The sequence below is a fragment of the Sceloporus occidentalis genome, unplaced genomic scaffold (assembly GCF_023333645.1).
Source record: "Sceloporus occidentalis isolate IW3139 unplaced genomic scaffold, rSceOcc1.0.p SCAF_382, whole genome shotgun sequence".
Classification (NCBI taxonomy): Eukaryota; Metazoa; Chordata; class Lepidosauria; order Squamata; family Phrynosomatidae; genus Sceloporus; species Sceloporus occidentalis.
The window spans coordinates 68700-197120 of NW_028317362.1; the positions used below are offsets into that span (position 1 = coordinate 68700).

Consider the following 128421-nt stretch of genomic DNA (forward strand, 5'->3'; position numbering starts at 1 on the left):
GAGCTGCGAGGGCCGGGGGAAAGGAATCGTACCTTGGAGCGGCTCCTGCAGAGAAAAGCGGCCATGTCTTGGCCCCGAAAGGAGACCTTCACTGACCGGAGCGCTGAGCTCCTTCCCACAAAATACTTTTTTGTCCCCAAGCAAAATGTGCAACTTTTTTCTGTTGTTTTTGTGCGTCTGCTGACGTCAGTGAACATGCCAGATGGCGTTTCAATGCCTCACAAGAGACAGGAGCCTTTGATTACGGTGGCCACGTGGCCCCTTCATTTACATTCCCAGAAGTGGTCTCAGCTTCCCTGTTCAGACAGGGCTTTCTGCGCTTTTAACTCTTTAAACAGGGTGGAGGGGTTTCTGTACCCCAGAGAAACCCACCCGCTTGCCTCTGTGAATCGAGAGGCGAGTAACTGTCTCCAGACGCGGCGCGTGCGAAGAGTCACCGCTCGGGGGCCGATTACTCGTCGGGTTCTGTCTGTGTGACAGCCGACCGGCTTTGAATGTATTTTGTCCTTACTGATAACTGGAAGCCTTTGTCTGGCGCTGAGGTTGTTATCCCAGGACAGTGTGTTCCAGCGTGCCGCAGTGTGTTCCAGCATTCCGCAAAATGCCGCAGTGTGTTCCAGCATGCCGCAGTGTGTTCCAGCATTCCGCAATATGCCGCAGTGTGTTCCAGCATGCCGCAATGTGCCGCAGTGTGTTCCAGCATTCCGCAATATGCCGCAGTGTGTTCCAGCATTCCGCAATATGCCGCAGTGTGTTCCAGCATGCCGCAATGTGCCGCAGTGTGTTCCAGCATGCCGTAATGTGCCGCAGTGTGTTCCAGCATGCCGCAGTGTGTTCCAGCATGCCGCAGTGTGTTCCAGCATGCCGTAATGTGCCGCAGTGTGTTCCAGCATGCCGTAATGTACCGCAGTGTGTTCCAGCATGCCGTAACTTGCCGCAGTGTGTTCCAGCATGCCGTAATGTGCCGCAGTGTGTTCCAGCATGCCGTAATGTGCTGCTGTGTCCCTGCATGCCGTAATGTGCCGCTATGTGTTCCAGCATGCCGTAATGTGCCGCTATGTGTTCCAGCATGCCGTAATGTGCCGCAGTGTGTTCCAGCATGCCGTAATGTGCCGCAGTGTGTTCCAGCATGCCGTAATGTGGTGCAGTGTGTTCCAGCATGCCGCAATGTGCCGCAGTGTGTTCCAGCATGCCGTAATGTGCCGCAGTGTGTTCCAGCATGCCGCAATGTGCCGCAGTGTGTTCCAGCATGCCGCAGTGTGTTCCAGCATGCCGTAATGTGCCGCAGTGTGTTCCAGCATGCCGTAATGTGCCGCAGTGTGTTCCAGCATGCCGTAATGTGCCGCAGTGTGTTCCAGCATGCCGTAACTTGCCGCAGTGTGTTCCAGCATGCTGTAATGTGCCGCAGTGTGTTCCAGCATGCCGTAATGTGCCGCAGTGTGTTCCAGCATGCCGCTATGTGTTCCAGCATGCCGTAATGTGCCGCAGTGTGTTCCAGCATGCCGTAATGTGCCGCAGTGTGTTCCAGCATGCCGCTATGTGTTCCAGCATGCCGCAGTGTGTTCCAGCATGCCGTAATGTGCCGCAGTGTGTTCCAACATGCCGCTATGTGTTCCAGCATGCCGTAATGTGCCACAGTGTGTTCCAGCATGTTGCCATGCACTGCAGTGTGCTCCAGGGTGCAGCACTATGCATGCATTCCGTGCCTTCATTCGAATGTGTTTAATACATAATATCTTTGTATGAGCAGCAAGTCCTCAGAGCTCAGGGGCAAATAAGTCCCAACGCATTCCAGTGACTCTCCCCCCATTGGCTGCCCCTGTGATTCAGGTGGAAGCTGCAGCGCTGATATTAACTAAAATATTACAGATTAAAGCAGAAGAGGCACTTAACCTCAAAGAGACCGAAATAACCGCGTCCGCACCCTGCAGACAGACCCCCAGGAGCCCACAGGCTGCACACGTTGGGGCAAACCGTGTCTATCGCCTGTGAGAGGGGCTGGTGCCTCAGTAAGGGGTAGATCTCCATGGCGTATGTTGGTGCTATATTTATACCCCACGCTCCCGCGTTCTGAAATGTCTCTTTTGTTTTAAAACATTTCCAGTTAAGGCCGGCGCGGAGCGTGATTTATCTTCCTCCTCTTTCCTGACTTCTACACAGAGATTAATACTAAATAATAATAATATTTCAGCCGCCCCGGGGGGCGAAGGTCTGGGGGTCTGAGAGACGGGGATATGGATTCCTTTTAAGTGTTTTGGGGGATTTTTTATTAATATGAACATTTCACCGAAAGAACAAAGAAAAAAAACATTATTAAGGGAACGCGGTGTGAGAATTGTGATCGGAGGTTTTCACGCTGAGCTTAAAAAAGGAAACAAAGTTTTGGGGTCAGTTCTCTCAAATTTTAAAACTTTGAAAGATGTGCTGGGTTTTTTTTCGTCGCCTTGATATTGGTTTTGTAAACATAAATCTGCTGCTTCCAATACATTTTTTATGATTTCAAAATGATTGTTCCGTTTATTCAGCTGAAAAAGAAGCCAAATCTATATTTAAATTCCTTTAAAAGCGGAACGACATCAGATCTGCCAACAGCGTAAATCACTGATACCGGCGCGTTGGGAGAATGTCATGGAGAGACGGCATGCGGCTGCGAGGCGCGTCGGGTAATCACTCCCCACTTACTGAATCGTATGTAAAAAAATGTATGCCGCGCAGGTTGGCAGCGCTCGGCCGGGTAGGGCGCCAGCTGACGGCGTTACCCGACCTTGTGGCGATAGATGGGTTTTTGTTAGACCCGGTAAAGTCTCCGGGGCCCGGGTTTTTCTTGGAGCCGTGAATAAATCCTGCAGATGAACGCATTATTATCGCTCGCCAACCGCCCGTCGCACAATCAAGGGCTCGAGCCGCAGAAGTTCCACAGAATTCCGAATGATTGGAGTCTGACTTGGATCATCTCTTTAGGTTTTTTCCATCATTTTATGATCCCGTGAACTAGTGGAGGAGGGTTATCTGTAGAGGGAGTTCAGACGATTTGGAAACATCTATGGAGACAGATCTGAGTGGATTCGTTAATCGCGGGGTGAAAAACGACAGGCTGGAGATCCGACCTCAATGAGTTCTGAGGATACTTTGGTAAAATGAAATATATTTTCCAGCTCGTCCTGATCACTTATTTCGTGTTTACCAAGTTTTTGAAGATTTGAGCTGACTTTATGCTCCCAGCGATGCACTCGAAGCCCATCCAATGTCTGCTAAGATGGCGGCAATGAGCTGACCCCGTGGGGCAAAATCTTAACCCAGAGCCTGGAGCGATGACGGAAAAACCGCAAACCTCCTTAATGAATAAACCCTGCAGAAGAGAGAAGCCGGATACTCGCTGGGGTAGTAATGTGCCCCTTCCCACCCCTGTGCTGGTATTATAACTGCCCCATCCTCCTGGCCCGAAGAAACAAGGGAACGTCACATTGTATCTGATGTTTTGGTTGCAGCAGTGATACCGAACTTCTTTACGTGTTACATTATGACATCATCTGACACCATGTTCTTGTTTGTCTCACCTTCTCCCTGGGAATGGGGCAAAACCTGACACATGGCGCTTGTTGGGTGGATTTATGGCTTGCTAATCTTTGTACTTTTTTACTCCGCGACCTCGGCAAACACATAAATTGATCTATAAGACACCGAGTGAAATAAAAATGTCCTCGCCGGAATGAGGAAACGAGTGTTGGGAGCGTCATATAACGAGAGCCCCGCGCTACATGGGAGATTGTGTGTCGCGAGCTCCACGTATCCTTGTTTGCCAATTTCCCATGCTGGAGTCTGATCGTTTGGTCAACTTGTGGCTCAGTAACGCATATTTCTTCCAAAAGAAGCCATGAGGAGTCTGTAAAGTTATGCGGGAGGCCAAAAGGTTCAATTACATTTTAATCGTGCTCTGGGGCCCGAGAGGAGAGCAGAACGCGGCTTCACCACGAGCGGACGAGCCCCGGCACACACGCGGTTAATGGAGTCACCGCCAATGATACAATGTTATTGGCGTCACATATTTCCCATCATTGGCGTGTTACACGGGACGGGAGCGTTACCCTTGCCTGCGGCCGCCAAATTGTAAATAGTTTCAGTGAGGGTCCCGTCAGCCGTGCCGTCGCCTCTCCCCGCCCCTCGCTTTATTCTTCGCATATCGCTGGAATTATGTCTTTTTACAACTAGATTTAATCACATTTTGGAAAAATACAAAACATTCTTGCCAAATAGTTTATTTTTCTAAATTAGTTTTTCCTGGTTGGGATTTTCAGTATTTCGTGGTAAATTCTAATATTTTTTATTTATTTTTAGTTTTTAACCCTTGTTTCCTTGATGCCAACCGGCCTTCCCACCATTTCTTTTTCATAAAAAAATCCATTTCGTTAACGAACTTCACTCCTTTCCTCCGCATCCAACCCAATCATTGACGTCAGGAAAGCCCCGAGAGGAGCGTCGGTTCTCTGCGATGAGAGTCCTCCGGAGTGGGATTATTTCTTACGTTTCCGTGTGTCTCGAGCCGTCCGTCTGAACGTTCTGAGCGTCGGTTCTCTGCGATGAGAGTCCTCCGGAGGAGAGCCAAACGTTCCGCACACAATAACTTCAGATAATATCTTTAAGCAGAAATCTCAATTTTTTCAGCTTTAAGTTTTGTAACATTGAGTTATATCTGCGTTTCTTCTATTAAATCGTTTAATTTAAACAGGAATTTTTTTTGTCCATTTCTTTATGTTTTCTTGATTTTATTCATGATGAAACAAATGGCGTTTCCCAAATCATTTCTACGTGAATTACGTTTGTTGCATCCAGTTCCCACTTTATGAAATATTCTCTGTCCGATTTACCCCTGACGGGGCGGACTCCTCGCTGTGGGATTACGGCGCCACCTTGTGACGGCGAGCGGAATTTACCAGACCCGACAAAATAACGAATACATTCTCTGTTATGACATCATGAGAAGAAACGGCTGATATTGGAGGTAACGGTAAAGCCGCCGTACTGAGTATTCCTGACCCCCCGATTACGCATCGTTTGTTCTGTCAGTTCCTCGATAAATGTGATATTTCTGTAACGATGAAAGAATCCGTCTGAGCTGCGCCTTCTCTGCCCTGAAAGGGGATCTAAGGATGAATAATCTGCATTACGAGGCTCGTTGATGAAACGCTGCAGCTTCTGTTTTATAAAATGACAGTTTTTGGCTAAAATCGATTCCTTGGAGTCCGTCGGTCGAAGTGCCCCGAGTGCCCAAACCCATCACCAGTTGTTACATTTGGTACAAGTGTCCGGGGTGGGACCCTAAAGCCAGGAGGGACCCCGGGGCCGCTGCTAGGAGCCCCCCGAACATGTTACACTTTAGCTTTTGGTTCCCAATCATACATGTTGGGGCCCCTACTGGGCATAAAGGCCCTCGGGAAACGTCCCTGATAGCCAGAAGCTCAGCTTTAGCCGATTCTCTGACAGATCAGGATCTACTTTTGGGTTTGTAATGGATCCTCTTTTGGGTTTGTAACGGATCCCCGTTTGGGTCTCTAACGATCCCCTTTTGGGTTTGTAATGGATCCCCGTTTGGGTCTGTAACGGATCCCCTTTTGGGTTTGTAATGGATTCCCGTTTGGGTCTGTAAAGGATCCCCTTCTCAATTGTATTTAATTATAACGGTTGTTTTTGGGTGAAATTGCACAATAATTGCTGGAAGATGTTTTTTTTATATTCGCGGGGGGGGGGATACGCTTCTTGGATGAACGCCATTCTGATAAAATATTTCTTTGTTTTTTGCTCGGATCTGTGATTTTTGGAACGTAGAACTAATTGTGGCGGATTGTGCTCAATGTCAACCTCTGGGGAGCTGCGTGTCTCAGATGAATGCGGGTGTCAAGGGGCCCGGAGCCTCTCAACATGACAAGGGAGCGCTGGGGGCCGCCTGGCCCTCGTCTCCAAAGGACGGTGTCTGCTGGAGGTCATTGGCTGGTCTCTGGCTTACAGGACCCAGCTGGGAGAGCCGAATTTATTACATCTGAGGAGTTACGGGTCGCGTTATATTCTTATTAACTGTCTGGAGAAAGTGCCAAATAAATACAGAAATAACTGGGATAAAGTGCAAATTGCTCAAACTAACCTAAAAGAGAGTCCATTGGAATTCGCACTTTGACGCGTTTATTGCGTGTCCGTCCGCCTGTCCCACGGGCACGTCTTGTGTGCTCTGGTTCCGGACATTACGTTTTCATGAAATAATGTGTAAATTTCTGCATTCCCAGAGCCTCCTGCTAAAATGTGACCTTTTTATTAGTAAATGGCAACTGGTATCTCTGAAACTCGTAGTTCTTCCCCATAGTTCTTTCCTGTAGTTATTTCCCGGAGTTCTTTCTTGTAGTTCTTTCCATAGTTCTTTCCCGTAGTTCTTTCCCGTAGTTCTTTCCTGTAGTTCTTTCCCGTAGTTCTCTCCCGTAGTTCTTTCCTGTAGCTCTTTCCGGTAGTTCTTTCCCGTAGTTCTTTCCCCGTAGTTCTTTCCCCGTAGTTCTTTCCTGTAGTTCTTTCCAGTAGTTCTTTCCCGTAGTTCTTTCCTGTAGTTCTTTCCCCGTAGTTCTTTCCCGTAGTTCTTTCCCGTAGTTCTTTCCCGTAGTTCTTTCCTGTAGTTCTTTCACCCTAGTTCTTTCCCGTAGTTCTTTTCTGTAGTTCTTTGCCGTAGTTCTTTCCCCGTAGTTCTGTCCCGTAGTTCTTACTCCTAGTTCTTTCCCGTAGTTCTTTCCGGTAGTTCCCGGTAACGCTGTGTAACTGGCGCTCTTTGTGCTTCAGTCATCAGGAACCAGTATCACTGTAGACATTGCTGTAATGGGGGAAGCCCACGGCCTTATAACGGACCTGCTGGCGGACCCCTCGCTGCCTCCGCATGTGTGCACGTCCTTACGGGCCGTCAGTAATCTACTCAGCACTCAACTCAACTTCCAGCCCATTCACAAACCCCGCGTCAACCCACTGGTCTCCTTCAACGAGAACTACACGTGTTCGGACTCCGAGGAAGGGTCAGAGAAGGGAGAGAAGATGGCGATACCAAAGGTAAATCTACCGGTACCCAGAGAAGGAGTCTATAGAGGCCGATGTCCTGGCCAAACAGCTGGGAAAATAATAATTATCATAATAATAAAATAATTATAATTAAATAATAATGGTTATAATGGCCAAGGTTTGTATCTGATAACTGATTTGCTGTCAGATTTTGCTGGTGAGCCTACCCACAGTGCCCTGCGCATGTTCACATGACACAGATCATGCACTGCCTGCCTGGAATAAAAATAACCAAGAATCATAATTTGAGATATATTTAATAATGACCAGTTAGTAAATGAATATTCCATCTCCCTGTTTGTTTTTGGCTCAGTTTTAGAATAATTAAAAATTAGTAAAAATAAAGAAAACAAATTGCTTTTATATTTGCAGTTTTTTCTTCTGTGATCAGAATTTCACCAAACTTAATGGTAATTTATCATTCCATTGCAAACCTTCTTAGCAATAAATAATAATTAGCTAATAAGCAGATCCTGATTCCCCTGTCTGCGCGTTTTAAAGCCCATATGTTGTTTTTTTAGTCATTTTTAGGCATTAATGGCGATTTTAATGTTTCTGTGTTATTTAGCGATTAAGAAGGAGTCTTCCTCCGGGATTACTGCGAAGAGTTTCATCCACGTGGACGACGACAACGTCAGCCACAGGTTTACCAACTCTAGAACCGGCCCCGGTGAGGCGAGACCGCAGCGGGAGCATCAAACCCCTGGACACATCGTCATGCAGGTCCGAGACGTCGGCGATATTTGGAAGAGCTGTTATGTTTGTAGCCGGGGAGGATGAATAATGACAACACGAGGGTGCGAAGGCATTAAACCCACGTACCTTCTGTCCAGAGGGCTGAATAAAGAGCATCCAGTGTATCCATCCCCGGTACATTGATAAACACCCAAACTTCAGATTATTTAACGTTGGTTTCTTTATTAATTTCTCAGCAGCGGAAGCTCGGACACGTGGAACAGTTCTGTTTCGGGGAATTTAACCAAAAGCCGCACTTTCTCGTCTTCGTACGCTCCGAATACAAATCATTTGAATTCTAAAAGAAGGCAAGGTAAGAAAAGTAACAGAGCTGCGGGGTCTGAGAGGACGGGGTCCATCACCGGAGCGTTATTCTAAATCTGGGCATACAGAAAACACCTTTTAGAGCAATATCATAAATCGTTTGGTTAAGTCATATTTTATTAATATTCTATGAATTCATGGCTTCTGCATAGAATTGTTTGAGCGGAAGCCTCAGTTAACTGGCATATGAATTGCTAGGAATTGGGCGCTGAGCGGGTGTGATGGGGAACCCGGAAACTCTCTGAAGCTGGGATATCGGAGGGTGCAGGACCACAGGGGGTCTGTGTTCAGAATTAGGGGTTTTTGCTCGTAAAGCATGTGGAATTTGTGTTGTTTGGACCCTTCCTTGGTTTGTAATGAATTTCACATGTGCTCCCTGAGTCTGTTTTAAGCAGCATTTTTGAGGCTGAACAATAAATCTTTGGGTCTTAACGTTAATAATAAATTTACTACCAAAAACGTGCGGGTTTGTATTTGGATTATTGATTCGATTGCATTGTATTTTATGTTTGAAAGGCATCCCGCCGAATATTTCGCCCCTTACATCCCCCTGCCACTCGCCCGTGCACGGTACACCAGCCGCCAGCCCCACCATAAAGACCCTCCCGGTTCCGTTCTCAGACCCCAGCGACATCAGCCGGTTGGGCCTGAACCCCCACAAGACGTTAAGCAGCACCAAGAGCGCCCCTGAAATTCCCGAGCAGTTCCCTGGGCCGCCCGTCGTCTGCAGCAGGTAATTCTATCTCTTTGGGATATTCCTTATTCACTATTCTCCAGTATTTCTGGAAATAGCTTTTATTTTCCCCAATTTACCCAGATATTGTGCTTTGCAGTTGCGGACGATCGTACAGCCAGAGTAATACAGATGACAGGGTAACGGAGCCCAGCCCGGAGGTAACGCACCCCGAAAACAGGACAGGTAACCCCTTCACCTATTTCCCTCCAGAGACATTAACCCTTCAGATAAATCACCCTAAATGAACAAATCATTCTGTCTTTATAACTGTTAAGCTATTGGGATTCTCGGAAATCATGAGCCAGCGATAACTTCTATCCCAGGCAATCTAACCGATGGGAACAATGAGATAAAACCCAGCGATACATTTTATGTTAATTAACCCGGCCGGATATGTCCCTGTTTATTATTATTATTTTTATTATTATACTTTATTTATAAAGCGCCGACAGATTCCGCAGCGCTGTACAAGATGAAAACTTTACAGAAAACGACAAGTACAATACAGCAATTTATCTTCATTTTCCCCACAGAAGAATTAAACGATATCAAGTAAACTGGCTAGAAGTGTCCGTCACCATCTGAGAGATTAGCTGGATGTTATTATTACTTATAAAGCGGTTTTGTTTTCCAGATGAGCCGTCACATCCCACGTCAGACTACGACAGCACCCACGAAACCAACCACAGCGACAGCAGCGACATCGCGCCCAACGACGACGAGGCAGGGTGCGCCGAAGATCTGAAGACGCCGCGGAAAGACTCCACCTGCCGAACGTACAGAGCGGACTCCATCGCCCTGCCGCCGCTAGCGCCAGCCGAGGTGGGTGAACTCGTAAACCCGGAATAGAATTAACATAGAGACGCAGGAGGTTACTGCACTTACCGACGGGTTTAAGCGTGAACACTGCCATGCCTGATGCATGGTTAATAGCCCCTGAGACTGCCGGACAACACCCATTAGCGGGCAACAATCGATACACATTTTGTATGGGCTCTAAGGACACAAGAAAAGGGAGCGTACCCCGAGAAGTGCAGGAAGGGTGTGAAGTCCGAGCGACTCGAGGAAAGTTTACATGGCGTGTGCATCGTATTTAATACGATCCCTCACTTACAGGACAAACCAATTCTTGCTCCAGAGCCGCTAGTCATGGAGAATGTGGAGGGCCTCATGGCGGACATTAACAACTGGAACTTTCCTATATTTGACTTGGTGGAAAAAACAGGACAAAGATGCGGCCGAATCCTTAGCCAGGTGAGACGCCGCAAAGGAAACTCATCTCAGAACAAAAAGAGTTAAACTGGCCAGAAAATGTGCTTTAACCCGGGATTTAACCCGCTTCTGTTCTGTCTGTTTTACGGAATATATAGACATTTCCGGAATATGGGGGCAGCCATCTTTATTTTCCAATGGACCTCCTGAGCACAGTTTTTATAATATCATCCCAAAATGATAATAATCCTCCTAATCGCATGCCCTTTTCCGCAGATGTCTTACCGGCTTTTTGAAGACATGGGTCTTTTGGAAACATTTAAAATCCCTTTACGGGAATTCATGAATTATTTCCATGCTCTGGAAAACGGCTACAGAGATATCCCCTGTGAGTAGAGGATTTTTACATGGATTTCACAAGCTTGGTGTCTAACCTGAGCAATAATTTGTGTAATTAAATATCTGCTAAATTCAGCGGAAACATTAGAAATAAATGTACTGTATACCATGAATATTGTTTTATGTCTCATTCCGAACAGATCACAACCGAATTCACGCCACCGACGTCCTCCACGCTGTCTGGTATCTCAGCACGCAGTCCATCCCCGGACTCCAGACTATTGTCAGCGACCAGGGCTCTGCCAGCGACTCAGGTAATATGTAAGCAGTTTTACACTTTTGGTTTTAATTCCCCATGAAATGCGTTTGGTTACAGAAGCTCAATCTGTTGAATTGGGTTTAAGGGGATTGTTCCCAGTGCTGCACCGAGCGCCGTGGGGGTGCGGGAACAGGTACACGACCGTTCAAAGTTTGGAGTCGCTCAGCTGTTTTCATGGAAAACAAGCAAATTTCTGGCTGTAGCATAATTGCAAAAGGGTTTCCTAACGATCAATTAGCCTTTTAAACATGGATCAGCGAACACAAAGTGCCATTCGAACACAGGAGTGATGAGAGTGTTAAAGGGCCATTGGGACGTAGGAGTGATGGGAGTGATAAATCATCAATTTCCAGCTAGAATAGTCATTTACAACATTAACCCCGTCTGTGCTGGATTTCTGACCCATTTCATGTTATTGTACTAGACAAAATCTTCATTTCTTTGCAAAACAAGGAAATTTCTAAGCGACCCCAAACTTTTGATCCGCAGTGTATGTAGCACTGGACGCTTCTCCTTATCCCAGAGATGACGATGGCTGACTATTTCGTTCGCTTAGCTCAGGCTCCCTGCTCACTCACTTATATCCATGCGCAGTAGCGTCTGATACCGAGCGGCTCACGGGTCTCGCCAAGCTGGACAATCAGTCAGGAAAATGAAGTCTTATTTATGTAAACAAAAACTCTTTTTCTTTGAGCTGTTCTTTTGTTACGTTTTTTCAGATTCTGACAGCGGAATCACTCACGGACACATGGGATACGTGTTCTCCAAGACATGCAATCCTTCCGATGATAGATACGGATGTTTGTCGGGGAACATCCCGTCCCTGGAGCTCATGGCACTGTACGTGGCGGCGGCGATGCACGACTACGACCATCCGGGAAGAACAAACGCGTTTCTTGTCGCGACAAGTGCGCCCCAGGTAACGCGTTTTATTCATGTCTGTAAAATTCTCTGGACCTTTTTCAGTCGGTTCTGTATGAATTCTGTGAAGGGGTGTACGGTTCTGTGATGTGTTCTGTATGAATTCTGTGAAGGGGTGTACGGTTCTGTGATGTGTTCTGTATGAATTCTGTGAAGGGGTGTACGGTTCTGTGATGTGTTCTGTATGAATTCTGTGAAGGGGTGTACGGTTCTGTGATGTGTTCTGTATGAATTCTGTGAAGGGGTGTACGGTTCTGTGATGTGTTCTGTATGAATTCTGTGAAGGGGTGTACGGTTCTGTGATGTGTTCTGTATGAATTCTGTGAAGGGGTTATGGTTCTGTGATGTGTTCTGTATGAATTCTGTGAAGGGGTTATGGTTCTGTGATGTGTTTGGACTGTTCTGTATGAATTCTGTGAAGGGGTGTACGGTTCTGTGATGTGTTCTGTATGAATTCTGTGAAGGGGTTATGGTTCTGTGATGTGTTCTGTATGAATTCTGTGAAGGGGTTATGGTTCTGTGATGTGTTTGGACTGTTCTGTATGAATTCTGTGAAGGGGTGTACGGTTCTGTGATGTGTTTGGACTGTTCTGTATAAATTCTGTGGCCCATTTTCAGGCAGTTCTGTACAACGACCGGTCTGTGTTGGAGAATCATCACGCTGCTGCTGCCTGGAACCTTTTCCTTTCGAGGCCAGAATATAATTTTTTGGTGAATTTGGACCACATGGAATTTAAGAGGTTCCGCTTTCTGGTGATTGAGGCAATTCTGGCCACTGACCTAAAGAAGCACTTTGATTTCTTGGCTGAATTCAATGCAAAGGTTAGAGTTTATTTCTCTTCCTTCTGATCTTTGGAGCGTTCAGCGAAACGATTACAGGCTGATCACGGAAACGTCTGTTAATGTTGGGTATATTTAGGGGCCCAAGTGATCACTCCAGCCAAGTAATAAGAGAGACGCTGCATCACTCACACATTCTGCCCCTTATTGCCCTGGAGTATCGGGGAATGTGGGGTGAGGTGCACATGTACAGCATGGTCAGGGGCAATTACTGGGGCTAGGGAGACTTGAAAATGAGTGAAAGATTCAGGGTTTGAGTCATTTTCTTGGAATTTCCACAATGATCTATGGGCTTTATCTACTTCATGTGATGTCTCCAGCATTTTAATAACAGTTGAAATAGGAATAATGCTAGGACTGTCTCTTATGAGATGCGACATCCACGCGGTCTCTTGGTATTCGGTGATGTCACAGAGGTTTAGTTTAATGTTTTATCAAATTGTAAAGATCTTCCTGCGAGTTGGAATCATTCCCGGCAGCTCTACAGTAATTACCATATCTTATGACAGGTGAACGAGGAGGTGGGGCCTGGAATTGATTGGACCAATGAGAACGACCGATTGTTGGTTTGCCAAATGTGCATTAAGCTGGCGGACATCAACGGGCCGGCCAAATGCAAAGAGCTGCATTTAAAGTGGACAGAAGGCATCGTGAACGAGTTCTACGAACAGGTAACAGGGGGGGGTGTAATGAAAATTAGTGAAAGTCCCCCCTTTAAGACCAATTTGTCTGCGAATGAATACGCGTTTCTGGAAACAGCTGTAAGCGTCCGGTAGGATTTATTCCAACGCCCTAATATTTTATGAATGAAACGTCTTCTCGCGTTCTCATTGCCCTTGCGGAGCCCTTATTGTGCGACGGCCCCGGCACAGAGTCGTAGATTCACGTCACGTTAGGCTGGGGTTGGCGAACGCCTTTCAGAACGTCTCTTGCTTTCCGGTTCAGGGAGATGAAGAAGCCAGCCTCGGCCTCCCCATCAGCCCATTCATGGACCGCTCGGCACCCCAGCTCGCCAAACTCCAGGAGTCCTTCATCACGCACATTGTGGGACCCCTGTGCAACTCCTACGACTCAGCGGGACTGATGCCGGGGAAGTGGTTAGAAGACAGCGACGAGTCGGGGGACACGGACGAACAAGATGACGGAGACACTACTGAGGAGGAGACGTCCGAGCCGTCAGAGTCTTTAACAAGTATGTCATCTCAGATCTTCTGTTGTTTCACAGATGCCTTTTGGGGGATAAATTCAGGGAAGGGTAAGGAAAACCACGTTACTATCCCATTACTGTGTGTCTTGTCTATTTATTATCCCGTTAAGTGGATCTGTCACCCAAAAACTTTCACAGTCTCCAGAAAGTTCATAGACCAAGATGGCTGCTGGGATTCCTAAAATAGCGGTTACTTTCAATAAAACACGCAATGACATCACTACTAGTCTCTTGGGCTACGGACACAATATTTCCCAGCATGCACCTGACCTCGGCGTCCTGTAATTAATTTTATATTTCTTTTTATCCCTGTGGGATTATTTTTAAAATGGGACGTTTGTAGAGATTTTACGCTCTGCTGAAGTTATTTTGTGACAGATCCACTTAATAATGATTGATTTTCTAGAAGCTCCTGATTACACGTGATGATTACACATGATGGTTACACGTGATGATTATACGTGATGCTAACATTTATTTCCCCGTGTGCAGCGTTATCTGAAAACACTGAAACGGACCAATTTATCTTTGTACAGGCTGTGATTATCCGCAGTTTCCAGAAATGCCCAGTTTTATCTTCTGATTCACTAAAATACTTGCATTTTGGTTTATGTGTCTTAAATGTTGGAAATCTTTTGATAATAAAACATAGAATTAGCTTTATATTCAAAGTTCCAGTTTTGCAGCAACCAGTGTTTGGTCCGTTACTGTCTGTGTCCCGGGGCTGGTCTTTCACTGTCTGTATCGGTCACTAGCCCTCCGGCTGGTCCGTTACTGTCTGTATCAGTCACTAGCCCTCCGGCTGGTCCGTTACTGTCTGTATTGGTCACTAGCCCTGCGGCTGGTCCGTTACTGTCTGTATCGGTCACTAGCCCTGCGGCTGGTCCGTTACTGTCTGTATCGGTCACTAGTCCTGCGGCTGGTCCCTTACTGTCTGTATCGGTCACTAGCCCTGGGGCTGGTCTCTTACTGTCTGTATCGGTCACTAGTCCTGCGGCTGGTCCGTTACTGTCTGTATCGGTCACTAGCCCTGGGGCTGGTCTTTCACTGTCTGTATCGGTCACGAGCCCTGCGGCTGGTCCGTTACTGTCTGTATCGGTCAAGAGCCCTGCGGCTGGTCCGTTACTGTCTGTATCGGTCACTAGCCCTGGGGCTGGTCCGTTACTCTCTGTATCGGTCACTAGCCCTGAGGCTGATCCATTACTGTCTGTATCGGTCACTAGCCCTGAGGCTGGTCCGTTACTGTCTGTATTGGTCACTAGCCCTGCGGCTGGTCCGTTACTGTCTGTATCGGTCACTAGCCCTGGGGCTGGTCCGTTACTGTCTGTATCGGTCACTAGCCCTGCGGCTGATCCGTTACTGTCTGTATCGGTCACTAGCCCTGCGTCTGGTCCGTTACTGTCTGTATCGGTCACTAGCCCTGCGGCTGGTCCGTTACTGTCTGTTTCGGTCACTAGCCCTGGGGCTGGTCCGTTACTCTCTGTATCGGTCACTAGCCCTGCGGCTGGTCCGTTACTGTCTGTATCGGTCACTAGCCCTGCGGCTGGTCCGTTACTGTCTGTATCGGTCACTAGCCCTGCGGCTGGCCACTTTGGACTGGGGTAAATAGCTTATTCTCCCTGCGGCTCCTTTCCGCAAATGCTTACCGTTCCCTGCAGCCAATGAGCTTCCCCCTTAGACTAAAAGCAAGTGATTGTTCTCTAAATTTGCTAATAATGGGTCTATTAACCCCAAACGCTATTGAGACTCAGTGAAAAGAGGTTGTTTTTTCCCATAAAGGTCAGGAATTCTCCCAGGGGGGCAAAGTATTTACTAACGAAGCCGATCCGCAAGGAAAACTTCTCTTTGTTCAGATTAATATCCCGAGGAAAAGTATTCTGCCCCTGCGTGTTGTTCTGCCCCTGCGTGTTATTCTGCCCCTGCGTGTTATTCTGCCCCTGCGTGTTGTTCTGCCCCTGCATATTATTCTACCCCTGCGTGTTGTTCTGCCCCTGCGTGTTGTTCTGCCCCTGCGTGTTATTCTGCCCCTGCGTGTTGTTCTGCCCCTGCGTGTTGTTCTCGTCCTGCGTGTTGTTCTGCCCCTGCGTGTTGTTTTGCCCCTGCGTGTTGTTCTGTCCCTGCGTGTTGTTCTGCCCCTGCGTGTTGTTCTGTCCCTGCGTGTTATTCTGCCCCTGCGTGTTGTTCTGCCCCTGCGTGTTAGGGATGGGGGGGGTCAGTCCCTCTTACATAACCTGAAAGACTCAGTAACTCCTTGTTTGCCGCAGCGAAGTATTCCAGCGTTCATCATTCCTGCTTCATCCACCTGCTAGAAGGAGATAAAATCATCATCATTTACCGTTACATGAAATTGTTTGCATTTTCTACTTTATGTTATCTGATAGAAGCCCGGAACCCGCCGGCAGATCGGCCCCTGACGGCCCCCGTCTAGTCGCCTGTTTCTCCTGCTGTAAAGACTCAAACCTTAATCAGTCGCCTTAGATTCAGGAGCCGTATGTCTATCCCGTGCATGTTTAATATCCTCACTGTGTTACCCTCTACCGCTTCTGCTGGGAGGCTGTTCCACTTATCTACAAAATGTGTTTCTTGCTGCTGTACCATTTCAATGAACGCTCCGTTATCAGAGATAATCCATGCTGTAAGGTAACGGGTGGCTCCTGGGGTATATACAGCATATATACCGTATTTGCTCGATTATAAGACAAGGTTTTTTTCAGAGCAAATGCTCTGAAAAATACCCCTCGTCTTATAATCGAGGTCGTCTTCTAATCAGACCTCCGCTGGGGCCAGGCTGCTTACTGGTGCTTTGGTCACGAGCAGCTTCTCTTCTACCAGTGGCAGGAGAACAGGAAGCTAGAAGTGTCACATAACTCCGCCTCCCCCTCCTTCCTCTGGGGGCGGGGCCAGAGAAGTTGCTCGCACAGCCGGGCCCCTGCAGAAGTCTGCGAGTGGGAGATCTGCAGTTCAGGTAAGGGGGTGGGGGAGGGTTTTGAATGGAATGAATGAGTATTTAAATGTTTGTGAATGAGTGTGTGATAGCATGGATGTGTAAGGGGGGTGGTGGTGGTAGCATGGCATAGGGAGGCTGTACTCACACTCCTATCATCCCCAGGTTCCAGCATGTACTGGCTGCCTTGGCTTGATAGGAGTGTGATCATGGGGCAGACTGGCAAATAGGGGGTATAAGGCATTTCTGGGGGCAGAGTGGCAACCCTGGGGGCAGATGTGCATAACTGGGGGGGCAGGTTGGCAAATAAAAGGAAATAAAAAAATATATATTTTTCTCAATCATAGCTTTTATTAAATATGAAAAAATTGTTTACATGAATTAATATTTACTAGTAAAACTTTTTTTCCTATAGGGTAGTCTTATATTCAGGCTTTTTGTTTTTCTCCTAAATTAATATTTAGATTTTGGGGGGTCGTCTTATAATCAGGATCTACTTATAATCGAGCAAATACGGTATATAAATGTGTATATATTTCTTTATTTCTATATAGAAGACGAGGCAGAGGAGCGAGTAACGTTTGAGTCCTTAGAGCAGGAATGACGGCGACTATTATATCTGCCGTCAGATTCTGTGACGTAGAGGGGCGCGTGATTTATAATTATGTCTGGGGGGTAACGCTGCGCTGCTTTGTGTGACGCGAGGGCCGCAGTTTGTTGAACCTGAACCTGTCGCTATTCCTTCACAGAGAAGAAGAAATGCAAGAGAAAAATCTACTGCCAGATAATGCAGCATTTAATGGAAAACCACAAAATGTGGAAGAAAGTCATCGAGGACGAGCAGCGGTCAGAAGGGGCGGAAAACGAAGGCTCCGTCCCGCACCAAAGCTTAGAACAAATCCAAGCCATCAGGGAAGAGGATGAGGAGAAGGCGAACTCCAAGAGAGACTCGGCCGACGACTGAAGAGCCTTCGGACCCTCGGCCTCTGCTTCACGGACCTTCTCTCCAGCCAGCACAATTACTTAGACACAACACTGTAGAGATACGACAATGGCGGGGGCCGGCCACTGACTTTCCAGCCTCTCGGCACCGACCTGCCAGCCTTTCTAAAGACTCGCCAACAAATGCCTAGGGGCCACGTGACCACGGCCGCCTCCGTGTATCGGGCACCGTTTTGGAGCACGTGTGATTGGGCTCGTGTGATGGGGCTCGTGCGATGGAGCGCGTGCGATGGAGCGTGTGCGATGGCGCGCGTGCGGAGGCCAAGCGCATCGGCCTTGTTAGCTGCGAGGCTCCCAGTAAAGGGTATTTGCTCTTAATTCCGAGGGATAAAACTTCCAAAGCTTTATCAGAATTCTGGTATTTCTTGTGTGATATATTATTGGGTCCGAGCGCTTAATAAAAGCTGTAACACGTGACACGTTACATGTGAACAAAACACAATAGGGCAGACTTTCTTTCCCCGTCCGCATCGTTCATGCTGTGAGCCAAACTCGTATTTAAAGGTTGCTATTCACGTTCCGATATTTTATTTCACCTTATTATATTTGCTCTTTATCTTGTTGTAAATAATGGAGAAATTTTTATGGGTTCCTGTAGATAGAACGTTCATTATTATTTTGTTTGTTTGTAAAATTATTTTTTTAAATCACCGGTTTTTATAAACTTTTAGCCGTTTCCATGCCCAGCACGTAAAGCCTTGGCAGAGCGGGATATGCGTCTGAGTGAACAGCGTCCTCTTTGGATATTCTTCGGGATGCGATTCGCTGGGAGCTACTTGGGGTCGTCCGGCCGGGGGTGATATTTAGATGCTGATGCCCCTTTGTACATTTTAGGGTTTTTAAAGTGAAAATGGGGAGCCTTGTGACATCACATATTTGTCAAAGAATAAAATAATGAGAACTATTTGGGTAAAATGCGCAGGTTCCAGACCTCGCGGAACATTTTCCAGATTGTTAGGGTTGTCTGGGGGCAATAAATGATGTCATAAATATATTCATCCACAAAATGTATCATTTCCTGCATTTCCTGGATTTACTCTTTTATTCATCAATTTACTTTTTCTTGCTTGATTTTTAGGAGAAAGAAAAGTTGACAAAGAGCAATTAAAATATAATATTGGGGTTCATCATTTATCCTCCATCCCTAGCACTGAACCCCATGTCAGACCCCCAGGACTCTAGAACGCATGTTGCTGCACGCACACAGGTACATACATGTGACATGACAATCGATGACTATATACATACACCGAGTCACCAGAACATGCGTCTTCCTGTGCTTTCTGATAAGCCATTAACCCTCTCCTTCCCCGTGAGGGACGTAACACACAGTATTATTATTTCACGCTGGGTGGTGGGTCACCTAGACAAAGCCCCGGCTAGTTAATGGATGGGGTGGGCTAGTGACTAGTGGCTTTCATAGTCAAGTGCCAAACATATTACTGCAGTGCCTGAAATGTCTCGAGTATCCGTCCCATTGTCCCCCAGAAATCCCAGCTTGGGTTAGTTGCCGGCCCTGGGTCGGACTGAGACTTTTGATTGGGAAAAGCTTCCCCCGGGGGTAATACTTTCATTATATTGATAGTTACGGGTCCACAGGGGTAACGGGGCTATTAAATATTCTTATTTAGTAGCCCTTTTTTCATGTAACTTATTTCTGGGGTCTTCTCTCTGATCCCCCTCTTTACTTTGTATATCCCAGCAGCTCTCACTTGCACTAATCAGGTTCCCGTTGTGGCCAAGCGTGCTGGTATTTTGCACAGAATTGTAGCAGGTTTAGTAAAAACCATTGCAGTATCGGCAATTTTCAGTATAAGAGAGAGTAAGCTTTGCATTTAACCTGCCGGTGCCGACGGGCTGCTGTGAAACGCGTTGCCCATCCCGCCGGCAGCCATAGGGGTAATAAAATGTTTCTGTGTGTTTCTGTACGATCCCACGGTAACCTGTATTTAAAAAGACACATTCAAACTATTTCAAATCAGGGTTAGAGCACCAAACTTCTATATATGATATGATATGTGTACAAAAAAATGTAAAAAAAAATACAAAACGGTAAAATAAAAGAAAAAGACTAAGCCACTACCACGTGTTTTATGAAAGAAAATGTTTATTGGTAAAAGACCAACGAAGTGTGAAAATAAAAGCTTGTCTTCGATACAAAGTGTGCCTAAAGGAAACGTAACGACTTCCTATATCGTAATAGAAAAGCAATAACGCAGGACGCGTCCGTGTCGCCGCTCCCCCCGCGCCTGGTTCTGGGTACCGCTGGGCAAACTCAGGTTTTTTGGGGGCGTTTTTTAATAAAAAAAAAAGGAAAGTTCTACTTCTTGTGAAAAACGTGGCATTAGATGTTCCTCTCTTTTAAGGTTCTGTACAAAAAAAAACAATGCAAGCAATAGCAGAATGGAGGGGTGTCACTACGGACAGAGGCGGGGGGGTCTGCATCATCGCTCATTGGTCACGAATGTTTTTATATGAGAAGCAGGGAAATAAATACCCCCTTCGTTTGCTTTTGTTTATGCAAATTATTTACCAGCCAACAGGGGGCGTCAGCGAGCGTCTGCCCCCCCATGTGCAAATAATTATTAAACGAATACTTTTGCCTGATAACAGAGTTAACTCTGCGAAACGCGTGGGATTCTGAATGGTCGTTGGCATTGCGGAATGTGACTTGTTTATGAATATTTATAAAGCAGATTTGGGGTTTTGCCTTCTTTAGTAAATATCGACCCTCTCCCGATCCCCGTTTTTATTCCCGGCCTTTCCATGTGTGGCCCCTGACTCTCTGTACTGTTGATGCAGCCACATTACACCCCACAGGACTATTTTGGGGTAAAATCTCCTTTTTGTTTTCTTACAAATAATTCCGTGTCTGAAGCCCATGTAACGAAAAATAAAGAAATGTGCAATAATTTTGAAAAGTGAAATCCTGATCATTTCTTTGTTGTTTCTGCTTCTTTCTGTATCGCGATTCCGGCTTAATTGTTGCGAAAGCCGAAGGGAGGCGTTTAAAACGCATCGGTAAATCTGTGAAAAGCAACCGAATCTCAATCCTTCCAGCCAAAAAACACCAGGAAAAAAATCTGCTTTTATCTCTGATTGGATTGCCGTTCAATCACTCACTATTAGCTATTGATTGACATAGCACCATCATATGCCGTAGCGCTGTACAATAGACTTATCTCCGGTTTATTATTTGCACCCTTATTTATGACATCACCCTGAGGAACCAAATGCAAATAACTTTCCAGAATGGAAAAAAGCTTATAGGTCATTTCATGGTGATGTTATTAATAAGTGGCCCGTGCACCTATAGGCCACTTGGTGGTGTTATTAATAAGTGGCCTGTGGCCCCAGAGGCAGGGCTCCTGCACCTATGGGCCATTTGGTGTTGTTGTTAATAATAGGTGGCCCGTGGCCAGCTGGATGAGATTCCGTGTTCCACACTGGGCCTCACATGTAGTAAATACTCTTGTAGTTAAGGATTGGGATTATTCTGTGACAAAAAAGCCATTGAGGGGATTAAATTGGGTTTAGAAAAAGTTATTCATTTCTCTGCTTCCCGTTTCATGAAAAGTGTTTTGGATTCTAATTTCCTGATTCAAAATTTATTCAAAAACAAAGGTTTTTCTCCCCTCCTGCCCTTTAACCCTTTATGCTTTAAATGTTTCTGTCTGTTAACACTTATCTGTAAAGCATAGCGTTTGAAAATTAATGATTTAACACAGTTTTAAATATATGTATTCCGAAACAATAATAATAATAATAAAAACATGAAAGAAATGCTGCCCAATAACGTCTTTTTCCTACTAAATTTAGCGAACGGAAACGTTTTTGAAATGCTTGGAATTGCCTTCAGTTTATTGGAAGAAAATTCCTTAAATCCGCTCAGAAATCAAACTTTTTACAAAAAGCAGCCACCGGAGGGAGGATATCAGCAAACAGACCCCCAAACACGCTATGGGGGGGACACGGCCCGCGCCAAAATCCACACGCGGGGAAACCATTCGCAGCAGTGTGTATACTGTCTACGGTCATATCACGCATGCATCACATTATGGTATTACACGCACACATCATGTTATTGTGTCACACACCTGTGTCATGTTGTTGTATCACACACCTGTGTCATGTTATTGTATCACATGCGCACATCATGTTATTGCATCACACGCGCATCAGGTTATTGTATTACACGGGTGCGCCGTGTAATTGTATCACACGCCTGCGTCATGTTATTGTATCACACGCGTGCTTCATGTTATTGTATCACAGTCGTGCGTCAGGTTATTGTATCACACACGTGCGTCAGGTTATTGTATCACACGCGTGCCTCATGTTATTGTATCACACGCCTGCATCATGTTATTGTATCACACGCCTGCATCATGTTATTGTATCACACGCCTGCATCATGTTATTGTATCACACGCGTGCGTCAGGTTATTGTATCACACGCCTGCATCATGTTATTGTATCACACGCGTGCGTCAGGTTATTGTATCACACGCGTGCATCATGTTATTGTATCACATGCGTACGTCAGGTTATTGTATCACACACGTGCGTCAGGTTATTGTATCACACGCGTGCCTCATGTTATTGTATCACACGCCTGCATCATGTTATTGTATCACACGCCTGCATCATGTTATTGTATCACACGCGTGCGTCAGGTTATTGTATCACGCGCCTGCATCATGTTATTGTATCACATGCGTGCGTCAGGTTATTGTATCACGCGCGTGCATCATGTTATTGTATCACACGCGTACGTCATGTTATTGTATCACACGCGTGCGTCAGGTTATTGTATCACACGCGTGCCTCATGTTATTGTATCACACGCCTGCATCATGTTATTGTATCACACGCCTGCATCATGTTATTGTATCACACGCTTGCATCATGTTATTGTATCACACGCGTGCGTCAGGTTATTGTATCACACGCCTGCATCATGTTATTGTATCACATGCGTGCGTCAGGTTATTGTATCACGCGCGTGCATCATGTTATTGTATCACACGCGTGCGTCAGGTTATTGTATCACACGTGTGCGTTATGTTATTGTATCACACGCGTGCGTCAGGCTATTGTATCACACGCGTGCGTCAGGTTATTGTATCCGACACGTGCGTCATGTTATTGTATCACACGCGTGCGTCAGGTTATTGTATCACGCGCGTGCATCATGTTATTGTATTAAACTCTTGTGTCAGGTTATTGTATCACACGTGTGCGTTATGTTATTGTATCACACGCGTGCGTCAGGCTATTGTATCACACGCGTGCGTCAGGTTATTGTATCCGACACGTGCGTCATGTTATTGTATCACACGCGTGCGTCAGGTTATTGTATCACGCGCGTGCATCATGTTATAGTATTAAACTCTTGTGTCAGGTTATTGTATCACACGTGTGCGTCAGGTTATTGTATCACACGCGTACTTCATGTTATTGTATCACACGCGTGCGTCAGGTTATTGTATCACACGCGTGCATCATGTTATTGTATCACACGCGTACGTCATGTTATTGTATTGCACGCGTGCGTCAGGTTATTGTATCACACGTGTGCGTTATGTTATTGTATCACACGCGTGCGTCAGGCTATTGTATCACACGCGTGCGTCAGGTTATTGTATCCGACACGTGCGTCATGTTATTGTATCACACGCGTACGTCATGTTATTGTATCACACGCGTGCGTCAGGTTATTGTATCACACACGTGCGTCAGGTTATTGTATTAAACTCTTGTGTCAGGTTATTGTATCACACGCGTGCGTCAGGTTATTGTATCACACGCGTGCGTCAGGTTATTGTATCACACGCGTGCGTCATGTTATTGTATCACACGCGTACGTCATGTTATTGTATCGCACGCGTGCGTCAGGTTATTGTATCACACGCGTGCGTCATGTTATTGTATCACACGCGTGCGTCACGCAGTCAGTGTGTGGCACTGAGTTTTTGTCCCGCCTGCTCTCAGCGCTGGGAATTCCACAAACGCTCCGTCCTAATTGGAAAGAAAAAAAGCCGAGTTTATTATAAAAGGATCAGTGGCCGCCGGACCCGAATAAAAGGCCGTAAATCCTCCTCCTCCCCCCAGCCCCAGCATGCGGCTCCGACCCACACGTGTCCATTAAACCCCCGCCAGCCGAGCGCCTCGTCCTCAGTGACCCAGCAGCCCCCCGGACCCCTGCCAGACGACACAAGCCCCGGACACACAAAGGTAAAACGAGCAACGGAGGGGAGACGGGAAGTTTTACAACAAGAGGCCGGAATCTAACACTACAGAGTCAGAGACCGAGATGGAACGGAAGGTTTACTTTACTGAGAGGGTGGTGGATGAGTGGAACAGCCTCCCAGCAGAAGTGGTAGAGGGTAATACAGCGAGGGTATTAAACATGCATGGGATAGGCATATGAAAAAAGCATCTATTAGTCACGTAAAGAGATCAGGAGCTCCTGAAAATGGGGACCCCAAAAAAACAGATGACAGCAAATAAGAAGCCGTTAATCCGCCTCACATCTCAGTCTGTAATTCTGTGTAGTTTGAGAGCTTTAGAAGGTTATTATTATGTATTGATTTCTATAGCGCCATCATACTCTGTAGCGATGTACAATAAGTCAGGGTATGTTGTGAAATCTGATGTCTTTCTTCACCATGATATGAAGGCCAAAGGAACGTATAAAATAATATCACCGCCTGATACCGGCGCTAAGACCCCCGAATCACAAAACCATGGCGATGAAGTCTTCACAGAAGGAAGGGATCGGGTTCTACTCCCAGAAACCTCCAGGAAGAGCAGCCCCTGAGTGTCAGAGGCCGAGGAGGACCGGCTGCTCCGGGGGGCCGAAGGTAAAGCATTCGGGGGTCATTTGTCTTCTCGTCCCTCAGACAGCGAAACCCGCTGATCCGCGAAGACTCAGCGCCTCTTTACAGTCCAAGGAATGGGGGCTTCATGGCTCAGTGAGGGGTTCATGCTTTAATTTGGGGTTCATTGCACAGTGTTTGGGGCTCATACTTCTTCGTGGGGGTTTCTTACCTCAGGGTGGGGGTTTGTATTCATGTTCTTTGGGGTCTTTGGCTCTGTGTTGCTCTGGGTTACATTGTGTCTCATAAGATGCTTTATCCCCCACATAACATCCAGACCCCGATTGGGTGTTTTGGGGGGTTTTTTGCCCATTTTCAGGGCAGAATCACAAGCGGATCTCGTTCTGCAGATGTTCCTGGGGGCTCTGAGTTTTCTGTATTTTGCGAAAGCTCTGTCGGGAAGTTATCTGAAAAGCTCCATCACGCAGATCGAGAGACGATTCGAGATCCCCTCTTCTCTGGTCGGCGTCATTGACGGCAGCTTCGAGATCGGTAACTGTGACTCTACGTGTTATTCTGTGTCCTGCGGGGGGTTGTTCAAACGCTTTGCCCCAACTGTGAGCTGTATCCTATTGACTTGAATGGTGACTCAGAGCTGTTCTCAACGGTTCTTTGAGTCAGTGAACTGGTGACTCACAGCTGCTCTGAACGGTTCTTTGAGTCAGTGAACTGGTGACTCACAGCTGCTCTGAACGGTTCTTTGAGTCAGTGAACTGGTAACTCACAGCAGCTCTGAACGGTTCTTTGAGTCAGTGAACTGGTGACTCACAGCTGCTCTGAACGGTTCTTTGAGTCAGTGAACTGGTGACTCACAGCTGCTCTGAACAGTTCTTTGAGTCAGTGAACTGGTGACTCACAGCTGCTCTGAACGGTTCTTTGAGTCAGTGAACTGGTGACTCACAGCTGCTCTGAACGGTTCTTTGAGTCAGTGAACTGGTGACTCACAGCTGCTCTGAACGGTTCTTTGAGTCAGTGAACTGGTGACTCACAGCTGCTCTGAACGGTTCTTTGAGTCAGTGAACTGGTGACTCACAGCTGCTCTGAACAGTTCTTTGAGTCAGTGAAATGGTGACTCGGGGCTGCTCTGAAGTCTGAATTAGTGAACTGGTGACTCAGAGCTGCTCTGAAAGGTCCTTTGGGTCAGTTCACTGACTCAAAGAACTATTCAGAGCAGCTCTGAGTCACTGAGTAATTCATTAAATAGCCATAAAGACCCCAGTAACCCTAACCTCCCCTAACTTTCAGCATCCCAAATATCAATCGTATGCTTACTGTGAGTTGATTTGCTGAGCAGCGTGGACACATATTACATGACTGTACAATACATTGGGATGTAACACATATTACATGACTGTACAATACATTGGTGTGTAACACATATTACATAACTACAATACATTGGGGTGTAACATATTACATGACTGTACAATACATCGGTGTGTAACACATATCACACGACTGTACAATACATTGGTGTGTAATGCAAATAAACAAATCATCCTGATTGGGCAGGCAGGAGGATTAATAGACTATAAGGAAAGGGGCAGGGCCAATCGTGAGTGTGAGTGCGAGTGCAGGGAGGGACTGGGAAGCAGTAACTGCTGTGAGTCACATTGAGTGAACCGATGAATCACTTCATGAGTCGGTTTAGTTTACTGATCCGAAATTCCCGTCACTATCAATAATTACAAATCCCATCATCCTCAGGCAGCTACAGAATCATAGAGTTGGAATACCCAATCAGAAGCTGCCATTCTGCGCAGAACTGAAATGTATTTCTGCCGTTCTTTCTTTAGGAAACCTCCTGGTTATAATCGTTGTGAGTTACTTTGGAGCCAAACTGCACCGGCCCAAAATAATTGCCGCGGGGTGTCTGATCATGTCGGCCGGAACCTTTTTCATTGCGATGCCCCATTTTTTTATGGCTCGGTGAGTATGATGACGGGGAGGTCACTCGATGCGTTGGGGCTGATTCACTAACAGCTGATACTGGAGTCTCCAAAATTAAATTCAACTTGACTCATCTGCACCAACCGGGGGCGGGGGGGGGAATCTGGAAGCTGCAGCTGATTGGCTGAGTTTAAAACGCTCTAAATGTTTGAGTCCAAAGGAATCTACGTTTTATTCCTTAATCCCTCGAGGTAACCTGGGACAGTGAATGCCCCCTCTCACCCCCCTCTCCACATCTTCCACGCATAGTGTGGTGGGGCAAATAGAAGCCCCAGGGGCATGCCCAGGACCCTCATTTCTCCCCATCAGGAACTTTCTTTAGGGTTGTTTCAGATTTCTGGTGTGCAGCTCCTGTACGACCCACAGAACTCTGATGGAAAAATGAAGTTCATTAATGAATCAATTTGAATTAATTTATCAGACGCTCGGCTCAATTTAATACAGATTCCCCCTCCCCCATCAATGAGCGGTAACCGGCGTCTACCTAATATTCCCAATGTGATATATTAACCCCTTTTTATACATTCTCACTCAGCTATTCTTATGGGAAGGCTCTGTTACATTCTTCAAATTCTACAAGCAATCTCTCTCCGTGTCTACAAATGATCTCTGACGTGGAAATGAGTGCCGGTAGGTTCTCCTCTAAATGCGATACATTGTTTCCCTTCTGCAATAATGAAGCGAATCAGCCAATCAGAGCCAAGGATTCATTAGATAGAAGAAAATCCTCTACCTGTTTCATGGGCCCCGGCCACCACGGAAGTGACCGTTTACTTAAAAGGGCAAAAAGGACAACTGGGGTAAAAAACAAAGCAGAGCGATATTGTGATTATGAAATGGTGTGGGGGGGTTAAAATGACGGACGGCCCTGAAAGGTTAGTCTTAAAGTTAATGATTTGATGATGTCATAGTAACATAAGATATCTGTCCGTTGGAAGCGTCGTCCTCTTGGGTCTCCGGCTGCGATGCGGACGTGGAAAGCTCTCTGTGGGTTTACGTCTTATTGGGGAACCTCCTGCGGGGAATTGGAGAAGCGCCGATACAACCTCTGGGAATATCTTATCTGGACGATTATTCCAGAGAGGAGGACTCCGCTTTCTATATCGGTAAGACGTTCATCTTCAGGTCTCCAGAGGAAAGCCGGTCGTTCTTATTCCTTAGTCACAGAGTTAGCCCAGGAATCCATCATGGCTGCCCTAGCGCTTCAGGTCCCTACAGCTCGAAAACAAATACCGATAATAATCAATACGATGTTTATGCTCCCCGTGAACCGGATTTCTTATTTATCTCCGATGATCTTCCTCTCAGGATGCGTCCAAACGGCTGCCGTAGTCGGACCGATATTCGGCTTCCTGTTGGGATCGTTGTGCGCCCGCCTGTTTGTCGATGTTGGCGCCGTGGACTTAGGTATTTATTTTACTTATTAGTATTTTATATCCCTTCATTTCTTCTGTTCTGGAATGGCCATTGTACCAACGGGACACGTGTGTGGTGGGCTAACAGCTAATGGCTGGGGGGCTACCACCTCATAACACATGTAATTAATCCCATGATGGCGGCTTTATAATGGCCAAGTTTGGTCAAAGTTCTAAAGGTCACCTCTTCTAGAGTTTAACTGGGAGACTCTCAGCAAATTATGGACCCCCTGAGTAATGTGTTTTGGGGTCTCCTAATCTTCCGGGAGTCGGAAACGTGATTATGTTCTGGACTTGCAGACCAAGTGGCCATCACGCCGGAGGACGCCCAGTGGATTGGAGCGTGGTGGCTCGGTTACCTGGTCGCCGGGGCGGTCAGTTCTCTCGCCACAATACCTTTCTGGTTCTTACCGAACGAGCAAAACCAGACAGAAGTCCGGAAGAACTCCAGCACCGCGTCGGAGCGATCCGTGTTCATCTTAGAAGAAGTCAGCGAGCGGAAGACGCAGATGCTGAAGATGGCAAAAGGTAAAATATTGTTATCCGACTTCACCTAAAAAACGTACATTTGGAGTTTTCTGAACGTTTGCCCTTTTTTGCAGAGTTTTTGCCGTCGCTGAGAGACGTTTTGGGGAATCCGGTGTATTTTCTGTATGTGTGCGGGAGCGTTTTGCAGTATAACTCGTTAATCGGGATGGTCACATACAAACCCAAATACATCGAGCAGCAGTACGGACAGACCTCGTCCACAACCAATTTCATCATCGGTATTGCTACTCGCATCACAACTATCATTATGTATTGTTTTATATAGCGCCATCATATTCCGTAGCGCTGTACAAATACAGACCCAGAACCCCCCCCGCCTGCTGTAAAGACTCAAACCTTAATCAGGCGTTGGTCTCGTCTTAGATTCAGGAGCCGTATGTCTATCCCATGCATGTTTACTACCCTCACTGTATTACTCGCTACCACTTCTGCTGGGAGGTTGCTCCACTTATCTACCAACCTCTCAGTAAAGTAAGACTTCCTCCTGTTCCATCTCAGTCTCTGACCCTCTAGTGTTAGATTCCGGTCTCTTGTTGTAACTTTTCTCCTTCATTGAAATAAATTTCTCTCCTGTCCTTTATTTAACTTCTCCATAAACCGGCTCCATCTTCTCTTTACTCGTTGTCTCGTTTTGTTCGTCTCGGCAGGTTTCTTGTTTTGTGTTTTTGGGGCCAATAATTAGCGTTTTGCGTTATTATTGGCAGCTCCGATTCTGTGAGGGTCGCATATTCCAGATCTGCCTCTAGGGGGCAGCATTCCCTCAAAAATCACTAAACATCTCAGCACATATTGTGAAAATTCTACTGTGGGGGGTCCCGTCAGCAGAGGGGGGTTACACAGTGTCTGGACCCGTTGCTATGTAAGTGAGGCCACCATCTAAAGGGTTAAAACTCAACAGAAAATCCACGACTTTAATAAAATATCGTTAAAACCAAAACATGGAGGTTTTTTTAAAGCTGCCGTCCGAATCCAGAGTTCATTTTGTTTCCTTTCTCTTCTCCAGGCCTGATAAACGTCCCCGCAGTGGCCCTCGGGATTTTTTCTGGAGGGGTCATAATGAAAAAGTTCCAGGTGGATATTTTGGGGGCCGCGCAGCTCCTGCTCGGCTCCTCGCTTGTCGGATATCTGATGCTCTTGTCTTTGTTTGCTTTGGGATGTGAAAATTCCTCGGTGGCCGGACTCACGGTCTCCTACCAGGGGTACGTTCATACAATTAACCCGTAGGGGCAGAGGGGGTGAAAAGGAGCTTCTCCTAAAATGTAATTATCAATGCCCCTACTTATTCCTCCCCTCACCTGTTTATATAAATGCAGGGTGAGCGGGCTTGGGGCTAATCTCTAGTGGAGACAGTGAAATCGCTGGTTTATGATGTCATATCCTGTGTGGCAGAGGCGCGGGTCTCTCCACATGCTGGGGCCACGTCGAGGCGGGTCATACGCTGGTCAGACAGTGGTCAGACGGGGTCTCAGCCTGGAACGTTATATTTAGTATCGGTTAAAAATGTTGAGGGTTTCTTCTAGATTTCCGCCCATCTTGGATCCGGAAGCCGCGGATTCCGGGTGTAACTTGAGCTGCTTCTGCCCCGGGAATCAGTGGGATCCGGTCTGCGGGGAGAATGGGGTCACCTACTTCTCAGCGTGTTTTGCGGGTTGCAGATCCTCTAACGGGACTGGGAGAATGACGGTGAGCGGGGGGGGGCATTTACATTCTACCCCAAAACACTCAATCCGGGGTATAAATGGATCCTTTCTGCTTCTTGCAAAATAATTGCACCTGGGGTAGAACTTGCAGAAACTGCCCCTTCTGCTCCCCTTTTATTCTAACGACAGCTTCTTCTCCGTGTCTCGCAGACGTTTTCTAACTGCAGTTGCGTGGCCCCCAGAGCGTGGCCCCCTGTCGGTGGCTCCGCCGTGCCGGGTCCCTGCGCTAAAGGGCTCTATTGCTCTAAAAAGCTCCTGTATTTTGTCATCGTTTCAGTCGTTACCTCCTTCGCCCTGTCATTCGGCGGCACCCCGGGGTACATCTTACTTTTGAGGTAATTTTCTTAGACTTTGTACATCGCTACAGAGCATGATGGTGATTTATACATAATAATAATAACACACATTGTACAGCGCTGCGGAGTATGAGGGCGATATATAAATAATAATAACACACATTGTACAGCGCTATGGAATATGCTGCCACTATAAAACATGTTATAGTTTTTTAACCCCCACTCGGCCCTGTCCCGCGGCTCAATCTCTGTATTTTTTTCCTGCAGGTGCACGAAGCGCGAGCTGAAGCCCCTGGCGCTGGGTATTTATACAATGGCGGTGCGGGTCCTCGGTGAGTCGCTCTTCATTAACGATGCTGAGATGTGGAACGGTCCGTTTCCTCTGTGAATCTTTATCCTTTTCTAGAGAAATGACGAGGAGCCCGTTATGGAAATGCCGTAAAAATATACCGTTTAACCCCGTTTTATTCACGCAGCCGGAGTTCCTGCCCCGGTGTATTTTGGGGCATTGATTGACAGCGTTTGCCTAAAATGGAGTAACAGGAAGTGCCGAGGGAAAGGCGCATGCAGACTGTACAACACCGACGGCTTCCGGTGAGTAATCCTGCTGATCTGCGATTGGACGGCACTGACAGGCGCATACCTCCCATCTGTCCCGAGTAGCTGCCCCTGGGGATCATGATCCGGTTGAGGGATCCAGTGATCTCCTCTGACTGGCCCAGGAAGCTGTAAAACCATTTGAGGTCTGTCTCCAACATGGCCGCCTAGAGACACTCTGCAGCTGAGCTCCGCGAGGCGGCTCTGTAGTTAAGGTAGGTGGGAAGCCACACCTCTTGTCCTGCCCACTCCCACCTCCATCCATGCCCAAATCCGCCTCCAGACATGCCCCCAACACACCTAAATGGCGAGTCCCGTGTCTACGCCTAACACCAGGAACCGAATAGGGTTAATTCGAAGTGTTTCCGCTGCAGGTACGTTTATCTCGGCGTCACGGCAACGCTGGGCTCGGCCTTCATCTTCCTCAACGCTGTTGTCGTCTTCATGTTAAGGAAACGCAGAATCGCGACCAATAAGAGGGTGACCCGCGGCGCATGTCAGAGATTGGCCAACCAGAGCGTTGGCGGGAAGTCGCATCTCACGCAACCCGCGTACTCCTCGCAAGAAGAGACGCAGCTTTGAGAGGGCGGCCGGGACTGGAACCTGTGAATATGTAAAGTTATGGAACACGCTCTCTATTAACCCTTTGCAACCTAAATTATGTTGAACGCGTTGGGAGGGAAAGCCGACTCACGTGGCTAACAAACCGGAAATTACCTTCGTGGTTCAGTAAACGTATAAAATATTTGTAGCCCCGAATATGCGAATAAATAAAGGGTTAAAATGGATTTGCCAGACCTTACGCCTGAAGCTTCTATCGACATGAAGTTTGGCCGACAAAAAAGTCTCAAAAGTATTTGAAAGTTTAAGTGACCTCCGGAGAAGGTGCCGAACCTTGACATTAATCCAGGGTGGGTGTAGGGTTAGTGGCCCCTGGGTGCAGTACTTCTTTGGCACCCCCACCCCTGTAACTAAAACCCATACTAACAATCAAACTCTCTCTAACACCCACTAACCCTAACACCATACACTAATCATATACATATTCCATACACCATACACTGACCATACATACACTAACACCATACACTGACCATACATACACTAACACTATACACCGACCATACACACTCTCAGACGATACACTAACCATAAATACACTAACACTATACACTGACCATACACACACTAACACTATACACCGACCATACACACTCTCAGACGATACACTAACCATACATACACTAACACTATACACCGACCATACACACTCTCAGGCGATACACTAACCATACATACACTAACACTATACACTGACCATACATACACTAATCATACACACACTAACACGATACACCGACCATACACACTATCAGACGATACACTAACCATACATACACTAACACTATACACTGACCATACACACACTAATCATACACGCAAACACACCATACACTAACACCATACACTGACCATACACACTCTCAGACCATACACTAACCATACATACACTAACACTATACACTAATCATACATACACTAACCATACACTAATCATATATTATAAACTAATCATACACACACTAACACCATACACTGACCATACACACTCTCAGACCATACACTAACCATACATACACTAACACCATACACTGACCATACACACACTAACACCATACACTGACCATACACACACTAACACCATACACTGACCATACACACTCTTAGACCATACACTAATCATACACACACTAACACCATACACTAACCTTACATACACTAACCATACACGCACTAACACCATACACTAATCATACACACACTATAACACCATACACTAATCATACACACACTATAACACCATACACTAATCACTTTACTGTAATATATACACACTCTACTGTCTCTACACTCCACAGTAACACACACATACACTGTACTACCATACAGTAACACACTCTCACTCTAACACCATACACTCACACACTCTCTCCCTCTCTCATCATTCATGCGGTTCAGACTCTTTCTCTTGCATCACACAGAGCCCCGTCCACACTGCAGCTCTCACTCTCCGTGCTGTGCACGCGCAGCACTTAGCGGGATATTGGGAAAGTCTGACCAGGAACAGTTGTAAAAATAAAGCGCAGGATGTTACCGTCTCCTCCGGTCCTGGGTCCTTCCTGGCTTCAAAAGTGGATTCAGTTTGTAAAATCTCAGATTTGTATAAAACAGATTCGGTTCCCTCCCCTTCCGCGTTTAAACATAAAGCCAGGGCTGTAACTTCTTTTTTTTTTATTAATTATCGTGTTATTTGAGTAAAATAGTTCATATTTGCACTTCCTTAAGTTGTTTAATCCGATAAAAGAATTCATTTTTCTTTTTTTTTTGCATAAAATGTCCGTTTTGCTGAAGATTTTGCGTTTTGTAAATAGAGATTCTTTATATTTTTGTAGGTGTTTTGTCTCGGAGATATAATATAAAAATATTTTGTGTATTTTTCTAAATTCTTTTTAGGTACGCTTTCAACATATTTGAAATAAATTTGAATTGTCCCTCTCCCCTGAACTTTTTATTTTTTAATGAAATCATTAGCATTTTTCTACGAGGAATTGTTTTCAGTGACTCTGGATAATTTCAGAAAATTCTTGGTAATTCATGTATTTTTTTATCTTTTATTCTGTATTAAATTTGACCAAATAAAGGTTGTTGAAACAATGTTATCAGAATCTCTACCCATCTTAAAAAGAATTACAGAGGTCTACAGTCATTTTAATTGGGGTCCAATAGATTTGAGGAAGAGGTCCCTGTCCTACAGAGCTTACAGTCTAATTCTAGTTCAGTAATATCTGTTCTCAGAAACAGAGTATGGAATGAATAATTTACGGAAAGGGTTAAATATATACCTTTTTAAATATGTTAGCATTTATTTTCCAGCAGAATCAGAGTCTGTGAGGTCCATAGAGGGCCGCTCATACAGCGATGCCAAACAACAGTGTTATTTTTTTTAAATGATAAATAAACGGTTACTTTTGGTGATTGTAACACCGACAAGAAATAACAGAATTTGTCTCATTTATTTTCCTCATAAATCGCTTGTTTGCGCAGAATTTAGTGGAAATCCATTTCTCCTGAGGACACACAAATAAAGACGATTGAGGCGAGTGGAGTGGGATCTGAGTATCACTCACTTGATTTGCCCCAGAGATAGTATTAGTCAGCTGGTTGTTTTTTGCCCCCATTGACCTGGATTCAGGGAACAGATTACAGAAAACGTCCCTTTAACGTGGAGCCCCCCCCCCGATATCTGGGAATTTGTGACTTTTGTGTTTGTTTGTGAACTTTGATGACATTCGGAACGTTTGAACTTTCCTCCAGCCGACTATTTACTCTGCGCTTACAAGGTTGAAATACTTGACTTCAAGATAGAGGAGGTCACGTGTATCTTGTGTGATTGTGAGTATCCTATGTGTATCCTGTGTGTATCCCGTGCTTATCCTGTGTGTATCCTGTGTGTATCGCATGTGTATCTTGTGTGTATACTGTGTGTATGCCGTGCGTATCTTGTGTGTATCCTGTGTGTATGATGTGTGCATACTGTGTGTACCCCGTGTGTACTCCATGTGTACTCCATGTGTACTCCATGTGTATCCCTTGTGTATAAAGCGATTACGTAACACGGAAACTCGGATACATTGTATTTAATTTCTTGTGTTTCTTGGATCTCTTTTACTCTCTAAATAAAATCCGACGAGATACATTTAATAAAGCGGGGGGGGCTGTGTCCCCTGCGCGGGGGCTTCTGTTTCTCGGCTGTTGTTATTCTGTCGGCGGCGGGGATTATCTGGCTGGGGGTCTCTCGCTCTCTTTTCGCCGTTACGGGATTAGTTTGGAGATTTTCGAGCTGCGGGAAGACTTTCGTTGGGAGGAAGAATTTGTGAGGCCGGCTGAGGGTGATTCGCTTTTCTCTTTGGTGTAAATGATTTGTTGTGTGATGGGGGTAACACTCCAGCTGGGGGTAGAAAGGGGTTATTTTAGGGCGATACAAAGGAATTCTGAGATTAAGGCTAATGCCGGCAAATAAAGGGATCACTCCGGATCCGGCTAATGAAAGGCAGTCACTGAAATAACTTTCTTAACATTTACGATCAGAACAGGGCAAATTGTGAGGGGTAATTAATGGAGCTAATTAACTCAAGATGCGTCTTGGTGACCAGGACTGGATCCATTGTCAAACTGGGGGAGTGCGGGAACCTCAGTCGAAATGTCGGTGTGTCTTAATGTTAGCTCTGCCCACTTTTTATCCAGACCCCAACCACTCCTCTTTTTTTGCCCCCACCACCACTGTTATTTCATGTGGGGGTGGGGTAAAAGGGGGCAGATATATGCAGCTGATATATACTATATATATATATATATATATATATATATATATATATATATATATATGCAGAAAGGCTGAACGGGTCAGGGGCCACAAGCAGAATCGGCCTCATCGGATTCTCTCGCAGGAATTACGGCATATCAGTAATTGCGCCATTTGGCAAGCTTTGCCATGGGCACCCGTCTGGGTCTTCACTTACCCCGGTATCTGATATCCTGCCCTAATGCAATTATTAACCCATTGGGTATTTTTTGGGGAGAGGGGGGTGCAGAGGCAGAAGACCCATTTATCAGATACCCCACCCCAGCAATCTCACTCGTGGGGTTAACCTCGGTTGTTTTTGAATTTGGGGAACAGATCGTCTCACTCCAACTTTGAACTTTAGAGATGAGTGACGGGGGGCCACTTGTGTCCCCTGCACAGTGTATGAACACCGTTGTCACGCCCCGCCATGCGCACACGTGTCCTCTGATGGCAGCCCCGTCATGTTGTAAATGGCACGAGGACATGTCTGTAGTGCGGCTATCTGTCCAGCTGAATCTCCCCCAATAATCTTTATTTATGTCGCAATCTATTTAAAAATGACCCAAAATATCTACGGTCAACATATTAAAATAGACATAGTCGGGGGCAAAGGGGGTATTACACTCCAAAAAGGGGCAACAATGGAAACAGGGGAGATCATCATTTTAGAAACACAAAAACTAAGGAGAGCAGCCCCCAAAACATAGGCAGATGCCCCAAATTTGTGGGAGAAAGGGCAGATTGGATGCCCCGGGGTTATCACGCACCCGGCAGGTAATCTCTCTTGTCAGGACATAATGGTTTAGGACTGAAAGCAAACACGCCGGTGCCTGTTTGCCCTGGACACGCGCAGGTTAATGATTAGAGCGCCAGCCACAGACCTGGAGCTGGCAGACCGCTCTGGGACAAGCTGATGGAGAGACCCCCTGAGGCAGGTGACCCCCAACGTGTCCCAAAGTAACACCCAGGAGTCCCTCGTTAATGAGCGGCCCCGAACGTCTTCTTATTCTTACAGCATTAAACATGACCGTAGAGAAGGAGTCCAACGAACTGAACAACCTGAACCCGACCCAACCCAACCCGAAAAATGAAGAAGAGAAAGTCCCCCCGAAGACGGCGGCCAGGTGCGATCCACTTAAGGTAAAGAACCCCGGACCCGTCATTTAAAAGGGCAAGTTATTGGCTTGGGCTTCCAGCAGAGGAACAGACTCCCAGCAGTAGTTGTAGCGGGTAATACACTGAGGGTATTAAACATGCATGGGATAGACGTACGGCTCCTGAATCTAAGACGAGACCAACGACTGATCACGGTTTGAGTCTTTACAGCAGGAGAAACGGGCAACTAGACGGGGGCCGGATGGGGCCGATCTGCCTGGAGATTCCAGGGTTTTATGAGATTCCGAGAGATCCGATATGTAATTCGCCCCACGGCGTCCGAAGCACAAATCATGGAGCGATGAAACAGGACTGGTCCTAAATATTATATTTTTATAACCATTTAAGTAAACCCAATTGTTTTTTTATGACGTTTTTCGCTCGATAAATGTTCTTACAGGAAAGCCGTGTTTCCTCCCCGTAAGGAGACCCCGCCCTTATTAATCGGATCGGCCGTAAAAAATGGGTTTCTTTAAAAAACCCAATAATGTGAATTATTAAACAGGAACAGACAGGGCCGGCCAAAGACTTAACGCCGCCTGGGGCGAAGTTTAAAACGCCGCCCCCCCCCACCGACGCCGGGGGGCGGCATTTTAAACTTCGCCGACGCCATAATCTACGGTACCCCCCCCCCGGTACTTACCTTTAAACAGTCCTGCGGCGAGTCTCCCTGTGCTGCCACGGTGCCGGCTTGTAATGCTGAGCGCCGGAAATTGACGTCACTTCCGGCGCTCTGCATTACAAGCCGGCACCGGGACCGAACAGGGAGACTCGCCGCAGAGGAGAGAGAGAGAGGGGCGCCGAGCGGGTAAGCGAAAACCACTCGGTGCCCCTCTCTCTCTCCTCCGCTTCAAAAAAAAAAAAGCGCTTGGGGCGGCAAAGTGCCGCCCCTTCTAAAGTGCCGCCTGGGGCAATTGCCCCAGTCTGCCCCATTATAGGGCCGGCCCTGGGAACAGAGAAACCCAAAAGACAGATCGTTCCGGGGGGGGGGGCAGTAATAACGTAAACGATAAACCTACCCCCTGCAGTGGCATTTCTGGGCTTATATCCCAAAGCCATATTGATGATGTCATCAGCCAAGTGCCAGTGATGTCATATGGACTGACTGGAAATATAAACCCTGGGATTTGGTGCAGGAGAGAAATTGTTCCACCAATTTGTGTGAAATGCCTCCTTTTACTCAGCAGAGGGCACTGCTGCTCGTGTAAAACGTGATCGTAGAGCAGGGGCGTCCCATCCTCCTCAGCCAGCCCCTTAGCTGAAAGAGCATTATGGGAGATGTAGTCCTGCAGCAACTGGAGGGCCGCAAATTGGACACCCCTGTCGTAGAGGGAGCCTATAATTAACCCTTTATTAGGGTTTGCGCAAACTCCATGCTGGGAAACAGAGGGTTAAATCACTACGTAAAAAGTAGCCCCGGTATATTTGCCCCTCTCTCCCCGCTAACAGAAAAACAATCGCTTCTCTTCGTATTGCGGGATTAATCCGCGTCGTCTGTACAAAGAGAGGTTTATCCTCAGAGGGGGGGGCGAAACTGTGAATGGGGTAACCCCCCCAACTTCCCCTCAGAGCTGGCCGATGCACTTTACATGCGCTGCCACCTTTGCATTATATACTTCTAATCTTTAAGTGACAGGGCGCAGACAACGAGGGGTTAAGCGTTTTCTTTATTCAAGGAGCAGCCAATCGGATCGCTGTGCGAAACGCGTCGGCGCCGCGCATTCTAATCCCCGCTCTGTTGCAGCTGTTTTTGGCGGCGCTCTGCTTCACTTATTTCGCCAAAGCCTTCTCCGGGAGTTACGTGAAAAGCTCCCTCACTCAGATCGAGAGGAGGTTCGACTTGCCCTCGTCCACGGTGGGAATGATCGACGGGAGCTTCGAGTTCGGTGAGTAGCGGGAATCGCCCCCCCCCAGGAATTAACGCTCAGTCGCTGATTGGCTGTTGTGTTCTGTTTGCAGGTAATTTGCTAATGATCGCCGTCGTCAGCTACTTCGGAGCCAAACTCCACCGGCCGCGGATTATCGCCGGCGGCTGCCTCATCATGTCGGTGGGAAGCTTCCTGACGGCCACGCCGCATTTCTTCATGGGGCAGTAAGTAGCGGCCGCTCCGCGTCCCGCTGGGATTATCGGCTCCGTTTAGTCTGTTCTAGGAAATATTTGGGGGATTCGCAATTTTGGGGTTCTACCCTTCGGGGGGTAAATGGGGGGGTTTAATGCCGGACCAAGAAAAAGGGGTCCCCGGGAGCGGCTGGTGTTTCGCTAATTATATGACAATTAACCAAAAATCTTCTTTTCAGATATAAATATGAATCGTTACGGACGCAGCCGGCCGCACAGAGTAATTTGAGCGCCGGCGTCTCGCCGTGCCTGGCCAATCGGACGCTCGAGGACCTGCAGTCAGGTGCCGCCGGCTCTCCAAGCAAAATATGACGTTATTTATATCAATGCCGAGAAATAATGATTCTTTTCACGGGAAAGACATTAAAGATCATCTGCGGCATTCAGGGGTTTGGGGGCCGTCGACATTTTTTTAATTAGACGTTTTAATGATTATTTCTGGGGGGGGCAATAAGAAGTCTGCCCGGAGCCCCCGCTAATCGCCCATGCAGGGGATGGCGTATTTATTTCCAGGAACACGTAGACTTAAGTGGGGTTTTGTTGTAAAAAGCGGCCCATTAACCCTTTAAATTAAAAAAAAATAAGTTGTTCTTTTAAGCAATGAAGGAATGCGTGAGATTTAACCCTTCGTTGCCTTGTATGTTTCAGACTGCGGGAAAGAAACGCGCTCATACTTGTGGGTTTGTATGTTAATTGGAAACTTGTTACGGGGTATCGGAGAGACGCCAATCATCCCGCTGGGAATCTCCTACCTCGACGACTTCTCCAGGCCGGAGAACACTCCTCTGTACATAGGTAACGACATACGCCGGCGATCAGCGCGCTAATACATCGCAATTATATGACATCATCGATAATCCACACCCGGGAACCCTCACGGCTTTTGCCCCAGTCTCGGGGTGAAGGGGCAGATTCTCCGGGTCACACATTCTCCCTGCGGGGATCATTTATCTCCAGTATGTTGGGGTTGACATCCCTGCTTGAATGCAGGTGACTCTATTAAGCGTATGTGTCTCCACATAGAATCTTCACGTCGGGCTATTAAAGGGTTAATATTTTGAGACTCTCGGGGGCCGCTCACATAGAAAGTTCCGGGGTAATTCATAGCGTTATGATCAATTCCTAATAAAACCATAAATGCTGATAATCAATAATTATCGACAAACCGCTAATGTTTTTAACCCATTCCGTTCCCTCGCGGCCGCACAGCGATTCTGCACACGGTGGCGCTATTCGGCCCCATGACCGGCTTCATGCTGGGATCCTTCTGCGCCAAGCTTTATGTGGACGTCGGATTTGTGGATCTGGGTGAGTTTCCATCTCTATCCAGCCGCCGATAAGGAGAGATTGTATTTATAACCCATCAGCGTCACTCCCTCTCATCTACAGACAGTATTACCATCTCGCCCCAGGACACCCGCTGGGTCGGCGCCTGGTGGCTCGGGTTCCTTATTGCCGGGGCGATAAATCTATTATCTGGAATCCCGTTCTGTTTCCTGCCCAAAAGCCTGAAAAGCCAAAGTGAAGAAGCGGAAGCTGTTCCCGAGAAAATGAACACCGACGAGAAGGAGCGGGATCGCGACAAAGCGACGGTAAAAGGTGCGTCGGGGAGAGCGTCAACACGTTTCACTGGAGCTGATTTATAGGCAGTCGCTTAATGTACGTTCTGCTCACTCTGCCTTCTAAACTAACGCAGGACGTCCAGCAAACTTTCCAGAACATTCTGGGGAAGAGAAGAGAGACGGGGGATGGGGGAGAGACATTTAAATACATAAAGAGATAAAGGACGGGAGGGAATTTATTTCAAAGGAGGAGAAAAGTTACAACAAGAGACCGGAATCTAACACTAGAGGGTCAGAGACTGAGATGGAAGGGAAGGAAGTTTTACTTTACTGAGAGGGTGGTAGATAAGTGGAACAGCCTCCCAGCAGAGGTGGTAGAGGGTAATACAGTGAGGGTATTAAACATGGAAGGGATAGACATACGGCTCCTGAATCTAAGACGAGACCAACGACTGATTAAGGTTTGAGTCGTTACAGCAGGAGAAACGGGCGAGTAGACTGGGGCCGATCTGCCGGTTCTTATGTGTTTCTGTGATTAGTTGGATCCGGTAACGGCCGTCCCGTTATTCTGTAGGGTTTTTCCTCTCGCTGAAGACGCTACTCTGCACCCCTCTGTACACCCTCCTGCTGTGCGTCACCCTCCTGCAGATGAACAGCTTCTTGGGGTTCATCACCTACAAGCCGAAGTACATGGAGCAGCAGTACGGCCAGTCCGCCTCCAGGGCCAACTTCATCACGGGTGAGCCGCGGCCGGTCCGCTCCCTCTCCGCTGTATATATATATATATTATATAAATATATTATATGAGAACCCCCCCTGCATGAGCGTTTACAGTGGTTTTATAGATCATAAACAAAATTTTGGTGTCGGGGAGATTCACCAAAAATCCCGGGTTTTAGGGAATAAATCAGTGATCAATGACCCGGCGGACGACGTCCGGGTTAAACCGTCGGGAATGGCTGGGGTCCCGGCTGCCGGTCTCACGCATGAATGTATTGTTTTCTAGGGGTGTCCACGCTGCCCGCGGCTGCTCTGGGGGTCTTCTTAGGGGGTCTGATTATGAAGAGGTACAAGTTTGGGCTCCTGTCTGCGTCCAAGATGTCGTTCGCGACGTCCCTCGTTGCGTTTCTCCTCTCGCTCTCCGTGTTTGTAATCGGTTGCGAGAATAACGACGTGGCCGGCCTTACGGTGGCGTACGACGGGTGAGTGACCTCTTGGGGCCAATTAACCCATCACATACCAGTGACTTCCAATAATATGCCTCCCCCTCTGTAATATAGGGTTAAACCGCCGGGGCCCCGGGACGGCCTGGCGTTTGCTCCGTGTAACTCTGACTGCGAATGTTCCCCGAGGCAGTGGGACCCGGTGTGCGGAGAGAATCGGGTCACATACATGTCGGCGTGTCTGGCCGGCTGCAAATCCTCCACCGGATCCGGACGGGACAGAGTAAGCAGAACGGCGCAAGACGCGCCGGGGGTTCTACCGGATGGGTAGATTTAGGAGCCTCTCGGGGGCCTCGTTGGTCTTCCGGAAAATGGAGGAGAGCGAATCTCCCCGCCGGCCCCTGAGTGTACACTCTCCCCGACGGCCGTTGAGTGTACGCCTTGTGTTCCCTGCAGGTTTATTACAATTGCTCGTGTATCGGGGCCACGGGCTTCCAGGCCACCAAATTGTCGGCCACGTTGGGGACGTGTCCCCGGAGCGAGAACTGCTCCAAGATGTTCCTGTACTATACGATAAGCCAGTCCTTCGTCACCTTCATCTTCGCGCTGGGAGGATCCGCTACTTATATCATCGTCATGTGGTAAGTCCCACCCTCTCGCCCAATAACTGCCCCGTAACTGCCCCCTGCTGCCGGGGGGGGGAACCCCACAGCGCCCCCGCTGGCTTCATATTATTTGTCCATCACATCATTTAATGTAAGCTTGCGAGCAGGGCTCTCTCCACCAAATGTATCGGTTTGTCTTAGTCTGTCAATTCTTGTCTTGTCATATCCCTTGAATTTATGTATTGTATTAAGCGCTGCGTAAACTGTTGGCGCTATATAAATAAAAGATAATAATAATAATAATAATATATTGTGACGCATTTCGAGAAATTCTGGGTCAAAGTACGTAATTGTGGAGAGAGGAGGAATAGTCTGTCGGTTTCCATGGCAACTGGCAATTTTGTAAATACGGCCCGTTGGGATTATTGGTGAAGTTTTTTTTCCCTGCATTTCCGTGGAAATAAACAGGGAAGTCTCTTTATCCCGGATGGACTCTCGGAAGGATTGTCATTATCGCTCGTTACAGCTCTGTGTCCACGTGCCAGAGCGTCTCCCCGTGCTTGGCACACGTTACATGAAGCGCGTGCCGTTTCCTCCACTCCCTGACATGCCTTTTGTGTCGTGCAGGTCCGTTAGTCCGGAGTTAAAGGCCCTGGCCATCGGAGTCTATATGTTACTGATCAGAACCCTCGGTAGGTGTTTATGTACCGATCGCTCACACTGTCGCCTACGTAGGACACGTGTGCAGAAAACATACATGTCCGCCATCCCGTGTCACAATAATGCCCTCTTCTGGGGGGGTTTCCCTGCCGTGTACATCTGCATCCCGCCACGAGCAGCAATCCACCCCGGCTTCAGCCTCAGATATTTCTCCATAGACTCCCTTTCCGTGTGCGCACGGAACCTGCATGATCACGTGACCACGTGGCGGTAAAAGGATGCCTGACATCAGCAGGATGACATCACAGACATAGAACTCGTCTCTCCGGCGGTCCGCGGGGTGGGGGTGGGGCGGGATTTACATCCGCAGACACTTTCTCTCACCTGCTTTCCTTTTGCCGCCTGCAGCCGGGATCCCGGCCCCTATATACTTCGGGGCCCTCATAGATAAGACGTGTTTGAAATGGGGAACCAACGCCTGCGGGGGGAAAGGGGCCTGCAGGATGTACGACGCGGCCTCGTTCAGGTAAAAGAAACGTTCACCCGATTATCAAAGAATTACAGAGTGTAAGCTCTGCGGGTCAGGGAGGTCGTTTACTCATCGCCAGAATAAATTCCTTCTCTGTGCCCCCCGCAGGAATATATTTTTGGGTCTGACGGCTGGAATCCGCGCTCCCATTTACATCATATATCTGGGCTTCATCTACATGGTAAAGCAGCAGCTCCGGGGGGCAGCCGGAAAAGCCCCACAAACCGCGGGGAGCGGGGAAGAAGCCGCCGGGGTAACCCGCTACGAGAACGAGGCCAGTAAGGAGGAGCGCGAGGCGCTCGGCGCGGAGTCCGGCCTTTAATGTCTCTAAATCTGTGTATTTCTAATAAAAAGAATCCATGTTCTTGTGTAGACTGCGTGCTGCGCATGTTCCGAACGTAACGCACATCCCCCGACGCCCTGCGTTTAAACCCTTCATAGAGGCTAGTAATGCCCCGGCCACCCGGGGGCGACAGCAAGCGGCGGGACTGTCTCACACCACTGATTCCTGGACGGTTTGGTTCTGTAATCTGCACCCGAGGGGTCGCCCTAACAGCTCCATATTAAAGCCACCTGTGCGCATGCAGGACAGCTGAGAGCAGCCATGGATTTGGACGTAGAGCAAACCATCCCCGCGGACAGCCCTCAAACCTCACACATTGGGCAAATCTCCCATAAGACAAGAATCAAAAGGGAGATCCCTGAGAGAAATACATGGGGGGGGTCCACCCGGGGGGGCTTATCACCAAATACCACAACCGGACCAAAATCACAGCCCCCATCAGGCCCGTCCCTGATGTAATAGAGAAGGCTGGGGGGCGCTCAGGGAAGGCGACATCACTGAGTTAATCTACTTTAGAGATTTTGAGCCCTGGCAGTTTCTTCACTGCTGGATCCTTCCTGTGATCCGTCCGTAGGATTAAATGTCCGTGTGGTGGGGGAGCGTCCATCGCCACATCCATGACGGGTCCGTTCCATAAAACATCTCAGGTATTCTCGCTTACCACTAGCACCCCCCCCATTGTACAGCGCTACGGACTCTGCCGGTGCTATACAAATAAACTGAACATAGTTACCGGGATCTCTTCAGCTGCCCTGAGACCTACATGACCTGGATCACTGAGGGAACGTGTCCCGCGTGGCTGCGGTAATTACCCCCGCCGAGAGCACTTTGGGGTTAATTATCAGGAAAGGTTGAAGTCTAAGCGGTGTTTTCAGCGCTCCTCCTCCTCGCCCAGATCTTCCTCGCCGCACTTTGTGGAAGAAGCTCCGTAAGTAACATTTTCTGCAGCCCGTTCTCTGAAAACCATTCAATGTCATAATTCTGAGTCTGTATGATGTCATAGCCACAAATACGAGCTTACGCTGGATCCGATCAGATAACAGCTGATATTAGAGCGGGCCGCCATTAATAAAACGTTATCTCAGAACCCGTTAAATGAATAAATTATCAAATTCTGGAAATACTTTTCCAAACTCCAGGAAACTTGGCGTCACGGATCGCTGTCCTGATGCATGTACATGTATGTTACACGTCTTCGCCGGCGATGAATGGATGATCACGTGTTATTTGTGAAGGACAGACGTGGCGATCCGTGCCGGTTTCTGTAAATAGATTTTTCTCACAATTTTTCTGAAAATTTTGTTTTTTCATTTTGTCCGAACTCAGGAGTTTTTTTGAGCAGGAACTTCGTGATTTGAGTATTTGTGATTAAGCTGCAGAGAAGCGATGGCTCCGGCTGGGAATTCATCGCCGACGAAGCGACTGAAAGTTTCCAAACTAAAGGTAAAAATTCTTTAAAGTTTATTAATACAGAGAAAAAAATGAGATCAGGCGCGTCAGACTCCGGAGAAAAGGGTCGATTTCGAAGGTTTTTTATTTCAATCTTTCGCTGGCCGCCGAATCTGATTTTCTCTGTGATCTGATTTTGTCAGCGATCTGATTTTCTCTGCGATCTGATTTTCCCGACGATCCGATTTTCTCGGCGATCTGATTTTCCCGGCGATCTGATTTTCTCTGCGATCTGATTTTCCCGACGATCTGATTTTCCCAACGATCTGATTTTCTCGGCAATCTGATTTTCCCAGCGATTTGATTTTCTCGGCGATCTGATTTTCCCAGCGATCTGATTTTCCCAACGATCTGATTTTCCCGATGATCTGATTTTCCCGGCGATCTGATTTTCCCGACGATCTGATTTTCCCAGCGATCTGATTTTCCCAACGATCTGATTTTCCCGACGATCTGATTTTCCCAACGATCTGATTTTCTCGAAGATCCGATTTTCCTGGCGATCTGATTTTCTCAAAGATCCGATTTTCTCGATGATCTGATTTTCTCTGCGATCTGATTTTCTCTGCGATCTGATTTTCCCAACGATCTGATTTTCCCGACGATCTGATTTTCCCGGCGATCTGATTTTCCCAACGATCTGATTTTCTCGACAATCTGATTTTCTCTGCGATCTGATTTTCTCTGCGATCTTCTCAGCAATCGAATTCTGAAGTCATTTAGTCACAGATCTCAGGTCGGCGTCCGCCTCTCTCACAGTATAATTATTATTTATTCATTTATATGGCTCCATCATATTCCGCGGCACAGTACAATTATATTTCACATTGTTTCTGTTAATTGCAGGTCTTCCTTCTCGCGTTATCCTACTCCTACGTCACCAAGTCGCTGGCGCTCAGCTACTCCAGGAGTATGATCACTCAGATCGAGAGGAGATTCAATATCCCGTCTTCGTTAGTCGGTGTTATCGACGGGAGCTTTGACATCGGTAATCCGTCTACAGTATGGGGGGCTCCGGACCTTAATGCCGTGCCCCACCCTATTGGGGTGAAATAACCTTCTTTATCCTTCCTTTGCAGGAAATTTGCTGGCGATCGCCTTTGTGAGTTACTTTGGCGCGAAATCTCACCGCCCGAGAGTGATGGCGGCCGGCTGTCTCGTTATGTTTTTGGGCGGCTGTCTGACAGCTTTACCTCATTTCATTATGAGACAGTAAGTGGATAAAACGGAGGCGGAGTCTGGACCGATGAACCAATCAGATTCCTCGTAAATCGCGTCCGGTAGGGTTACCCTATAGGTATCAGCTGTAGCCGTGTATGTGTGCTGCGTGTACATGTGCACGTATGTAGTGTGCGTGTTGGTCTAGTACGGATGTTCATGCTGCTCGTACAGCCGTGTAATGTCATTACCGTGTTACAGATACCAGTACGACCGCGCACATGGCGTGTCCACGAATTCTACGTCCCACGTGCAGCTGTGTCTGGCAAATCAGAGCCACGCGAGTGAAGCCGGGGCGTCCGAAGGTGCCGTATAAATAGTAGAATTATTACTGACCAGTGACTGTTCTGGCGTGTTACGTGTGGCTTAATTAAAAAAAATTAAATCAAGTAATGTACACGCTACATACATGTGAAGGATTTCTGTTCTGGGGTAATTAATTATAATATATAATATAATATATGATGATAACCCTACCCCATGGCACTCATGGCTGCCCCTAGTCCTGCTCATGTCAGGGGCCCAATGGCACAACTACCTGTCAACACGTGGAGCCCATGGACTCAAGCGAGAATGAACGCTCTGTAAGGGGGCGTGCCATCCTCCTGGAAATGGATTGTAAATTCTCTTTATTGCCCCCGCAGAGTGTAAGTCGGGATCCGAGTCGCACATGTGGATCTTCGTGCTGGTGGGAAACATCTTGCAGGGAATTGGGGAGACCCCTATCGAACCTCTAGGACTGTCTTATGTGGACGACTTCGCCAAAGCTGACAATTCCCCCTTTTACATTGGTGAATATAAAACGGGCTGAGTGTTGGGGGCAGGGAGGTAACTAGAAGCCACAGGGCCCCGGTTTGAAAAATACCCCGGGGCCACCCAACTTCACCAAGCAATATGTCCTACAATGCCATCTTTGTCTCCAAGCAGCTTGTCAATGATCCTGCCTGTGCCATCTTTGCCCCCAAACAGTCTGCCTTTGCCCCTGCTTACACCACTTACCTGCAGGAGTGGGGTCTCTCTTTCTCTGTGCTGTGTTCAGAGAGCTCTAGCATGCAGGAAGTGGATATGGCATCACTTCCTGGATCAGTCAGACATCTGATCGGACCAAGTGGGCCGACAGGTGGTCACAGGGGTCGCCCGGGCCCCCTGACCGCGGGGTTGTGCGAGAACCGCTGTTATTCTTTGAACAGACTGAGGCCCGAAACAAAATGAGAAAATTTAAATTTACACCAAAGGCCGCGGATCCCAACACGATTTAATAAACGATCTTCTGCTGCCAAAAGTACAAAGTCATGGAAAGTGAGAGCTGACGCCGCGCCAAGTCACGCCTGGGTCACGGGATCGGTGTCACAATGTAACAATCCGCTAGTTTAACCTTTCACCTGCCTCACACCGGTGCCTGTCTGGGAGCCCCCAATTATAGACCCCATTAGACCCCCTTTGATGGCCCAGACCGCCCCGGGTCTGTATGAAAGGGCTGCGGGGATTGGCTCCTGTGTATAGGGGGTATATGTATCAATACTGCCCCCCATTAACGGGAATAACTGTTTGATAAAGATTGGGGGCTTTGCAGTAATGGCGGTGATTTGAGGCTTTTCATTCTCTCGCGCAGGAATAATACAGACCATATCGATCGGCGGGCCCTTCCTGGGATCGTTAATGGCCGCGTTCTTCGCACAGATCTACGTGGACGTCTGGTTTGTAAATCTGGGTAATACATTGTATCTGTTCTAAAATTCATTAATCATTAATCTATAGAGCGACATTAACCTTCTCAGTGCCAGAAAAAATACCAATTATTTAGAAAAAAAATCAAAAAGTTCAGTTTTGATAATAAAAAAAAAAAAAAAAAAAAAAAAAGGACCGCGTTAATCATACATGATCTGGGGTAGGATGATTGACCAAATCCGACGTTTCTCTGCCCGGTTACCTTAAGGAACCTCTAGAACGGTTACACATTAAAACCTTGATGGAAGCCGCCATCTTAGCTTAGTCTTTGGCTCTCGTTGTCTGCAGACCCCGAGCCGCCATCGCTGTCAGTCATGTGATCTTTTGGGCGACTTCCTCTTCTCAAACACTGCACTGAGCTGACGCTTTATGGCGATGCTAATGTGGATTGAAACCCTTTTAACTTGGTTGCTGCAGATGATGTCACTTTGGGACTCACCGATACACGTTGGGTTGGCGCTTGGTGGCTGGGATTTTTGATTAGCGCCGCTCTGAATCTCCTCGCGGCGGTTCCATTCTGGTTCTTCCCGAAATCCCTTCCCAAGGAGGGTGAAGAGGATCCGCCGGAGGCAAAAGAAACTCTTCAGCCCCTCGCGGAGGAGAGGAGAATAGAAACCCCCGACCAGAAAGTTGTCGGTGAGTGGGATGCAGGGAGTTTGCCCTCGCGAGACGGGACGGGCGAGCTTTGCGGACGCCCCTAGGCCAAAAACATTTACAAAAAATGGAAGGAAATGAGATTCGGGTATAGAATTAAAAGAACAAGTGGAACGGGCAGCTTGAACAGGCAGGGCAAATAATAAACCCTCGATACGGTGGCAGCCCATTCCCTGATAATAAAACCTTTGACATCATACAGTCCCGGCCCTGTTTTACCCCTGTCCTCGGCACATGCTTAGTCTGCCCTATGGAGAATCTGGGGGTTTTAGGGGGTCTCCCATGGGGTAATAAAGCAATCCACGTGATCTAATTGGATGGAATAATCCACATTCCGCTCCGTCACAGAATTCCTGCCGTTCCTGAAGAGACTCTTGGGGAATCGGGTGTTCATGTTATTTCTGGTCGTCACCGTCGTCCAGTTCAACGCCTTCGTGGGATTCTTCTCTTTTATGCCAAAATACGTGGAGCAGCAATACGGGAAATCGGCATCAGAAGCCATCTTTTTAATTGGTTGGTATCCTGGGAAATATATATATACGGGCCAAGAATACGGGCCGCATTTTCTCTGTTTTCCCTGTTCTCTCTCTCTACTCCCCTTCTCTCTCCCCCCTCCTTTCCTTATTTCTCCCCATCCCTTCTTACTCTCCCTCCCCTTCTCTCTCTCCCCCTCCCTTCTCTCTCTCCTCTCCCCCTCCCCTTTTCTTTGTCAACTCTCCCTTCTTTCCCTCCCCTTTTCTCTCTCCCCCTCCTTTTCTTCTCTCCCCTCCATCTCTTCCTTCATCCCCTCTTTCTCTCTCTTTTCCTTCCTTCCTCAACTCACCTATACATGCCCTCACCTCACCGTTCCTCACTTCTCCTACCTAGATATATATATATATGTGTAACCGGTTTCATTTGATGAGCGACATTTTGTATGACTTGGCATAAAAGGTGTTAGACCCGGCCAGTCTGCTGTTATTGGCTTTCTGCTCCCATCACCCTCAGCCAAGCGGCTCGGTGTTCTATCTCCTCTCCCTGCAGGTGTGTACAATCTCCCGGTAATTTGCATCGGTTATTTTTTGGGAGGATTTTTCATGAAGAAATTCAAGGTGACAACGTTTTTGGCGGCAAAGATCGGATTTTGGAGCTCGGTGCTGGAATATCTCATTTATTTCTCGGCCTTCGCCATGCTCTGCAGGAACGCCGTCGTAGCCGGACTCACCGTGTCATATGACGGGTACGGACCCCTCAACTCTGCTGTTTTAGTTTTTGGGTGAAAATTCTGGAGTTGGGTCTGAAGATCATGTGTAGGAAATGATCTAAACTCCACTCCACTCAGGGCGAGAGGGCCGGTTCTTGGAATGGAGGGGCAGATTCTCGGGCTGCACGGGGCAGAAGTGTGACATCTGATCAGGTCAGGCAGGTCTTTGAGACGTAAAATGATTTGTTTTCTTTTTTTCTTCAGAGTTGAAGAAACCTCCTATCTGGATAATCTGCGCTCGGATTGTAACAGGAACTGCGACTGCCCCACGGATATTTGGGACCCCGTGTGTGGCGATAACGGGGTGTCGTACGTGTCGGCTTGTCTGGCCGGCTGTGACTATTCCACGGGATGGGGACAGGGTGCGGTAAGTCGGGGTCACCAGACCATATACATGGGGGGCTGCACACATACCTCCCAACTGTCCTGTTTTCAGAGGGCAATACGTGAGACATCTAGTCACCCACACTTTGGTCGTTGTAACGTGGTGGTCGTTGTGATGGAGTGGTCGTTGTAACGTGGTTGTCGTTGTAACGTGGTGGTCGTTGTGATGGAGTGGTCGTTGTAACGTGGTGGTCGTTGTGATGGGGTGGTTGTTGTGATGCGGTGGTTGTTGTAACGTGGTGGTTGTTGTGATGTGGTGGTTGTAACATGGTGGTCGTTATGATGTGGTGGTTGTTGTGACGCAGTGGTCGTTGTGATGTGGTGGTTGTGATGCGGTGGTCGTTGTGATGTGGTTGTTGTGATGAGGTGGTTGTTGTGATGCGGTGGTTGTTGTGACATGGTGGTCGTTGTGATGTGGTGGTTGTGACATGGTGGTTGTTGTGATGCGGTGGTTGTTGTGATGTGGTGGTGGTTGTGATGCGGTGGTTGTTGTGATGCAGTGATCGTTGTGATGCGGGGGTTGTTGTGATGCAGTGATCGTTGTGATGCGGTGGTTGTTGTGATGCGGTGGTTGTTGTGATGTGGTGGTTGTGATGCGGTGGTTGTGATGCGGTGGTGGTTGTGATGTGGTGGTCATTGTGATGCGGTGGTGGTTGTGATGTGGTGGTCATTGTGATGCGGTGGTGGTTGTGATGTGGTGGTCATTGTGATGCGGTGGTCGTTGTGATGTGGTGGTCGTTGTGATGTGGTGGTTGTGACGCGGTGGTCATTGTGATGTGTTTTCCCACATGTTTTTATGGTTATTTCTGCAGGTTTTCCGCAATTGCAGCTGTATCCCTGGCTTTAACAGCAGCGCCGTGCTTGGCCAGTGCCCCAGGGAGGGTAAATGCGACACCATGCTGCTGTATTTCATGATCCTGTCGCTCGTCTGCTGCCTGATTTACTCATTTGGAGCCATGCCGGGGTACATGGTGTTAATCAGGTAATGTTACCCTTAGCGGGGGCTGTGCTGGGGTACGTAGGAGGGGGCAGTCTGCCACTGGGTGCCACTCATCAGACAGGGAGGGTGCAGGTCGGACCAGCACATTGTAAATGATTTTGGACCGGCCCAGGGAATGCAGCAGGGTCACAAATCGTGAGGTCCCGTGAATCCGCGGTATAATATGAGACTGCCTTACAGTGTGCGAGCGCCAGAGAGAGAGCTGCACTCATATGTGTAAGCGTATGTGAGAATGGATGTGTGTGTGAGCAGAGATGTGTAAGTGTGTGTGAGTGAGTATATGTGTGTGCATGTGTGTTTGTGTGAGTGTGTAAGTCTGTGCAAATGCGAATGTGTGTAAAAATGTGTGCCAGTGCATATGTGAATTACCCTTTCTGGGGCTGTGCTGGGGGGTACATGACGTTAGTAGGGTCATATTACCTTTCTGGGGCTGTGCTGGGGGGTACATGGCGTTATTGGGGTCATATTACCTTTCTGGGGCTGTGCTGGGGGGTACATGGTGTTATTGGGGTCATATTACCTTTCTGGGGCTGTGCTGGGGGTACATGGCGTTATTGGGGTCATATTACCTTTCTGGGGCTGTGCTGGGGGGTACATGGCATTAGTAGGGTCATATTACTTTTTGGGGGCTGTGTTGGGGGTACATGGCGTTATTGGGGTCATATTACCTTCCTGGGGCTGTGCTGGGGGTACATGGCGTTATTAGGGTCATATTTCCTTTCTGGGGCTGTGCTGGGGGGTACATGGCGTTATTGGGGTCATATTACCTTTCTGGGGCTGTGCTGGGGGGTACATGGCGTTAGTAGGGTCATATTACTTTTTGGGGGCTGTGTTGGGGGTACATGGCGTTATTGGGGTCATATTACCTTCCTGGGGCTGTGCTGGGGGTACATGGCGTTATTAGGGTCATATTTCCTTTCTGGGGCTGTGCTGGGGGGTACATGGCGTTATTGGGGTCATATTACCTTTCTGGGGCTGTGCTGGGGGGTACATGGCGTTATTGGGGTCATATTACCTTTCTGGGGCTGTCCTGGGGGGTACATGACGTTAGTAGGGTCATATTACCTTTCTGGGGCTGTCCTGGGGGGTACATGACGTTAGTAGGGTCATATTACCTTTCTGGGGCTGTGCTGGGGGGTACATGGTGTTATTGGGGTCATATTACCTTTCTGGGGCTGTCCTGGGGGGTACATGACGTTAGTAGGGTCATATTACCTTTCTGGGGCTGTGCTGGGGGTACATGGCGTTATTGGGGTCATATTTCCTTTCTGGGGCTGTGCTGGGGGGTACATGGTGTTATTGGGGTCATATTACCTTTCTGGGGCTGTGCTGGGGGGTACATGGTGTTATTGGGGTCATATTTCCTTTCTGGGGCTGTGCTGGGGGGTACATGGTGTTATTGGGGTCATATTACCTTTCTGGGGCTGTGCTGGGGGGTACATGGCGTTAGTAGGGTCATATTACCTTTCTGGGGCTGTGCTGGGGGGTACATGGTGTTATTGGGGTCATATTACCTTTCTGGGGCTGTCCTGGGGGGTACATGACGTTAGTAGGGTCATATTATTTTTGAGGGCTGTGGTGATACTCGTTACTAATACATGTTCCTGCTGTTTTCTTAGGAGCCTGACCCCGGAAGAGAAGGCGTTTGGTTTGGGTCTCCATCTGTTGGCGGCGCGTGCGCTGGGTAGGGGTCCTGTGTATATTTATACTCCGGGGGTATATACCGGGTTCTGTTACTAGAATCCACAATTTCATTTCCAGGTGGAATTCCCTCTCCAATCTACTACGGGGCGTTAATCGATACGACCTGCATAAAATGGGGGACCACCAGCTGCGGGGAGCCGGGTGCGTGTCGCATGTACGACTCTGATGCCTACAGGTAAACCTGTAGGACCGCAATGTCTCACTTCTACCCCCCTCCGGGGTATTAATCAGTCTGCTGGGTAATTCAATATGTAAAGGGCCCTTGACGACTACACCCATGGGGGGTAAAACCGGTGCATAGTTCACCAAATTCATGAATGTGCAGTTGCACGTTAATAAAAAATAACACAGGTGGGGGCCGAATAGAGCCAACGAGGGGTAAGAGGAGCAGAGCCAGCAGCAGGTAAATATTATTGAAGTGGCTTTATGTGGTTTGGTGGCAGAGAGTCGTCGGAGGGCCTTTTGGTTGCTTTCTGGGGTATTTACTGGGATTTATTTTCTCTGCCAGATACATTTATTTTGCGGTTCCTGCAGCTTTGAGGTTTATCTCCTACATTCCGTGTGTGTTTATTCTCACTAAACTCAAACGAGACGCCGCTCGCCCCGAGGACGCCGCTCGCCCCGAGGACGCCGCTCGCCCCGAGGACGCCGCTCGCCCTGAGAACGCCGCCTCGGAGAGGAAAGCAGAGGAAACGGACCAATAAGACGCACCGACCTGCGCCCAACGCGGAAAGAAACACAGGGAACCCGGGCCGGTGAGCTGTGAGCGGCCAATAGGGAGGCTTCGGGGGCCACAGATGAAATTTTTCTCTTATGCAAAATGTTATAAAAATTATCCAAAAAAACAAAAAACTTTACTGAAAGCGCCTTCAAATTATATCCACCTGTGACCAATCCTCGCTCTTCAGTCAAACGAGACAGGGGGCAGCTTCAGGTAACGTTATATTGATCAGCCAATCCCTCGGCCCCCGAGCCCAGCAGTCTACGCCGGACAGAACAAACCCGGACACCAGGGGGCAGCAAACACTAAAACCCTTCACGCCTCGATCCGCTGCCCCACCACAGGAGGGATTCACATGTCAGTTTCCACATGAAGCTTTCTCACCCCATTAGGAAGGTGTGTGGCCCCAAAGCATTAACAACTTGGGGCCCCAAGGACCATTTCCTACCCACGTCTTGCCTTTGCTCCCTCCTGATGCCCCAAAGCACCAAGGGGGAAAATTATGGGGCACTTGGCCGAAAACAGCTGGTATCTGATTCATTGTGACACGGAATGACTTCCGAATTCCGATGACCCCGATGGGATTTACGCTGTAATTAAACAGAATTCATATTTCCTCACCAGGGGTCCCCGTTTTCATTGGACAGAACCCCGACTTGCCTCTATTTGCCCCTAAAACCCACTTTCAGTATATTTTATTTTAAAAGCATCACATTTATTTTCCTCTAAGTATCAATAAAGGTATTTCCCACAGTCAATGAAAGACACGTTTTTGTGTTTGTCAAGGACACAAAAGTATGTAAATGCAGCCCGAACAAGAAGGCACTTCTCTGCGAGGGGATTCGGTCAGATTGGGGGGCGGGGCAGCCCAGTGGGAGATGAGATATAATGCAGATAAATGTAAAGTTACGCATCTTTGGAAAATAAATAAATAGCTCAACACGGGCCGGAGAGTATATAATATATAATATGAGGAATATACAGGATATAACGGGTTATACGATTGGGATTAGTTATACCGCTGGAGAGTATGTAATATATAATATGAGGAATATACAGGATATAACGGGTTATAAGGACGGGATTAGTTATACGGCCGGAGAGTATATAATATATAATATGAGGAATATACAGGATATAACGGGTTATAAGGACGGGATTAGTTATACGGCCGGAGAGTATATAATATATACTATGAGGAATATACAGGATATAACGGGTTATAAGGACGGGATTAGTTATACGGCCAGAGAGTATATAATATATAATATGAGCAATATACAGGATATAACGGGTTATAAGGACGGGATTAGTTATACGGCCGGACAGTATATAATATATATAATATGAGGAATATACAGGGATATAAAGGATTATAAGGATGGGATTAGTTATACGGCCAGAGAGTATATAATATATAATATGAGGAATATACAGGGATGTAACGGGTTATAAGGACGGGATTAGTTATACCGCCGGAGAGTATATAATATATCCTGTATATTCCTCATATTATATAACGGGTTATAAGGAAAGGATTAGTTATATGGGGTGGAGAGTATATAATATATAATATGAGGAATATACAGGATATAATGGGTTATAAGGACGGGGTTAGTTATACGGTGGGAGAGTATATAATATATAATATGAGGAATATACAGGATATAACGGGTTATAAGGACGGGGTTAGTTATACGGGGGAGAGTATATAATATATAATATGAGGAATATACAGGGATATAACGGGTTATAAGGATGGGATTAGTTATACGGGGGGAGAGTATATAATATATAATATGAGGAATATACAGGGATATAACGGGTTATAAGGACGGAATTAGTTATACGGCCGGAGAGTATATAATATATAATATGAGGAATATACAGGATATAACGGGTTATAAGGACGGGATTAGTTATACGGCCGGAGAGTATATAATATGAGGAATATACAGGGATATAACGGGTTATAAGGACGGGGTTAGTTATACGGCGGAGAGGATATAATATAAAATATGAGGAATATACAGGGATATAACGGGTTATAAGGACGGGATTAGTTATACGGCCGGAGAGTATATAATATATAATATGAGGAATATACAGGGATATAGCGGGTTATAAGGACGGGATTAGTTATACGGGCGGGGAGTATATAATATATAATATGTGGAATATACAGGGATATAGCGGGTTATAAGGACGGGATTAGGTAAGGATCTCTTAGGATTTGGGGCTTTTTCAATCTAAATCACTATATAATCATTTGCCGCTTTGACGTACGCCGTGTTTGCCGATGCTGCTGATCACAGGTGCAAAGATCGTTAGTGAGTACCCACTAACGCAGCACACGCGGGGTTAATACAATATAGGTTTGGACAGGTTGAGAATTGCGGCTCCGGGGTAATTCACTCAGGTTTCACGCATTAAATTAATGCAATTATATAAATTTCACAAAATGAAATGTTTTCAATCATCATGTAATATCATGGAAGCGACACAGATCTCATCTCTCGGGGGGGGGGGGGGGGGAGCGACCGCATTCAAATTAATGCTTATTATTGGCTCAACTTTTAACCTGTTCATGAACCAAAGGAATAAAAATGTTTGGTTTCCTAAAAAAACAAAAAAAAAAACCAGGAAAATGGAGAATATGCTGGACGCGGATAAATGTAAATATATTAAACACACAATTGCTTTATTTTAATACAAAACAAAGGGTTCAAAGCTGAAATGGGGCATTTGGGGTAAATAAACCGAAAATCCTGGAAAATAATTCTGGATCTTCTATAAAAGGCAGCAATAAATTCACATGATTTACATTTTCTAGATATTAACGGTATTTATATAAAGACGGTAAGACTTCTGATGACGTCACTTGAAGACTTGAATGCCGCGGCTTGTGGCGGTCAGCGGGACCCGGGGGCCGGCCGGGCGGACAGCGCAGCATTAGTTGAAAGTAATGAGCGCTAAACACACAGAGACTTTGGTGTAAAATCCGCACAGACAGTTTATTACGACGCGTTCTATTTAAAGGCGTTTGGAGCAGCGAGAGCGTCACAGCTGTCACAGAGCTTTAAATACCCACCGACGTGAAATCATAGAACAAATAAAATCCTTCGGAATATCCCAAGCCTCCCACGTTCCGTGCTGGAGTTATAGAACATCTGGGGGTAGTGGCTACATGGATCTGCCTCTGAAGACGAGAATCTGATGATTTATATCATGTTTTCATCTTCAGCACGCATGGGATAGACATACGGCTCCTGAATCTAAGACGAGACCGACGACTGATTAAGGTTTGAGTCTTTACAGCAGGAGAAACGGGCGACTAGACGGGGCCGCCGGGGGCCGATCTGCCGGAGGGTTCTATTTATGATGTTTCTTTTTTTCCACAGATTTCTGCAGCTGGAAGTTTTGATTGCCACTCAAAGCGTCACTTTGTTGAAAAAGTCCATTAATAATGAGTCACCTCGAGCGACTGACGTGGGCCGGGCGCTGAATGTGCGTCTCTGTGACTCGCCGCGGCACAAACTCATCTTAAAGTTGAAGATATTTGGACGGAAATTGTGATTTTTCCCATGAAAATTTATTATTCTTTTATAAGAAAAAAAGTAAAACCCCCGAATAGTGCGATTCAGACAACAACTTCCAACAAATAAACTGTGAGCAGCTGAAACACATTTCCATAAATTTCTTTTTACCCCAGTTGTAGTTTTTGCCCCATAATATGATGTTTTCAGGCAGCTGCATATCAGCCGTTTGTATGATTCTCGCTCTGTTATCTGATCCCCGATCTACTAAACCCCCCGACTCCTTATCATACCCCCTGTGGGGAACAATAGAATGGCTCAGTCTTAATCACCCAGTCAGACTCTCTGACTAATTAAAGCATACAGAGGAACGGACTTCATTAGCATCCCATAAAGCGTCAGCTCAATGTCGGGTTTGAGTCGGGCTGCGTGGCCTCGCCGGGAGATTAAAGCCAAAAAATCCCGTTTATTACCCCAAACGGACAGACCGGCCCGGGATTCCGTAGATGTTACAGTTTTTTTTAACGTTTCCCTGAACGATGAAATTTATGAAAACAAAGACTGAAGTCCCCGAACCCGTAACGCGTCTCGTCTTTAATGTCGGAGCCGCAATCCGCCTACGAATAATTGGGGTTATTTAGTTTGGAAAAAAGACGGCTTAGGGGGGATTTAATAACTATGTATAAATATATAAGGGGGCAGTACAGAGATCACTCCCAGGACCTATTTATACCCAGGACTGTATCTATAACAAGGGGACATCCTCTACGGCTGGAGGAAAGAAGGTTTCTACACCAGCACAGACGGGGGTTCTTTACAGTAAGAGCGGTGAGATTATGGAACTCTCTGCCAGAGGAGGTGGTAATGGTAAACTCAATAAAAGAGTTCAAAAGGAGCCTGGACGTGTTTCTTGAAAGCAATAATATTAAAGTTATGGATATTAGATTAATAGGGACAGAACGTTGATCCAGGGATTTATTCTGATTGCCATATTTGGAGTCGGGAAGGAATTTTCCCCCTGGTATGGGGCAATTGGCATCTGCTTCATAAGGGTTTTTGCCTTCCTCTGGATCACAGTAGGGACACAATATGTATATAGGTTGAACTTGATGGACTTTGGTCTTTTTTCAACCTTATGAACTATGTTACTATGTTACTATGTTACGACCCTGAAATCGCTGTCATCGCTAAAAGCGAAAACGCCAAAGAGACGCGTTTAAGAGCTTTCTTCAAGTCACGTCGAAAATTGTACATTCAGAGATCGTTAAGACCCCCCCCCGAAGATTTCTTCCAACTTCATTCGAGTGAACGTCGCCATTCTCTTTATTCATATATTGATGATGACGCCAATTAATCGATCAATCTCCGAAGAGTCAATAAACAGCATTCTTTACGCAGATTATACGTTTTCCCGACATTTCTGTAAAAGAATTGTTTAACCCTTTACGGATACGGGGAGTCCCATTGGTTCTCTCTTCCGGGACGGACGTGTTAAGACCCCAAAGTCTCTCTGATTTTTATTTGTTATCATCAAATAATCAATGAATTGTCTCCCCAAACGACAGGAAATTGGAAAATTCCGAATCTCATCACTCTCAGCTGGAAACCAGAGCGAAGCTGATACTCGGCAGCCGTTGTAGAGAACGCGCCCTGCCGGAGCTTCACAAATGAATGCGACGTTTCCATTAAAACAGAGAATGGGCAATAATGTATTTTAACCCCTTAAGGGACAGGCAGCCCCATCTGTCCCGTGCTTTAAATAACATTGGCTATGAATGGAGTGTAATTGGCATGAGGGAGCTGCTCGGACCGTCCTTTATACACAGAAATCACTCGAGCGCATAACGCCGCGCACGCACTCACGGAGCACTCGCCTTTGTGTTACAGAAATGCTATTCCGGCAGCGGCTGGGATGAGGGTCTCCCGGCGCCCCCCGCCTTCCCGTTAATGTGATGGGAGTCATCTCCCTCCTCTAGTGACGCTGACGTCAGGGCTCACAGGTGAGGGGGGTATATAAGAGCTCGCTCAGTTCTTGGCTACGAGGGGAAGCCGGACGTCGACGCCACCAGACGGGACCACCGGACGGGACGCTCTGACTGGCAGCTTTGAACCTGTCACCGCCGCCTGCCGAGCCTGCGCAGGTACGAACTTTCTGCCGGCTCCTGGGAATCCTCCTGTTACTTTTAATAATGTGATTTTCTGAATGAATGCGGGGAAATACTCAGCGAGCCTCGGGGGCTTCGCGGTGACAGCGGGGGGTCTTTATTAACCTGCTTAACCCTCCCGCAGATCAGAAATCATGTGTTGCGTTAACCTGATGGCCGCCCTCCTCGTCCTCTCGGTGACGTTCGGCTGCGAGGACGCGACGCCCCTGCACAGGTAAGAGACAAAACTCCCCCAGCTGGTAAACTAAGGGTTAAAAAGGGGCAGCAGTGCTTTACAGAATAAGAGAGTAAAATGCCCGGGTTTGCCCCTTCTGAAGACTTTACACTTTCTCTGCGGGACACAGGGGCAATAATCAAACACAGCATTATTTATTTATCCATCTGCCCCAACACCTGCCGGCTGCCCAGATGAAGGGACTGTCTAAGCGTCTGGTTTTTGTGCTCAGACTGGAGTCGGACGGAGCCTCCAACGGGACTTCGGAGAAAGGATGGAGAATAGACGTCCAGGCGAGATATACCCTCTTCACACCCACCCACAAAATTCCCCGACTGGAGACCCCAAGAGAAAAGAGGTACTTATCTGCCCCGTCAGCGCCACCCGTGCAAACTTGTGTTAGATCTGTGCCGGTTCTAGACCATTTACGGTGACACCCGGAACGTCCGGAACGTCTGGAGCCGCGTCTCAGACAGATGTACGGGGTACGAACCGCAGCATAGGGGGATTAATAGCAACAGCCTGTTGGTTGCTATGGTAACTGCCCCACTGCATAGCATCCGAGTGTAATATAATTAAATATAATAATTAGACAATTAGCTAAAGAAAGCCTTCTGTGTTTCATGTAACTTTACTGAGGACACTACTTTGGTCAGGGTTAAACACGGTGCAAGAGGGGAGTTTATTCCAAAATGGAGAAAAGAGAGCGGAATCTAACACTAGAGGGTCAGAAACGGAAGAAAGTATTACTTTACTGAGAGGGTGGTAGATAAGTGGAACAGCCTCCCAGCAGAGGTGGTAGAGGGTAATACAGTGAGGGTATTAAACATGCATGGGATAGACATACGGCTCCTGAATCTAAGACGAGACCCACGACTGATTAAGGCGAAGGGAAAACGCGTAGTTTAGGTGGCACTGGGGGCTCTTGCTGGGGCATTCAGGGTTTCTGTATCATATTGCAGTCAGCATGTTGCCCCATAAATGGGTATTTGGCGCCCTGTGGCCTCTCGTGCCTCTACCACTCCCTACTCACACTGCGCACTATTCCCCAGGGGCCAGGCCTTTGGGGGTTAGGGGGCCCTGCATCTTTAACACCTGGTTCCTTTAGGGGTCCAACTCCAGTCTCTGCCAGCGTGGACCCCGAGTGGGGCATCCCACCGCGGCACAGCTATCCAGGGAACGCAAGTCTGCCCCGTTATACCGCGTCGCGCATGCTCGGGGAAATAATACATTTCGTTTCCATCGGCCCGATACCTCGTTGAGTTTTTGAATTATTCTGGCAGCCCCTCCTCCTCCCGAGATAATGGAACATTCCAAGCAATAAAACATTTCCCGCTAAATATATAAGGGGGGGGGGTAAACTCTCCGCTTCCGCCGGCTCGGAACTTTCCGGATTGCGTTTTTTTCTTCGGTTCTAATGGTTTTTATTTTTCAGCCACCAGCTGGAGAAAAGGAAATGTAACACGGCGACGTGCGTGACCCAGCGCCTGGCGGACTTTCTCGTGCGCTCGCACGGTAACATCGGAGCCATTTACTCCCCGACCAACGTCGGCTCCTTCACCTACGGCAAGAGGAACGTGGTTGGTCTCCTGAGCAGAGAGTCCTTTGACTACCTGCAGCGTTAGCGGCTCCTCGCTCCTCGCGCTCTCACGCGTAACACCCCTCCTGTATATTATGTTTTTTTCCGACCCGCGCACATTCTGGCGATGCCCCGAGTGACCCTCCCGCGGTCTGCGGGCCGTCTGACGAAGGTTCGGGGAACGAGGCGACTTCTGTATAAACACAAAAAAATCCGTCAGACGTCAGCCTCTCGCCGAGAGCGTTTTATTAAAAAATACTGAAAACATACGTTTTTGTGAATCTCTCGTTATTTACGTATCTGGCAGGAAAATGAGACCCGTTTCCGGGAACTTCCTGTTGGTTTTAATGAAGTGTTATGGGTGAAATATATGAGTGCTACCCCAAATAAATACGCAACCAGCAAATGGGAGGGGCCGGAGGGGAGGGGCATCTCTGAAATCCTGCGGAATGTTGGTGCAAATGGGTGGAGCATGGGAAAAGGTGGGTGGGTCTATTGTTGGAATCTAACACTAGAGGGTCAGAGGCTGAGATGGAACGGAAGGGAGTTTTAAGTTACTGAGAGGGTGGTGGATAAGTAGAACAGCTTCTCGGCAGAAGTGGTAGAGGGTAATACAGTGAGGGTATTAATTTTATTAAACATGCATGGGATAGACATACGGCTCCTGAATCTAAGACGAGACCAACGACTGATTAAGGTTTGAGTCTTTACAGCAGGAGAAACGGGCGACTAGACGGTGGCCGGATGGGGCCAATCTGCTGGCAGGTTCTGGGTTTCTATTTGTACAGCAGTAGGGAATATGAAGGCGATATATATATCAATACATAATAATGTATGCTGCCCGATTAACGAGTTATACTGGAAAACGCTCAATATCGTCGGACTTGGCTTCCTATACGGACCATTACCCAGAATTCCTGGGTTATCACCCCCCCAATCAGCCGCCTCACTTTACGGCAATGCCGGCCCCGGACTCTCAGGTAAATCAGGTGGATAGACGAGGGGTTTGGTGATCCCCGTTCTCTGCCGGTGACGGAACTCTCTCTATGGATAAATGTCTCTCCATTCCAGGGATCTCTTTTTTCCGTTAGAGCGTTGGGTTCATAATTACCCAGGGACGGGGCAGAAAGCCCTCATCGTGGCACACGGGGGCCAATGAGTTCATGACAATAGAAGCCCCGGCGACCATTACTGGCTTCTGATATAATGGATGGGGGTCTCACGAGTGCTTTCCCCGCAGCTTTCAGGAAGGCGCTGGATGCGGGTGAAGAAATGGTTTCCCGGCATTCGCCGGAGACTCTGCCGGTCCCGACAGCTGTACCCGGGGGCCACTTCCCCGATTACCAGGGGTCACGATTAAACCCTTTACCAGAGAACAAGTCCTGTGACTGTCGGGTCCTGAGAACATGGAGGGATCGGGACAACGCTTGATTTCCATCAGAGATCTGGGGCCCAAAACAAACGTAACAACGGGACCCCCTAACCCATCTTACCCCATAATTCTGCAACAGCCCCATCCCATGCTCCTCCCACGTCCTGCCCCACGCTCCTCCCACTAACGTGCCCAGGAGCTCCCCCTGCCACACCCCATGTTTGCAAAGGGGCGTGGCAAAAAGGTATCATTGGGCCCCAAAGTCTGGAAAGCCCACAAGGATCCAGAAACAGGCTAAGGGGCCCCAGTCCCGGGCAGTGGGCCGCAAGGGCCAGTGATGGGCCCACGGCAGATTTGGGACACCGGGCTTCATTAGTTATCAGCAGCCCTCGCCCCGCGCAGGGTTATAAATAAAAAGGATTTTGTCGCATTCCGGGCGCCGCTCGCCGAGGTCACCGAGGACCCGAAGCAGAAAAGTGTCCTCTATTCCCGACAGATAAAACGAATCCCCCCGCTCGGTGTGAAGCGCAGACCCCCGGCTGGACGGCCATTAGGAACCTTTTCTGACACTTCACGGCTCTAATTGGTGCGTTGGGCGGCTGCTGCGCCTCTTACTCGCGATACCTTCCGATACGTGTCGGAGGCCATTATCACCTGAAACCATTACCAGCTGCCGAATGTCTCCGAGCCAATGCTCATCACTCCGAGGCAGCCGGAAAAAGGGGAGAAAGCCCGTGACCCACCGATCCGGGAAAGGGGGCTGCCAATCACACATGGATCCGACTGGTCATCGCAGGGTTAATGTCTTCACTTTGCCCCCTCTGGCTATTGGTTATTATTATTATTGTTTTAAAAGAAAACCATTTTCTGGAACTTGCCACGAAAGAAGAAGCGGCGACTGAAAGGGCCGCCGGGGGCCGATCTGCCGTATGTGACTCATAAGTAATATTAAACTCTCCAGAAAGATCGTTAAATAAAAGAGGAATTTGGGTAAAAAGCGTCATAAATCTGCATGCGATAAAATCGGGCAGATTCTCCGACGTTCCGCTCGTTAATTGAACTGTCAGAAAACACTAAAGATCCGGCGAGGGTCTCCATGTGCGGCGCGGCGCCCGTTACACAACTCATTCCGCGCTCCGTGGGCAGTAATGGAGTGTGACCGGCTGGCGCGGGCGACCAGAACGGCCCCTAATGGTGTTATACGTAAAAAAAATAGCTTCCATTAAAAGTGCGCGTTTCTCAACATCACGACCTAAGAACACACGAAACATTCCCTTTACCGCGAAAATGACAAAAAACATTAAAATCACCTTAAAAAGGTTTCAGTATTTTTTTTGTTTGTTTTTCATTTTTACAGAGATATTACTTTTTATTTTTTTCCGGGGAGTTATAAATAGTGGCCATTATTACAGCATTTACGGAATTCTAATGGGTTAACCCTTCTGCTTCTGAAGTGGTGGCAGGTTGGCCGAGGTGGGGCAGGTGGGGCTGAAAAATCCACAGCGGACAATTTATTTTATAGAATTAAGAGCCTTAAAATTCCATCCATTAAAGAATTACATACACTCTGTTTTTGACGCCGGATTCACTTCTTGCCATTCCCAGATACAGCTATACGTGATTTGCTAATGAACAGCGCCGCAGAATATGATGGCACTATATAAAAAATAAAGAATAATTATTAACTATTTAATTATATAAATAATAAATAATAAAAATGAACTATTTAATTATATAAATAATAATGAACTATTTAATTATATAAATACGGTAATAAATAATATTAATGAACTATATAAATGAATGAATAATGAATTATATAAATACTAAATAATAATGAACTATTTCTTTATATAAATAATAAATAATATTAATGAACTATTTAATTATATAAATAATTATCAGCTCCTCTTTGGTGCCCTCTATCGCACCCCTGTGGTATTGTTCAGGTTCACACGGCGGAGATTGGCCGCTCCCGCGACCCGTCTGGATGGGAAATCCTCGCCCTCGCCATCCAGCGTGTGACCGAAGAGAGGAGCGCGCAGCCAGTAAGGAGGTGTGACAGGGGAGCTTGGCAGCCAATGAGCTTCCAGCTGGAATGACAGCTGCGTGACCAGGAAGTAACGGGGCACCGGGCAAGATGGCAGCGCCCATGTGGGCCAGGTTTGTGGTCGTAGGAGGGGGAATTTCTGGAGTGACCTGCGCAGAGCAGGTGAGGCAGTGTGTGGGGTAATCACTGTTGGGGTTACCCCGCGTATCGGGGGGTTCCAGCACCTTAACCCTTCCTTCTGCAAGTTACAGGCAGGGCGGACCCTTTAACCCTTCTGTGCCCAGACAGCAGCCAGGGGTTGACCCTTTAACCCTTCTGTACCCAGACAGCAGCCAGGGGTTGACCCCTTAACCCTTCTGAGCCCAGACAGCAGCCAGGGGTTGACCCCTTAACCCTTCTGAGCCCAGACAGCAGCCAGGGCTTGACCCTTTAACCCTTCTGTACCCAGACAGCAGCCAGGGCTTGACACTTTAACCCTTCTGTACCCAGACAGCAGCCAGGGCTTGACACTTTAACCCTTCTGTACCCAGACAGCAGCCAGGGGTTGACACTTTAACCCTTCTGAACCCAGACAGCAGCCAGGGGTTGACACTTTAACCCTTCTGTACCCAGACAGCAGCCAGGGGTTGACACTTTAACCCTTCTGTACCCAGACAGCAGCCAGGGGTTGACACTTTAACCCTTCTGAACCCAGGCTGTTAGAAGGGCTGACCCTACAATGCGGCACAAGTCGCTTGACTGAACGCTACTTTCTGGCAGGCTGAGAATGCGCTCTCAGGGCGTGACGTTAAACGATTTCATGTAACTGCTCAGGATTTCCTGAACTTTCTTCTGGATTTTTTCCCAAGCTTGCTGCTCAGTTTCCCTCGGATGATATATACCTGATTACAGCGTCTCCGCTAATTAAGGCAGTGACCGGTTTAAAGCAGGTAAGATGCATGATTTACATCCCTTGCAAACATAATGCAGGCTCGGCCCCCGGCGTCTTTATATAGTACACAGGTTTTTGGGGGCCATTTCTAAACATTCTCAAGGAAAACCCGTCCTCGGTCACCTAAATGTCTCCGTACCCTTCACCCGGTTCTCTATATACCTTCAATTACATAGGATTTCCTTCCACAGCCCAGGCAGCCCAGGAAAGAGCATAGATGTTCTCAGTATATATAATGTCCGTATCGGTGGCTGCTTTATATTATTTATAAGTGCCTTTCTGGGTATATAATGTCCGTATCGGTGGCTGCTTTATATTATTTATAAGTGCCTTTCTGGGTATATAATGTCCGTATCGGTGGCTGCTTTATATTATTTATAAGTGCCTTTCTGGGTATATAATGTCCGTATCGGTGGCAGCTCACGGTTTATAAGGGCCGCCACTATCAGGGGTTTCACGTAAAGACCCCGTTTCTGTTGCAGGTCTCCAGGATTCTAGAAGAATTTGAAGTTAAGGAGCAAAAGTCCACAGAGTTGGAAAAGCTTTATCCGAACATTAAAGTGGTGCAGGCGGCGGCGCGGGAGCTGAGGAGCGCAGAGCGGGTAACGAAGATCATTTAGGCTGAAGGCGCCGGACGTTTTATTCTCAAGTATTTTTCATCCTCATCGTTTCCCCCGTTCCAGAAAATCATCACCGAAGATGGAGCTCAGTTTATATACGAGAAACTCTGCATTTGTGCCGGCGCCAAACCAAAGCTAATCGTCGAAGGAAATCCGTACATCCTGGGTATACGTGACACAGACAGCGCGCAGGTAATCGGCCATGTTGCCATGGAAACACTTCGGTGTTATTTCATACATCTAGAACCCATGTTTAAATTGTACGTAAAAAATAAATAAATAGAAATAAAAACAGCCATAAACTATACCGTTTTCCTATTATTATTATTATGTTTTATTTATATATTACTGGTTTGTTACAGGAGTTCCAGAAACATCTCGCCAAAGCCAAGCGGGTCGTGGTTGTGGGGAATGGAGGCATCGCTCTGGAACTGGTGTAAGAATCGTATAAATCCTTCTTATGCACCAAATATTTCATATAATTAGTTCTCATCACAGCCGTGGAAGCTGTGGAAGAGGCTCTAAAATCCTTTTTTAACCTAAAATCTATTACCAAAAATGCTAAACATGTAAAAAAAAAATCTGGGTAATTGGTGTTTGCTCTGTTGCGTGAGTTGTTTTGGTGAGTGCTCACTCACGGGGCATAAAGCTTTGGCTTTCGCCTCCCTGTACAGGGCAAAGGGTCAGATTCCTCCTGTGCTTTTACGTCTCCGGCCTCAGAATTAGCCGGCCCCGGCTATTCTGTGGCTTGTGGATGCTTGAGGTGGCCACCAATATCCCTGGGGACCTGGAGGGAGCTCTGTCCTTCCAAGACAGATTACGCCATATATATATATATATATATATATATATATATATATATATATATATATATTTTATTTTTTTTAAAATAATACATTTCCAGTCTCTTTTTTGAGGCTTTACCGGTTCTGTCGGTGTAGGTATGAGGTAGAAGGCTGCGAGGTCGTTTGGGCCATAAAGGACAAAGCCATCGGAAACACGTTTTTTGATGCCGGAGCCGCAGAGTTTCTCATCTCGCAGCTAAAGTCTGAAAAACCGAAGACCCCTCTCACATGTAAGAGAACCAGGTATTCAACGGACAAAGCGGCTGGTGAGTGATCTCATCCTGTCATTTATATTCAGTATATTATTATTATTATATATATATCCCAAATTATCTGCGTATCGGACCTAAGAATTTAAAACGTTCACTGCGGGCTGACAAGAATACCTCTTCGCTGATACCCTTTTAATGCCGCCTTCCATATATGAAGCACATGTAAGAATCACATATAGGATAATACGGCACGCAGTCCAGAGCTGCTCTCGTAATCCACAAACGCCCCATTTTCAATGAATTTCGTGAATAAACGACGGACTGCCGTCTCGGGCTTAAATATTTGTGTTTCTGGTTTATTGCAGGAAGAGAAGATACCCAAGTTGGCAGCGCTCTTGGTCCCGATTGGCACGAAGGCTTGAACCTTAAAGCCGGGGGAGAGGTAGGTTCCGGTTCTCGGAGGCTGGACGTTGTGCGTTGGACTCGTCCTCACGTCTCTCTCCTCTCGTTCAGTTTTCTCACCGCGTTCACATTGAGCCGCAATGTGGGGTGGAGCGGATTTTACTGCAAGAGGAATTTGAGCGTTTAAACATAACGTCCTCATGTCCCCCTAGCCAGGGACACGGCCCCTCTCCAGACGCCGGTAAGTACCAGCAGCGCCTTAGTGCCATCTTAAGGAATAAGCCGTATTGCGGCCGGGCACAGAAGCAGCTATCGGGATGTTAAATAAATGTGTAAAGGGGTGAAAATCATTCAAATTCTTACCCGCAGCTTCATTTTAAAACATTTATACGCATTCTGTTCCAATAACATATAAGTAACTGGGAGTCCGCTGGTGGCCCATGTGAGGGGGGCAGACGCTTTATTGCTGTAGTGACAGGAAAGTGAAGCACATTAGTGGCTGACTCGTTTAGATACACGCACATTCACTTTCACGTGTCGATTCTTCCAGCAACGTGGCCGGTGTACGTTCAGCTAAACAACGGGAAGACATACGGTTGTGACTTCGTTGTCAGCGCTACCGGAGTTGTGCCGAATGTCGAGCCTTTTATCTGCTGCAATAATGTAAGATCTTATGTTTTGTTAAAGTTGTGTCTCTTGGTGTATGTTTCCTTTACTCGTCATGTCCGAGGAGCTGGGAGCTTCTTATATAGAATTTCTTAGATACTCTAAGTAAGCGATAGACACTAAAGGGTCAATACGGTAAAATGCAGTGGCTTTCCGGGGGCAATACGCTCTAACAGGGCATGTTTATAGTTTGATTTAGGGGACAACGGAGGTGTGAAGATCGATGAGCACATGCGCACATCTCTGCCCGATGTCTATGCCGCCGGTGATGTCTGCACGGCTTCCTGGAAACCCAGCCCCCTGTGGCAGCAGGTAACATGGAAACCATCATGTCTTCTGTGGCATTTCGTAGCATTGGGGTCTTTTCCGTAATTGTGAACCTTATTTTATTTTTCATTATGAATTTTTCAACGCTAGCAGGTTCCTCCAGCAAGAAGGATGGAAAGAGCCCTGTATAATGTATAATTTAATGGATAAGGGGACAGAAGAAATGTCATTGATCTAACTGTATAGGGCACACAAACCTCTCCCTATAGCAGAAGCTTATTGGGATGGGTCTTCATAATGTTTAATGGAATCAAGGAGTTGAGCGCTCCCGTTTAGCGAATAAACCCCATCACAAGTCGGTTGTTTCTTTTGGGTATAACGTAGACTGCATGATGCACGGAGACCCCCGTGTCTGACCATCTCTTCGTGTCTCAGATGAGGTTGTGGACTCAGGCCCGGCAGATGGGCTGCTATGCTGCTAAATGTATGGCAGCCGAGCTCCAGCAAGAGAACATCGACATGGATTTCTGCTTCGAACTCTTTGCTCACGTCACCAAGTTCTTCAACTATAAGGTAAGGACGCTACGACTGGGGGTCTGCTGGGAGGGCCCCTTAAACTCACACCTTCCTTAATTTGCTCAAGGAGGGGGCTCTAGTTCTTACAGACTGTTCCTTTATTTCAGGTGATCTTGTTGGGTAAATACAACGCCCAGGGCCTGGGTACGGACCACGAGTTGATGGTGAGATGCACGAAAGGATTGGAATACGTGAAAGTCGTAATGCAGAACGGACGGATGATGGGCGCCGTCCTCATCGGGGAAACTGATCTGGAAGAAACCTTTGAAAACTTGATTTTAAACCAGATGGATCTTTCAATTTACGGAAAAGACCTTTTAGATCCCAACATTGACATTGAAGATTATTTTGATTAAGAACGTTTTGTTTGTAACCTTTTGTGGAAAGAAAAATGATTATTATTGTGGATAAAATCCAACTACCTGCTGCCAGGCTGTTACACGGACTCCAATTCTCTAAGTAGCAAAGGGCTGCTTCCACGGGTGCAACGCTCTGATGGGGAACGCCATTTCGTTCTGTGGAGAGTTATATTCTGTGATTTATTTTTTTCCCCCTTTTAAATCAGCAGAAATCACGGAAGCTGGTAACTTTTTTTTTTTATGTATATATAAAAATATTCAGAACTCAATTGCCATTTTCTTTCAAAACTATAAATATGGCTCTGTGCATAACGACATTAAATGAGACGGTTTAACAAAACAAATTTTGTCCGTTATTACATATAGTTCTTGGATTTAATTGGACGTGATCACTTATGCAATTTTTAAACAAATACAACAGAAGGCGCTTCTTCTCTGTTTTGTCCCACATCCTGAATTTTGGTAAGCTGCATGTCCGTGTTTTCCCGCTGTGACATCATAGGGATTTGGGGTCTGTAGGAAGCCAATCTGATTGGGTAAGAGTAACAATCGGCAGGTAAACCAGTCTGTTGAACGCGGATTCATCTGCGTATTCAGTAAAGTCATCCCCTGTCACCAAGCGCAGACACGTACCCTCGTATTCAGGAAGAGGAAGTTCCTGCTTTAGTCTACAGAGTCGTTCTTTGAGATCCGGCTCTTTTTGGCCCCCGGAGCAGTTGATGCTGGTGGCCGCTTGCGGTCAGAGTGAACTTTTGTAGCCACTGACTTCCGGACTGGGGCCTGGCTTGTGGTTTCTGTATTTACATCAGATGCTTCGGAACTGGAGTCTGCGCGGCTTTGGACCTGTGGGAACAATTTAAAATAAATCTTTCCATTACAACAGTTAAAAATAGGTTTTTACTGTTTTGTTTTTTTAAATAAGATTATCTCCTTTTCATCTTTAAGTTTCTATAACATTATGTCAACTGCCCCTCATTTGATTTAAGCAGCCACTGGTAAGGCCCATATTATCTTCAGACTCTCTGCCGCGTTTCACACCTGGATCTTTAGCCCCGACCGGCTGTCACGGAGCCGATACCGGGTTCTCGCACTCCACACTAACCTTGGCAGTGAGATTTTTCGTGGTCCTCATTTGGATGATAATCTCATGCTTTTCGTTCCTGAATAAAGTGGCTTTTGGTCCAACTTTTACGTACGATATAGTGGCATAGGCTGTAAAACTGAAGTCCTCCCTGCAATAAGAGATTAAACAATGGGACTGGGTATTAACCCTTCATTAACCCTTTTCCCAGACAGGGCCTTCACCCCAATAAAGCCACGGTCACATTTATGACCAAAGTGCGTCATTTTGGCTTTTTTCCTTCTATGAGGTGTAGACTCCAGTACTGCCTTGCACTTATGGATCATGAAGCTTTACTGTCCCCTAAAACCCAGCTGCACCTACTTGATGTATTTCTGGAGGAGGAGATGAGCGATAATTCTTTCTATCTGGTCTCGAGGAAGTTTTGGGGGCTGCACACCCGACACGCGCAGTTTTGAGGCTCCCTTCCCCATCCAGGCATCGATGAGTTTCAGTGGCGTCAGCTTTTCATTCATCTTCTGCGCCTGATCCAGTATTTTCAGGATGTCTCTGCTGTAATCTGTTATATCCACATTCTCATAAACTACAAGAAAGGGAGAGGAGTTTCAGAGACTCCTGCACTCTGGAGCTTTTTAGGACTAGTCGCTGTAACATATTAAATACGGTTACCCATAATTACAGTATTTTCTCCAAGTCTAACGTCCATATATTTGCCTTTGCAGGAGATTACATCAAACAGTTCCCGCTCAGCAAAGCGCATGCCCGGAAACCCACTGCTGCTTGGGAAATTATTAGGGGGTCTAATTCTCACGCATGCACCTTTGGCGCTCCCCCTGAGACGGGGAGAGCGGGACAGGGAGGACGGGGAGAGCGGGACAGGGAGGACGGGGAGAGCGGGACCGAGCTTTCTTCCTGAAAGAACATAAAACCCAGTCTACTCACTCTTGTTGTTATTGCAGTTGTCGCACATTTCATTGCACTTTGCAGAGTCCCAAACTTCATCAAAATGTTTAGCGATGAGCACACGTCTGCATCTGGAGACGCAAGCGAGCGGTTAGCGGACAGAGTGCATAATGCTGGAGCTGTTCATTATTATAGTTTTTGGCCGGTTAAACAAAAAACAAACAAACACATTCTTCAAACTAATCCTTATTCTAACAATTCAAACGCCTGGCAGAAAAAAAAAAGTATCATTCCATTTTGTACAATAAACCTTCATAAAAGTTCTCACCGATTTAAATTCTGACAATATTCCACCATGCCGTAAAGTTTCTGTTGGCCGACATTTTCCATGACAACCATGGAACTAATTCGAAAAATATCCCCGAATCCGTAATATAAGATGCAGTCGGCTCGCTGGTCGTCGCGACCTGCAGAAAACGCACAGCGTAAAGCAACCGGGACAAGGGAGCGGTTTAAGCCGATGTGACGATAAATGTGGAAAAATTCATCAAGAAATAAGTAATTGTAGAGAAGAAACTTGTCTTATGACCGCCAAAAAACTCTAGTCATCCGCATAGAAGATATATTATAGGAACCCGAAATCTGGCGGTCTGTGGCTAATGTTCAAGGTCTCCTTGTGCCTATGAAGGGTTAACTTCCAAAATTCATCAAAAACAATCTAAGAAGAAGCACCGATCCAAGGCCCCAGAACTATCTGTTTTGCGCTGAAAAAAGCTGAACAGAAATATTCACGCGACGTCCGCTTCATCCTCTCGTTCACTAAACGCTTTATTTCATTCCTTTCTTTGTCTCATTATTATTTAAAAAGCCATGAAAGAAAGAGGTTAGAGGAACGGGAGGTTTGGGAACGGCTGGATTTTCAGTACTCTGTCATTAGCGGTAAACGTGGCTGTCTCGTGGCACCGTGCGATCTCTAGCCCCGTTTACCTGCACGGCCGCTTTCTTGGTAGTAATTCTCCATCGATTTGCTCATTGAATGGTGAATTACAAAGCGGACGTTGGGTTTATCGATCCCCATTCCAAAGGCCACCGTCGCAACAACCACCTAGGAGAAAAAGAAACAAGAAAGCGGGGTCACACGTCACAGGGACTGACACTCAGGGGAAATCACACGGCAATGGCTCGGATACCTGGATCTTGTTCTCGGTCCACTGCGTGTGAACGTTGGTTTTATCCCCTGGCTCCATGTTGGCGTGATAAGCCCCGGCACAGACCCCGAGTTTCTGCAAACTCATCGTTACGTGCTCCGAATCCTTCTGAGAGAAGCAGTAAATAATTCCTGGAAGTAAAGTCAGACGTGAGATCAGACACAAAGAATACGCACACATACAACATGTATAGCGACTACACCTATAGGATAAAGCACATTACGCAGACACCACCCTATATAACAGAGCATACATAATTTATACACCAACACCCATAGGATAAAGCACATTACACAGATACCCCTATATAATACAACATGCATAGTGAATACACCTATAGGATAAGGCACATTCTGCAGACACCCCTATATAACAGAGCATACATAATGTATACACCAACACCCATAGGATAATACAACATGCATAGTGAATACACCTATAGGATAAGGCACATTCTGCAGACACCCCTATATAACAGAGCATACATAATGTATACACCAACACCCATAGGATAAAGCACAATACAACATGCATAGTGAATACACCTATAAGATAAAGCACATTACGCAGACCTAATGCCAGTAATCACTGGGACAGTACAACGACAACAGCCCATAAAGGCACTTCTCCGGCCTAAGGGTTAACCTCTCATTACCGGACTGGCCTTTGTATCGGCCGTTGATCAGTTTAACGACATCTTCGAGGAAATCATTAGAATGTGAGGGTTTCAGGCGAACCTGGCAAAGATCAACAAAGTACGAGTCAGCCCCTCCGAGACGCAGATCGCTCCACGAAATGCCAGAGCCGCCTCTGTCCGGGGGGACGCGAGGCGGAGCGCGAGGGTCCGACGCTCACCTCCCGAAAGACGTACCTCATAAAACAGGTTGGGTCTGTTGAAAGACGCCGTGAACGTGATCGGCTTCTGGACACACAGAATCTTCTGGGCGTCCTGTAAGACGTGGCTGGTGGCCGTGGCTGTCAGCCCAATCAGCGGGGTTTGGGGGAACTGGCGCTTCAGGATCCCCAAGGTCTTGTAGTCTAAAAGGAAGAAAATCAAGACAGGCGGCTTTAACATTCAGCAGCTGCCCTGCGGCAATAATTTAGCAAAAAAAATGCATCGGACTCCCTGAACGCCCCAAACACAGCGACTCGTTTTATAGCGGGTGTGACGTGACCGTCGCTAACGGACGTACTGACCCGGCCGGAAGTCGTGTCCCCACTGACTGCAGCAGTGAAGCTCGTCCACCGCGACACGTGCCAGCCGCCCGGCGTGGTAGGCTTTTTCCAGCCGAGACATGAATAACTTGCTTTTGGCGATTTTCTCAGGAGTGACGTAAAGAAGCTTCAGTTGAGATTTTTTGTTGACCATTTCGTTGTGGACCCATTTCACGTGTTCCTGCGACAACACAACACGCACAGACACACACAGACACACACAGACACTTCATCAGTACAGAATATCACCGACCTGCAGAGCTTCTGGTTACAAGTTTTAAAACTGCTCCGGGGTAATCGATCCCCCGGCTCGTGCCCCAATCATGCAAGAAGGTTTTAAATGCAGGTTTGTAGCCAGGATAACAGGCGGATCTCCAGCTGCGGCTAAACGACAACTCCAAAGACACCCAGCCAGCAATCACGGTGACATTTTCATGTAAACTGCAGTATTACGCAGCCAGAGGATCCCCATTAATAATAATAATAATAATAATGAACGCGACCCGCAGCACGGACGGGAGAACAAACCTTACTGCTGGACGCGTTTATTGAGGTTGCGGGAAGTCCCAGACGCTCCAGCACCATGAGCTGATCCTCCATCAGGGACACCAGGGGGCAGATCACCAGGGTGAAGCCTACAATAACAGGGCAATAAGCGAAACACCAACCCCCCTCCGGGCATTACACCGGATCTAATGCCCACAAAGCTCAGACACCCTTCTACACTCGGCGGCTTCTGCCGTTAAACGTCCCGGTCCGCACAGCAGAGCCGTTACCGGGCCGCACGCGGCACTCACCCTCGGAGCACAGTGCCGGTAACTGGTAGCACAGGCTCTTCCCGCCGCCGGTCGGCATGATGAGAAACACGTCTCTGTTGGCCATGGTGGCGTTTATGGTTTCCAGCTGCAGAGACCTGAAGGTTTTGAGCTGAAAGTTTTTCTGCAGAACGTCTTCAATTTTCTGCGACCAGGGAAAGTCTGACAAGAAAAGAAAAAAGAGAGAGCGAATGAGGCATGAACTGCCTCCCCCCCGCGAGTCCAGGGGGGATAAAAGGGCAGGGGGGGGGCTCTATCCTACCTGCTCCTCCTTCATTCAAGTAATAAAGAGGAGGGACGGGGGGTAAAGGGTTAACTTGATTTAGCTCACCGGGATGTGACTTTCCAGCTGGAGGGGCCGCTGGGCGAAATAAACAAGCATCTCGGGACGATTATTTACCCAATCAGGCTCTCCTCATCATACACGCGCCACACAAATCAAAGCCGCCACTCACGCGCCGCACAGCCGCCAACCTTGTTTATTCCAGCTCTCCGCCGCGGACTCGGCCCCTGCGCTGGGGCCCGGATCCGGATCCTCGGACAGCGTCTGGATCTTTTTCTTCAGGAAGCTTTTTCTTTGTAGGAGTTCCTGCTGCATCTCGAGAAGCTCTTGGATCTGGAGCTCTACGGCCTGAAGCTCGCAGGAGACGTTCTCCAGCTCCTCCACGAGCACTGCAGAGACAGGAAGCCAGCCGGGATCAGACTGACGCAGAGGATCACAGCGAAGGGGTTAATGCCGGCGCGGGGTGTTACAGGGTCACCGTACCCAAGGCCGGGTACCCCTGTTTGAGGGCTGAGGAATCACCAGTCAGTCCCTCATACGGATAGCACTCAGCTATCCACGGATCATCCAGACCACCATTCGTAGCAAACCAAGAAGAACTCTCTTTATTACAAACACACAGAATTTATATACAATCTCAATGCAATGTGTACCGAACCCAACCCCCAATCCCATCAGCCACATCCCATCACAAATCCCATCAGTATACAGGGGATGTATCAGGTGAGGGGATTACAGAATACAATGGGTTCCCCCACCTGTGTTATCCCCCCTGTAGTGCGGGGGCCGTCTGGGCAGACAGGGCTGTGCTGGCTGATTAAGAGCCCCAGCCAGATTATAGGATCGTCTCTTTGAAGGCTGGGGCTGAATCCACATCAGTCTCTGGGCCGGTTACACAATAAACACAATATAATATATTACCGGGTCACGGTATACGGAACCGGACACAAAAGTGCTCCGTGACCCGGCTAAACTTCATATGACATAAGAGCCAGCTAGCCTGGCCCTGTCACACGGGGGGTTAATGCTGGCCCGAGGGGGGGGCCCATGCTGGCACACGGGGAGCGGGGGGTCAGTGCACTCCTTTCATTCCCCAGAACACGTCACAAAACATGCCACGGGCTGCCACCTGCCCCACAATAAGAGCTGCCAGAAATCAGTAACCATCAATGTGAGCAGTACACAGATCCACCGCCGGGCAGAGGAGTCACTCACCTGACAGGTTATCAGCAGCCATCGTTCAGCAGGAAAAAAAGCCTTCCAGCAGCCGCTCGGTGACTGGAAATAGAAAGAGAAGGCGAGTTACAGGACCGCATGGAAAGCACCCCCAGCCCCTAGCAACTGCACTCACAGCACCCCCCTCAGCCCCAAGCAACTGCACTCACAGCATCCCTCCTCCAGCCCCTAGCAACTGCACTCACAGCATCCCTCCTCCAGCCCCTAGCAACTGCACTCACAGCATCCCTCCTCCAGCCCCTAGCAACTGCACTCACAGCATCCCTCCTCCAGCCCCTAGCAACTGCACTCACAGCATCCATCCTCCAGCCCCTAGCAACTGCACTCACAGCATCCATCCTCCAGCCCCTAGCAACTGCACTCACAGCATCCCAGATCTAAAACATATAACCCCACAGCAGCACCTTGCGTTCCCCGGTTCTAACCCCCAGCCCCAGGCCTTTATTTCGCCCTCTTCACGGAGCCGGGACTGCAGCCAATCAGAAAAACGCGCATTGTTTGCGCGTCACTTGCCGGCTTTCTGCTCTAGCATTGGCTGTCAAGAGATCCCAACCATACAGCCGATTAGCCGTCTGCTGACACTGACCTCGTCGATGATTGGCTGGCTGGAGGCACCCGGCTGGAACGTGCTGCGTGTTTCCGGAAGACGTGGCCACTGCAGGAGCCTCTCCCGGACCGACGGCCGCCCCCAGCCCGCCAGCCGCCCCGACCCCGGCCGCCTCCAGCCCGCCAGCCGCCCCGACCGCCTCCAGCCCGCCAGCCACCTCGACCCCGGCCGCCCTCAGCCCGCCAGCCGCCCGGACCCCGGCCGCCTCAAGCCTGAGAGACGCCCCGGCATCAGAATGATCTCCCTAACAGACACCCAGAGTGAGCGGGGTAGAGGCGGAGACACAGAGAACCCCGATATACCCCCTCCAGCATACACCCCGATATATCCCCCTCCAGCATGCACCCCAATATATCCCCCTCCAGCATACCCCCCGATATATCCCCCTCCAGCATACACCCCAATATATCCCCCTCAAGCATACCCCCTGATATACACCCCGATATACCCCCCTCCAGCATACACCCCGATATACCCCCCTCCAGCATACACCCCGATATATCCCCCTCCAGCATACACCCCGATATACCCCCCTCCAGCATACACCCCGATATATCCCCCTCCAGCATACCCCCTGATATATCCCCCTCCAGCATACCTCCGATATATACCCCTCCAGCATACCCCCTGATATACACCCCGATATACCCCCCTCCAGCATACACCCTGATATACCCCTTCCAGCATACACCCCGATATACCCCCTGATATATCCCCCTCCAGCATGCACCCCGGTATATCCCCCTCCAGCATACCCCCGATATATCCCCCTCCAGCATGCACCCCGATATACCCCCCTCCAGCATACACCCCGATATACCCCCCCAGCATACACCCCGATATACCCCCCCCCCCCCCCAAGTAGTGAACGTCGCTGTATACGGAGAGCGCAGGGGTTTCAGTGACTGCATGCGAGTCCCGACTTGGTCAGCGACGCTCTCGGTCTGTTAATAACCGCGTTCTGCGTCTCTGATGACGGCCGTCACAAAACTCCACGTTTTGCTGGGGACTTCGCTAGCAGATGTTTCGGGGGGGGGGATTATTTGCTAGCAGATGTATCGGGGAGGAATTATTCCACCTGTTACGGAACCCTCCGGTGTTCCAGATTATTATTAAAATGTTTCATCTCCTCCCCCACCCTGTCCGGCAGGGCACAGCTGGCCTCTCGGCAATAATTCCCATCACAGCATGCGCGTCCCGTCCCCCGGCCGGTCATATTTATGTGCTGAAAGGTTTTTAACGCCCCGCGATCTCTCCCCCAACCCTGCCTTGTGGGATTTATCCGGTTAGGGGCCGCGCGCCGTTTAGCAGATCGCTAACCCCGGCTGTTTGTTCTCGTTTGCAGAGATCGGGATGGGCCTCACCGGCTTCGGGGTCTTCTTCCTGTTTTTCGGGATGCTGCTCTTCTTCGATAAAGCTCTGCTGGCGATTGGGAATGTGAGTCTCTCGCCCGCGCTGACCTCGGCGTCCCAATTAATGCTTCATTCCCGTTCATTACTGTTCAGGATTTATATTTATTGACAGAGGGGGGAGCTTGCGTTGCATAGTGTCGCCCCTCTCCGGGTGTGTAGATATTGCCCCCCCGGGTGTGTAGATATTGCCCCCCCCGGGTGTGTAGATATTGCCCCCCCCGGGTGTGTAGATATTGCCCCCCCGGGTGTGTAGATATTGCCCCCCCGGGTGTGTAGATATTGCCCCCCCGGGTGTGTAGATATTGCCCCCCCGGGTGTGTAGATATTGCCCCCCCCGGTGTGTAGATATTGCCCCCCCCCGGGTGTGTAGATACTGCTCCCGGTCGGTGTGTTTACCGCCTTCTCGGTGTCGCCCCCCGCAGGTGCTCTTCGTGGCCGGCTTGGCCTTCGTCATCGGCTTGGAGAGAACGTTCCGCTTCTTCTTCCAGAAACATAAAGCTAAAGCCACCGGCTTCTTCCTCGGCGGGGTCCTCGTCGTCCTCATCGGGTGGCCTTTAATAGGGATGGTCCTCGAAATCTACGGCTTCTTTCTGCTCTTCAGGTAATATTTCTGGGGGGTCCCGTCTGCCGGGGGCCGGAGTGAATGCAGGCCCCCGGCCTTTACCCCCAAATCGTGCTCCCCGTGAATTTCGCGTTCAATGATTTGAGTTATTAATTCACCTTCTTTCTTGTTAAAGGGGCTTTTTTCCGGTGGTCGTCGGCTTCATCCGAAGAATACCCGTCTTGGGGTCGCTCCTTAATTTACCCGGAATCAGTTCGGTAAGAAGACCCCCCTCCCCCCCTCCCCCAACCTTTTATTACTCGGTTTTGCCATGAAGACGTTACCGTTCATCTCCTTTCTATGATATATGCGGTTTTTGGCTGCGTGTTACTGCTGGGTTCGGAGAGAGGGATACATACTATGTCTCTGCCGTAGCAGTAGCGCCGTACGGCCGCTATTTTATCCTGTAGTGTTTACAAAAACCTTTTTTTTTTTTTTTTTTTTTTTTTTTTTTTTTTTTTTACTGTTTTTGTGCAAAGCCGCCATAAGTGAGAAGGATTTCCCGAGTAATGGTCAGTTTCGCTCTCTTTTTAATGCATGCCGTATTTATATTTATTTATCATTTAAACGCCGCCCCCCCCCCCCCCCACGGGGTTATATGACGGGACGGGAAGAGAATATTCGGCCTTAAATATCCCGAGTCTGCGCATTTTATCTCCGAGCGGCTGCCAAACCTCTGCGGAGATCTCAGGGGAAGAAGGTTTACCTTTTACGTATTACGGCATGAATTGTTCCCTTCCTCCTGCACCCTGTGTGTAATGCGTGTTCGCGTGTAATGCGTGTACCGCGTGTTATCATATACATAACCTTCTGCGTGCGGAATAAACATCGTGTGTCCTTTACTTCGCCTTTGCTGAAAGCTGCTGGACGCGCCTCTTGTATGTATGTATGTGTGTGTGTGTGTCGTGTGTGTCGGGCGCGTGCCTCGTGTGTGTGTGTGTGTCGGGCGCGTGCCTCGTGTGTGTGTCGGGCGGTGCCGCTCGTGTGTGTGTGTGTGTGTGTCGGGCGCGTGCCTCGTGTGTGTGTCGGGCGCGTGCCTCGTGTGTGTGTCGGGCGCGTGCCTCGTGTGTGTGTGTGTGTCGGGCGCGTGCCTCGTGTGTGTGTGTGTGTCGGGCGCGTGCCTCGTGGTGTGTGTGTGTGTGTGTGTCGTGTGTGTGTCGGGCGCGTGCCTCGTGTGTGTGTGTGTCGGGTGCGGGCGTGCCTCGTGTGTGTGTGTCGGGCGGTGCCTCGTGTGTGTGTCGGGCGCGTGCCTCGTGTGTGTGTGTGTGTGTCGGGCGCGTGCCTCGTGTGTGTGTGTGTGTCGGGCGCGTGCCTCGTGTGTGTGTCGGGCGCGTGCCTCGTTGTGTGTGTGTGTCGGGCGCGTGCCTCGTGTGTGTGTGTCGGGCGCGTGCCCTCGTGTGTGTGTGTCGGGGCGCGTGCCTCGTGTGAGTGTGTGGTCGGGCGCGTTGCCTCGTGTGTGTGTGTCCGGGCGCGTGCCTCGTGTGTGTGTGTGTGTGTGTCGGGGCGCGGTGCCTCGTGTGTGTGTGTGTGTGTGTCGGGCGCGTGCCTCGTGTGTGTGTGTTGGGCGCGTGCCTCGTGTGTGTGTGGTCGGGCGCGTGCCTCCGTGTGTGCTGTGTCGGGCGCGTGCCTCGTGTAGTGTCGGGCGCCTCTCTCGTTGTTAACCGCCTGTTTGTTTGTTTTTTCAGCTTGTAGACAAAGTTGGCGAGAGCAACAACATGGTATAACAGACCGGCGCACACGCTATTTACAACGCACCTTTCTGCCAGGAAAGTGCAAACCAAGATTAACCTGTTACTTTCCAGCCGAGGGTCCGCATCATGCATTAGAACTCAGTATCTGTGACAGACTGCAGCCGTCTCCGGAAGCTTCCGGCGGATCCGGGAACATAACAGGATTTCATTTTATTTATGGAAACGCGGATGAAACGCGAGAGACTTAAACGTGATGCGTGATGCGTGAAACGTGATGCGTGAAACATGATGCGTGAAACGTGACGGACCGCGGCGTTTTTAAGAAAACAAAAAAAAATGATTAAAATAAGAAACCTGGGTTATTATTATCGTGCGAATAAAAGCAGATTTTGTACATATGGTGACGATCGTCTGGTCGCTCAGAGGGGGCTGCGGGGAAACTGCTTGTTTTTGGTTGTAAGTGGTCGGTGACCGAGCCGCTCGCCTGTAAATACTCGCCGATTCGTTATTCGCAGAGAACGTTCCGGACTGTGCGACGCCACGTATCGGGAATGGGGACCACGTCTCTGATCCAGTCCGAGTCGTTATGATCCATCCCCTGAAAAGCCCCTATCACTCCCAGCCGAGAAATAAACGTGTTACTCTGGTGATCTTTCTTGTAACGTGTTCTGTCGGCTCTTCACATGCGGCTCCCTGTGCTTATCGCTGAAACCCAGCTGTTTTGTGGCCCTTCGGGACGGGGGACGGACAGCCCTGTGTGTTGCTGCTTGCAACGCGTTGGGGATGCGCTCGTGGTGAGCATCTTTTTCGGGGGGGGGGGGCGCAGCCGTCGTCTCTCTGCTGCCGGATGGCGTTTTGGGGGTAAAATTGGAATTGAATAATTTCTTATCCCTTATTATATCGTTTTTTGGGGTCTTTTGTGTGTTTTGTTGCGTTTCGCAGGCCTTGCGGATAAAGCCGAAGGTGACCAATGGGTGCGCTGAGCGGGCGAGCCCGGCCCTCGTTCCCTGTTCCAAAAACCCGTTAAAATTACCGATTTATTAAAAGGAAAACAGATTATTAAATGCATATAATGCAGAAAAACGATCCAGAGCGCATGTAACGATGCTATGGCTGAGGATGCTGGGACTTGTAGCCGCTGAATCCTCTGTGAATAGCGTTCTGTGGGTTATACCATATACAGGTTCCGGGGTTTAGTTTGGTCAGGATTTGGGGGTTAAATGCTGGATTTGTCGCTGTTCTCCTGCGGACGAGCCCCTCTCTGGGGTACGGGGTGCGTTTATGTCGGTCCGGCCCGGGGTATTAGGACTTGGTTACTGGAACGCGGTTCTCTGACGCGTGTTTTCAGGTTTTACCCCGGACCCCTGCGACGAATCCTTCACTTTCTTATGCGCGGTTCCAGGGGTGCTGTCCCAAACTTAGCGGGATTCTAGGGCCGGCTGCGGTTCTGGGAGGGTTTCCGGTGCCCGGCGTCCGTCCGCTGTCTGTATCACGTAGGAGGAGGAATCGGTATCTTTTCTGATCTCCGGTGCGGTTTCTGCATTTGCTGCGATGTGTGTGCGGACGGCCGATACATGCGCGGATCTGCATGCAGCTGGTGTCGGGCGTGGAATCTGTCCGGATCGCCCGGTACCGTCCGGCCGCAGAGCTGCCCCAGGCGGCTTCGGAAGTGAGAACGAGCGTTTAAAGGTCCGATGATGCGACGGGCCGCGGGGGAGCTTTTGGCGTTTCCGTGGTAACGCTCATACACTAATAGGGTTGTTTCCAGTGACTTATGGCTGGCGGCAGAATTAGTCGCATCTGCTGCGGTGCCGTTAAAACGCAACGTCCGGGATTTATGGGCTCCCCGCGTGGAATTGCGCAGCGCTGCAGAATATGACGACGCCGGTTAAAATTGATCGATAATAAATAATAATAAAATCTGCTGCCATGTATTTCACTAAATGAAACCGATTGATTTTGATGTTTTCTGCAACACATAGAAACCTGGAATCTCCCGGCAGATCGGCCCCCGTCGGCCCGTCTATTTGCTGCTTCTCCCACTGTAACGACTCAAACCTTAATCAGTCGTTGGCCTCGTCTTAGATTCAGGAGCCGAATGTCTATCCCATGCATGTTTAATCCCCTCGCTGTATTACCCTCTACCACCTCTGCTGGGATGCTGTTCCACTTATCCACCACCCCTCTCAGTAAAGCAAAACTTCCTTCTGTTCCACCTCAGCCTCTGACCCTCTAGTGTTAGATTCCGGTCTCTGGGGGGTTTTCGTTTTATATAATATTAGAGCCCCTCGGATAATATGTTTCATATTTAAATACTAAAATAAAACATTTTGGATGAAAAAACAAAAAGCGTCTCTCCTTTTCGTTGTTTTAACCCTTTAACCCCGCAGGGATTGTTTATTGGCGTCAGGCGGAGGTCCGTTGGGTTTCTGATAAGTGGTTTGAGCCCATCTCCTGCCGGCGAAGAGTTAAAATCCTCTCCAGCCGCCCGCGGGGCCCGTGGGCCCTTAGACCTGACTTTAACCCATTGAGGTCTGGTGCAGTGATTTTGAGTGACGGTCAGTTAGTAAAATCGCGGCTCATTATCTGAATCACCTTTAGCTCGGAGCGGCGGATATCGATCAGCCGGCGAAGCGATGACAGGTGATTGGTCAGAGGGGGCGAGGATGAAGTTAATGTATTCGGAATATGGCAGCTTGTAATGTCCACCCGTCAATCACCACCCTGGGATGGAAAAAGCCCCAAGGAGGAGCCATCGGGGCGTCCTCCTCGCCGTCTCCGGGGCTGACACGAGGTCCCATCACTACAGATTAATCCCCGGGACGGGAGAAGGGAGGAGATCTGCCCTCCGATGGTTTAAAACCCGGCGCGGAGCGGGGTAGGTGGGCACACGCATCCTCCGCTCCGGCTGCCCCAGGACAAAGCAGGATGAAGGTGAGTCCCCGACGTGCTGCCCCCGGTAACAATGTAACAACATTAACAAGTTACCCGCAAAATGTATCGCCCGGGGCGTAAACGGAGACTTAACAGAAAATAGAACTATTTAAAAAAAAGAAATCTACATCTTTTCAAGTACTTTATTTTTCCCTAAATATACGATATTTATTGTAATCTTTCCTGATGCGATGAATCCAATTATTTACTGAATTTATTTGCTTTTATTATACCGGCAAAAAAGATTTCAAGTCCCAAATTCTGATTACCAAACGTCATTTCGTGATATTTTTCGTTTTTTGTTACTTTGCTTTTTTTCCTTTAAGAAGACTTTTTTGGGGGGTGAGAGTATTTATCATAAATGTAGCCAAAATTTTAGACTTTAAAAAAATATATATATTTTTGTTAAATCTCTTTTTTTAGCCGTAATAACAATTCTTTTTAACTGTTTGATTTCCAGACATGGTCCCGCGTCGGCTGCCTCACTTCTTTTATTTATTTGTATCAATTTTGTTAAATTTAGGGGAATAAAGCGATGTTTTACGGGGAATCAGGCTGGAGACTCGGCAGCGAGGAATCTCTTTTTTCTCCCCGTTTCGGTTCCGCTCTCCGGTTAATGTACCGGATAATAAGTGACAGCTCAGCCGCCGAGCGAGACATCTGGAGAGATTTCTTAAGGTCACGTTGTTTCTCGCTGTGTTTTCAGGACTTCAGCTCTCATACGACGTGCGTCCTGATCCTGCTTTTGGTGGCGTCCATGCTCGGCCCCTCGGGGGGGATCTCCCAGGTACCCGCTTGTCTCCTTTAATTACGTGGCCAGGATTCTCTCGCGCTCTCTAACGTCTTCTTTCCTTTCTTTACGGAAGAACCATTTCCAGAGGAGAAACTGGACCCCGCAGGCCATGCTGTATCTGAAGGGGGCCCGTGAGTAAAACGGCTTTAACTAAAATAACGATTATTTCACGGCGCGGAAACGTTTTAACAAATTTAAGGATCCCGAGCCCCCCGGATCCTTCGCGTTTCCCCTATGAGACAGAGAGGGACCCGTCCTGCGGCTCTCGCAGGTTTTTTATGACGTCATTAAAACGTGTAGAATTTTTTTTTTCCGGCTGTTTTTAGGGATATTTATGCCAGAGCTCGGCTGTAAATGATTGTTATTTCTTCTCGCAGAGGGACGCAGATTTATTTCCGATGAAAGCCAAAGAAAGGACCTTTACGACCGGCTGCAGCTCGGTAATTCCTCTATAATATTACAGAACGTTCATTTATCCCACAAATTACTGTCACATTTTCACCCCTTTTTCAAATTTTCTTTAAACCCCCCAGAAGTTTCTACATTTTTGTACATTTTACATTTTGTTTTGGAATCTGATTAACTTCACCCAGATGCTTCTTATAACAAAGTAACAAAGTGATATTTATTATAGGAAGCATCTCGATGACGTTAATCAAATTTGAAAATAAAATATATATATAAAAAAAAACATATTTCCAAAATGATTTGCTGTCACCCAATGAGATCGCACAGAAAGCAGTCATGTGACTGGCGTGGGGCACATAATGGGCATCGGCGCCTCCAGCTCAGACAGTTCGGTCTTTATAATAATGTAATGATTTCTATGATGTAATCAGCGTCGCTATACGGGGGGGGGTGATCCGTGGGGCTTCCTGCCCTTTAACCCCCGTTAATCCGGAGCGGCCTAAGCTTTCGGTTATTTATGTTTATTTCACAATCTGTCTAAATACAATGTCTGGTTTTGTCATTTTCTAGAGACGCGCAGGAACACGAGTCCGATCACCATCTCGGAGGCCGCGGCGATGTTCCTGAGCTCCCTCCAGAAAGCCCGAGAAGAGGGTGAGTTCCTAAACACCCAGAACCCGCCAGGGGTATGAATACATAAATAACGCCAACTCCCCCCAAAACACGATAAAACTAAGAGAAATGCTGCCTGCAGGGGGGTAACTGGGCAGAGGAGACGGCAGGAGGGTAACTGGGCAGAGGAGACGGCAGGGGGGTAACTGGGCAGAGGAGACGGCAGGAGGGTAACTGGGCAGAGGAGACTGCAGGAGGGTAACTGGGCAGAGGAGACGGCAGGAGGGTAACTGGGCAGAGGAGACGGCAGGAGGGTAACTGGGCAGAGGAGACGGCAGGAGGGTAACTGGGCAGAGGAGACGGCAGGAGGGTAACTGGGCAGAGGAGACTGCAGGAGGGTAACTGGGCAGAGGAGACGGCAGGAGGGTAACTGGGCAGAGGAGGCAGCAGGAGGGTATTTTGTTATTTATTCCAGAATGGGGCAATATTTCTGAAAGGTTCTTCTCTTGCCCTCCGGGGGTATCAGACACAGAACTCCCGGCTTTGAAGAAACCTGCTGGATCGGCTCTCGTTGCCTTTGCGGTAACCGTGACAGCCAGCGGACGCCGTTATTAATGCCCGTGATTTTTTTCTCGCAGGCGAGGACGAGTCCACCGAGCAGCCGGGGTATCTGCCGGACGGGTTCTTCGGCTGGTGAATTCCTCGCCTCCGCGTTCTCGGCTGCTCGCGAATCCCGTTCCGTGTGAAAATGTTCCGTGTGAAACTCTCCGCGCTCCACGGACGGCACCCCGTTAACGCCTCGCAGACTTCCAAAACACGCCAGTAAAGCGGCCACGGGCGGCCTCGTCATTACGCGCTCATCACTGCGACTCGCTTCACTTCTGCTTAACTCGCCGAAAATTCAAACGATGCGATAGTTATTTTTATTCATGAAACCGATCAATAAAGTCAATCCGAGGTATTTTGGATACATTTGTGTGCGGCGTTCTTGGTGTTTCCGTATTTTTATTAATAAATGGATAGGGATTTGAGGCTTGTGAAGCACGAGATTCCGAGGAACATTTTCTTCCCGATGAACAGAATCCGGACGGAAGTTATTTTAAACTCTGATAATATTTCATGTTATTAGAAATTATTAATAAATCCTGGAAACTCCTCCCTGATATTAACTGAAATTAGGCTTCGTATCAAACACTGACTACACGGTTTACTTTATAGAGAGGGTGGTGGATAAGTGGAACAGCCTCCCAGCAGAAGTGGTAGAGGGTAATACAGTGAGGGTATTGTGCGTGGGATAGACATACGGCTCCTGAATCTAAGACGAGACCAACGACTGATTAAGGTTTGACTCTTTACAGCGGGAGAAAAGGGAGACTAGACGGGGGGCCGACGGGGGCCGACCTGCCGGCAGGTTCGGGGTTTCTGTGTAAATAATTGTATTTTTTACATTATGGATGATTATTATTATGGATTAGCGTTAATTTCACTCATTTTGAGGTCCTGGATTATCAGTTCTTTGGCTTTTGCTTCAATAATTCGTTATTTTCAATTATTTTGTGTTCTTCGGATTTATTCTGGAATATGTTTGTGGTTGTTTTTTTTTCTTGTCAGATATTCCATATTTTAAGGAAAGGTCGGACTCTTCATCTTCATCTCTTTAACCATCAGTTCTGCCCCATTAACCCGGAAAGAGACGTGTCGGGGGAGGGGGGGGGTTATAAATTGATTGTTGAAATTAGGGGTTAATAAGCACGGAGAAGGACCTTATATACTAAGTGCCATAAAAGATAACATAATATAAGAAAATTCCCAGAAAAAAGGGTAAAATTAAGAAAACAAAAATCTTTTTCTTTCTTTTTTTTTTATTTTTTAGGGTTTCATGTTCGGTTTTGGGAAACGGAAAAAGAGCGTTTTAGGCGGATTTAAAATATCTGTAGATTTTCACAAAAAGCTCTGCTTGTTTTTTTTTGTAAAACTCAACTTTTTTTTACCTCTAAATTTCTAAACGTGGAATTTCTATGTTTTCGGAAATGTCTCGACGTTTCAGTTTCTGTTCTCGCCGTGTTTTTTCTTCTTTCCGTGAGGCGCTTGCTCGAGAGAAAACAAGGATTTGATGTTCTGCCGATCTTTCTCTGCCTCCTCGTCTTCGTCGTACCTCTCCTCCTCATCGTCGTCGTCTTCATCTTCACTGTGGTGGGGGGTGGAATGCTGGGAGACCGAGGGGGACGGGGGGACCGATGAAGGCCGCGGGAAGCGGAAGCCGTCAGTCTGCAGAAAGAAAGTTAAGGGTTAATGCCGCGGGGTCACCTCTCACACTGCCAACCCCGAGCCTCCATCTACAGAGACTCTCCCACCTCTCCAGAGATCACCATAGAACCCTAGAACCTGCGGGCAGATCGGCCCCCGACGGCCCATCTAGTCGCCTGTTTCAAACCTTAATCAGTTGTTGGTCTCGTCTTAGATTCAGGAGCCATATGTCTATACCACTTCTGCAGGGAGGCTGTTCCACTTATCTATCAGCCTCCCAATAGCAACCAATTCAAAACAAGTTTTTAGCAACTCCGTACTGACAAAATCTGTTCCCTTCCAGCCTCTCAGGTCCCTCCTGTGTCACATCTGACGGGTCCCCCTCCTCACCCCCCATTTCACGTTTCCCTGTTGTACAGCGGTATGGATTATGTTGATGTCCTAAATAAATCTAATTTCCATGACAATCACTTTTTCCTCAGCACCCCCCCCCCCACTGAGAACATGCGCGGGGCTGACAGCGAGGCTCTGACCTCATCGAGAGGATTTCACTTCATCTTATAGGCTTATTGATCCTGCGATCTCATAAAGTGTTATTTACGGCGGCGGCTCCTAAAATATTCAATAAAATTCATTTTTTGCTTGAAAGTTTTACTGCAAAAAAACAGTTTTTTATTCCGTTGCCCAAAAACCTGCAGAATGCGGCCCTTTAAATCCAGACTTTTAAGAAATTTGTATCAAAAACTAAGAAAAGACTCTTACCTTTGGCGGGGCGCTGGGCTCCATTTGGAAGCGGTCCGGGAAGCTCCTGCAGAGGGCAAGGTGTCGCGCATGCATATAAAACTGATAAGACGGGAAATAACGGGGAAATCGGTTATGAGGAACTCACATATTCTAAATAACTGACATTTCGCTTACAGGAAAACTCCGAAATTAGTTAAAAAAGAAAAAAAAAAAATCAGAAAAGTTGATTTGTTGGGAATTATATGAGGTCAGATTTCTTGTGTTTCTTATTTATTAAAAAAGGTGCGGAAAACCGGCTCGGATATTAAAGGGCCGGAAACGCCTTTATTTATTATATATTATACTATGTTTCTGATTGGACCACTCCATTCGTTGCTATGGGAATAAGACCATTTTTCATTGTAAATAAATCAAGTAGCTCGCTGCAGGACCGCTCCCCACCATCACCAGCGTGGCCCCGGGGACCACGGGAGTGTTTGTGCCGACGGCCCCCGGGTGTAAGTCAGCCTCTTACTCGGCCCAGGTAGCGCCAGTCCAGTAAGTCGGAGAGCCGCTCGGTCCGGTTCCGCTGGATGATCCGCTGGCGGCGGGATTGTTGGCAGAAAGCGTAGAGTAACTGCGTCAGCTGGTTACACGACTCGTCCGGAGAGCGGAAGCGCCTGTCCACGATGTATATTCCTAACGGCACGGAGACCAAGCGGTTACCCCGTACCCCCAAATACATAGTCTGTGCGGCATACGGTATATACACCGTACATGGGATATACACAAGATATACACAGGACATACAGGGGATATACACGGGATATACACGGGACATACATGGGATATACACAAGATATACACAGGACATACAGGGGATATACACGGGACATACACAGGATACACACAGGAAACACGGGACATACATGGGATATACAGGGAGATACACAGGATACACACAGGAAACACGGGCTATACACAAGATATACATGGGACATACATAGGATATACAGGGGATATACTCAGGACATACACGGGATATACACGAGACATACACGGGATATACACAGGAAACACGGGATATACACGGGATATAGACAGGACATACGTGCCCCATGGCAGGACACACCACCTTCTTACCGTACGCAGCGGGGTCGGCTACGTGTTCCTGCATGAAGCACCCGAACCCGGACAGGTTGGTCGTGACGCTCGGGATCCCCATCACGGTGCATTCGGCTGGAATAAGACACGCCGCATCTTTACACCCGGGGCAGTAAAGGCCATTACCCCCTCCGACAGGTCACTGCATGGCAGATACCCTCCGGAGCTCGCCCCCCCGGGACAGGCAGCAGAGAAATTCCTGCCCCAACGTAACAGCAGAGCGCAAGCAGCCCAGAAAAATCGACTCCGGCCCCCAGGGCGCTTGACAAAAGTACCACTAAAGGGAGTGAGGGCAGAGTGTGAGGTGGGCTCCCTGGGCAGCTGCCCTCTTTACCCCCCCAACCGAAAATCAACCAAATCCCCAACCCGGGGCGAGACGGAATCACGGGATTTTCTTGAAATCGCTTGGAATTGTCGTGTTTGAGTCAATGTGCGGCCTTAATACCGAGCCCAGGGACCCCGACCGCTCACTGCTGCCCCCCACGATCAGGGGGCCCTAATCTGCCACCCAGCGGGGTCTCGCCTAGGTAGCAGCGTCCCAGCACTTGAATGAATCACTAATTCCCCAAGCCGGCCCCGCGAGATAAATTCTATTCCAGCGGCAATCAATCCCGCGCTTCACGCTCTATTTTTAAATCTGATTTTTTCCTCCCCCGTAACGCATTACAATCGATTTCACTAAACAATTTCCGGAAATTATTTCCAAGAAACCTGTCATTAAAGCGACAACTTGACAAATAACGAGATCTTTAACCTCAAAAACTTTGCGTGTAAAAGGCGTGAGGCTGATTAACCTCTCCATGTGTGTGACATGTTTTCTATGAGTATCACATGTGTGACATGCAGAGGTAACACGCGTGACGTCCTCCTCCGCGGCCTCTAATTCCACATCGGAAACATCAGAAGGCCCCCTAAATAAAAACTTGCTGAACTACAACTCCCATGACTCCCTGCAGCCCCATCCAGAGGGGCTCCTGCTTTACGGCTGCACCCGCCGCGCACGCCCTATGTGAAGCCCCCATAACCTGCCCTTTAATCCCCGAGGGTAGGAGGATTCCCGGCATCCCATTAATTAACAGCGAAGTCTCCCCCGAGGGGGCCGCTTGATGATTACGGGGGGATTATTAATTCGCTCGAGCAGTTTTTCCGCGTAATAAATGGCTTCGCGGTTTCCTCGCTTTAACTGACGTCTAATTCAGGATTTACGACCCGTTCAGCCGATCAATAAGACGATCGATGGCGTCGCGGTCAGGCGGAGACGCTCTGCTGCCGATCTTTCAGGGTTTTGCTTATTCAATCTTTTTATTCCTGCGAAGGGTTAATGGGGGGACGTACCCGGCGTGTACCCCCAGGGCTCGTAGTAAGACGGGAAAACCCCCAGGTGACAGCCGCGCACGAACTCCTCGTAATCCAGCGGCAGCAGCGGACTGGTGGACGTCAGGAACTCGGGGTGAACGACCACCTGCGGTCACAGAGAGTCATCAGCCAGCGGTACCGAGTGTACCCGGAGCTGTACGCAAGTATACTGACCCGTACTCACCCCTATACACCAGTACTCACCCTATCCACCCCTACCCACCTGTACTCACCCCTATCCACCGGTACTCACCCCTATACATCGGTACTCATCCCTTTACACCGGTACTCACCCCTATCCACCGGTACTCAACCCCTATACACCAGTACTCACCCATACCTACCTGTACTCAATCCTATCCACCCATACTGACCCGTACTCAACCATAAAGACCTGCACTTACCCTACCCACCTTTACTCAATCCTATACACCGGTACTCACCCCTACCCACCTGTACTCACCCCTATACACCGGTACTCACCCCTATCCACCTGTACTCACCCATACCCGCCTGTACTCAACCTTACCCACCTGTACTCACCCATACCCACCTGTACTCAACCTTACCCACCTGTACTTAAACCTACACACTGGTACTCAACCCCACTCAGCCGTACCCAGCAATACCTCACCAATACATTGCAGGGTATTTATTCTCGTATATGTAATGTAAGCCCCTCTAATTTTCAGGTGTAATTCCTCCCCAATTATCATGGTCCCACCAACACTTTGGGTTTACACCTGATAGGGATTGTGGTTTTTATCTGAGACCAACCTTTACTCTGTCTGCGCGGCTGTTGAAAAGTCCGATCCGTCTGATGGTGTTCAGAATCGGGTCCGCTGAGTCGTCCACCATGTTGTGAGTGGTCACCGGGGGCAGGGACTGGCGCTGCCAAAAACCAAGAGAGGGTCATCAGAATGTAGATCACGAGTCCGAGTACCCGATACATTGTAGAAGAACCTCGGCCCCCCCGTCGCCTGGACATTCCGACACCGGAATCAGAGCGTATGGACGCGCGGAGATTTCCTCGTGTTTACGGGACGGTAACGTCCTCTGGCGAGATACTCTGTTACCCGCGTGGCGAGATACTCTGTTACCCGCGTGGCGAGATACTCTGTTACCCGCGTGGCGAGATACTCTGTTACCCGCGTGGCGAGATACTCTGTTACCCGCGTGGCGAGATACTCTGTTACCTGCGTGGCGAGATACTCTGTTACCTGCGTGGAGAATATCGCCCTTTTCATGACCGTCAAGTCATCTCGGTCCAGAATTTTGTTCAGATCCGGAATTTCGCCCCTAAATAAACACATAAGGAGTTAACTTGCCGCCAGGGGAGACGTTTTATTTCCGTGAAGTTAGGGAAGGAACAGCGAACACCCACTTTAGCAAAGCCTCGTAAAGCTTCTTCCCGAACTTCTCCTTCACGGAATGAGCCGTGTCCCTAAAGCAACGAGCAAAGAGAAACGCGTGAGCCGGGAGTTGGCGTCACGGGGGGGGGGGGGTAAATCGCGTCGGGGCACCGACTCCTCACCACAGCTGCTTCCTGACCGCTTGGCCTCTCAGCGTCTCCACGTTAAAATTATCCGTCTTTGTCGGCATGATGAAAAACACCACGGCGGTGACGTCGCTCCGGTGAACCTGCCAATCAAACAGAGAAACCGACTGATTCATATCAATGATTCATCAAATAATTATTAATATTATCATATTTTATCAATAATATCAATGCCATAAAATACTAAAGGTTATGGCCGCAGAATTTGCAGAATTATTTATTTCGGCCCCGATAATTTTCCTCTTACTGAATCGGATTGATGCAGGCTGAGAAAACAAAAAAAAAATGAATTACTTTATTTAAGTAAGTGATCTGTTACCGTGACAACAGGCTCTTTTTGGGGGGGCCCTTGGGATTTGGTTGAAACAACCTGATAATAGAAATACTGAAAGCTTAACCCTTCGGGACTGGGAAGAGATACAATAATTATTGATTAATAAGCAAATTATTTATAACGATCGCTTTGGAATAAGCGCCTTCCATTCTAAATCCTGATGGTGAAAAGGAGGAGGAATCCCTCGCTGGGGCTCGCGGACCGGTGAGGGTGACGCGCGTCAATCAGCGCACGCGTAGTTAATCTGGACGTTGGGTGATTATCAGCGATGGGGAACGTGATGGAGGTTAATGAAAGCTTTCACGGGCCGGTAGTTGTGAGGCCACGAAGCCCGTTTCTCGGTTCTAGGGCAAATACATGAGTTTAATCTACAGACGGATAAATCACGGGACGGACCGGGCGTTACGGTGCACGTAGAATATTTACACGCTAGAAAGCGAACGGCTCGTTTTACCGATCCCGTTTAGAACAGCCTAGTAACAGGTTAATGATGAATACACTCGGAACCTTGTTACCCCGTTGTACTGCGCTGCAGAATATGATAGCGCTACGTGAATCAATAGACGGTACCCGGAGCAGGAAGTTGAGCCGGGAGAGCGTCTCGAGGAAAATGTCGGCCCCTTTATTGGAGTATTCGTACCTCCCGGCGATGAAGAAAAACAGCGTCTTCTCCAGGTTAAAATCCAGGTGTCTGGAAGGATTATTTGTGGAGAAGAAATTCATTTCGTTAGGGAAACGAGGAGGAAAAAAAAATCATTTCTGGAATACGGAACTGGAATTAGAACGTTCCTTGTCGGAGAAAATGTAACAACTTTAGCAATAAATCACTTAAAAGGCTAAACTCGACAAATATTCCCCAAGATTTAGGGTTATGAAAAAAATGACACATAAAAATAAATTGAGGTATTTTCATATATTTGGCCTACATTTTACATCATAATTCATAAATATAATAATACCAATAATATAATTCATTAATATAATAATACCAATAATATAATCTATTAATATAATAATACCAACAATATAATTCATTAATATAATAATACCAATAATATAATAATACCAATAATATAATTAATTAATATAATAATACCAATAATATAATCCATTAATATAATAATACCAATAATATAATTAATTAATATAATAATACCAATAATATAATACCAATAATATAATCCATTAATATAATAATACCAATAATATAATTAATATAATAATAGCAATAATATAATACCAATAATATAATTAATTAATATAATAATAGCAATAATATAATACCAATAATATAATCCATTAATATAATAATAGCAATAATATAATTAATTAATATAATAATACCAATAATATAATACCAATAATATAATCCATTAATATAATAATACCAATAATATAATGCATTAATATAATAATACCAATAATATAATTCATTAATATAATAATACCAATAATATAACCCATTAATATAATAATACCAATAATATAATTCATTAATATAATACCAATAATATAATTCATTAATATAATACCAATAATATAATTCATTAATATAATAATACCAATAATATAATCCATTAATATAATAATACCAATAATATAATTCATTAATATAATAATACCAATAATATAATACCAATAATATAATTCATTAATATAATAATACCAATAATATAATCCATTAATATAATAATACCAATAATATAATTCATTAATATAATACCAATAATATAATAATACCAATAATATAAATCAGTAATATAATAATACCAGTTATATAATTCCTTAATATAATAATACCAGTAATATTATATAATCCATTTACTCTTCTTCCGTGGGCAGCCATAACTTTCTGTTCCTACAGACTGCGGTGTTCTGCCCCAAAGTATAATTTCATAAAATCGCGGCAATACGGTATTATTCTAATATATTATCGTAAAAGTTCCTAAGTAAAATACCCGTAGAAATGTCCGCGGACAAATTCCTGGATCCGGGATTTATACATCGCGTGCAGGTTCTGGAACTCATGGACGGCTGAGAATTTCTTGATATTGAGGCCATTTGGAGTAATAACATCTAAAAATAATAATAATTAGAAAAAATATCCACAAAACATGAAGTTTCAGGCACAGGAAAAAGGTACACAAGATGCCTCTGATACTAGTGAATATCAGCCCTGGAGTGGCGCATGCACAGAGGGTAGGGTTAGCGTGGCGAACGCACAGGGGTTAGGGTGGCGCGTGCACAGGGGTTAGGGTTATCATGGCGCGTGCACAGGGGTGGCTAGCGGGATGTCCTCACCGGGCTTCCGTTTCAGCATGTGCTCCGCCTCGATGCCGGTGATCTGGGACACGGTGGTGAATACGTGGGCGCAGTGGACAGACGCTCGCTCCATGCAGTAACGATGGTAAATCTGCCTCTCCCCGGCCTCTCGATCGAGATCAAACTGCGGGAGATCCCCCCAAAAATAACTTAATGCATTAACCCCCCCCAGTAATTTCCCAAACCGCAACAAACAAGGGGGCCAGACGCCCCACCCACTGCGCCGCCGTCTCTGTGATGTCAGAGATATGATGTATCAGAGCAGATACATTCATGTATTTAGTGTATTGATTAGAGCGTAAGCTCCTCTGGCCACGGCCGGTAAGGCACCTGAAATATATTTTGTGAATAAACTCAGAATGTTGGATTTTTTTAGGTGTTTTAGGGATCTTTGTCTGAGCGTCAATTAACCCTGTAGAGGGTGCTCCTCGGTCTCCTGGTGACGGCCCGTTTGGGGCAGAATGTCCGATGAGCCCAGCTGGTATTTAGAGGCTCGTTGCCGCTTCGTACAGACATTAGTTCTGACAATTGTTAACGTGTTCTGGGAGATCAGATGTCCTAATGAGGCTTCCTCTGCTATGGAAAGGTCACCTCTGCCCAAAGGCCATGCAGTTAGGAACGTTCGTGGCTCCAGCCTCGTGGCCTGACGCGGACAGACAGCAGTTTGCGGTTGTTTCCAGATGCCACGTCTGCCATCCGGAAGGTCAGACACGTGACTCGCCTAAAATCAGACAAATGAGGCTTCCTGCCTCCCGCGCCGCACGACGTGTAACCTTTACAGACATGCAGCTGACAAAGAGCACAAACCTGCACCAAGCGAGGGCCGGGGGCGGACAACTTGCAGGAGACATCACCAGTGAATACGGGGCTGGTGGTCAGTGTCCTGCAGCCTCATTATGGCCTCAGAGAGGAGTCTGCAGGGCAACTGGACAGAGCGGGGTTAATCCTCCCAGTCCTGCCCTCGGCTGCATTATTATCAGCTTTTTATGGCCAAGAGGCAGTTAAATCCTGCATCAGCCCATCACCCCCCCTCCGCAGTGCCTTGTGCTACCTCTTCCCCTGCAGAGCCCCAAGCTGACTCCTTTCCCTCAGAGCCCTTAGCAGACTCCTCCCTTGCAGAGCCACGAGCAGACTCCTCCCCCGTGGAACATTTGCTGCCAGCCCCTTAAACTCTGACCCTCACATACACTGCCCCCAAAACTGCGCTAACATCTGCATTTTCACCTGCAAATCTGGAGCAATCTGTAGGATTGGTTGCCATGGCAATTGCTTAAATTTTGCACCGCTATGTGCACTTTGCAGATAATCCCAGTGGTTATGATTTGGCGTGGTACATGTGGTATCTGTTACCTGGTCCAGCCGGTTGTAGAAGTCCACGCTTGCAGCACAGAGGTACCGCCCCAGCAGCGTGGCATGGGTGGTAAATATTGTGGCCACGGGAAGCTTCCTGTACCGAGACAGAATTAACCCCGCACCTGCCTGCCACTCATGGAAGTGCGCCAGGATGTTTGGCTTATCCTGGAATTGGTCCGCGAGCTAAAAAATACAAGAATGTTAATCTTCACAACTCCTCCGCATCACAGTTGGGGAGGGAGTATGTATGACTGCATGAATGAGAGTGTGTGTGTAAGTGCATGTATGAGCACGGATATCCATGTGTAAGCGCAGGGACATACCTAGAGTATTTAGCACCCGGGGCGGATCCTGTATGTGGCACCCCCCCACACACACAAAAAAATGAACGTTGGCAAGAATATTTATTTCACTAATTTTTTACTGTGTGTCAACTGGAAAAAATAGAAATCTGAAAAAATACCGGCAAATTACATTTACTGAACAGATATGGCCCAGCGTAACTCCCATTACTATACACTGAGCCAGTGCCTGTGCCACCGCCATCCCCGAAGCAGTGTGCCTGTGCAACTGCGTCCCTGAAAGAGTCTGCCTGTGCCACCCCTGCCCATAAAGCAGTCTGCCTGTGCCACCGCTGCCACTTAAACAGCCTCTCTGTGACACTTTTTGCCACTGAAGCAGCCTGCCTGTGCCAAGTCTGCCCCTGAAACTGCCTCTCTGTGCCAACTTTGCCCCTGAAACAGCCTCTCTGTGCCACTTCTGCCCCCTAATCAGCCTGCCTGTGCCAATTCTGCCCCCCCTTATCAACCTTCCTATGCCAATTCTGCCCCAAATCAGCCTGTCTGTGCCACCTCTGGCCCCCTAATCAGCCTGCCTGTGCCATTTCTGCCCCTAAACACTAACTTACGGTACTCACTAGTAACTTACTAACTTTCATTCGTTCACCCACTCACTAACATTCATTCACCCACTCACCATTCACTCTCCCTCATCCCCTTACCTCTCTTGAAGATTTCACTAGTCCGTGGGCCGGCCGAGCATCACTGGTTGGCCGTGCAGATGTCTACGCGGCCCGACTCCCGCCAGACGCAGGCCCGCAGCTTACTGCTGTGGCGCACGCGCACTGTATGAGAAAACTCTTTCCCCGCCCAGGTTCCTGATAGCCCCCCCCCTCTGCGCGGGAAAAGAGTTTCCTCACACAGTGCGCGGGCGCCACAACAGTAAGCTGCGGACCCGCGTAAGGCGGCCGTCGGGCCACCGGGCACCCCATTGATGAGTGACACCCGGTGCGGACCACCCCCTCGGCCCCCTTTAGGTACACTACTGTGTAAGCGTGTGTTAGCATGAATATGTGGAATATGTGTGTGTGTGAATGAACAGGGATACTGCCTCTCTGTGCCAACTTTGCCCCTGAAACAGCCTCTCTGTGCCACTTCTGCCCCCTAATCAGCCTGCCTGTGCCAATTCTGCCCCCCCTTATCAACCTTCCTATGCCAATTCTGCCCCACATCAGCCTGTCTGTGCCACCTCTGGCCCCCTAATCAGCCTGCCTGTGCCATTTCTGCCCCTAAACACTAACTTACGGTACTCACTAGTAACTTACTAACTTTCATTCGTTCACCCACTCACTAACATTCATTCACCCACTCACCATTCACTCTCCCTCATCCCCTTACCTCTCTTGAAGATTTCACTAGTCCGTGGGCCGGCCGAGCATCACTGGTTGGCCGTGCAGATGTCTACGCGGCCCGACTCCCGCCAGACGCAGGCCCGCAGCTTACTGCTGTGGCGCACGCGCACTGTATGAGAAAACTCTTTCCCCGCCCAGGTTCCTGATAGCCCCCCCCCCTGCGCGGGAAAAGAGTTTCCTCACACAGTGCGCGGGCGCCACAGCAGTAAGCTGCGGACCCGCGTAAGGCGGCCGTCGGGCCACCGGGCACCCCATTGATGAGTGACACCCGGTGCGGACCACCCCCTCGGTCCCCTTTAGGTACACTACTGTGTAAGCGTGTGTTAGCATGAATATGTGGAATATGTGTGTGTGTGAATGAACAGGGATATGTGTGTGTATGAGCATGAATGTGTATGTGTAAGTGTGTGTTAAAATAAATCTCAATGTGTGAGTGTGTGTTAGCATATATATGTATGTGTAAGCGTTTATGAGCATGAATTTGTATGTGTAAGTGTGTGTTAGCATGAATGTGTGTGTGTAAGCGTGTGTATGAGCAGGGATGTGTATGTGTAAGAATGTGTATGTTTGTAAGCGTGAGAATATACGTTTGTTGAAGTGTGTGTGTGAATTTATGTATGTCACTACATTTTTGAGTTATGGAGAGGGGTGCGATGGGGCCACTTGGCTTTACTTGCACTCCCCGCCCGGGGCCAGAAGATCCAAACCTACCCCTGCTTAACCCTTCAGGGCAGGAGATGATACCCCATAATATTGTCCCAAAAGGCAGAAGATTCCCTCCCAGCACTGACTGAGGAAAACGAGGACAGAAAATGGCGGTTTGGCTTCTTTTACAAGGTGCTTTATTACTATTCTTTATTATTTATATGTCACCATCATTATCTGCGGCGCTGTGCAACGGGTCCTGTAGGACTTTCTATCCTTTTTGTTTGTATGTGAAGTTGGTAGAAGAGACAGGAGTCATTAATTGATCTTCCAATATACCTGACACACAACTATTACCCCATTACCCTATCGTAGGCGACACCCCAAAAAACTCACCTCTTTTAGGAACCAGGCGGTCAGTGACCCAAAAATCAAAGCGTCGTTGGCTTCCCGGTCGTGGAACGGAATCCCGATGTTACTCGCCTCCCAGAACTCCTCTTTCCAGCGATCCAGGTTCCACGCCGAAGAACCGATGTCAAAAAGGATCACGTAGGGATTCCCTTCGATCAGCCACCGTCCAAAATACACCTGCGGGGGCCAAAGAAATCAGACGCCGGAGCCACTGGGAAACTGAAAAAAACAGAAATCCAGAATCCCCCCCAAAAACACCTAAACTGCCCTAAACTGCTAAATGCTGAAAGTGTGCGGAATACACGCGTGATACCCAACATACATCGCGGCAACCTGTATGTAACACGTGAAGCGCTTTGCTAATGACTTCTAAACATAGAGAGGAAAGCAGATTAAAGAGGTTAATGGAATGTTTTAATCCTTCGCCCAGTGGAGAGGTCTCGCTCTAATTCATTGCGGCCCCTAAAATAAGGGCTGAGAGCTGTTAAGACGTCGACCAATCCCGTGGAGGGAGATCTCTTACCTGAGACCCTTTGGCTCGTAACAAATCCAAAGCTTTGGCGACAGATGGGATTGGAGGGTCGCAGATCTCCACCTGGGTCCGGACGTTCTGCTCGTAGTAAGGACCAATCATGAAGTAATTTTCTCCCCATTCGTCCGCCGTGATCTTGGCTTTCGTCTGGATGACGGTGTAGATCCCTCCGACTGCAAAAAAACACCGGATTCTCCATACAGAAAGGTTTACAGGAGTACGGGAGGCTGAGGGGTGGGGCAGCCTCCCAGCAGAGGTGGTAGAGGTTAATCTGCTCCTTTCATTTTCATTCATGTATCCTCCCTGCAGCTGCTGCTTTTTGTTTGATAATCAAAGTGATTTTTTTCAGAAATTGTATGATTTTAAGATAAGAACAGCCCCGGAGGGAAAGAATTGGACAGAGGGGCCCCATGAATGTAGTGCGGACGAGGTACCCATGGTCAAGCCGGTTTAAGGGGTTAAGGCATGACTAAGCGGAAATTTTAGCACGGAAGGAGTTAAGTTTGGAGGCACGTGCAGGGCCAGAGGGGAGGGGGTAATTACCCTCCCTGGGGGATATATAAGGAAGGGTCGTGGCCTATAGGGGCAATTATTTTCAAAGAGATTTTTCCCGCCCATCCCTCCCCTAATTTTTGGCTCTGCCGGGTACTCTGGTTTGGTTAAGCTGGTGCGGTGCAGGAGTTAACCCTCTAGGTGCGGTTACTTGTGGTGCACAGAGGTGTAAGTGCAGGACACTCCAGGGGCAGGCGCCTCTGTGAATCGTAAGGTCATGTGACTGCCGCGCTAGGGGACGCCGGCAGTTCCAGCAGAGATACAGGTGGCCACGCCCATACCAGCAGGTTATTAATTTGGTTATTAATGGTTACAATTGGTTATGTTGTCTTTCGTTTTGACAATAATTATTGATATATGTTGTGTCAAATTTGTTGTGTTTATAATATTTGACACTTTATGACATATTAATAAAGGTTGAGTGTCGCGGTGCTGAAGTGTTTAAGTCCGCACCGCGGACAAATAATTCCATTCTGACGTTAATAAAATTTTGAAATAAAGAAGTGTCTCTTGTTTTATTTGTGAAAGAGGTACCGAAACTGGACGCTACTTCATTCAAGGGAATTTAGCAGAGCAGTTGGTTTCCTGGGGAGGAATAACCCTGCGGATCCTGAGAACAGGAAGTTAAGATGGCTGCTCTCATGGCTGAAGCGTTTTACCTCCCGGTCTCGGTGATGCTCGTTACCCGCTTTCTGTAGAAGAGGCAGATTCTGTGACGGCGTGACAGCAACAATCGCAGATCGCTGGCCCTTTCCGGCCCTTCCGGGTTCCTCAATTCTTAGGCTTTTATTTATAGAAATTAGGTTTTTATTAAATATTTCTCAGGAAGCGAATGCGGCCGGGTCCATCGCATCAAATATTATTATTATTATTTATATATCACCGTCATACTCCACAGCGCTGTACAATGTGTGTTATTATTATTTATATATCGCCGTCATACTCCGCAGCGCTGTACAATGTGTGTTATTATTATTTATATATCGCCGTCATACTCCGCAGCGCTGTACAATGTGTGTTATTATTATTTATATATCGCCGTCATACTCCGCAGCGCTGTACAATGTGTGTTATTATTATTTATATATCGCCGTCATACTCCGCAGCGCTGTACAATGTGTTATTATTATTTATATATCGCCGTCATACTCCGCAGCGCTGTACAATGTGTGTTATTATTATTTATATATCGCCGTCATACTCCGCAGCGCAGTACAATGTGTGTTATTATTATTATTTATATATCACCGTCATACTCCGCAGCGCTGTACAATGTGTGTTATTATTATTTATATATCGCCGTCATACTCCGCAGCGCTGTACAATGTGTGTTATTATTATTATTTATATATCGCCATCATACTCTGTAGCGCTGTACAATTTGTGTTATTATTATTTATATATCGCCGTCATACTCCGCAGCGCTGTACAATGTGTTATTATTATTTATATATCGCCGTCATACTCCGCAGCGCTGTACAATGTGTGTTATTATTATTTATATATCGCCGTCATACTCCGCAGCGCTGTACAATGTGTTATTATTATTTATATATCGCCGTCATACTCCGCAGCGCTGTACAATGTGTGTTATTATTATTATTTATATATCGCCATCATACTCTGTAGCGCTGTACAATTTGTGTTATTAATGATTTATATAGCGCCAAAGTGGGTAAATAGGACATAACGTGTAACATAATAATTTGACTTACAGAAACTGCGGGTAAGGAGGTTTCCGCTCAGAGAGCTTAAAATTGTAATTTGGGGTAATTCTGTTTGGGGCAGGATGCTCTCTAATAACCCCTGGGGGCTGGGGGGGGGGTCCAGCGCTCTTATCTCACACAGAACGTAGAAAGCTCCCTGCAGAGCTAGAGCGACCCCTAGTGGGAAAAACACCGGCTGCAGAACATCACAGAGTTACTGTAACGACTCATGGAATGATTCAGAGGCTTCATTAATACCCCGGGGGGTACCCTAAACCGGCATATAATTGATCAGCATCAAGAACCCAGGACCCCCTGGCAGATCGGCCCCCGCCGGCCCCCGTCTAGTCGCCCGTTTCTCCAGCTGTAACGACTCAAACCTTAATCAGTCGTTGGTCTCGTCTTAGATTCAGGAGCCGGATGTCTATCCCATCTGTGTTTAGTCCCCTCGCTGTATTACCCTCTACCACTTCTGCTGTGACGCTGTTCCACTTATCTACCACCCTCTCAGTAAATACCTGATAATCAGAACCACCAACAGGGTTTTGGGCCTCATTAGCATTAAATCGGAACCAATTTTCTGTAGAAATCACATTATTTTGGATCCCGTGCTCTCCATTCTGCAGCACTGTGGCTTCCAATTAACCAGCGAGGTCCCGGCCAGGACTCTCCTCTGGTCACAGGGGCTTTTTAACTAAACGCAAAGCAAGGTCAGCTACTGGCTCCAGCGACGTGGTCAACGGCCCCAATGCCCCGCAGTCCGTGCAATCCCCGAGGCGCTCTCTTACAGCACTCTCTCCCATGCGTGTTTAACACCCTCACTGTATTAGGCGCTACCACTCCTGCTGGGAGGCTGTTCCACTTATCCACCACCCTCTCAATGTAAGGGTTACCAACCTTTATTTGTGACTTCCCACGAGATCTCAAATAAAAGCAAATCCTCCACAGGAAGCTCTTCCTCGTCCCACTGAGGGAGGCCATTCAGCGAGTTGACGGAGAGGGAGCGGCTCAGGGGCATTTCTGCGGCAGTCTCTTGTAACGTGCGCTCAGCGTGGCCCCGAGCGGAGCATTCAGCCTGTGGCCCTTATGTGAGATTCTGTCTGCGAGCTCCGGCTTCAGCCAAGATACTTTTTCTAGATGATCCGGATTATCCGAGGCTTCAGCCGGATAAACCCCTCGTGGACGCGTTAAGTGGACGGATTGGGACCGAGGCTGACGGTCGGCGAGATCCAGAGCTGGACGGCTGCCCAGGAGAGAAACCTTGAAACTGGCCGGACCCGGGAGCAACGTCTCCATCCGGGACAATCATTAGCCAGAGTCTGTCCTACTTACAAAGAGCAAAACCAGTGCAGTCACCATGGAAACTAACCCCCCCATTATTGTTTTTCATGACTGCTTAAACCCATAGCAAGGTGAACAAACAAGAAGAACCAAATAACCCCACCCAAACCCCCCAAAATAAAGACAGTAGACACCATTGAGTGGGATAGGGCATTTGGCCACAGCTTTATTAAAACCATTCCCCCGGCCAGCGGAAACCAAACCTACACATCTTGAAAACAACCTGCCAGCTGCTGAGCGCTAGGCCCAACAGGCAGTTAAATTACCACCGATTGTACCAAGAGTCCCAGCCCTGCAGGTGCCATGAGCCGCCCGCAGGACTCGCCTCCCCAAGCCCGCTATGGGCAAATGATCCAGGTTGCCTGAAATTACCGCGCTGGCCAGGGGACCAGACCGCTGCTGTGACAATAAAGAGAACAAACAGGAAAGAAAAACAAAGCAATAAACATAATACAACACAAAATATACATGACCAAAATTGAGGGGCGGGCGGGAGGGGAACGTCTGGAAGCTGCTGTTGGTACAGGAAAAAGAGGTAAGAGTCACCTCTTCACCTTCCTATAAACCCTGATAGCTGCAACATTGTTGCAGCTACCCACCAATGACAGAAACCTACTAAACCACCATGCATGGGCCAGCAGTCATGATCCCCCTTTCCTATAGGTCCAGGGGGCCCCCTTTCCCGGAAAGCCGATCGGAAAACTTCTAGAACCTGTAGGCAGATCGGCCCCATCCAGCCCCCGTCTAGTCACCCGTTTCTCCTGCTGTAAAGGATCCTCAGTCTCATTTCTGCCCCTGCGTCTGTACAGTAGCTAAAAAGCTACCCTAACGGGGTAAATACGGGAGAATTACGAGGCAGATAACGCCCAAGACAAAAAGGCGGATAATAACAAAGTAAAGGGACAGAACGACAGATAATAATGAAGTAAAGGGAGGGTATGGGGGATAATAACAAAGTAAAGTGAGGGAACGGCGGATAATAACGAAGTAAAGGGAGGGAACGGCGGATAATAACGAAGTAAAGGGGTGGAACAGAAGAAAAAAAAAGTAAAGGGAGGATACGGCGCATAATAACAAAGTAAAGGGACGGAACGGCGGATAATAGCGAAGTAAAGGGACGGAACGGCGGATAATAGCGAAGTAAAGGGACGGAACAGCGGATAATGAAGTAAAGTGAGGGTATGGGGGATAATAATGAAGTAAAGGGACGGAACAGCGGATAATAAGGAAGTAAAGGGATGTAACGAAAGAAAATAAGTAAATGGACGGAACGGCAGATAACAATGAAGTAAAAGGATTGGAACAGAAGAAAATAAGAAGTCAATGGACGGAACAGAGGATAATAACGAATTAAAGGGAGGGAATGGAGGAAAATAACGAAGTAAAGGGAGGGAACGGCGGATAACAACGAAGTAAAGGGAGGGAACAGCGGATAGTAACAAAGTAAAGGGATGGAACGGCGGATAACAACGAAGTAAAGGGATGGAACGGCGGATAACAACGAAGTAAAGGGACGGAACGGCGGATAATAACGAAGTAAAGGGACGGAACGGCGGATAATAACGAAGTAAAGGGACGGAACGGTGGATAATAACGAAGTAAAGGGACAGAACAAAAGAAAATAACAAAGTAAATGGACAGAACGGAGGATAATAACGAAGTAAAGGGGCGGAATGGAGCAACTTCCTAACTTCTCTTTTTACGTAAAAAATAATATAATAATCTTTACAAACAATTTAACCTCATTTTCTTTGTTTATTTTGGGCGATGGCATCATATCTGCTCCTTATTACCCCTCTGCATGCGCGGTTTATTCCTGGGATCTCAGAGTTATGGGGGGATATGAATTCTACGCGGTTTGATTGACGCTGATGTGAAAATCCATTTTCCGCAGCGAGGATTATTCCGGATAATAGAGCTTAATACGCACATAATTATTAGTTTCTTCCGGATCATTTACCAGGTGGAGCCGCGGCCCCGAGAAGCTTCACTTTAATGCTGTCAGATTCCGACACCTCTCCTCCAGGGGATTAACCCTTTGGGTGCCTGTGACCGGCACCCCAGGTCCCAGTCCGCCAGGAGTCTGGTCTGAAACTAAAGTGGAGCAAACAGCAGGAACATTCAGTCCGTTACTATGGCGACTGCTCCACATTTGCTGCTTCGCACCAAAATTGCTCTGTATACAAAGCCTACAAGATTTATGAACTCAGTAAAAGGACATGAACGAAATAGAACTTTTTGATAGATAGATAGATAGACAGACAAACAGATGGATAGACGCATAGATAGATAGATGGACAGAGAGATGGATAGACAGACAGATGGATAGAGGTATAGATAGATGGATAGACAGACCGAAAGAAGGACACCAAACCCACGAGTGTCCGGGGCGCGGTGGCTTTACATCCGTCGCCAGTCCCTTTCAGTAGGCGCCGCAGCTGTTTGCCGTGTGATTACCGTGTGATTTGGAGGCTGTTTAAAGGGAAGAGGCAGCCGCTTTCGAGATTATCTTGGAGTCTCCCCCGGAGCTCGGCCCTCGGGACCCTCAGAGCTTCTCTCACTTTATAAACACAACTATTTATCACTGAGAAACAGACCAGTCTGGGGGTCCCTGAATCACCCCGAATACTCCCAGCCGGTATCAGAACAAAAACACAAACTGGGGGCCACGCAGGCAATTATTCTAAATCATCTCCGGAGGGCGCACGGGGCGGCTTCCACGCAGCTTTTCATTATTTGGGTTAAATTGTTTTGGCATCGGCTGGGGCCCCGGGACCCGATTCCTCGCCGTGGGGGGTTTATTTCATTCTGTAATTAAAGAATTAATATAAAGTTTTGGCCGCACCGAGGAGATAAATAAGTTTCGCTTTCCTTACAGGGTATTATAGTTTATCAGACTTGGCCTTTAAATAATTATCACACGCGTGTCAGCTGTGTGCGCCGCCGGATTACACAGAACTTTCTCTACCGTGGGACATGGGCTGCGCATGTGTCTGGGAATCACTTGTGGGCAGTGGCTTTCTGACCGTTTAATGTCCACAACCCTCTTTGAAAAACATATTTTGTATGACCTTTGACCCCACGGGCCCCTGGAACGCCTACCCAGTTTTCTGCAGAGAAGCCCCCAGTTCGTGCCGCCCTGCACGGTGGTCTCTATGAAGAGAGATGGGAAGATCTCCGTTTTTTTTGTTATAAATCTCTATTTAACAGAATTGAGTTTTTTCTTATTTGGTGGTGAAATTTGCCCCAACGTTAGCGTCTAGATTGCCCTTTTGGGGGGTATTAGCCTGAAATTGCACATTGATTTATTTTAACCACATCTGGTCCTTTTGTTAGACAAAAAAACTTCACAACTTTTATCTTCGAACACCGGACATTCTACGAGTGGGTCACAAAGACCCCCAAATTATTTCTCGCAGCAGACCCTGGGATCCTACTTGGGTCACAGAGACCCCAAAATTATTCCTCGCATCAGACCCCAAGATTCTGCTCAAGTCACAGGGACCCCAAAATTATTCCTCGCGACAGACCCTGGGATCCTACTTGGGTCATAGAGACCCCCAAATTATTCCTCGCGGCAGACCCCAAGATTCTGCTCAGGTCACAAAGACCCCCAAATTATTTCTCGCAGCAGACCCTGGGATCCTACTCGGGTCATAGAGACCCCCAAATTATTCCTCGCGGCAGACCCCAAGATTGTGCTCAGATCACAGAGACCCCCGGAGTGCCTGCTGTTTGTTGATTTTATATTCAGAAAAAAAACATAAATATTATCTGATATTTTTAAACAAACAAAAATCTCCAGGGAACAAAAAAGAACTAAAAATGAAAAGAAACAAAGTATCGGCCGCCGGGTTTTATTTGTAAACAAGCCGAACGCAGACTCCGCGCGTGGGGGGCTCTCTCCCGGGTGCTGGGCTAGGTGTGGGGTAATTAGAGGCAATCCGACGCACGGTGCAATAAGCGGAGGCAGCTGTAGGAGGCACCAGTCACTTTACTATTTGTTCCTCAGCTACAGAACAGTTTTGTTTCAAACCCTTTTTTTTTTTGTTATTGTCATTAAATCATGATTCACAAAAACGGTAATTTGATAAAAACCCAGGGAGGCAGAAACTCAGGAGCACATAGAGCGGCAGCTGCTGAGCGAGCGAAGCTTGCGAGAAGGAAGGGGCATCACGCGGCACTTAGCAGGGCAGCAGTACCGGTAAGTGCCCCACGCCACGGGAAGCTACACGGTGCCACGCATGCAGGGTATATACCCAACCATCCAACCTGCTTAACCAGTGCAATAAATCATGGAATCATAGAAAAGTCTGGAAAGCTATAGAATTTGCCCCCCAAAAAAGGTGTAAGATATAGAATAACATTTACATTTTTTTTCTTTTATTTGCATTTTTTTAAAAAAGCAATAATTTTTGCATTGCAGATAAAAAATGCCCCAATTTAAAAAAAATATATAATAATAATAGGAAAATCTGCGTAAACAGGTAATTTCACATCCTCTTTATTGAATCTGTAGGGAGATTCATTCCAAAAATAATATTTTTTTTTCCTTGCAGCATTAATTATTCAAAAATTAAAAACGATTTTTTAAACAAAAACTTGTATTTTTGAAATCGACTTTTAACAAATTTAAAAGTTAAAAAGCCGAAACAGAAGAGTAAAATTGCATCAGATTTTCTTTTTTTAATTAAAAAAAACAGGAAATATTTACAGAAATAATTTTTAGAAAGGTTGTAAAATAGTGGAATTATTTTGATTTTGATTTTTTGATGAATAAATTACTTAAAATATTTCTGAATTCAACTCTCATTTTAATCTATGGTTAAATTACTACCTTTATTTGATGTAGAATAAATGAAATTTTCAGGGGCAAGCAGAGGCACTCAAATATTTTACCATGCTTTTATAGCCTGATCCCCACTGAAATACCCACTGACATGTTTTGCCCCAAAACCACCTTACATAGTAACCAGTGAAATATTTCTGAGTGTCTTTTGCCCAATATTTACTTTATTTGAATCGGATTCTGGATTGGCCGTGTCCTTGTTTTCCACCTAGGACATGACCAAGATACTGGTCCTAGTGGTTCTGTCTCTAGCAGTCTACCAAGGGGACTGTATCGGGAAACCTCTTGATGGATACGAGGAGGTCGAGGGGCTTTCAGGTAACAATGTTTCCGTCAGATACATTTTTTTCTTTAACTTATGATTTTTTGTTTTCCATTTCATGGGACTTTATAATGTTTTGAAGTCTATAAAATACCTAATTCCGTCAATACGAAGACCCAATTAATGATCACATTTCCAAAATACCCTTAAAAAAACTGCCATGATAAACTTCCAAACTTGTCTCATGGGGTAAAAATTCTTCTTTATACATAATTTAAAGCTCCTTTGGCCCCCTGGGGCCGGGGGGCAAAATCTGGGGCAGGAGAGGGGTTCATGGCAGATTTGGAACCAGAGCAAAGAGCTGCATGTATGAGGTGTAGTGCGTGCTGGGGGTACTGGGGATACTGGGCACCAGACAGCTTACAATCTATAATATAAATGCAAAGGGCAGTCTGTTTGTAATATATTGGGGGTCAGTCTGTAATATATTGGGGGGGTCAGTCTGTTATATATTGGGAGGTCAGTTTGTAATATATTGGGGGTCAGTCTGTAATATATTGGGGGTCAGTCTGTAATATATTGGGGAATCCGTTTGAAATATATTGGGGGGTCGGTCTGTAATATATTGGGGGCGTCATTCTGTAATATATTGGGAGGTCAGTTTGTAATATATTGGGGGATCAGTGTTTAATATATTGGGGGTCAGTCTGTAATATATTGGGGGGGTCAGTCTGTTATATATTGGGAGGTCAGTTTGTAATATATTGGGGGTCAGTCTGTAATATATTGGTGGGTCAGTCTGTAATATATTGGGGATCAGTCTGTAATATATTGGGGGATCAGTGTTTAATATATTGGGGGGTCAGTCTGTAATATATTGGGGATCAGTCTGTAATATATTGGGGGATCAGTGTTTAATATATTGGGGGTCAGTCTGTAATATATTGGGGATCAGTCTGTAATATATTGGGGGATCAGTGTTTAATATATTGGGGGGTCAGTCTGTAATATATTGGGGATCAGTCTGTAATATATTGGGGGGGTCAGTCTGTTATATATTGGGAGGTCAGTTTGTAATATATTGGGGGTCAGTCTGTAATATATTGGTGGGTCAGTCTGTAATATATTGGGGAATCCGTTTGAAATATATTGGGGGGTCGGTCTGTAATATATTGGGGGCGTCATTCTGTAATATATTGGGAGGTCAGTTTGTAATATATTGGGGGATCAGTGTTTAATATATTGGGGGTCAGTCTGTAATATATTGGGGATCAGTCTGTAATATATTGGGGGATCAGTGTTTAATATATTGGGGTGCCATTCTCTGATCTTTATGAATAATAAAATAATAATTATTTCTGTCTTTAAGATTAAGTAAAAAGCTAAGTAAACATCATTCTGTCCTTCCAGAAGCTGATTATCCGGATGGTGAAACGGAGGTAAAAAGGAGTCCCTATCAGGGAAAAGCCGACACCTCAAACCGGTCGGATCCTCCCAATATCTGCTACTTCATTCCCGACGCCCCGATGGAGAGTCAGCTCTCCTGCCGATTGCGCTTTGCGAGAAGCAAGTTTAACTTTAACCCCTTTGGACTTCGCTTTGGGAAACGCGATCGAAGCACCCCTGTGACGAAGAGGGTCCCCAAAATATTTCTACCGTACCTCCTAAAACTCAGAGACAAACAGCTGTGCGGAGAGGAGCCGGGCGACAACTGCTAAAAATTGTCTTTTTCTATTGTACACGTTTTATATAAACTTTTATTGTTTCTGATCCAAGTTACCGTGCTGTTACCGTACCGTTACCGTGCTGTTCCTGTGCTGTTACCGTACCGTTACCGTGCAGTTACCGCACTGGTACCGTTACTGTGCTGTTACCGTACCGTTAGCAGACTGTTACTGTACTTTTACCAATTTTGTTACCGTACCGTTACCATACTGTTACTGTGCGGTTACCGTACCACACATACGTGCAGAATACAAGCAGAGTTTACCTGCAATCCTCGTGTCCGTTATCTGTTGTAATTCCGTGAAATATTTCCATAAACCTGGATTTAATTATCGTGAATATTTTGTTTTCTCTTCCAAACAATAAAACGCGCAGAGTCCTGTTCAAGTGCGTGTGGGCAGTGTCCGTCTGGACACAATGCTCCTCTTGTCAGTCCCTACATAAAGCGATCAGGAGCCGGCACCTGCCCACGGAGCCCATTGTACGGTTTATCTCTCCAGGCTGGCGTTGGCGATTCAGAGCTTATCTGTCCGAGCGACACGCGTGTAATTAACCGTGATCACTGCGTGCAAAAAGAACTGCTAATGACTCCTGTTGCATTTATTTCACTCGTTCGCGACGCGTTTAGAACAAGTCCCCATGGAAGCTACTCACTAATTTCACTTAAAGCAAAATACAAGCGAGACCCCCAACATATTAATGCATACGAGACCCCACCACGCAGACCCCAGCCGTAGCTTCCTATTGGCCGTCTCAAGTTTTTTTATATAATCTCCAAGCAGGTTCATCTATATATATATATATATATATATATCTTTATTTATATATATATTTATTTATTTATATATATAGTTTTGATTTTTTTTATATATATGTTGATTTATATATCTTTATATAGATCTTCATATTTTTACTTTTATATTTATATCTTTATTTGTATCTTTATATATATCTTTAAATGTCTTTATATATATTTTATATATATTGATATATTTAGACATAATGGAAGATTGAGAATATTTTACTTTACAGAAAGGGTAGTAGATACCTGAAACTCACTTCCAGTGGATCTCGGGAAAGCTTGGGATGTGCGTAAAGCTCCTCTAAGGTATGATTAGGGAAAAGGGCCACTTGGACAGGCTGACTGGTTCTTTTCTGCCGTCAGATCTCAATGGCCCAGTGAGAAACTTCCATTAAAACCTTCCGTTTCTTCCCATTTTGAGCCAAGATCTAGTGGATTTGGGATGAATGAAACAAGGCATTTGTCCTCTTTTAAATACCCCTGTGTATAATACCAGCGCCCATGAATTTAACCCCTAAATCCTGATTGACCCCCCATATCCTGACCCCAGCTAATAACCTGAGTAAATAGTCTGCATTTCTTATGAAGGTAACTTCGTAGTGACACACCAGAAGTGAAAGAGTTAATTCTGACATCGCTGTGTGACATCCGCTGACATCATGACAATCATTTTAACACCGGCATTTCTGCAAATTATTCATATTTACGTCTTCTGCTCCCGGCGAAGAATTCGGGTCTCGTAAAATGCAGTTTAATAATTCACCAGTGAATCTCAGCCTCCATAATCACCCATCTGCCCCCATAATCACCCATCTGCCCCCATAATCACCCATCTGCCCCCATAATCACCCATCATCACCCATCTGCCCCCATAACCACCCATCTGTCCCCATAATCACCCATCATCACCCATCTGCCCCCATAATCACCCATCATCACCCATCTGCCCCCATAACCACTCATCTGTCCCCATAATCACCCATCTGCCCCCATAACCACCCATCTGCCCCCATAATCACCCATCTGCCCCCATAACCACCCATCTGCCCCATAATCACCCATCTGCCCCCATAACCACCAATCTGCCCCCATAACCACCAATCTGCCCCGAAAATCACCCATCTGCCCTCATAATCACCCATCATCTGCCTCTATAATCACCCATCTGCCCCCATAATCACCCATCATCTGCCCCCATAATCACCCATCATCTGCCCCCATAATCACCCATCATCTGCCCCCATAATTACCCATCATCTACCCCCATAATCACCCATCATCTGCCCACATAATCACCCATCATCTGCCCCCATAATCACCCATCAACAGCCCCCATAATCACCCATCAACAGCCCCCATAATCACCCATCATCTGCCCCCATAATCACCCATCAACAGCCCCCATAATCACCCATCAACAGCCCCCATAATCACCCATCAACAGCCCCCATAATCACCCATCATCTGCCCACATAATCACCCATCATCTGTCCATTGTGTCTGGACTGGTTTTCTGGTTCTGTCAGAATCCACACTGTCCCACCCTGCCCCTGCCAATCTCCATACTACCCTCATCCTGCCCCAGTCAGATCCCTTACTGCCCCATCCTTCCCCTGCCAATCTCCATATTGCCCCATCCTGCCCATCAGTCTTCATACTGCCCTGCCAACACCCTTACTGCTCCACATCCTGACCCCACCAATCCCCAGCCCCCTCCTTCCTGGGTTGGCCAGTCCTCATCTTGCCCGTGAAGGATCAGTCCCCAAATCAGTGGATCGACCAGTGATCCAGTCCCGCAGTAAATGCCCCATCTCGCCCCAATCGCCCCCCCCCCTCGGAACAAAACAATGGGAGACTGAGAAACTGATTACCGCTAATGTTCCATAATACCCCCAACACGTAGCGGCGGCTCAGGATGTGATTTCCCCGGCTTTATAATAAAAACTCCACGTAATTAATACATCAGATTGTGAAAAATATTTGTCATTTATTGTAAAAGGGCCACTCGAGGTCCGGCGCGTCCGGCTGCCGTCTCGCGATCTCATTTCTCGTTCAGGTCATTCCTCTTCTGTCTCCAATTACAGCTGTCACATTATGTGCGATTTTCTCGGGGGCGCCGCCGCCGCCGCTTTATCTTCTCCAAATTACATCCAATTTGGAGGGAAGATTACTCTCGCTCGGCGAAGTCACGGAGCGCTTTAAAGAGTCGCCGCGTCTCCCCGCGGGGCCACGGAGCCCGGCCGCTCGGCCCCTCTCGTGGGGGTAACGCCGTACATTTGGCGGTTACTTTATCAACCGAAAATGTATTCAATTAGAAGGCGACAAAACCAAATGTCTTTTATTCGGCTAATTTCTGAGTTAACTTCAAAAACACGAACGCCATTCATTTAGAAATTCTCCCCGGACAGTTCAGCGTCACGGCGGTCTTCATTCCGCGAACACAAATTCATAGAAATCTTCTTAGCGATCCGCGCGGCGGGGGGTCTCGGGTGGGGGGGGGCACTTTAAACATGGAGGTCGCGATACGGGAAGGGGATGTGCAGAGACTCAGGAAAAGTGCGCAGGGAATTGGAGCCGAGCCGGGGCATCAAAGTAAAAGTCATAAAAAAAGTCATAAAAGTAATAAAAAAAGTCGTTATTTTTACTGCAACTTGTTAATATTTTACATTTATCTGTAGATCAGTTTTTTTTTATAAATCAGAAGAAACGTGAATCCCGCAGCAAATAGTGTTGCTAATCCTGATTGGTTGGTTTGCGCCACGTGTGGACGAGGGTCAGTCCGAGCCGTAAATATAAACGGGATAAAAAAGGGCAAAAGCAGCCGCCCCATAAAGCGCCTCCCGCTCGCTGCTGAGCGATTTAACAAAATTCAATGATATCTCAAAATATTATTCCAAAAAACAGTAAATCTCCATAAAAATAAACCTAATATTTAAAAAAACAAAACATGGAAAGGCTGTAATCTGAATCTGCCAAGTTTGACCCCAAATCTCTGTGCCCCTCACCCTTCCCCTGTGTCCTCTTTTGTCCCTTTATGCTCCTTTTTCCTCCCCTGATGCCCCTCTTTTCTAGGAGGTCAGAATGTAGGTATGAAGACTACGGTTACATGGGGGTTCTGTGGGGTTTTCGGGGGGTTCTGTGGGTTTTCTGTAAGGTTGCTGTCTGGTTTCCATGGGGATTGTGACTGTGAAGTCAGTGGATCCATTACAGCGCCAGCCAGCAGATGGAGGTCCGACCTCACATTTCCTGCTTCAGATGAGATTAAAAGAAACAAATTGTACGGATTTCGGGACACTTTCCTCATCTAGAGAGGGGCCCCTGGCCCCCGGGGTCTGTTATGTGAGCCTCCCGGGCTTTTCATATTCTGCATTATGGTTCTTGCATTTCATGTTGTGCAGGAATTTTTCAGTTCTTTCCCTGAGCTTTGCCACATCTCTGGTGGGCAGTTCCATGCACCTACTACAACTCAAGTAAAGGAGTATTTCTTTATTTGGACAGGAATCCACCCCTCTGCTAACCCTTTATATACTATGTCTTGATACCCAGCACTCTGCACTGCAGGGGGTACGTTTCCTCCTTTCTAATGGGGTATCTGGGAGATAATTCAGGAATCCCTGGATGGATTGAGAGTAGTTTAGGAAAGCCAGCGGCAGTTGTGGATCTGTGGCCCCTTACCGTTCCCTTGATTGCAATATATGGGTAAAAGAACGGGCCCCTGAATCTCCTCTGTATTTACTGAATCTGACAGGGTGAGTCTGGTACCGGGGGGTATTTTCCTGGAAACCGCAATCTCGTGGCTCTAAATCAGGCTGAGTGCAAACATGGCTGAAGGCGAAGCGTAAATAAACCGCGCAGGACCAGGCCGGCAACTGCAGAATTTCTTTGTGCTTTTACCACGACAGACATCAAGATCATACCTCGCGGCCCTCGTGGCAGCTCCGACAGGACGGGAGGCGGCTTATAATTAATAATATATTATTATCATTATCATATTTTATTATAATTTTTTATTATTATATTATGATTATTATTATTACTATTAATATTATTATATTATTACTATTATTATTATTATCATCTTTTTTTATTAGAATGGGGAGAGTGCAGCCGCTGCAGTTTAATGCAGGGGCGTACCTAGAGTATTTAGCACCCAGGGCAGATCCTGTATGTGGCCCCCCACACACAAAAAGATGAATGTTTGCACGAATATTTGTTTCACAAATTTGTAAACTGTATGTACCTGAAAAAATAAATTAACTTAAAAATACATTTAATAAGTTTAAATAACAATATTTACTGAACAGATATGGTGCATCATAACGCCCTTCATTATACAGTGAGCCAGACATTGCCGGTAGTGCAGCATAACTCCTATCACTATACACTGAGCCAGACATTGCCGGTAGTGCAGCATAACTCATATCACTATACACTGAGCCAGACATTGCCGGTAGTTTAGCATAACTCCTATCATTATACACTGAGCCAGACATTGTCAGTAGAGCAGCAAAACTCCTATCACTACACACTGAGCCAGACACTGATGGTAGTGCAGCATAACTCCTATCATTATACACTGAGCCAGACATTGTCAGTAGAGCAGCATAACTTCTATCATTATAGACTGAGCAAGACATTGCTGGTAATGCAGCATAACTCCTATTACTATACACTGAGCCAGACACTGATGGTAGTGCAGCATAACTCCTATCACTATACACTGAGCCAGACATTGGCGGTAGTGCAGCATAACTCCTATCATTATACACTAAGCCAGACATTGACATGGTATGTCTCTGCCTGTAAAATAGCCTGCCTGTCTCATTTCTGCCCCCCTAAACAGCCTGTCTGTCCCATTTCTGCCCCTAAACACTTCATTCACTCACTCATTCAACCATTCAATCTCCCGCACCCCCTTACCTTCTGCATCCAGCATCCCTGGCGCCACGCAGACATCTATGCGGCCCGACTGCTGCCTAAAGCGAGCGGAATATATCCGCTCATGGGAAGCAGGAACCTGAGGTTTTACTTTACTGAGAGGGTGGTAGATAAGTGGAACAGCCTCCTAGCAGAAGTGGTAGAGCATAATACAGTGAGGGTATTAAACACGCATGGGATAGACATACGGCTCCTGAATCTAAGACAAGACCAACGACTGATTAAGGTTTTAGTCTTCACAGCTTACAATCTAAAAGAGACATCATTATAAAGTATTAACTCAAATAAAGCGTTTCCCGAATCCTGGAGAATTCTGTGAACTTTACAGAGAAACGCGGGATGCCAGATGTTAGGGTTTAATCCTTGAAGCTCAGTTTAAAGTATGGGGTCAGATGTCTCGGGGTCCGATGTCTCGCGTGCGGGGGGGTGGTTACTCGTTCTTTGGAAGGGAAGCCATTATTTTAATTTCTATGAGAAAGGAAGTGACCCCTCGGCAAATCTCTGCTTCAGTTCAACAAAAAAAAAGAGGCTGAAATACACGGAAAAAGTGACTTCGGAGGCCGTTATGCACTGGACTTTCAGAAAAGACTAAGAAAGTCTATCAGCGTGAGCCCAAGAGCTGACAATTATCATGCTCGCACTCACATGGAGTTCATGCCTGAAAGTTTGTCAATTTGGCCTTAATTCAAATATTTGGACACAGAACCTCCAAATGTATGGGATGCGTGTAACAGGTTCACATGCGATGCGTGTAACAGGTTCACATGCGATGCGTGTAACAGGTTCACATGCACTGCGTGTAACAGGTTCACATGCGATGCGTGTAACAGGTTCACATGCGATGCGTGTAACAGGTTCACATGCGATGCGTGTAACAGGTTCACATGCGATGCGTGTAACAGGTTCACATGCGCTGCGTGTAACAGGTTCACATGCGATGCGTGTAACAGGTTTACATGCGATGCGTGTAACAGGCTCATATGCGCTGCGTGTAACACACTATGTAGCGGGAAGTAGTCGGCCGCGTCCGGGTAGCTCAATTGAACGTCTTCGCAGTTTTAATGTAAATATAAAGCTATTGTAGATGCCTTTGTGTTAAATGTTAAATATTCCACACTTTTCTTTAACTTCCCAGAATTCGGTCCACAATCCCATCACGCTAAGCCGAGTACCAGCGTTCCTGCCGTGTCCGGCTTGGGATCGTGAGGCGCCTTCTATAAAAGGAATGATATTTTGAGAAATCCCCCGAGTTTCTTGGATTTTATTTCAGATCTCCAACATTCACACACACGCAGCAACACACATTCACACGCAGCAACACACATTCACACGCAGCAACACACACACTCAGCAACACACAGACACACGCAGCAACACACATACACACGCAGCAACACACAGACACACGCAGCAACACACACACTCAGCAACACACAGACACACGCAGCAACACACATACACACGCAGCAACACACATACACACGCAGCAACACACACACTCAGCAACACACAGACACACGCAGCAACACATACACACGCAGCAACACACACACACACTCAGCAACACACAGACACACGCAGCAACACATACACCCACACTCAGCAACATACAGACACACGCAGCAACACACATTCACACGCAGCAACACACACACTCAGCAACACACATACACACGCAGCAACACACACACTCAGCAACACACAGACACACGCAGCAACACATACACACGCAGCAACACACATACACACGCAGCAACACACACACACACTCAGCAACATACAGACACACGCAGCAACACACACAGTAACACACAGACACACGCAGCAACACATACACACGCAGCAACACACATACACACGCAGCAACACACACTCAGTAACACACATACACACGCAGCAACACATACACACGCAGCAACACACATATACATGCAGCAACACACACACACACACTCAGTAACACACACACACACGCAGCAACACATACACACGCAGCAACACACACACTCAGCAACACACAGACACACACAGCAACACACATACACACGCAGCAACACACATACACACGCAGCAACACACATATACATGCAGCAACACACACACACTCAGCAACACACAGACACACACAACAACACATGCAGCAACACATACACACGCAGCAACACACATACACACGCAGCAACACACACACTCTCAGCAACACACAGACACACACAGCAACACACGCAGCAACACATACACACGCAGCAACACACATGCACGCGCAGCAACACACAGACACATACATACACACGGCAACACACATACACAGCAAAACACACAATAACACACACACACAGTAACACACACACTCACGTAGTCTTAATGCAGACCAGCTGTGGCCGGGGGCCGCCGGGTCGTGGGAAACGGCATCCTTTCTCTCTCTCTATATTAACGCCAAGCCGGCCAAACAACCCCCAACAAACAGGAAAAATAACCGCAAACACTTGGCCAGCCGCCTGCCCCGAACGGCCCGCGAGGAAAACTCTGATTTATACCGACGGCGGCTGCCTGGAGCCGGGCGCAGAACGTCCGCCGTGAACCCCAGGCTCCGGCGCACCGCGGTTCATCCAATACATGCGCGTATGCGTTATTATCCGCCCATTTATATGGCGCCATCACATTCCGCGGGGGTTTAGGGGAGCGGCGTATATACGTGTTTTATTCTCAGCCGTGCATGAAGAAGAAGCCGTCGGTTAATATCGTCTCTTCCCGAACCTTTCCAGAGCCCCCATCTGCAGTTACTGAACACGAAGAAAAAAAAGGGATCTTCAGAGAATTTCAAACAATTTCACTATTTCTGTAATTTCCAGAAACACCGAATTCAGGGGTTTTTGGTAAATATTTATGAGGCTCCGGCTGGCCCCACGTGAGGTTCCTCCTCACTTAATAGAGGAGTAACTTTAATGTTGATGGCGGGACCTGAGGGTCCATAGTGGCCCCGGGCTCCTGCCCCCCAGCACAGGGACACAGGGGTAGGTAGGGTGTCCGTGCCTCGTGGAAGTCATCGCTTTAACAAAGCACGTGGCCTCCTACCCCTGTGGGGACACCGATGATCCCAGGATACCCCACGCTGATCATTGGGGTACATTCCAGCAGTCCCGAGTATCTGGATGACACTCGGGGGACACTTGGGGTCCTAACAGCGGAGACACATGAAATGCAGGTTTTTTTTTACCAGTTTATTGAGCTATTTATTACTATTTATTTACCATATAATTAATATTATTTATTACGCTGTTTATAAATATTTAAAATATAATTAATATTATTTATTGCACAATTTGTTAATATTTATTTATACTATAATTAATATTATTTATTGCGTTATTTATTGATATTTATTTATACTTTAATTAATATTATTTATTGTGCTATTGATATTTAATTATACTATAATTAATATTATTTATTGTGTTATTTATTGATATTTATTTATACTATAATTCACATTATTTATTGCGTTATTTATTGATATTTATTGATACTATAATTCATATTATTTATTGCGTTATTTATTGATATTTATTTACACTATAATTATTATTTATTGCTCTATTTATTAATATTTATTATTATGCTAATATGATTTATTCATCAGATTATTATCATAGACGAATTTAATGACAGATTCCTCTTTCCAGCCGACACACCGAGGGTTAAGTATAAAAGCTGGTTCTGCCCTGTATAATGTATAGTTAGAGGCCAGGTGCTGGGGAAATCTCTTTTTTGCGGGACGTTAATATTTGGATTGGACAGACAGGCCGGCAGCCGCTGACTGATGACAATTTTCCGGCCCCCCCAAGGGGCTCCTTATCTGACAGAGTCAGAAAGAGGAATCGGTTTCCTAGTTTGACCACCGAGGGGCACGGAGACCGCCCCGGCATGATTTCCCCCCTCCGTGACGCAGCCACCAACCCCCGGATCCGTGTAACGAGATGTATCCGCGGATTATATGTACTTATTTCACTAAAATGTAATGATGACATCATAATATATTGTTTATTCCAACCTGTCAAATTCACACAGAGGAACCAGAACGACATCACCGGATCCACCGACACAACTCCCATCATTTCAGGCAGACAAGGAGGGACACATTGGTTTTAGGTGCACGCTTTCCCCAGACCTTTTATCGCTGGGTATTTGTGTAAGTGAGTGGGGTATTTAGAAGAAGAATAATGGGGAAAGAGGGGCATCAGGTGGAGGAAAGGAGCATCAGATGGAGGAGAGAGGGGCATCTGGGGAGGAGAGAGGAGCTTTAGGGGAAGAAAGAGGGGCAATAGGGGAGAAAGGAGGGGCATGGTGAGGAGAGAGGGGCTTCAGAGGAGGAAAGAGGGGCATCAGGGGAGGAAAGAGGGGCATCACTGAGAAAAGAGTGATGCACAGGGGAGGGGAGAGGGGAATCAAAGGAGGAAAGAGGGACACAGGGTTTTGGGGCCCAGAGAGGTACTGGTCAAAGTAGACCGGGACACTTGGCAGATATGCAGATATATGAATATTAAATCATAGCCCTTCCTGTGCCGTGTGGGGGGAGGGGGCCGTGATACATTGTAATGTTTTCAATTGTTCGAGATGTTTCTGAATCTTCCTTATTAGGTCATGAAGAGAATTCCTTCCGCGCTGCGAGACGCTGCGATTAACGTCCCGTGTGAGAGACCTCGGCGGCTGATCCGCCGCTACATGTGTGTTTAGTCTGAGTGAAAAGAAATTCGTTTCTCCTTTTATCGTTCACACTTTTGGTATTTCACGGAAATGAACAGCGACGAGGACTCTCAGCGAGAGCGCTCACTGCGCTCGTCTCGCAGACCTTAACCGGAGACATTCCAGCTTCAGGACAGAAAGACGGAGATGGAATCTGCCCCAAGATTGGGAAATACTGCGATAAAAGATCATTCGTAGCCTGGAACATTCCGGAAAATGTCATATACCCCAGACAAGGCTAATTTAACCCTTTTATCCCTAAGCCTGGGGTTGGTGGCCCTTTGGAGCATTAGGTTGCTCAGGGTTCCTAGATTGTAAGCTCTTTGAGCAGGACCCTCCTCGCCTTTTATTTGTATCCATAGTGTTATGTGACTCGCTACTTCTTATGTTTACCCATTGTACATCGCTACAGAATATGATGGTTCTATATAAATCAATAAATAATAAGATCTAGAATCTACACAACAGCTTCCTTAGCAAATCCCAGCCTCGGCGCCCAGCGGCAAACACCGGGGAATCTGAATAAAAGAAGATAATTGTATCCATTCGTATCCCACGTTTGTTTCTTTATTGGATGCGCAAAGAGATACAAGTCAACTTGTCACATGTAATAAAATCATTAAAAGAACAGGATTTCTAGAATATTTCTTTCTATGCGGAGTCTGGCAGGTCCAGGTAAGTCTCGACTACTAAAGGTTTCCTGCTGGCCGCTAAGTTTTCTAATATTGATCGGAATGGAATTTCTTTCTGGTTCTCAGGAAATCAAGAGATCGTGTAATGTTCTTCCCGTATTTATTTTTTAATAGATTTGTCTCTTTCTAGGAGCTCAGAGTCTGAGGCTATCATAAAACTACCCAAAAAACCTTCATGGTCTCAATAAAGTCCAAGAGGTGGATGAGGCCGAGGTGGAAGGCGGACGGGACCGGCAAATATGAACGCATAATGTGAAAAGCAGAAGGGGCATCTCCAGGGTGAGGGCCTGCAAGTCAACCGTACCGCTCCTCTCTGATTCTGCCGGGACCCTCAGCTGTCTTGAAGGAGGGTTGAATCGCTCCACATCCCGCACGTTGAAAGACTAACCTCCTTGGCCAGCTGAGCTCACATGACAAAAGGTGGCAAATCATGGGCTGCGTGCAGAGTGTGTGATACGATGAGCCGGAATGGTACGCAAGAGCACCTTAAGTTCATCCCATGAATAAATACGTGCCGTAACGTGTCACCATTATAAAGATTGCTAGGTCCTTCGGGGGCCTCTATCATGTCTCCACTGTCATTTTGTTCTGTTCCGGGGCAATAAATTGGACTTTAGGTACGATAAGGCCTGAGTTGTTCCGTCTCATGGAATTGTTCCGTCTCATGGAGTTGGTCCTCCTCATGGAATTCCGTTTCCTTAGAGAGTTCTGGTGAGAGAGCTCGCTCTTCTGCAGGGTTTGGATCAGAATGGACGGCTTCTCGTCTAGTTCTCTGGCGCTGCAGTGAGGAGCCGCCACTTTGACGGTGTTGCCGAACTTGGAGTAATCCACCGAATAAACTCCATCTTCTTCAGTGACGATAGAAACAAATCGATGGCCCCAAAGGATTTCTTCTGCAATGTAAGAGGTTCTGGCTTGAGTTGTGATACCGGTGGTTTCCACCACTCCTTCAAGTATAACGATGACTTCCAGATCTTGGGTCGACAGGTCGGATGCGGAAATCTCATACAACGGACTTCTCTTGTCGATCACATGACTGACGATCAACGGGGCCACCAAGAAAATATTGTTGCTTTCCATAGAGTTTTCCACGGGGACATCTATTTGGTGAATGGGGATGACTTCTCCTTCTGGAGTGACCGTTTTCCTCACAACTTGGATCCTCACGGACGCGCTGATAATCATGCTTTTCCTCAGGTCTCCAACCCTGAACATGAAGCAAAGCTTGCCGTTGCGGAGGGCGATCACCGCGTGCCTACTGAAAATCAAGGTTTCGGCTCGGCGGTGGGACTGGGCGGTTTTCATGAAGATGCATCCCAGCATGACCGCGTTAATGATCAGACCCACAATGTTCTGCAGAATCAGCAGCGAGATCGCCAATGGACACTCCTCTGTCATCATCCTCCCCCCGAAGCCGATCGTTACTTGAACCTCGATGGAGAAAAGGAAAGCCGAAGTGAAGGATCTGATAAAACAAAAGTAATGAAGAATAATAATAATAACAAGAAACAGTGAAAGGAAAATAAGAAAACAACTTTAGTCATTATGATTTTCGCTTTGTTATCTGATCCCCAATCTACTAGACAAACCTCCCGACTCCTTATCATACTGCGTGTGGGGGGTGATGGAATGACTCTTAATCACCCAGGCAGACTCTCTGACTAATGAAAGTCTATGGAGGAATGGACTTCATTAGCAATGCCATAAAGAGTCAGCTCCGTGTGGTGTTTCAGCCGGGAAAGTCACCAAAAATATTACTGTATACAGCACTGGGGGGTTATATTACTGTATACAGCGCTGGGGGGTTATATTACTGTATACAGCGCTGGGGGTTATATTACTGTATACAGCACTGGGGGGTTATATTACTGTATACAGCGCTGGGGGTTATATTACTGTATACAGCACTGGGGGGTTATATTACTGTATACAGCGCTGGGGGTTATATTACTGTATACAGCGCGGGGGTTATATTACTGTATACAGCGCTGGGGGGTTATATTACTGTATACAGCGCTGGGGGTTATATTACTGTATACAGCGCTGGGGGGTTATATTACTGTATACAGCGCTGGGGGGTTATATTACTGTATACAGCGCTGGGGGTTATATTACTGTATACAGCGCTGGGGGGTTATATTACTGTATACAGCGCTGGGGGGTTATATTACTGTATACAGCGCTGGGGGGTATATTACTGTATACAGTGGTGGGGGTTATATTACTGTATACAGCACTGGGGGTTATATTACTGTATACAGAGCTGGGGGTTATATTACTGTATACAGTGGTGGGGGTTATATTACTGTATACAGCGCTGGGGGTTATATTACTGTATACAGAGCTGGGGGTTATATTACTGTATACAGCGCTGGGGGGTTATATTACTGTATACAGCGCTGGGGGGTTATATTATTGTATACAGCGCTGGGGGTTATATTACTGTATACAGCGCTGGGGGGTTATATTACTGTATACAGCGCTGGGGGGTTATATTACTGTATACAGCGCTGGGGGTTATATTACTGTATACAGCGCTGGGGGGTTATATTACTGTATACAGTGCTGGGGGGTTATATTACTGTATACAGCGCTGGGGGGTATATTACTGTATACAGAGCTGGGGGTTATATTACTGTATACAGCGCTGGGGGGTTATATTACTGTATACAGCGCTGGGGGGTATATTACTGTATACAGTGGTGGGGGTTATATTACTGTATACAGCACTGGGGGTTATATTACTGTATACAGAGCTGGGGGTTATATTACTGTATACAGTGCTGGGGGTTATATTACTGTATACAGTGCTGGGGGTTATATTACTGTATACAGCGCTGGGGGTTATATTACTATATACAGTGCTGGGGGGTTATATTACTGTATACAGTGCCGGGGGTTATATTACTGCATACAGTGTCGGGGCATATTATTTCACCCCTCCCAGGTAACTTACGTGACGTCCGTGACGCAGGGCGTCGGGTGCCTGAGGTTGTCCCGGATGTCCATGTCTCCGTGAGCGAACGCCACCAGCCACCAGATCATGGCAAAGAGCAGCCAGCTGCACAGGAAGGACATGGTGAAGATGACCAGCGTGTGGCGCCACTTCAGGTCCACCAGGGTGGTGAAGACGTCCTGCAGGAAGCGGCCCTGCTCGCGGATGTTTTTGTGGGCGACGTTGCAGGCGCCACTCTTGGCCACGAATCGCGCTTTCCTGGCGGCAGGGCGCACTCGGGGCTTCCGTAAATTTTCGGCCGCGATTCTCGCCAGGACATACTCCTCGGGAATAATACTCTTACGGGCCAGCATTCTGCTTCTATCGTACGGGGAGGAATAATTTACACGGAGCGGCTATTAATGGAACGGCGACTCTAAAAACAAACTGAAAACAACATGTATTTCCATCAGGCAGAAAACACTAAATATTCACCAATTAAACATAAAAATGTAAACAAAAACGGACCTCGAGTTTTTTTTACTTTTGCGTTTACGCTTCTTATATTTCCGCCCCCCGCATCCCCATCGGCTGATTTTTCTTACGTTTTTTGCTAATATTTGTAACGCTTTTTAAAATAGTTGCAGAAAACTGGAAATTTGCCCAACAGTCAGACCGACATTAAAATAAAAATTAGAATTAAAACGAATTTCCTTTTTTAAGAGAAAAAAAAATTGAAAATCTACCTAAATTTAACCCTATGCGTTATCCTCGTGCATAAAAAAAATGATTATGGTGGAGGCTGTATGTGTGAGCTTAATACCCCATGGGGCTGTGCTGTATCAGGTAGATATCCCATGGGGCTGTTGGGTGAGGTAGATACCCCGGCGGAGGCTGTGTTGTATCAGGCAGATACCCCGACGGAGGCTGTGCTGTATCGGGAAGGTACCCCATGGGGCTGTTTTGTGAGGTTGGTACCCTGGGGAAGGCTGCATGCTGAGTCCCTAAATTACCCCGACTTCTCAGCAGCCCCCCAGCCTGCAGCATGTGGCAGAATCTGGGGGCTCTATAATTACCGTCTCCTATCTGATGGAGTCACTTCCAGGGGCCCAGCCTCCTAAAACCTGCGCAAAGTGTACATGACGTCTGGGCCCAGGGGCTCCACATATCATTAACCCTTCACAGGTTACGTCAGTCACACTCAAACTCTGGCAGGATCCTCCTGGCACTCGATCGTCTCTCCGTTATTTACACAGCGTTCCAATAGCCCCATAATATGTTATTATTAATAGTTTGTACAGCGCTGCGGAACATGATGGCGATATACAGAAACAATAACTAATCATAATAACGGGTGGAAAGCAAAAGACACAGATCTTTATGCCCAGTAACAGACTAGGAGCTAACTGGAAACTTACTGGGATCGCACATTGCACAGTCAGTGGTACTGGTCTCAGGGGTCCGGACCAGTCTCAAGATACGTCGAATGGTCCTCTCCAAGATCCGAATATAGTCCGTGGTCTCCTCCAGCCCCCTGGTTGTCCTGGTTGGGGGTTCGGCTCCTGCACCCAGATTCAGTTTATCTGGTTGGGGCTCTGTCCAGGTTAGTGGTGAGCAGCCACGTTTCCTGGTCACCGAGACACTTTGCCGGGGAAGTTTATTCAGTTTCTGGCCATCCCCATCCCATGTTCCTTTTTCAAAGATCTCAGCTGGAAAAGTTCTCTTCTGGTTCTCGCTGTAACTGCAGCCCTGCAGCCTCCAGTGACGTACTGACCAGGAGGACCTCCCTCCCTGCGTTATCTGAGCTGCAGGAACAGCAATCACTGAGCTGCCCCACAGACACTGCGAATTTCCTGCACCCAGGGCTTGGGGAAGGGGAGGCTTAAAGAAGCCACCTGTCCATGACACCAGATGCCAGCGCACTGGACCATACCACACAGCTACAAGCGCTTTGGACCATACCAAACAGTTACCACTAACACACTGGACCATACCACACAGCTACAAGCACTCTGGACCATACCAAACAGTAACCACTAGCACATTGGACCATACCACAGAGCTACCATTTCTTTGGACCATACCAAACAGTTACCACTAACACACTGGATCATACCACACAGCTACAAGCACTTTGGACCATACCAAACAGTTACCACTAGCACACTGGACCATACCACACAGCTATGAGCACTCTGGACCATACCAAACAGTAACCACTAGCACACTGGACCATACCACACAGCTACAAGCACTCTGGACCATACCACACAGCTACAAGCACTCTGGACCATACCAAACAGTTACCACTAGCACACTGGACCATACCACACAGCTACAAGCACTCTGGACCATACCAAACAGTAACCACTAGCACATTGGACCATACCACAGAGCTACCATTTCTTTGGACCATACCAAACAGTTACCACTAACACACTGGATCATACCACACAGCTACAAGCACTTTGGACCATACCAAACAGTTACCACTAGCACACTGGACCATACCACACAGCTCCGAGCACTCTGGACCATACCAAACAGTAACCACTAGCACATTGGACCATACCACACAGCTACCAGTACTTTGGACCATACCAAACAGTTACCCCTAGCACATTGGACCATACCACACAGCTACGAGCACTTTGGACCATACCAAACAGTTACCACTTACACACTGGACCATACTACACAGCTACAGCAGTTTGCACCATACCAAACAGTTACCACTAGCCCATTGGACCATACCTAGCACCTGACTAAACAGTAACCTGTACATTGGATTATAGCAAAAAAATGTCAGCCTTCTGGACCATACCACACAGATACCAGAAAACAATTTGGATCATACTAAACACCCACCTATACAATGGATCGTACCAAACCATCACACTCACAAACCTACCAACGGGTCGATGTGTCCGGGATGGAGGAGCGTTTCGTAATCGACATGTTCCACCCTTTGTCACCTTGGTGCAGGTCCCAGAAATTTCATTAGAACATTAAACATTTCCTAACGCCTGGAAAAGTTTAGATTTGAAACAAAAATACAAATGTGGGCAAAAACATTATGTTGGCTCTTGGAACAGTTTTTACCTTTCTAAACCTTTTTAAACCTAATGCGACGAGGGAATTTAAACTTGTTTGGGGTAGGAATATGGGATAGGCTAGACTGAGCTAAAAAACCTGAGCATCTGCCCCTAAACCTGAAGATTGGGGTAAAAAGCCTGAGAATCTGCCCCTTCACTCCAAGGCATGGAGACTGGGGTAAAAGGTGACCATTCCTCAGCACGGCGATCTGCTCTCTAACTAACAAAAAGACGTTAAACTCACCGAGAAGTCACTTTTTCAATATCATCCCCAAATCTCGTAATGAAATAAACATTAAAAAGAGTTTTTCGATCATAGGAGGCATTTATTACACGCAGAATAAAATCTAAAATCCAGTCCCTGATCTCCCAGACCCTTCACTGTCCCTTTAAACGGAGGATCCAGCCAGGATGTGATGATGTCATGTCAGACATTTAATGAAACGGGACAGAAAAAAAAAATGATGATAGAAACTCATAACCAGCCGGCAGATCGGCCCATCCGGCCCCCGTCTAGTCCCCCGTTTCTCCTGCTGTAAAGACTCAAACCTTAATCAGTCGTTGGTCTCGTCTTAGATTCAGGAGCCGTATGTCTATCCCATGCATGTTTAATCCCCTCACTGTATTACCCTCTACCACTTCTGCTTGGAGGCTGTTCCACTTATCCACCACCCTGCTTATATTCAGCCATTTGCTTATCCCATGCATGCTTAAATTCCCTCGCTGGATTAGTTGTGTATAATTATTATTATTATAATTAATTATGACACTGAAAGCTTTTCCTTAAATGATTCTTGTGGCCTCTTTGTTCTGTGTCCATAAAGTGCGTGAACCCAGAGACCGTCTCAGGGTATTAGAATCCGAAGCCCCCGTGGGGTGGACGGAACGATAAACAGACAGCTGTGGGAAAATCATGTGTCACATTTTTGTAGGATTGAGATGGAAAAAAGGCATTTTGATAGAAACAGTGAATTCCCGGCAGACGGATCACAGATTTTAGCGAAAATTACGAGTTCCTTCCGGATTATCGGTAATTAGCTGCAGGACTTGGTAGAAAGAGTCAAGCCATTGGCAGGTATTTACTAACCCAGGAGTTAAACATCTGTATACATAATGTATAGTTAAACCAGTGAGCCGCCCCCCCTGAATAATGTATAGTTA

At 47.3% G+C, this 128421-nt stretch overlaps 11 protein-coding genes across 11 annotated transcripts; 8 read left to right on the forward strand and 3 right to left on the reverse strand.

The window, feature by feature from the left end:
- The first annotated feature begins 1017 nt into the window (after nt 1-1017).
- Nucleotides 1018-17624, forward strand: LOC149273370 (cGMP-inhibited 3',5'-cyclic phosphodiesterase 3A-like). Its single transcript, XM_089506381.1, has 15 exons — nt 1018-1104; nt 6814-7074; nt 7652-7806; nt 8016-8131; nt 8659-8875; nt 8976-9061; nt 9513-9700; nt 9995-10132; nt 10367-10478; nt 10630-10743; nt 11468-11667; nt 12288-12491; nt 13019-13180; nt 13455-13701; nt 17410-17624. The coding sequence occupies exons 1-15, from the start codon at nt 1018-1020 to the stop codon at nt 17622-17624; spliced, it is 2502 nt and encodes an 833-aa protein (XP_089362507.1).
- A 253-nt stretch (nt 17625-17877) lies between these two features.
- On the forward strand, nt 17878-31632 carry LOC149273371 (solute carrier organic anion transporter family member 1C1-like). Its single transcript, XM_089506382.1, has 14 exons — nt 17878-17966; nt 24863-25035; nt 26340-26472; nt 27029-27123; nt 27414-27599; nt 27802-27900; nt 28209-28436; nt 28511-28675; nt 29461-29656; nt 29966-30140; nt 30308-30492; nt 30721-30785; nt 30930-31047; nt 31425-31632. Exons 1-14 carry the CDS (start codon nt 17878-17880, stop codon nt 31630-31632), a joined length of 2115 nt encoding a protein of 704 aa, XP_089362508.1.
- A 4846-nt stretch (nt 31633-36478) lies between these two features.
- Nucleotides 36479-43570, forward strand: LOC149273372 (solute carrier organic anion transporter family member 1B3-like). The gene is made up of 14 exons (XM_089506384.1): nt 36479-36595; nt 38247-38496; nt 38570-38702; nt 38909-39012; nt 39378-39524; nt 39939-40037; nt 40119-40328; nt 40866-41030; nt 41298-41493; nt 41572-41737; nt 41911-42095; nt 42687-42751; nt 43128-43245; nt 43357-43570. The coding sequence occupies exons 1-14, from the start codon at nt 36479-36481 to the stop codon at nt 43568-43570; spliced, it is 2169 nt and encodes a 722-aa protein (XP_089362510.1).
- A 1407-nt stretch (nt 43571-44977) lies between these two features.
- On the forward strand, nt 44978-53675 carry LOC149273373 (solute carrier organic anion transporter family member 1A2-like). Its single transcript, XM_089506385.1, has 14 exons — nt 44978-45034; nt 45887-46028; nt 46120-46252; nt 46460-46563; nt 46903-47049; nt 47871-47969; nt 48404-48622; nt 48989-49153; nt 49664-49859; nt 50088-50250; nt 51080-51249; nt 52887-52951; nt 53029-53146; nt 53480-53675. Exons 1-14 carry the CDS (start codon nt 44978-44980, stop codon nt 53673-53675), a joined length of 1974 nt encoding a protein of 657 aa, XP_089362511.1.
- A 5870-nt stretch (nt 53676-59545) lies between these two features.
- LOC149273374 (calcitonin gene-related peptide 1-like) lies at nt 59546-61232 on the forward strand. Its single transcript, XM_089506386.1, has 3 exons — nt 59546-59607; nt 59840-59965; nt 61043-61232. The coding sequence occupies exons 1-3, from the start codon at nt 59546-59548 to the stop codon at nt 61230-61232; spliced, it is 378 nt and encodes a 125-aa protein (XP_089362512.1).
- A 3466-nt stretch (nt 61233-64698) lies between these two features.
- Nucleotides 64699-69483, forward strand: LOC149273375 (tRNA ligase complex-associated NAD(P)H dehydrogenase PYROXD1-like). Its single transcript, XM_089506399.1, has 12 exons — nt 64699-64770; nt 65457-65537; nt 66022-66141; nt 66223-66351; nt 66522-66595; nt 67101-67270; nt 67588-67658; nt 67730-67859; nt 68169-68281; nt 68474-68596; nt 68987-69124; nt 69235-69483. The coding sequence occupies exons 1-12, from the start codon at nt 64699-64701 to the stop codon at nt 69481-69483; spliced, it is 1470 nt and encodes a 489-aa protein (XP_089362525.1).
- Nucleotides 69484-70149: 666 nt separating this feature from the next.
- LOC149273376 (ATP-dependent DNA helicase Q1-like) lies at nt 70150-76565 on the reverse strand. Its single transcript, XM_089506387.1, has 15 exons — nt 76557-76565; nt 76207-76269; nt 75183-75411; nt 74691-74870; nt 74422-74528; nt 73876-74074; nt 73550-73716; nt 73334-73415; nt 72661-72809; nt 72458-72575; nt 71799-71937; nt 71510-71601; nt 70931-71150; nt 70565-70718; nt 70150-70329 (listed from the first exon to the last, which is right to left on the reverse strand). The coding sequence occupies exons 1-15, from the start codon at nt 76563-76565 to the stop codon at nt 70150-70152; spliced, it is 2088 nt and encodes a 695-aa protein (XP_089362513.1).
- A 504-nt stretch (nt 76566-77069) lies between these two features.
- LOC149273377 (vesicle transport protein GOT1B) lies at nt 77070-80571 on the forward strand. The gene is made up of 5 exons (XM_089506400.1): nt 77070-77094; nt 78180-78271; nt 78669-78847; nt 78984-79065; nt 80533-80571. The coding sequence occupies exons 1-5, from the start codon at nt 77070-77072 to the stop codon at nt 80569-80571; spliced, it is 417 nt and encodes a 138-aa protein (XP_089362526.1).
- A 1555-nt stretch (nt 80572-82126) lies between these two features.
- On the forward strand, nt 82127-85982 carry LOC149273378 (spexin prohormone 1-like). The gene is made up of 6 exons (XM_089506388.1): nt 82127-82207; nt 82521-82582; nt 84293-84396; nt 84643-84705; nt 85244-85327; nt 85924-85982. The coding sequence occupies exons 1-6, from the start codon at nt 82127-82129 to the stop codon at nt 85980-85982; spliced, it is 453 nt and encodes a 150-aa protein (XP_089362514.1).
- Nucleotides 85983-87328: 1346 nt separating this feature from the next.
- LOC149273379 (glycogen [starch] synthase, liver-like) lies at nt 87329-102896 on the reverse strand. The gene is made up of 16 exons (XM_089506396.1): nt 102776-102896; nt 99612-99793; nt 99074-99265; nt 96340-96525; nt 94969-95113; nt 94626-94743; nt 93238-93358; nt 92310-92416; nt 92160-92219; nt 91996-92074; nt 91553-91666; nt 90755-90881; nt 89399-89494; nt 88791-88954; nt 88295-88375; nt 87329-87553 (listed from the first exon to the last, which is right to left on the reverse strand). The coding sequence occupies exons 1-16, from the start codon at nt 102894-102896 to the stop codon at nt 87329-87331; spliced, it is 2118 nt and encodes a 705-aa protein (XP_089362522.1).
- Nucleotides 102897-121794: 18898 nt separating this feature from the next.
- Nucleotides 121795-124539, reverse strand: LOC149273380 (ATP-sensitive inward rectifier potassium channel 8-like). The gene is made up of 2 exons (XM_089506395.1): nt 124187-124539; nt 121795-122695 (listed from the first exon to the last, which is right to left on the reverse strand). The coding sequence occupies exons 1-2, from the start codon at nt 124537-124539 to the stop codon at nt 121795-121797; spliced, it is 1254 nt and encodes a 417-aa protein (XP_089362521.1).
- Between the last annotated feature and the right edge of the window lie 3882 nt (nt 124540-128421).

Bases quoted from the DNA above. Each gene is read 5' to 3' on its own strand.
- LOC149273380 (XM_089506395.1), bottom strand. From the start codon at position 124,539: ATGCTGGCCCGTAAGAGTATTATTCCCGAGGAGTATGTCCTGGCGAGA. The intron at 122,696-124,186 runs GTAAGTTACCTG...TTGTTTTATCAG, and splicing joins CCCTGCGTCACGGACGTCAC to ATCCTTCACTTCGGCTTTCC.
- LOC149273373 (XM_089506385.1), top strand. From the start codon at position 44,978: ATGGCTCCGGCTGGGAATTCATCGCCGACGAAGCGACTGAAAGTTTCC. The intron at 45,035-45,886 runs GTAAAAATTCTT...TGTTAATTGCAG, and splicing joins TGAAAGTTTCCAAACTAAAG to GTCTTCCTTCTCGCGTTATC. The intron at 49,860-50,087 runs GTACGGACCCCT...TTTTTTCTTCAG, and splicing joins CTCACCGTGTCATATGACGG to AGTTGAAGAAACCTCCTATC.
- LOC149273377 (XM_089506400.1), top strand. From the start codon at position 77,070: ATGATCTCCCTAACAGACACCCAGA. The intron at 78,848-78,983 runs GTAATATTTCTG...TTCTTGTTAAAG, and splicing joins GGCTTCTTTCTGCTCTTCAG to GGGCTTTTTTCCGGTGGTCG. The intron at 79,066-80,532 runs GTAAGAAGACCC...TTGTTTTTTCAG, and splicing joins ATTTACCCGGAATCAGTTCG to CTTGTAGACAAAGTTGGCGA.
- LOC149273372 (XM_089506384.1), top strand. From the start codon at position 36,479: ATGACCGTAGAGAAGGAGTCCAACGAACTGAACAACCTGAACCCGACC. The intron at 39,013-39,377 runs GTGCCGCCGGCT...TGTATGTTTCAG, and splicing joins GCTCGAGGACCTGCAGTCAG to ACTGCGGGAAAGAAACGCGC. The intron at 41,738-41,910 runs GTAAGCAGAACG...TGTTCCCTGCAG, and splicing joins CCGGATCCGGACGGGACAGA to GTTTATTACAATTGCTCGTG.
- LOC149273370 (XM_089506381.1), top strand. From the start codon at position 1,018: ATGTGCCGCTATGTGTTCCAGCATGCCGTAATGTGCCGCTATGTGTTC. The intron at 10,744-11,467 runs GTAATATGTAAG...ACGTTTTTTCAG, and splicing joins GGGCTCTGCCAGCGACTCAG to ATTCTGACAGCGGAATCACT. The intron at 12,492-13,018 runs GTTAGAGTTTAT...ATCTTATGACAG, and splicing joins TGGCTGAATTCAATGCAAAG to GTGAACGAGGAGGTGGGGCC.
- LOC149273376 (XM_089506387.1), bottom strand. The intron at 73,717-73,875 runs GTCAGTACGTCC...TCTTCCTTTTAG, and splicing joins GGGACACGACTTCCGGCCGG to ACTACAAGACCTTGGGGATC. The intron at 71,938-72,457 runs GTAAACGGGGCT...CGTTTTCTGCAG, and splicing joins CCAAGAAAGCGGCCGTGCAG to GTCGCGACGACCAGCGAGCC.
- LOC149273374 (XM_089506386.1), top strand. From the start codon at position 59,546: ATGGCCGCCCTCCTCGTCCTCTCGGTGACGTTCGGCTGCGAGGACGCG. The intron at 59,608-59,839 runs GTAAGAGACAAA...TTTTGTGCTCAG, and splicing joins GACGCGACGCCCCTGCACAG to ACTGGAGTCGGACGGAGCCT. The intron at 59,966-61,042 runs GTACTTATCTGC...TTTATTTTTCAG, and splicing joins GAGACCCCAAGAGAAAAGAG to CCACCAGCTGGAGAAAAGGA.
- LOC149273375 (XM_089506399.1), top strand. From the start codon at position 64,699: ATGGCAGCGCCCATGTGGGCCAGGTTTGTGGTCGTAGGAGGGGGAATT. The intron at 66,142-66,222 runs GTAACGAAGATC...CCCCCGTTCCAG, and splicing joins AGCTGAGGAGCGCAGAGCGG to AAAATCATCACCGAAGATGG. The intron at 66,352-66,521 runs GTAATCGGCCAT...GGTTTGTTACAG, and splicing joins GTGACACAGACAGCGCGCAG to GAGTTCCAGAAACATCTCGC.
- LOC149273379 (XM_089506396.1), bottom strand. From the start codon at position 102,896: ATGCCCCTGAGCCGCTCCCTCTCCGTCAACTCGCTGAATGGCCTCCCT. The intron at 99,794-102,775 runs GTTGGTAACCCT...GTTTTTTTGCAG, and splicing joins GTGGGAAGTCACAAATAAAG to TCGGAGGGATCTACACCGTC. The intron at 92,417-93,237 runs GTACCGTCTATT...TTTGATTGGCAG, and splicing joins GGCTCAACTTCCTGCTCCGG to GTTCACCGGAGCGACGTCAC.
- LOC149273371 (XM_089506382.1), top strand. From the start codon at position 17,878: ATGGAGCGCGTGCGATGGAGCGTGTGCGATGGCGCGCGTGCGGAGGCC. The intron at 27,124-27,413 runs GTAGGTTCTCCT...TAGTAACATAAG, and splicing joins TGACGTGGAAATGAGTGCCG to ATATCTGTCCGTTGGAAGCG. The intron at 30,141-30,307 runs GTGAGCGGGGGG...CGTGTCTCGCAG, and splicing joins ACGGGACTGGGAGAATGACG to ACGTTTTCTAACTGCAGTTG.
- LOC149273378 (XM_089506388.1), top strand. From the start codon at position 82,127: ATGCAGCTGGTGTCGGGCGTGGAATCTGTCCGGATCGCCCGGTACCGT. The intron at 84,706-85,243 runs GTAATTCCTCTA...GTCATTTTCTAG, and splicing joins TTACGACCGGCTGCAGCTCG to AGACGCGCAGGAACACGAGT. The intron at 85,328-85,923 runs GTGAGTTCCTAA...TTTTTCTCGCAG, and splicing joins CCAGAAAGCCCGAGAAGAGG to GCGAGGACGAGTCCACCGAG.